Below are 144,179 nucleotides of genomic sequence, written 5' to 3'. Positions count from 1 at the left end.
CATGAAAATCATTAGGAAGATCTGTCACAAGCGACTCCGTGTGACAACAATTACTTATGGACTTCCCGAGAAAAAAAATAGCCTCCTAAGAGCCACGACCCTCGATGTGGAAACCGTTGGACTACATTATATATGACTATTATTTCGGATTTCATTGCCTAAGCTCCAGCACCCTGAGCGCCACTGTAGAGCATGTTAGTCACATCCTATAGTCTTCTGCATGAAAAAGAAAATTCCCTCGTTCAATAATATTCCTTAGCCGATCATAGGTATAACATCAGGGCTTCTAATGTATCAGTGAAGAAATTAACCGTTAACAAAAAAAAAAAAAAAAAAAGACGAAGGAATCATATACGCAGTTAATAAAAAACCCTTGATTCCATTCTACAGGTCTCAGGCATAAGCCAATGAGAATGCAAGCCACCACATGTGCCACTCGTATTTCTAATTTTGGTGACCACATACCCGTCCAATAACACACCAACGTCGCCATCACAGAGAGAGAGAGAGAGAGAGAGAGAGAGAGAGAGAGAGAGAGAGAGAGAGAGAGAAGGAACTTGTGTTGACTTATTTTGTCAGAGAGAGAGAGAGAAGGAACTTGTGTTGACTTACTTTGTCAGAGAGAGAGAGAGAGAGAGAGAGAGAGAGAGAGAGAGAGAGAGACGAGAGACAAAATGAAAGAAGAAATGATCTACTGTAGTTAGGGACTGTGCGGAAAAAAATGAGAGAACGAGGGAGGGGACAAGCCTTGAACAATAAGCTTCTATCAGGTTGCATCTCACTCTGCCTGACCCACCTACTGTACAGTACATCTTAATTTTTGTTCGTTGAGGCTGGCCTCTTCAGGCCACCGGACGGGCTCGCCTGGGCGTGTATGGCCCGCTTGTTATCTGTTAACCATGGGTAGAATTCTCAAACACATTTATGGTCGATTCTCCGTCATCTTGTAGATAGATTTTCACAAGAAGAAATAGACATGAGAAGAATTTGAAATCCTTTCCGTCTTCTTCCAGCAGATGTTATAACTTGTAATTTTCGTTTCATAGCTATATATATGAATTTAGAGCAAGAGACAAGAAAATTTGACAGCCTCCATGTCCTTCATGCAAATCATAACCTGTGTTACGACACTGAACGGATCGTATGTGAGTTTGTGTAACCAGGTCCATATAATCACAGGCGATTACTCTCATCTTATATAAATCTGTTGAAGTTAGTTGGGATAAATTATTTTCAACCACGATTTTCATCCCATTTACTAAATGTGGTGTTTCCCAGCTGAATATGTTCGTCTGGATTTAGGGAAAAGCAGATCATACTGAGTTTTTCCATATCAGTGAGGTTGGTTCCAGTAATTTGGAATGCAGGAATGTTCTCTAGTGTGTAAACTTATGACGTTAACAAGAATTAAAACGTCTCGCACAGTTCTGACGTTTGTAATGCATATATTTCCTCTCAGCCGAATACAGTCATTTGAATTTAGATAGAACAAGATTCCTTCGCTGAGTTCCACTGTCACAGAGAGAGGATTAATGAGACTGCATGCTTGTCATGTTAAAGAAGTTTAATAAAATCGTCTACTTAGGTGCATTTGAAATGGCCCTTTTATCGTTTCTGTGTCCCTCTTCCTAGGACACTGAATCTTTCATTCGCTGTGCCCACTTTTTCTCGTAATTAATGGGTTTACATAAGGGGTGCTTAACATAATTACTTCCGATAACCCCATGAGATTGGAGGCCTGTTTTAATTTACGTCCACGGCATATACTGTCAATGTATTGCCGGCACGACACAGACACACAAGCAGGTATTGTGTTTCTTCCAAATTCTTCAGTTAACTTCTACTTGTTTCCGTTTAACTTTCACAGGAATCTTTCTTATACCAACATCCAAAGGCCTCTCACCTTTCCCATCCCTTTCCTTTACTCTTCAGCTTGTATTTCTCTTTACCCTTCCCGCATGCTATTACTTTCTTAATAGCTGACACTGGTGCGGTACCACATACATTGTTAGCAGCCCTAACAAAACACATCTATGCCGTTACTATCTATCTATCTATTGCCAGACGCCTTAATTCCGTAAGGGATGGCCACAAACAAATCACCCTGTCCCCCGTCATTTCAGTGCCATGTCGCCCTGTCCCCCACCATTTCACTGCCCTGCTCCCAGGTCACACATCTCTCTCTCATATACCTCTCCACTCCATCCCTCCATCTCATCCATGGCCTCCTCGTCCCTCTCCTCCCCCTCCACCTTACACACATACACTCTCCTCATCAGTCTCTCACTCTCCATCCTCTCCACATGGCCAAACCACCTCATTGTGTTACTCCTAACGTTTCCTATCACATCCACATCCACACCACAACGTTTCTTCACTTCCTCATTTGTCAGTCTGTCTCTCCATGTGACTCACATGCTCCTCTCAAATAACTCACTTCCACTGCTCTCACTCGACTTCACTACCTCCAACAAGTTCAACCTTCACTTCCATACGTTAGAGTTGGTATCACAGTACGGCAATATAGTAATTTTTTTCACTTCCATGCTTACTTCCCTGTTTCTTATCACTGTGTTCAAGGAACCAGCAACCTTTCATCCTTGTTGTACACTTTCAAGCACTTCACCCACGCATCTTCCATCCTTACTCATCACACTACCCACGTACTTAAACGCACTCACATTTTCCATTTCCTCCTTGTCCAGCTGCACTGTACATCCACTGACTTCTCTTGAAGACCATAACTTTACTCTTCCCTACATTCAACTTTAATTCTGTTTCTTACACACTCTCCCAATCTCATCCACCAAACATTGCATCTCCCATTCGTCGTCACTTAACAACACAATATTATCTGCAAACAAGAGTACAGGGAGTTTCCATTCACTGCCCTTCTAATTAGGGCCACTCCAACATCCACTGCCCTACCTTTTATCTCTTTTATAACCCCATTTATGTACAAACTGAACAATCATGGAGACATGACACATCCCTGTTTCAATCCAACCTTCAAATGGAAAAATTCACTCAGTTCACTATCGACACGCGCTGCAACCTTAGCACCCTCATACATACTCTTCACAGCTATCAGCAACTTCCCATCTACTCCATATCTTCTTAATGCTTTCCACAATCCTTGTCTATCCACCCTGTCATATGCTTTCTCCAAATCCATGAAGGCTGCATACAATTTCGTTCCCTTCTCTAGAAATTTTCCATTAAAGATCTAAGAATGAATACCCGATCTACACAACCCTTTCCCCTCCTAAAACCTCCCTGTTCTTCTCCAACTAATTCCTCTGTTATTTCACTAACTCTGTCAGTAAAGTATCCTACCACATATTTTTCCTTTTACACTCTGCAGACATGTTCCACTATGATTACCATACACTTCTTTTTCCCTTTTTCATTTGTACAAGAGAATAATTATACCTGACTTCCAATCCTCCGGGACTCTACCTTCCTCCCAGGCCAATCTACACATCTTCCACATCCATTCTACTACTATCTCTCCCCTATGCTTCAATTTTCACCACACACTTCATCAATTCTTGGGGCTTTCCCCATTTTGATTTCTTCATTGCTTCAACAACTTCCATCCTACTGATTTCTTCCTCTCTTCTTACATCTGTCTCCCAGTTATTCCCCAACCACTTATACTTGCATTACTTTCATTCTGTATGTTCAACAATTCCTTAAAGTGTTCTCTTCATCTGCTCACTTTTTCTCCCTTCTCCACTAGTAGGCGGTGGCTCAATCGGTAGAGAGGTGGCCTGCAGTCCTACCGGACCCAGGTTCAAATCCCAGCTGGGGCAGGGAACAGTTTAAGGATTTGAATTTGACGAAATCAGACTTTACTGATCTACCAGAAGACCCGCCGACATGTAAAAATACTCCCTCTAGTACCAATACATCCGTCCTATATGAGACAGCCCTAGCATGTATTCAATATGGACGGTGGATGTTAGCGCCGAAGTGACATGTAGAGAGGTGTATGGTATGTAGGAGGACTACTGGGCCTTGATAGCAGGCTGTGAAGCCTATGGCCAGAGTCGAACACACACAAAAAAAAAAAAAATCTACCATTTTTATCTTTCACTCCCCAACCAACTTCTTTGCCACCCTGTCTAACTCTCTTTATCTTTTTCCAGAACATTTTCTTACATTCCCTTCACTTTACACTGAAATTCCTCCCAAATTTCTCATCCACTCTCCTCTTACTCTCTCTTACTAATCTTTTCACCTCTCTCTTCTTCTCTACATATAACTCTCTCCCTCCGTCTCTCAACTTCTTCCACGCCCCTATTTCTCATCCACTCACCATATGCTTTCTTCTTTTCTGCCACAGACAGTCTCACCTCTTCATTCCACCATGCTGTTCCTTGCACCCCGTTTCATCTTCTCTTCACCCGACACATCACCTCACATGCTGCACAGATGTCCTCTGTGAATATCTTGCACACACCTTCCAAGTACCCCATCGACTCCAATCCATATTTATCCAGTTGCTCCTCCACTTCTCTCTTATATTCTGCCTTTTTCTCATCCTCTCGTAACCTCTCCACCCTCCTTGCAAATACTATTTCCTCCTGTCCTTCCCTTCTTCTGTATCTCCATTTCACTTGGACCTTGATGCCGTTACACAGATTCCAAATCTTCCCGATTCCAGTTTAACAACATTAACATCTCCACTGACTTTTTCCCGTTTATTTCTCTGGCTCGTTTGCATATATATATATATATATATATATATATATATATATATATATATATATATATATATATATATATATATATATATATATATATATATATATATATATATAAGAAACAGACAGACAGACAGATCCACATGAAATGTCGGTGGGGTAGCTGTAACATATTCGCTGTATGAGAGAGAGGACGCCGTTATGATGCACATTCTGGTGAACTGGTGAACACCTTTCATAAATTCCTTGTCTCTATTCACCCTGCAAAGAATACGTAAATGGGTATAAGTTGGCTGACAGGTCATATTCTGGGAGCAGAAACTACTGACTCCTAAAACACACACACACACACACACACACACACACACACACACACACACACACACACACACACACACACACACACACACACACACACACACACACAATGCAAGATAACCATTGCTTAATCACGCTTATTCTAATGTTGTCCGCAACAAGGAGAGAGCATCTGTGCCTACACCCTGCCTAGGTAAACTCATTCGCCTTTGTCTGTCTACTTGTATCTTTCCTTCTTGCTGGAATTTGCTCTCATTCAGCCAGTCCCATAGAAGGGTGACCATTCTCAACGCTTTGACTATCGTCCAATTGCTTTAACATCCTGTATCTCAAAAGGTTTCGAGTCTATTCTTAAAAAGAAATAAATAAATAAAACATCTTTCCTATCACAACCTTCTTTCTGATAGTCAATATGGGTTCCGTCAGGGACACTCCACTGATGATCATCTCACCTACCTTTTAGACTCCAGGTCATCCTCCTGTCGGGACTTTGGCGAAAGTTTTGCGATCGCACTTGACATCTCAAAGGCTTTCGATCGAGTCTGGCATAAATCTTTAATTTCCAAACTGCCCTCTTACGGTTTCTATTCTATCTGTGCCTTCATCTATAGCATCCTTTCTGGTCGTTCTATAGCCGCTGTTGTAGACGGCCATCTTTCTTCTCCTAGATCTATCAACAGTGGTGTTCCTCAGGGCTCTCCTATCACTGACTCTCTTCCTTTTATTCATCGCTGACCTTCTAAGCTGTACATCTAACCCTATCCACTCGTACGCTGATGATTCCACCTTTCATCTTTCCATTTGGTTCCTGCAATACCCATCTCAGCAGTTACTTCAATAAACAAGGAATGAGGCTATGGCACACCTAATGTCTGACTTGGCTCATATCTCTGCCTGGGGTAAAAATAATCTTGTTGTTTTTAATGCATCAAAAACTCAGTTTTTACACATATCAACCCGACACAATCTTCTACAGGAGTACCCACTAATGTTTAACAATATCCAGCTCAATCCTGCATCATCCTTGAAAAATGCTTGGGGTTTCATTCACTCGGGACTTATCTTGGAAAAATCATATTGCAGCTCTTGAAAAATATACTTCCAAAAGATTAGGTGTGCTAAGGCGACACTATATCTTCCTTACCCCTGCTCAGTTGTTGACTTTATACACGGGTTTTATCCCCCTGTTTAGAGTACAACTCTCATGTCTAGGGAGGCCCTTCACATACAGCTCTTCTCAATAGGGTTGAGTCAAAGGTTTTTTGTTTCATAAAGTGTCCTTCTCTTACTGGCTCCCTTCAACCTTTGTCTCTTCACCGCACTGTTGCATCTTTATCTCTTTTCTGTCGCTACTTCCATGGTAACTGCTCCTCTGAACAGTCTGCTTGCATCCCTCCACCCCTACGACGGGCCCATAGCATCCGCCTAGCAACAAACTCTCATTCCTTTTCTTTCCAACTCCCTAATGCAGTAGTTAACCATTACTCCCAGTCCATCATTTGTGCAACAGGTGAACTTTGGAACTGTCTCCCTCTGTCTGTATTTCCTACTTCCTATGATCCCCAGCCTTTCAAACGCAGTGTGTCCAGGCATCTCGAAATGAACGGATCTTGAATTTGGCTCTATTTTGCATTTTTTTTTTTTTCTTGCAAGGAGTGGTTTGCGGGCCCCTGGCCTTTGGTTCCTTCTTTCTTGCATAAAACACACACACACACACACACACACACACACACACACACACACACACACACACACACACCGTTCGCTGGTGCAGTGGTAACGTTCTCGCTTGCCATCTGGTTGACGGGAGTTCGCGCCTCGCTCAGGTTGCGAAAAGTTTCACTGACGAAATGGGTGGTTACTGTCCCCCTCGAGCAAGGGGACGGGTGTGTGCGTGTGTGAAGGTCACAGCCTTGCCCTTTGATCGGACTATATGAGCTCTCAGCTCCCTTCCGGGAGGGTAAAAGCTGACGATCACGACCATCAGGTGATCCTGACCGATCCGGTGAATTACACACACACACACACACAGACACACACACACACACACACACACACACACACACACACACACACACACACACAATACAAATGTTCACATGGACACTACTTTTCCCTGCGCACCACTTCCAGTACGACCTGAGTCGTAATGGGAAATGGGGACAATGTTGCCTACCCCCAAAGACCTCTCTGCCCTATAAAGACACCTAATTTACCCTACATTTCCCTTCATTATCATATGACTCAGGATGGAAATAGTTTAATGTTAGTTGTCCCCCCCCCCCTGTGGTGGGGGAGACACAATTTGGCCGCAATACAGGGTAGTACTACTACTCTGCGGCCAGGTTTTGTCAGGAAGAATACTGCCACCATATTCCCTGCGTGTCGTAAAAGGCGACTAAAAGGGACGGGGTGAGGGGACTAGGGACCCCCTCCTCTGTTTGTTAGTTCCTAAAATGAGACAGGCCAGAGAAAGGGATGGGGGATTGAGTTATCCCCGTACCTTAAGATTGGGTCTATGAATGTGCGTGGATGTAGTACGATTGAGGATAAAAGGGAGGAGATTGGGAGAATGTTTGTGAGAAGAAAGTTGGATGTATTAGCTTTGAGTGAAACAAAGATGAAAGGGAAGGGTGAGTCTATGTTTAGAAGTGTGAATGGAAGATTGTCAGGTGTTGATAGAGGAAGGGGAAGAGAAGGTGTGGCCTTGTTAGTGAGTCCGGTAGTATAGCAGTGTGTGATTGAATGGAAGGTGTCATCGAGACTGATGTGGGTGAAAGCGAAATTTGAATGTGAGGTGTAGGTGTTTGTGAGTGCATATGGACTTGGTAGTGAAAGGGATGAAGAAGAGAGGGAGTCTTTCTGGAATGATGTTGATGAGTGTCTGCAGAGTTTTGGGGCGAATGTGAATGTGGTAATGATGGGAGATCTGAATGCTAGAGTGGGAAATGTAGCAGTTGAAGATGTAGTTGGTATGGATTGTGTACCTAAAAGAAATGAAAATGGCGAACGAATGATAGCGATGTGTGTTGAGTGAGAGATGGTGATTGGGAATACGCTGTTTGAGAAGAAAGATATTTATAAGTATACATGGGTGAGATAGGAGGGTGGAAGGGTTGTTGATAGAGCTTTGATGGACTATGTGGTTGTGTCTAGGAATGTAATAGGAAGATTGTTGGATGTGAGAGTTCTGAGAGGGGAGAGTGGAGGTATGTCTGACCACTACCTGGTGGAGGGAAAGTTAAGAGTAGGTAAGAGATGGGTGAGAGCTAGGAGGGTTAGGTGTGGCAGGGAGGTTTTGAAAGTGAGTGAGTTGGATAAAAGAGAAAAATTAATAGAGTATTAGGAGAAACTGAAAGATGAGTGGAATGCAGTGAAAGATCAGGAAAATGGCAGTGAGGAGGAGGAATGGCAGTTGTTTAAGAGTGCTGTGGTGGGGCATGCAGAAGAGGTGTGTGGTGTGAGACGTGTGGGTGGTGGTGTAAGAAAAGGAAGTGAATGGTGGTGCGAGGAAGTAAGTATGGCTGTGGCTGAGAAGAGATGTGCATATGAATTGTGGCTGCAGAGGAAGGATGAGGTGTCATATGAGAGGTATAAGGAAAAGAGGAATAGGGCGAGAAGGGCTGTGCGTGATGCTAAAGTGGCAGCAAATGATAGGTGGGGTACGCAGCTGACTGAGAATTTTCAACAGAATAAGAAAATGTTCTGGAAGGAGGTGAAAAGTGTGTGAAAGGGAGAGTCTTGAAAGGAAGTGCGAGAAAAAGCAGAGCATGGAAGGATGTTAATTGAGAAGGATGCAGTAAGGAAGAGATGGGCAGAGTATTTTGAAAGATTGTTAAATGTAGAGGAGGAAAGGATGGCTGAAATTGTGGCGGATGGAAGGGTGCAAGGAATATATGTGTTGGGAGAGTTGAATGATTCTTTGATCACGAAGGAGGAAGTGCAGTAGGCAGTAAAGGAGATGAAAAAAGGGAAAGCTGCAGGTATGGATGGGTGTGCTCTGGAATGCATGAAGGGTGGTGGAGCAACAACTGTTGACTGGTTAGTAAGATTGTTGAAGGTGTGCTTTGTGAAAGGTATAGTGCCAATTGACTGGGCAAGTGCTTGTGTAGTCCCGTTGTATAAAGGCAAGGGTGATAGGTATCAATGTACTAGCTGTAGGCGTATAAGTCTGTTGAGTGTTGTAGGTAAGGTGCATGGCAGAGTGTTAATGAAGAGAGTTTAAGAGGGTGCAGAGGGAGTGATTGGTGATGAGCAGTGTGGCTTTAGGAAAGGGATGGGATGCGTGGATCAGGTGTTTGCTGTGAGACAAGTATGTGAAAAATATTTAACGAAAGGCAAGGATGTGTTTTGGGCATTCATGGATTTAGAGAAAGTATATGATAGAATTGATATGGAGGCTTTGTGGACTGTTTTAAGATTGTATGGACTTAATGGTAGGTTACTAAAAAGGGTGAAAAGTTTTTATGTAAATAGTAGAACGTGTGTATGAGTGGGAAATACTGTCAGTGATTGGTTTCCTGTGAGAGTGGGGCTGCAGCAGGGATGTGTGATGTCACCTTGGTTGTTTAATATTGATATGGATGGTGTTGTAAGGGAGGTGAATGCGAGAGCTTTAGGTGGAGGTCTGAGTCTGGTGAATGTTGATGGTAGAGAGTGGAATCTGAAGCAGCTGCTGTTTGCAGATGATACTGCACTGGTGGCTGATTCAGAGGAGAGATTGAGACAGTTGGTAGAAGAGTTTGGAAGGGTGTTTGAAAGGAGGAAATTGAAAGGAAATGAGAATAAGAGTAAAGTGATGAAGTGTACGAGGTTGGCAGATGGTTGGGGGATGAATATAGTTTTGAATGGTGAGTTGCTTGAGAAGGAAGAGTGTTTTAAGTATTTAGGGTCACATGTTGCTGTGGATGGAGGAATAGATGCAGAAGTGAAGTTTAGAATGAATGAAGTAGGAAAGGTGCTGGCAGGAATGAAAAAAGTATTTTGATGTCATTCGCTTGGAATGGATGTAAAGAGAAGGCTGTATGAGGGTGTTGTGGTACCAACTGCATTATATGGGGCTGAAACATGGAATATGGGTGTAGGAGAGAGGAAAAGTTTGAATGTAATGGAGATGAAGTGTCTGAGGAGTATGTGTGGAGTGACGCGTATGGATCGAGTGAGAAATGATGAAGTGTGAAGGAGAACTGGAGTTGTTCGGGAGATGGCTGATCGAGTTGAGCAGAGGGTGTTGCAATGGTTTGGGCAGATGGAGAGAATGGATAATGAGTGATTGGTGAAAAAGATAACTAGATCTGATGTGAGAGGTGTAAGGCTGAGAGGGAGACCACGAATAGGATGGATGGACAGTGTGAAGAGAACATTGGATGCGAGAGGGATGTCTGTTGAGCAAGGAAGAGTGGTTGTGTGTGACAGAAATAAATGGAGAGAAATTGTTAATGAATAAATGATGACGCAGCCCTGGGGGGATATTCTCCCGCATTTGGTCTGATCAGCTAATCAGGTCAGGTGCGGGTAAAGGGATGTGGCAGGGGTAAACCAGCTCTGCTGTCAGGCCCTGCTGCAGATGTCACTTATAGGACTGCACGGTTGATCCTCGTGCGGTGTGGTGTGGTGAGGATCTGTCCCTTTTCCCCTTTGGGGCTAAGATGCGAATGAATGTGTTTGAGTGGATGAGTAAATGGGGAGTGTGCCATCCTGTCTCGACTAACTCCTTTTCCTTGTGGGAAGCAGCCTAGATATATAGATAGAACTACTAAAACCCTGATTACACAGAAGAGACTCAAGGTTGCCGTGCAAGTCGCAGTAATAACTCATTTTTTTTCGATCGTCCGTTGATTCATTGGCAAAGCTTGGACCTTTTTGGGTGCATGTGAGCCGCTGGGATGATTCGTGGGGACTCACGGTTTTTTTACACTTGTGTTAAAAATCGTGGCCACCTCACAACTTGCCAAAAGTCACATCACAGTTGCATCGCAGTCGGGAGTGTCCTACGTCGGTCATGATGCAGTCTTAGTTCAATCAGATGCGTCGTGATGCAGTCGTTGTGTGTCGTGATGCTGTTGCCGACAAAAAAAAACATTACAAGTGTGTGTCCCTCATCAACTGACTAGACAGGGGAGAGATCCATGGTGATGCATTGGGTGTCATTGGTAGTCTAGGTGTGATGCCTCGCCCCATGCTGGGTGTCATTGGTAGTCCAGGTGTGATGCCCCGCCCCATGCTGGGTGTCACTGGTAGTCTAGGTGTGATGCCCCGCTCCATGCTGGGTGTCATCAGTGGTCCAGGTGTGATGCCCCGCCCCATGCTGGGTATCACTGATTGTCCAGGTGTGATGCCCTGCCCCATGTTGGGTGTCATTGGTGGTCCAGTCCAAGTGTGATTCCCCACCCCATGGGTCAGTCATGGGGGTGTCGTATGTGGGGTCAGGGTGCATTCCCCAAGTGCGTCACGCAGTCGTCTTGTGTTCGTGGGCGGTCATGCCACGGTCGTGGCTGACAAAAATTCATTAAATTTCAAATTTGAAGACTCATAGCTCCGTTGCCTCGCAGTTGCTTCGTGATCTTAACGTGTTCTTGAGGATGTCACGACTGATCATGAGGCAATCGTGATGCAGTCATTAGGCAGTCATGAGCAGAGCAGATTTGGGACCAGTCGGGAGGCGTGGGAGCCAACTAAAACACGACCTTGAGTCATGTGGCAGTCAGACCTTGAGTCTCTTGTGTGTGACCGGGGCTTAAATGTGGCTTCTCTTGTTTAGTGCATGACAAGGGCCAGCAGCCAATGCGTTGTCAGCTGCCAGATTCACGAGAAGTATTTTCTATAATGATAGGTGACCTATTTCTTATTATTGAAGCAGTTTTTCTTTTGACATAGCAGACTCAAGAGGGTAAAAGAGACTTTTTTAAATGAGTAAATTTTTGGAGCATACTCTCTTTCCATATACTACATAATTTATCTTTGGCTGCAAAACAAGTATCAGGCATGCAAAAAAAAATCTTAATTACCCTAGTTTTGCTCAGATTTTGTAAAATTGCCCTACTGCCCTACAGATCAAGAAATGAGGCTGAATTATACTACACTTAGGGTAATTACGCTACGGTTGGCAGCGCTGACTGGGAAGCATAACTATAGTCGTGGCACACGAGTCTGAAGGTGCCATTATACTACCCTGGCAGTCTAGCCATCAACAGTGTGTTCGATTCCATATATAACATGATACATGTGTAATTCGTGTATAATATGTTCATGTATAATACAACAATATTCCTATATAATATATTTGTGTATAATAATGATTGATGAATAATATGATACGAAACTGGACGCACTGTTGACTGGTAGGTTGGCAGGGTACGATAATGACACCTTCATATTCATGCATCTTGGCTATAGTTGTAAGCCTCCGAACTGGAGAGGTCAAGCCCTACCCTACACTGTAAAGGACAGTACGTTCTTTTTTCTTTTTCATTTTCCTGATACAAGACAAGAACACATTATTGAAGGAGTAAATGAAGATGGTAGTGAACCTGTCAAGATAAAGAAAATATCTCTTCAGCTGAAACAAATCATCTGCAGAATGTGTAAATAAAAGACAACATATTTGCTAGATACCGAGCCATAGAAATATTCATACTTGGGCAGAGAACTCAAAAATATTCACACATATAAGACCATGGGGGTCCTTACGAGAGTGGATAAATCCAGTCTAATCACCTTTCTGCACAACAAATCACTGGCCGCCTGACAATGAAAATGCAAACCACGAGACACTCTGATGTGTGAAGATGAAACACTGCGATAAGTAGGGAAGAGCAGATGTATAAAGAATTTGGGCAAAGATGGAAGGAATACGTTAAGACCAGAGAGTAAACTGCACTAGTGAATGTAATTATGATAATTATGCATTATTGTAATGGTATTCTATATAATAGGTAACTGATAATCAAGTTTCAGTGGCCCATGCATTTTAATCCGCCACGTGCCAGTGCCATTTTAAAACGGTCTGTCATAATTCTGCAACCAGTGCCAGTGCCATTTTAAAACGGTTAAAAATAAAAAAAATTCACTGTGACTGCATTTTTCAAGATTCCCGGGTAAAAATTGGCAGGCATGTATGGTAACTGTTCCAATACCATCCCCCAGGCTGTCAAGGCCATACACTCACTTGCTTCCCCCTCACACTCACTCTGCCTCACTCTGCCTGTGTACCTCACCCAGTGCTGCACATAGTGAAGGAATTTTGTATTTTCATGTAAATGTAAGTTGATAATATTTTCTTGTAAGTATAAGGACTATATAGTGAAGTCAAGTTGTAAATACCTTCTTGTAAGTGCCAGGACTGTATGTAATGAAGTCAGGTTGTATCTATCTTCAAGTAAGTGTAAGATAATGCATTCAAAGTGAGAAAGACACGCAAATTGTGATAGATGCTGAAGTAATAAGTAATCAGAAAAGTGTACTGAACATTGCTATACCGTCCCAGCATAAATACCTGAGTATACCTTACATAGAAAACGGCTTTCTCTCACGTACGTGGTGAGCATGAGAGAGCGGCTATACCTGTACACGAATATGCAGAACTCAATAAAACCCATTTCCGGGCCTCAGTGAGCATTTTAATGGCGAAATTCGTTGTTTCCACATCAAAATCTATTATTTTAGCCCCCACAAAAAAGGTCAAAAAATAGTCAGCACTCGGGCGACCCATAGGGCTAGAAATAGCTGGCATGTGGTGGGTTAATATAATTGTTTTGCTGGGGCTATATGTCTTCCATGTTATCATTTTTAGAGTAAGTGGTCACACGTGATTCCCACACATACAGTACTAGTATACTGACGTTGATCTGACTGAAGTCTTCTCTCTACAGTATACTATGGCAGCCACTGCATGTCCACCGGAGTGATGCATCACTGATATATATATATATATATATATATATATATATATATATATATATATATATATATATATATATATATATTTTATGTGAGGAAGAAGGAACCAAAGGCCATGAGCCTGCAATAAGAGTTCCCTCCAAGAGAAAAATAAAATACAAGAGAGAGCCAAATTCAAGATCCATTCATTTTGAGTAGCCTGGACACACTGCGTTTGAAAGACTGGAGATCATAGGCAGCAGGAAATACAGACAAAGGGAGACAGTTCCAGAGTTGACCTGTTGCATAAATGAAGGACTGGGAGTAATGGTTAACCCTTGCATTAGAGAGTTGGACAGAAAAGGGATGAGAGTTTGTTGCTAGACGGGTGCTACACTCCCGTCATAGAGGTGAGGAATGCATGCAGACAATTCAGAGGAGCAGTGACCATTAAAGTAGCGATAGAAAAGAGATATAGATGCAACAGTGCGGCGAATAGACAGAGGTTGAAGGGAGTCAGTAAGAGGAGGAGAGTTAACGAGACAAAAAGCCTTTGACTCCACCCTATTGAGAAGAGCTGTATGTGGGGAGCCTCCCCACACATGAGAGTTGTACTCCAAACAGGGGTGGGTAAAACCCCTGTATAGAGTCAACAATTGCGCAGGGGTAATGAGAGAACGGAGTCGGCTTAGCACACCCAATCTCTTGGAAGCAGATTTTACAAGAGATGTAATATGATCTTTCCAAGATAATCCCGAGTAAATGAAACCCCATGCATGTTCAAGGATGATGCAGGATTAAGCTGAATATTATTAAACATTAGTGAGTATACCTGTGGAAGATTTTGATGAGTTGATAGGTGTAAGAACTGGGTCTTAGATGCATTAAAAACAAGATTCTTTTTACCCCAGTCAGAGATACGTGCCAAATCAGACATTAGATATGCCCGCAATGTCCTAATACCCTGTACATTACCAGAAAATTACTGATTGGCTAACTGGTGAGCAGATTAGGTATACCCGGTATCGGTAAAATCTTCTGAAATATGACACCTATTCACACAGTCAACGGTATAGCCATTAGAGAGATATAGGACATTTCTCTCCATCTCTCTCTCTCTCTCTCTCTCTCTCTCTCTCTCTCTCTCTCTCTCTCTCTCTCTCATTGATCCAGTTAATACCCTGTACTGAGAGTGATAATGAAGAATTTTAATGAGGGTACAGTTTTGTGTGAATTTTATGGAAGTTTATCAATTAGTGTGAAACATAATAATGTAACAAACACACCAGTTCCTCTGGTGTCACATGGGTATGAGCAGAATGAAAACCTAGATAGTTTAGCGAGCTCAAATCGTCGTCTTCCGTGACACCGACCTTACTTCATGGACCTCGAATCGCGGCTGAAGAGCCATGTCTCAGCAACTTGATCCTGTCCACCCTGCTGTGATCTTATATAATAGGAAACTGGGTGAAACTGGAAATACAATAGATCTGGATATCGAAGTTAATCATTCATTGTTTAAATTATAGTGCAATATGCTTAAATACAAAATCTGAAAGGAGTAAAACAATGGTCCCTGCTCTTCAGAGCACTGCTAGCATCCTTCTTTCCTAATGAGGGACGCGAAGTTCATCCAGTAACTCACTCACCATTTTTGTGTCCAGCTCTCTAATGCATGAGATATCTGCTATTCTCAGCCATTCATGTGCTTAAATGATGACATATGAAACTGTCTAAGTGTAGATATAGGAAAGTAATTAGATGAAAGTGTTATTATACTTATGGGAAAGGACGTGAGGATTTTTGATTTAGTAGTTCATAATAATGCGAGCCTAATTGATAGGAAATTTGATGCTGAAAAATCTGTAGTTATGTTTTTCAGTAACCACGGCCCGACGATAAAACAGCATACCGATACAGGTATTCATTACACTCTAAGCTGTGTGCTTATGTTTACACAGTTATCCATATATTGATATGGTTTTCACCAATATTATTTCCAACATTAATGCTCTACCAATTAGCACGGTCCTTATCTGTTCCAATCTGTTCATATTCTCCCATGACTAGATTAGCTGCTGGAATCTGAATGAATCAATTAGGCAGAAACGAGATTAATTAAACTATAAGAGGCTGCAAACACAGAGGCTGCATTCCGAGTGCTTGAACAGGAGGGGAAGAGAGAGCTGAGGGAGTTAACTTTTCTTCTGACCTCTCTCTGTCGCTACAGTATATTAGAGACAGACAGACAGACAGAGAGACAGACAAAGAAGTGGTAACAAAGTACCTCAAAGCTTATTATTCGATCAATCAGACTTGGTGAACTAATGATCAGCCAAGGATTTTTTTTTAGGTCACTAAGTCAAGTGTTTGAGTCATATGACAGGACCAGCATTTTTATTATTCATTTATCTACTGATCTGAAAATTTTGGCACACTGAAAGTTGAGGGTAAGACAAGAAAGGAGTCATAAAGAAGCCGAGGGTCATGTCACAAGTGGTCATATCGACAGGACTGTGTTTGGTGAAAAAAAAAGTTACATATATGTTCTGAATCATAATACGTGGAAAGACTGGGTATCAGTCAAGAAGCTGACCTATTGCTTTGGCAACAATAAGTCAAAGGTGATGATCACATGGCAAGGAAAATTCACAAATTTTATCCGTTTTTAAACTCTTTGGAAGGGTTTACATCAACGCAGCGATGAAGGGAATTAGTTTTTATAGCAATCAGTCAATGTTCAAGGTCACAGGAATGGTCAGTGGAGGTCACATGACAATGCCAACCTACACGGTTTTGAACCGATTACGACGAAACTTGGTGGAAGGGTTATGTGTATCCCAAGAACACTTACGTGCATCCCAAGAACACTTTGATTCGATTTTAAGAGCATTCAAAGGTCAAATTCACAAGGCAAGGTCAAAGTTCAATCCATATGCATAAATGTCTGATTGTGAACAAGTAAACTGGATAGTTTTGGCCTGATTTCAACCATACTTGGTGGAAGAGTTGAGGGTCTTCCAATGAGTGTATCTTTCCTTTAAGAAAACAATATGCCAAGTTTCAAGTTCGCATGGCAAGGTCAACTTATGCAGTTTTTATCCAACTTAGGCAAATATTTGTAGAAGGGGTCTGGGAAAAGGAAGAATTAAGGGATGTTATTTTGAAAAGTAAAAAAAAAAATTTAGGTCACAGGGTAAAGTCAGATCTTCAATGCTACTATAGAGTCAATCTGAACCAAGACTGGTTAAATGGCTGAGAGTCACAAAAGAATGAAATTACTGTTAAAAAGAACAACAACGAAAGACCAAGGTATCACACAGGGTCGACTCCAACGGTTTTCATCTGATATGAACCAAAGTTGGTGGAATATTTCAGGGAAAGTGAAAAATTAAGTAACATGATTTTGAGAAGAATAAGTCCCATGTCAATACCGAAGAGCACTATCAAAAGTTTGGCCCTGTGGCCAGTTGTAGGTCACTGGTGTTTTGCTCCGCGAGTGCTTCTTGTTTTACTTTACTTTTTTTTTCTACAACCTGTAGATAATTGATGTAGCAACTGTGTCACTGTTTCATTGTATTGTTTCACTCTGTATTTGTTTCATTGCGTTGTTGCCAGTATAATATAACTCTGGTGAACTAGTACCATGAAATCTATTGACTGTTGGTGTGGATAGTCTTCCTCATGTCTGTATTGTCAGTCTCACCGGGGTACCGCTTAGAGCACAACTATCCATTGTGACTCTGTACAATTTCACTGATTAAAAAAACTCAAGGTGTGTTCAACCAGTGTGTCTGCTTGGCCAGCTTCTACCATGACGCGGTGAGTTGAATTCAAAACAACGTTTGTTACTGAGGCAATTGACATGTAGCATTGTTTACCTATACCGAGCATACACACACTCTGCCTTACTGTTCACTTCGATATCACCTGTTATGGGTCCTAAAGTACACACGCAATCCAGCAAGTTAAAGAAGAGGAATCAGTCTTCTGATGCATCCCCTACTCCATCTGCTGCATCCACCACCTCATCAGTGCTAGGCAAGTTTGCTGCACACATCGAGACTCAGCAGCAGCAAGCCATGGCAATGCAGCTGGCTGCTGAGGAGTGCCGATGAAAGGAGAAGGAGCACTGATGGGACGAGTGCCAACGTGAGGGGGCAGCTGAGGATCACTACCAACAGCAAGCATTACTGTGGCAGTTATGACAGACTTGTGGTACAACCTCAGCTAACAGCAATGGAATAGACAATGCAGAAAATGTCCCTACCAGTGGTTCCACAGATGGATCAAGGAGGGTACATAACTCCCTGACCAGCACCCCACGTCTGACAACCCCACGACCCTCCATCACATGAGCTTTCTCCAGATGTTTCACATCGTGAGTTTAAGGTATGGCACAGACTATAAGGAAACACTCCAGCTTAAAACACTTCATCTCTGGACACAGCTGGTTCACCTCAGGTCGTGCCTCATGCCTAATATGAGATCTACTCTAGCCCGTGATATTCAGGTGTCGGTGGACACTGACACACTATCAGTAGAGAAAATACTGGAGTGGATCAAGAAACATCTTCAGTGGAGGCCTAATGTCTCCCTATGTCGTGTGCACCTTGAGGAATGACAGCAGCAGGACAGTGAGTCATTCGATGTGTTTCCCTAAAGAAGTAAGCTGATGGTGCAGAACTTTGATCAGTGTTTGGATGCAGACTGGCAAGCATATCCTGGTGACTGACCCACCACCATCACTGTCTGAGGCCATGAACCTGTGCTGCAGTGAGGAATTTGCTCGAAGGACTGACACAGACTTGGTAGGCAATCTCTAAGCAGTGCAATGAATAACAGGTTATCAGAAACATTCACGCAGTCAGCCTCACGCAGGACAGCGAAAGGGACACCAGATGTGATGTCATGGTTTTCGTGCTTCACCTCACCCAAAAGGCCGTATGGAACTATGTCAAGCCTAGGCTATAAAGTGCAACACTTTCAGTGATACAGGACATTTCATCAAGGAATGTCAGAAGAAAGGTCTCGGAATATTTTGGTAACCCTCAACAACCCAGTGACACTCGATTACCACACAAACAGCGATTACCACACCAGTGAGGTGTCCATGTCCTCAAAATCGGAGACTTTCATAGGAATGAGTTTCATTGGCAGGCATCAAAAGTTTGTATTCAAATGTTATGCTCTTCAGATCCAGTGTCTAGTCTTGGCTGTTTGACATTCACCCCTGAGACAACTGTTGGGCCACGACAGCATAACCAGTTAGGAATCCAGGAAGCTTATCTTAGTCCTCCATAGCGTGAAAAAGCTATTGTGGTCAATCACGAAAAACTGATGCCTTGGGATTCCTTCCAGGCCACTATAAGCCTGGAAAATGCTTCGGTAGAGGCAAACATGGAGGTCTTAGACTGATGACGCCCTTGTTTCTTGGTATGATGCCTGTGACCTTCGCATAATCCCTGTGGATTACCCAGGGCAGATTAACATAGTACATGGTCAACAATCAACATTTATTCCTGATGCTTCACTGATAGCTCGGGCTCACCAGAAGATCTTAAAAGAATTCAAGGACATATTAATCGAATGTGAGTGCGATTAAGTACTTGGGTAGTGTTATGAGTAAGGATGGAAGTTTAGAGGGTGGAGTGCTTGAAAGAAAACAACAGGGAAGAAAGGCTGCTGGTTCCTTGAAAGCAATGATAAGAAACAGGGAAGTGAGCATGGAAGTGAAAATGCTACTACATGACAGTATTTTGATACTAACTCTGACATATGGAAGTGAAGCTCGGACCTTGTTGGAGGGACAGAAGTCAAGAGTGAGAGCAGTGGAAGTGAGTTATCTGCAAGGAGCATGTGGAGTCACATGGAGAGACAGACTGACAAATGAGGAAGTGAAGGAGAGTTGTGATGTGGATGTGAATGTGACAGGAAGCGTTGGGAGAAACACACTGAGGTGGTTTGGCCATGTGGAGAGGATGGAGAGTGAGAAACTAATGAGGAGAGTGTATGTGAGTGAGGTGGACGAGGGAAGAGGGAGGAGGAGGCCAAGGATGAAATGGAAGGATGGAGTGGAGAGGTATATGAGAGAGGAGGGTGTAAGCTGGGAGCAGGGCAATGAAATGGCGGGGGACAGGGCGACATGGAGGCGATTTGTTTGTGGTCACCCCTTACGGGATTAAGGCGTCTTGCATTAGATAGACAGATAAGGGAGTAACACTATATGTCTGGAGATCTAATGAAAATTCACCTTCGTGAAGTTTAAAAACCTTTTGTCCTTCTTACTCTCTGTAGGATTCCACTGGCCTTGCAATCGGATATTAAGCAGATGCTTGATGGCATGGTCCAGCAAGAAATCATTCAACATGTAAGAGATCAATTTTCTGAGTGGTGCCACCCTATGGTGGTTGCCCCAAGCAGAAGGGTCAGGTTCACATTACTTGGGATTTGGCAAAGTTAAACAAGCAAGTACTTCATCCTGTCTATCCAGCCCCGACACTGCTCAGTGCCATCATGAAGGCATCTCCTGTGTTCAGATACTTTACAACCATGGATGGCATACATGGTTATTAACAGATCCCACCTGCTCAGGACACACATTCACTGACACCCTTCATAACACCATGGGGAAGGTATAATTCTTGCGTGGTCAATTGGGAGTCATCTCCACAGTGGATGAGATCTGCAGGAGAGGTGACATCATCCATAGAGGTATAAAAAAAATTAGTCAAGGTTGTGAATGACGTGCTCATGTTGGACTCAACATTATACTCACCGCTACCAATAGTCCAGAGGAGAAACCAGAGCTTGATGCACAGGCATAAGTCTCTAACAGAATATCAACTGTGAATCAACTGTGAGAGTACCTGCAACATACACGAGCAGTTTTGAAGAGTTGTTGAGAACACAGGATAATGGTGAATACTAAGTAGTTTACATTTGCAAGTGAGTCTGTGGAGTTTTGTGCATTGAGTGTCATGGCCAGTTGAGTCGCTGCCGGTGCTGGCAAGGTCAAGGTGATATCAGAATTCCCGGTCCCTGTCAACATAACTTATCTTTAATATTTTCTGGGTTTGGTGAATCAATTTGACAACTTTTCTCCAGACACTGGATCAGCCACTAACACACTGCACACCCTACTACACCTCAAGAAACGGACTCTCTTATCACTCCAATTTCTGGCCCATTTTGACCCAGCTTTTCCCTTCCCACTGCATTACAGACTGATGCCTCAACCGAAAGGTCTTCGTTATGCACAACTCTCAACTACAGAAACATGGAAAAAGATGGAGGCTCATTCAGTGTGCTTCTTGCTTCCTCAGTGATGTAGAGATGCGATATGCTGTTCTGGGTGCCCGTCCTTAATGACTACACATTGGAAGCCACGGAGAATCCATGCTTGCAAATCTTGAAGAAGAACTCACACTACTCCTTCACAGCAGTGTGGCACATGGGGAAGGATCATTCAATCCCTGATGACCTTTCCTATGCACCCATGGAGGATTCATTGCCATTGGACCTTGAGGCTGTAGCAGAGGTGACTCATCATATCCACAGTTATGTGACAGCGATGGCAATGGATGTCACTACAACCTTTTGATCATCTGTTCGACCCTATCATTGAAGAGATACGTAAGGCAGCAATCCAGGATGATAATTTTTGTTTACTATCCAACACTATTGCTTCAGGTTTCCCAGTGGGCAGAAAAAGGTACTATGGATAACAAAGCTATCGGTGCACAGGGGTCTAATGCCTTCCGAAAACATTCGAACAACTGCTGATGTTGAGGGGGGTTGGTAATGTCTGTTTATATAAACATAACACTTGCCATATGTTTTCAAGAGGATATTGCTAGTTGGTGATATATGACACCTTCCGACATCAGGGTTACCAACGTGTGGTCGGTCGGACACAAATATTTCAATGACCTTTATTCCGTGGTCCCAAATGTTTCATGCATATTGTGAACCGATATTTTTGTACCTGCAGCCTTGTGCAACTTCGGGAAGAAAAGAGAATATGGTAATAGATGATGGCCTGGATCTCCATGGTGTTCATGTGTCATAAAGACTTTGTAGTTACTTGTAGAGAAGTATATTTTAGACTTGTGGTCGAGCGGCTTTTATATCTTGTAGTAGTTTCCCCACCAGATGTCATGTAGTGACGGGAGAGGTAAAGAATAGTATGGGACTATTTTTATTTGTCTTAGAAATATTAAACAGGCCTCTCACATGGAAAGAGTATAAGTCCCGGGTAGCTACCTCGCTGTCTCGCTATCTCTCTCTCTCTCTCTGTTCTGAGGCTAATCTCCATCTCGACCTCTCTCTAGGGTCGCCTGTCTCCTTCTAAACTCTCCTTCCTAAAATCTGGTGTAGCAGGGGTGTGTCACGTATGTTCCTCATGGTTACCAGATCTTTTTTCACGAGAGGACTGCTGACAGCTAACTGCATCATCTCCTTACTGGCCGCTGTCGTCAGCTTTCCTCAGTGTTAAGAGTGTGTAAGCATGTTTAGCACTGCTCGATTCTCGCAGACACAACACCTTCTCATCATTTGACTTCCTGCTTCTATCTGTCTCTCTATCTATCTATTTATCTATCTATCTATTATGTAGTCCTACATTTGCTCGGCCGCGCGAAAATGGCGTACCATCGACATTTAATAGTTATAATATATTAATACATACTACATACACATTATAATGAACTTATAAGCTAATTAAGTGAAATACATAATATTGTAAAGTAACATAATTGTATGAATATTGTATACATATATTATTCATAGTAAATAGTGATTATTCAGTAATATTACATTTTAAATAAGTTGTATACATATTTGAATAAATGCATTAAAGTAAATTATTTAACTGTAATACAGTATGTACTTGGGATATTATAGTGAAATGCATACATGCAAGAATAAAAATAGTTTAAAATTAAGATTATTGTAAGAGTTATTAATATTTCATTCAGAGATAATGGTACTGGTCTGCCATATATGGGTCATTCTTCTTTGTGTTATTATTATTATTATTATTATTATTATTTTTTTATTTTTTATATATATATAATTAATACTATATACAAAATATATACACTTCATTCAGGGTGGTTAACTGTGATGTTAACTCTCCCCCCACTAAATAATGACTCCAAATTAGCAATTCTTGCATGCATTCTGTGCATTGCCAACAGCAATACTGCAACTACAATGCAGATGATTATAAAGACAGAAGGTGCTTGGCTATACACATAATATGGGTTGAACATACTCAAACTCAAATCTTCCCAGGGCTTCATTGTTTCATTGATCAGCTGCATAGTTTCAAACTTAGGTGAAGTCAGCTTAATACTTGTGCTCATGTTTAAGTTCATATTAGGCAGTGGGTGGAAATGTTTGTGTGTATGGTTGATAATGGCGTAGTGATTGATGGTGGAAAAAGTAGACATGGATGGTGTAAATACCGCACAGTAGTCTGGTGCTATGTATAATCCTGAGGCTGATGTATGAGATTGTGGTATATCTGGACAGACTATGTAAACTGATGTGTTATGAGGGAAATAAAAAAACTGCGAGTGTCCAATGCGTTGATGGTGTACAAGTTTATCTGGAGCAAAAGTGAAGTTGCAATGATGATGAATATTGTTATTGCTGATGATAGCCATTTGACAAGGGACTGTATCAGTAGGCTGAAACGTGAAAATGTACGCAGGACAAAGATGAACAGCATGTAAGGATGTGCGGCACTTTCGCTCAATCGTTGACTCACTTGCGAAAGTGACAGTGTCTCGTCTCTTGGAGACCATGATGAGTTCGGTGTCTGTGTTGATGTTGATGATGACCAAAGTGTTGTTGTTTCTATAGGGGAAGGGGTGTATTTGGTATACTGTGAACAGGTCTTCAGTGATGAATGGTACATGAAGTATCACCGATGTTGGTGTTAGTGTTGCTTCTAAGTACGGGTAATATTGCATAAATTCCCTACTGCGGAACAATGGCTTCAATTTATGTTTATGTATGCCTTGACTAACTATCTGACGTAGCTCATGAACTGGGAGTAAGTCATTTGTTATCCTGCCATCACCAGCATTCGAAATTCCTTGCATAAGTGCCCTGAAACGATCTCTAGTGTTCTCTAATTGTAGTAGAATCGTGTCAATATGTTCTGTGATGATGGAGAAGTGCTGGAAAAGAGTAACGTTGCCCTCTAATTCATTTATTTTATCTACACTCTCGAGAGCTACGTTTTCTGCTTGTTTCAGATTTTTCACAATTGTCTTCATTGCTGAGTTCTGTCCTGTGATGAATTTATCTTGGTATGTTAGTACCTGAGCTATCTTATTAAATTTGTTGTTTATTTCTTTAAGGTCATCCTCTGTAGCCAATCCAAAGATGTTCCCAAGAATTGCGCCGCCCAGATTGAACAAACCGCGCTTTTGGCGAGTACGTGTGATATTGTTCCTGTCGCTCAGTACCTCCGTTCCATAAGATGGGAGATCTTGGATCATAACGAGCATAGTTGACTTCGCCTGTTCTAGTTTCCATTTCGCTAACTTCACCATTTCATCCACTTCCTTGATGTTATGTGCTTGTGAAACATAATTCCTTATCTTGAAATCCAGAGTTCGCATCGGCGTCGCAAGTCTTTCTAGATAAGTAGATAAGTCATACAAGTAATCTAGACTTATTTCAGTACTCATGACGTCCTTGACGATTGTAGTCGTGGCCGTTGGAGCTATGAGGCATCCTTGTCGTACTATATGCTTGGGGTCTAGGTGCGCATATACTCTTACTATGTATAGGAGAATCCAAAGCATAAGTCCCTTCATCGTAACCTACCGAAAAAAAAAAAATCTATTAATTTCCTATAATGCTGTGGTTGATGATAGTGATGATGTGCGTTACGGTTGGCTGTTATTTCATTTATAGAAGGAGTTTAAATCGATATTTAATTCTCGTAAATGATGTACTGTAGATTTCATTGGAATAGTTGCACCTATGTTCGATTGTTTGGTATATGACCTTAATTTCTTTTTGTAATCATTGTTGTGTTCTTGCTTGGTTTCTTGAGGTACGTTCACCTGTTCGGTTGTATCCGAGGCTGAATAATTATGTGATAATTCCCTTGAAACTCGTTTTAAATGGTCAATATGAACTTGTTTTTCCTCGCCACTTGAAAGTGACTTAATTAAAACTTTGTTTGCGTTTATGTTAATTACTCTGTATGGGCCCTCAAATTTTGGGGATAATTTATTGTCTCTCGTATGAATGACTCCGTAAACAATGTCTCCTAAGCTGATAGGTGAATCTTTTGCCTTCTTGTTAAATGCCTCCGTCATTTCTTCCTTGGACATCGTTAATTGTTTTTTCACTCTTTTGTGAATGTCCTGGAATTCACGTAAACGGAGTTTAGAGTAATCATCGTAATTGTATATAGGCATGCTGTCACCTTCTAGGAGCTCATATGGTAATTTTTTATCTGTGCCATATATAATGAAATGTGGTGTGTCACCAATGGATTTATTTATAGACCCATTAATGGAGGCCTCTACTCTGGGAATCCAATCATCCCAGCTTGCATAATTTTCACTGAGAATGTGTCGTAGCACATCTAATACCTTTTTATTTTGTCTCTCTACCAACCCATTCGATGCTGGGTGATAGGCCAAAACGTTAACCTTTTTGATGTTGTATTGTTTACATATTTCTTGTAATATCTCAGAATTAAATTCTCCTCCATTATCACTTATTAATACCTTTGGGGTAGTAAAGCGACATATTACATTATCTGTTATTGCCTTTGCTACTGTCTCTGCTGTCTTATCTTTAATTGGAGCTAAAATGACATAACGGGAAAAATGATCCGTTGCTACGAATAAGTATAGGTTATTATTGTATGATAATGGCATCTTGAGTAAATCAACAGCGACAACGTCCCATGGTTGATGTGGTACTGGGTAATTACCCATCGGTGCAGGTGTGATTGGGTATCCTTTGTGTTCTGCACATGATTCGCATCTGTCTATATGATTGTTTATATCTCTTCGTAATGAAGGCCAGTAATATAATAGCTGGGCTTGGTTGAATGTCTTATCCTTTCCAGGGTGTCCTGCATGTGGGCTGTCGTGTATCATTCGTAATACTTGGGGTATCATGTCATTAGGTACTACCAACTGGTTAGTATTTCTTTGGCGTTTTGGTTGTTTAGAGTTAATTTTGTATAATGTATTATTGACCATTGTGAATTGTTCAAGTGGGACATGAAGTTTGGGTAATTGTATGTCATCTCCACTTTCTAACTTGTATATTACTTTTGACCATACTGGGTCAAGTCTTTGTGCCTTTGCGATATCCTCGTGGTTTGGGATATTTCCTTTGAGATCTAACGCCGCGACCTGAATTGTGTTCGGGTTCCTAGATAATGCGTCAGCTACTATATTCATTTTACCTTGTATATAATGAATTTGTACATTGTAGTTTTCAACTGTACATTTCCATCTTGCTCTCCTCCCAGAAAGGAGTTTTTCTTTAAACATACCCACCAGTGGTTTATGGTCGGTGAATAAATGGATTTCGTAACCATATACCAAATCTCAAAACTTTTGTAATGCAAAAATCACTGCAAGTGCCTCTAAGTCTGTAGTGCTATAATTTTTCTCCGCACCTCTTGTTTGTCTGCTGGCAAATGCAATTGGTTGATTCTTTCCTCTTATATCTTCCTGCATCAGTACAGCCCCTAATCCTTTAACTGATGCGTCTGTACAAATAAGAAATGATTTCGTGTAATTCGGATATGCTAAACAAGGTGCATTTGTTAGTTTAATTTTTAGATTGTTAAATGCCCTTTTTTGCTCTTCTTCCCATTGGAATACAGCATCTTTTTTGAGTAGTTGGAATAGAGGGAAGGCTATATGAGAGAACTGTGGTACGAATGACCTATAGCACCCAGCCAGACCTAAAAATTGTCTAACTTCGTCAGTCGTAGTGGGTTCAGGAAAATCTCTCACTGCCTGTATTTTGTCATCAGTGGTGTGAATACCATCAGAACTTAATTTGTGGCCTAAGAAATTTATTTCCTTAAAACAAAATTTGCATTTAGACAGTTTAATTTTTAATCCAGCATCACTAAGCTTTTGTAAGAGTAAGTCTAATTTCCTGAGATGATCCTTAATATTCTTCGTTGCGATAATAATATCGTCAAGATAAACAAATATTCCTTGTCCTAAAATTCCGGACAATACGTAATTCATAAGACGCTGGAACGTACCGGGGGCTGTCCTCAGTCCCATTGGCATTCTTGTATATTGATAATGGCCTCTGTTTGTTGAAAAGGCAGTGTATTTACGTGACTCCTGAGATACCGGAATCTGATAGTATCCGTTTAGGAGATCGATGGTCGAGAATATATTATTCTCAGGGCCAATATTCTGTAGAACATCACTTAGCAATGGCATGGGAAATCTGTCTGGTATAGTGTGATTATTTAGTTTACGGTAATCTACTACCGCACGCATTTCTCCATTTCTCTTGGGCACAAAGAAAAGGGGAGCGTTCCACGGAGAAACTGAAGGCTCAATAATTCCAAGCTTTAACATTTCATCGACATACTGATTTGCAAGTGTACGTTGGGAGTGTGGTATGCGATAAGCTGGTACGAAAATTGGTGGTGTTTCTGGGTGCACATTAATCATGTGATTAATCAAGTTAGTACACCCTAATTGTTCTCCGGGCAATGCTACGGTGTCCCTGTGTGTTTCCAGCAGGGTTAACAAATCATTTTCTTCGTCAAATTCACCTGAGTGAATTAAATTCTCTTTTATTCTTTCTCTATCCGTAGATTTTATCTCACTTGTTCACCAATATTTATTTCCTTCACAGGGGCGAAACATTTTTCAATATTAACTATGCAAGTTCCCTTCTTCAACTGAACTTCCCCATTCATGTGATTAATAATGAATATCTGAGTTAGCCCTTCGTCGTTCGTATGACATAATGCGTTTTCTACTGACAATCCCTTTACTTTACATAATTCTTCTAAGACAAGAACAGTACTATTCCGTAATTTGCTCTTTATGGTAACCTTCATGTATGAATTAGGTGGTATAACCAAATCATTAGTGAGATGGGCTGGAAAAATTGATCAGTACTGTTATCTGGGTCACTAATTCTGGAGGATGGGGTTGCTGGTGTAAGTGGATTTATACACTCATCTGTTTGTGTATGTTTGTTTAAGCCTTTAATATTACCAATTCTTTTTGGCTCTCTTCTACCAATCGGTGAGGGCTCTGAAGTTATTTCCTCTATGAATTCATTATCAAAGTCTATTCCATTCATTTGTGGGAGTATAGTTATGTTCTCAGTTCTCATGGATCTTAAGCCCAGTAACATATGAGCTTTAATTGCTAAGTTTTCAACGATATAGAACAATGCAGAGAATGGTCTTGTAGTTTCTGTGAAACTGAGATTTAATCTTATCATACCTTTTACTGTAATCTCTTGACCATCTACTGCAGGGGTTCTCAACCTTTTTAATCTTATGTACCCCTTGAAGTCTTTCAGTATTGGTCACGTACCCCTTACCCACAATGCAGCATCAGGAAGGGTAAAAAGAAATGCATGGTTTATTGACTTAGTTTATTAAGTTTAAATTGTGTTATATATGTGGAGCAGACAAACTTTTCAATTAATGTGAGTATGTCACTATGAGGTAGTGTTGATAGGAACTAGTTACTGTCATAGGGAAACACTATGTGACTGGCTGCTAGCATGCAATACATTTACTAAAACAGAACTATAACAGACAGTTTTCGATCATTGTGACAGTAAACTAGTGCTGCTTGCAGCTAGTTGCAACTTGTAACTAGTAACAGTGATAGGTAAGTCACTGTGTGTGTGAATAGCATAAAAATAATAATAAAACAGTACTAAATCAGACACATTTTTCCAATAACTGTGACTGTGAGGTAGTGGTGCTATATACAGCTTATAACTAGTTACTCATGGGGAAATTACTGTGTGCGTGACTAGCGTCACTAGCATGAAAAAAGTAACAAAATAGAATCAAGGCTTTCTGTTCCACTGACTGTGAACTACTGCTGATTGTTAAGCCTCGCAACTAGTTATTAGTAACTAGTTACTTACTCATAGGGAAGTCAGTGTGTGTGACTGCATTAAAATACAAGTATATACTAATTCAGTGAGATGGTTGGGCCTGTTTCTTTGCTGCCAACAAGTCAATCCTCGGCACAGTCTTTGAGAGAGCCACTCTTATGTCGTCTTTGACTGCAAGACGTGAACGTAACTTGTTTTTAATCAAGCACAGTGCTGAGAATCCCTGCTCACAGCGGTATGTAGAAGGAAACCTTTACCAGTTATTATGGCTGCAGTGCAGGCATGACTTCGTAGCCGCAAGCAAAATCTGTGACAACTTAAACGAGGAAAAAAAATCAGACTACAAATACACTGGAAACCTGAGGGTGAGGGTAGTGAGGGAAGAGTGGTGAGTGGGTGACAGTGAGAGGCGAACAGTGCGTCTCACTTTGGTACCTGCTCGGTACGCGTGAGGAATTACGTGATCGATAGAAAACGAGCAAGGGTGGCTACTGTATTATGAGTTTGCAAGGTTGTGTGGCAAGTGTAGTCCAAGAGAGCTTTCTCTCAAATGACATAACTCCAAGAGTTTCCTTGTTAACGTTGTCACTTAGTGTCCTGGTTCTAGTGGAGGACACATCTAGCCTAGCCCATGTAGGCCACTTTCTACAAACAGGTTTGAAGTTATTCAAAACCGAAGTATTTTGAGAAACCTGTCACGTACCCCCAAAATTCCTCTCACGTACCCCTGGGGGTACGCGTACCCCAGGTTGAGAACCCCTGATCTACTGTGTATAATTCTAAATCAGCTTCATCCAGAAAAGTTACTTTCTTTTTATTTTTAAGAATTCTGTTTAGTTCTGCATGTGTTATTAAGTTCACTGGAGAGCCTGTATCTAAAAATAAGAAAACGTTTTGATCCTCACATACCGCTGGTATCAAGATACACTCATTTCCCAACATGCCTCCTATGTGAAGTTTAACCTTGTTCTTCTTTACGTTTGTTCGTTTTTTGTCATGACTTGGTCTTCCCCTGATTTGAACATAGACACAATTTTTTCTACTGTTTTGCAATCACTAGTCCAGTGCCCTTGGTATCTATGATGCCTACAGTAAGGACCAAATCCTTGTGTCTTTTGATTATCCTCTTTTGCCTTGATAAAGCATTCATACCTTGTGTGTCCTGGTTTTGCACAGTAATGACACAGAATGGACCTATCCCTTGACTGTGACCTACGAGGTGATTTCCCATAAGAAGTGTTGTTTATGGCGCGAGACCTGCTCGGGCTGCGCGAAAACTTATGAAACTGCCTGTAGGAAGGCGTGTGGGAACGAGGTCTAGGCGTCTTTGTTTGTTTGGGCTGCCTCATTTCTGGTCGCGATCATTTTGTTCTCTGTTTGGGGTCGGTGTAGATGTTTTCACAGCTGATACTGTCTCAGGTACCCTGATTCTACCAGAATGTGCATGTGTGTCGACCACACCTGCTTTACTGCACTGCATCTCTACCTCGTTCATTAAGTCTAGTAAGCACATTCCTGGGGTGTACGCGATCGTTTTGGCGATCTTAAGGGTTCTATCAGGTAATTTACACAAGGCAGCTACATAACCAATGATGTCCACGACGAGGTCTGGGGACATCTTTCCATCATCTGTTATCCACTTAGAATTCTCCAGAGTAGCTAATAGGGTTCTCTTGATTGTGGAGACATCAGCAGTTATTTCACTGAGCACATGGTTTGTAGTGTGCTCCCTTACAAGATCTACAATTTTATGTAATTCTGGAATTATACCTGGCAAGAAGTTCATACCTCCAGAAAATTTCTTCAGAAATTCAGTTTTAAATTCATCATATGTCCTAGCACGATGTAGCTTATCGGAGCGCAATAAATTGCTTGCTGGACATCTTTCCTGGCTTATGCAAGATGAAAAAATAGCAATTTTCTCTTGTTCATCTAGTATGTGGCGCTTGATGAACATTTGTTCGCACTGACTGATTAATGAAATGACATCAATACGATCTTTGTCTGTGCCAGAGAATTTTGGGGCAGTCTTATCCTCGTGATACACAAAAACGTGAGGTGTGGTTTTTAGATCAGCAGTATTTGGTTCTTGATTCATATTTAATGATTGCCCTGTTAATTCAACTTGTACGAGTTTATCGTTATGTGAGGGAATGGTGGAATATGTATGACCGGACCGGTGAACCCTGTTAAGTATATTGGCATATGTATGCAAGGCAGCTGCAAAGTCGTCACTCTCTATGTCTGAAGGGGTTTCCCACTCATCATCCGAAACTCCCGTATTTGTTTCTTTATCTTTAACGTGTGGTGAGGGTTGTACAATGGGTAGGCTGTCTCTTAATTGTGAGTCTGATGTTGTGGCAATTTGTGTGTCATCTGGTATTAACGTGGGTGGTGGCAAAAATATTCCTGTCATTAAGATATGATGTTATGAAATACGCCTCTTGTTTATTTATGTCCTAGCAAACTAGATGAGTAAATAAGTTGAATATAGCTAATTTTAGCACTGAGAAGAAATGAGCAAGTATAATTTTACCCACTTGATACAGATCGTAGAGGTGTGTCGATACAAAAGTCGATCTCGGAAGAAAATACAGGTTTGATTGAAGATCTCTTGATAATTCTAGTGGTGTGTTGATGGACGATATTACTCAGGAAACTCCATGGCCTGGTATTTGTAGTGGTTAACGGCTGTCCCAGGCAAACCTCAGCATAGAACGTCGAATTTCCAACTTAACTGTGAAAATAAGTGAATATGAGTAGGAGCTATGTGAATAATGAGTAATGAGTAGTGGGTGAGAAGTGCCTGGTGTCAGTCACACGTTGCTTGGCATGGCAGACTCGCGTTGTGATGTCATCTCAGCACATGGTGACGTCGGCTTCCCACACTGGTAGCTGTGGTGAGTGAATGAGTAGCGATGAGTAACTAGAGTGAAGACGAGTGAGTAAGATGAGTTGTGAGTCGTGTCTCACTCTTCGTTTGTTTGTTCCGTTTTTCTATGTGGATGTTTTCTCGGTCCTTTTCTCTAGTGATTTACTCGTTGTGGGATGAAGACTGCCGCTACTTGTAGGTGCGTGTAGAAGATTATACAGACGACGTAGAGTTGTTAATTGTAGTTGATTGTAGATGGCTGTAGACTTTGTAGACTATTTGCACTGTAGGCTGTATTTTGTAGGATTCAATGTAGAACTGAAGCTAATCTCGTAGTCTCGGTTGCTTTTGTAGAAATTTGCTTTTAATTCGGAGACGATGTCCGCAGATTTGCTGGTTTGTCGTTAAGCTACTTGCAAGGCGTCGAGTGATCTCTTGACCTCTGCATCAGCGTAATGATCTGGGAGACGGAGGGGGTTGGATGGAGAGAATACTGTCAGGAGCTGATGTTGTTGGTTGTTTTCAATCTTGATATTTTGTAGGAATTTAATGTTGATTCGTAGACGAGATTAGCCTCAGAACAGAGAGAGAGATAGCGAGACAGGGAGGTAGCTACCCGGGACTTATACTCTTTCCATTTGAGAGACCTGTTTAATATTTCTAAGACAAATAAAAATAGTCCCATACTATTCTTTACCTCTCCCGTCACTACATGACATCTGGTGGGGAAACTACTACAAGATATAAAAGCCGCTCGACCACAAGTCTAAAATATACTTCTCTACAAGTAACTACAAAGTCTTTATGACACATGTAGTCATCCCACCTGCCACTCGATGACAAGACCTATCCTGTCTTAATGATGCAATTGCACATGCACACCGTGATTTTGAGGCATCCCTGTGTCGCACCCACCAGACAGTATGGTGGCCTGGCATAACAAGTGATACAGTGAATATTGTCCAGTCTTGTGGTGCATGCCAAATGTTACCCTTTCAAGTTAAGGAGCCTGTGATGAGTGATGCACCAGATTCAGCCCCATCTTGCCCATTAGAGGATATATCTACAGACCTTTTCTCATATGCCGGCAAAGATTATCTACTGTATGTTCATTGCCCATCAGGGTAGCCACATGTTGGGATTTATGGGAGAGACTCAACTTCACGGGGCACCATCAAACTTCTACACAGTTTCTCCATATCTGTTGGTGTTCGTGTCCGTCTGCAAACTGATGGTGGGCCGCAGTTCTCCAGTTATAGATTCCAGGCCTTTCTCAAACGGTGGGGTATCAACCAATATGTCTCATCATCCTACTACCCCCAGTCGAACGGTCATGCTGAGACCTATGTCAATCATGTGAAACATTTAATTAGGAAGACTACGGAAAATTGCAACCTGGATGAAGAAGACTTTAACCGAGGCTAAATGGAAATTCATTATACCCCATGTCCAGATGGTAGATAACCAGCCTATATTCTCCTGTGTCGTCAATCACGAACTGCAGTGCCAGCCCCGCTGTGATCCTTTGCTCTTGAGTGGCAGGCTGTGGAAGATGAGTGATAAGAAGACAGGCAGTGGAGCATTTCTACAACAGATCTACTCGTCCCCTGCCTCCACTCAAGACAGGATCACTTGTTTACACCGTTATCACACTTCATGCCTTCGTCACGCTGGGACAAGTCGGGGTTGTCGTGGGGGTTGGCTATCATGGGGAATAGCATGTCAGATTTCCCAGTGGTTGGTTGTGCTGGCACATCCATCGCTTCCTGCAACTCACTATCCTTGCACCCACCCATGCTGCATCAGATGTTTGTGATTCCACTCACACCTCAGAGGAGGTGTCATCTTCAGTCACCTTAGCACGTGGAGCAGCAAGTCCATTTCTCCAAGGCAGATAATATTCATCTGTCCCTAGGAGGAACAAACACCTTGACAGGAGACCTAAGTGCCTGGGACTGGAGTCCCCATGAGTGACCCTTACTTACCAGGGGAAGGATGGGGAGAATGTGGGGGGGAAGATGTAGTGTTGATGTAGCAAGTGTGTCGTTGTATTGTGTCACTGTCACTGTTTCATTGCATTATTATCAGTAAACTTCCACTTTGGCAAACTAGCACCCACGTAAACTATTTATTGAGTCTAGGTGTGGATAACCTTCCTCATGTTTATATTGCCTTGCATGGTCAGCTTCACCAGGGTACTGCCCAGAGCACATTTTCCGTTGTGACTCTGTACAATTTCACTTATTCAGTAACCGCAAGATAGGTTATACCATTGTCTGTTTATCCAACTTCTGCCACAACCAATTATTATCTTATACTCCTTAAGGAAGGCCTGTCATACTACAGGGGAACAAATGACTCCATCCATTCATGATTACCTGAACTTTTGGTATTCTTGCCAACTACTGGCACATGGCTTTGTTATGCTTAAGGTAGATCTCAGGTAACGAAAGAGCCAGCTACAATCATTCATTTAATTTCTTATATATGGGAATCTTTCATATATTAATTATACTTGCTCCTGATAACTCCATTCATATTAGAGGAGAAATTTTGTAGCAGAGGAAGTTAACAGAACACCCTTAATCTCTAGCATACAATCAAATACAGATGAATGTTCACCTCATCAGACTCTTTCAATGACACTGAATCCGTTACGTCTAAAAGAAGCTGCGGTATGGTTGATTTATGCAAGGACTTCTGTATGAATATTGTGATTATGTGTGTGCACACATCCAAAGCCGGTATGATTCTCCAGTTGGCTTATATTTCCATTTATCTTAAATGCAATAGGCTCAGCTGTTTTTTTTTTTTTTTCTCAAAGGTATTAAAGTTGCTTAATTGACATTAATTTGGAGCCCCATTACACAGTATATGTTGGAAACGATGATGAGACAGGGGTATGTGCGAGGTCAGCACAGTAATTACCATATTGGAGCTCAAGGAAATAAGTCTTTTTAGTTTTGACTGTGCTTGATGACTCTGAGATTAAGTTATCTTCTTAACGGAAATGGATTTTCACTCCATCATCAGGGCTTATTTGTTGGTGACTTAAAAGGGTAACTGCAGTGAGATAGATGTTGAAAATGACTGCAGCCAGGACACATCCTTGCTTTACACCCACATCCACGCTGAAGGGTTTAGATTGGCTCCCACCTATGGACACATGAGCATTCATGTTGTCATGGAGGTTCTTCTGGATGGTAAGTATGTTTGGAACACCAAATTTCGAAAGAGCATTCCATAAAAGTTCTCTATTGACAGCTTCAAATGCTTGTGCAAGATCGATGAATGCACCACATGCCATGATTCTGCTCGTGACGTTTCTCTAGTATCTGTTGGGCAATAAAGATCATATATCTGAAATCCACTCTGTGTTTCAGAAAGTGTTGACTCAGATGTTTTGTCAGTCTAGATAACATTATCTTGGCTAGTATATTGGTATTAATCACAAGGAGGGAGATGCCTCTGCTGTTGTCACTATTTAAGTGGGCCCTTTTCTTCTTGTAGATAGTTACAATATTAGAAGTAAGCCATTCATATGTAATTCGTTCTTGGTTCCAGATGGTCATTATGAGATTATGGAGGCGCTGGTGGAGTAACTGGCCACCCTTATTTATTAGTTCAGATGGTATGCCGTCAGGACCAGGGCTTTGCTTTTTTGAGATTGGATGGCCTGAACAGTTTCTGCTAATGTAGGCAGGACATCGAGATCTGCGACTTGAGGAGACTTTGGGATGTTATCAGAGATATCGTATTCCACAGGCTTTCTTCAGTTCAGTAAGGTATTGAAGTGTTTTTCTCATCTGTCCAGGATTGTTTGTTTGTCTTCCAGGAGCTATCCTTCGGCTGATCAAATAGGAGTTATGTTGTGTTTTGTTGGCCCATGGACTTGTAGCACCCATGATGGTCTTTATTGTCAGCCAGTCTTTGCAGCCATTTTGCTTCCTCAGTCCATCATTTGTTCTCCATGTCACATAGATTTTGCTGGGTTTCACTTTTTACATTTTGGATTTCAGATTTTAGGGTTAAGCAGCTAGGATGAGCCAACCAGTTTTTATGTGTCCTAGTGTTCATCGCAAGGTCATGTATACCCACATGATATTCATCAAACCAGTCTTTATGGCAGCAAGTGGAAAATCCTAGGGTTTCTTCTACAGTGCTTAGAATCAGCATCTTAAAGTTCAGCCACTGTGTCTAGGTTTGTTTCATTGTTGTTTGGGTCAAGAGGTGGGCACTGAGAGAGCTTGTCTGTAATAGTGATGCGGAAGGTGATACAAGTTGTCACAAACTCTAAAATACTGGAGTTTTAGTTTTTTAGAGGCTGGTCTATGGCGCATTTCTTGGCGTATAACTAGTTAAAGTTTAATGAATGAAAGGTTATGGCCTGCTAAGCACTCAGTACCTTTCATAGCTCGGGTTATAAGAACTTCCCTGAGATCACACTGCCTTACAATGACATGCTCAGTTAGGTGCCAATGTCTACGTCATGGGTGCACCCATGTGGTCTTGTGTTTATCCTTAAACTGAAAAACGGTGTTGGTGATGACTATGTTCAGTGCATAAAGAAAGCTGTGTACGACCATTGTTGTACATGTTAAGAATACCATGAGTATCCTATGGTGTCTTGTCAGAAGTGGCTATCTTTTCCTGCTCTAGCATTAAATCTCCAAGCAGAATGAGTTTGTCATTATGTGGTACTGAGAGAATGATACCATCCAGAGAGGCATAAAAGGAATCTTTGATAGTGCCTACACAGTGCATATGCACTGATTAGTGTTACATATTAGCCTTTAGAGAATGGTATATACCAGAACATCAGCCTCTCTGAAATACCCACATGTGTTTCTTGGATTTTGCATAATAGGTTGCTTTGGACTGCAAAGCTAATACCACGGTTTATTTTAATATTATCTGGATATCCTCTCCAGAAATAGGTAAACCCTTTTCCTCGTTCTTTTAGGTTGTCCTCTTCTGAGAGGCGAGTCATAGATGCAGCAATGTAAATTTTATAACTTCTAGCTTTATGGACTATAACAGCACATAATACATTCCTTTTTCATATCCTCTGACCAATAAAAAAAAAAAAAAACTTGGTTTAATCACGCTTGTTCTAATGCTGTCCACAACTAGGTGAGGGCCTACAAAAGGTATCGGAGCCAATCCACTCCTGAATCTCATTTCATTTATGTTTCTGCCCGGAACTATGCTAAGTCTGTTCTTCACTCTCCAAAAAATAATTTCATTCGTACTAAATACTCTGAACTATCCAACTTGAAATATTCCTGCTCATTCAGGCACCTTGCCAGAAATCATTCTAAAAACTTTACTTCATTATCTTTCCCTCCTCTTTTCCACTCTAATGGAAAGCAGAACTCTTCGCTCAAACTTTCTCCTCCAATTCCACCTTAGACGATTCCGCTGCTGTTCCTCCATCATTTCCCTCCTTTGACTTCCTCATGGCTGACATTAAGATTTTTTCAACTGATGTATTTTCTGCCATCGCTGGCCTCAATACAAACAAGGCATGTGGGCCTGATGGAGTCCCGTCCTGTTGTCCCCAGGCATTGTCCTTCTGTGCTTATACCTTGCCTAGGTAAACTCTTTTGCCATCGTCAACTTGAACCTTTCCTTCATGCTGCAAGTTTGCTCTCATTCAGGCTGTCCCAAAGAAGGGTGTCCATTCTCAGCCCTCTATCACCCAATTACTTTAACATCCTGTATCTCAAAAGTTTTCGAGTCTATTCAAAACAGAAAAAAAATCCAAACATCTTTCCCATTACAACCTTCTTACTGATCATCAGTATGGGTTCCACCAGGGATGCTCCACTGGCGATCTTCTCACGTACCTTTCAGACTTCAGGTCATCCTCCTTTTGAGACTTTGCCGAAAGCTTTGTCACTGCACTTGACATCTCAAAGGCTTTCGGTCGGGTCTGGCATAAATCTTTAATTTCCAAACCACCCTCTTACGGTTTTTATCCTTCTATCTGTGCCTTCATCTCTAGCTTCCATTCTGGTTGTTGTATAGCTGCTATTGTAGAGGGCCACCGATCTTCTCCAAGCTATCAGTAGTGGTGTTCCTCAGGGCTGTGTCCTATCACCAACACTATTCTTTTTATTCATCAGTAGCCTAAGCTGTACAACTAATCCTATCCACTCATATGCTGATGACTCCACGCTTCACCTTTCCATTCGTTTCCCGCAGCGTCCATCTAAGCAGTCACTTCAGCAAACAAGGAAAGAGGCTATGGCACACTAAATGTCAGACTTGGCTCATATCTCTGACTGAGGTAAAAGTAATCTTGTTATTAATGCATCAAAAGCTCAGTTCTTACATATATCAACCTGACAAAGTCTTCCACAGGTGTACCCTCTAATTTTTAATAATATCCAGCTTTTATTATGCAAGAAAGAAGGAACCGAAGACCAGGAGCCTGCAATACCGTTCCCTCCAAGAAAAAAACAAAAACAATTCAAAAGAGAGCCAACATCAAGATCCGTTCATTTCGAGATTCCTGGACACACATTGTTTGAAAGACTCAAGATCATAGGAAGTAGGAAATACAGACAAAGGGAGACAGTTCCAGAGTTGATCTGTTATATAAATGAAGGATTGGGAGTAATGATTAACTCTTGCTTTAGAAACTTGGACAGAAAAGGGAAGTGAGTTTGCTGCTAGACGGGTACTACGTGCCCGCCGTAGAGGTGGAGGGATGCAAGCAGACAGTTCACAAGAGCAGTGACCATTGAAGTACCGATAGAAAAGATATAAAGATGCAACAGTGCAGCGAAGAGACAGAGGTTGAAGGGAGCCAAAAAGAGGAGGAGAGTTAATGAGATGAAAAGCCTTTGACTCCACCCTATTGAGAAGAGCTGTATGCGGGGAACCTCCCCACACATAAGAGTTGTGCTCTATGCGGGGGCGAATAAAACCCATATATAAAGTCAATAACTGTCCAGGGATATAGAAGGTACGGAAGCAGATTTTACAAGAGACGTAATATGATCTTTCCAAGGTAAGTCCCGAGTGAATGAAGCCCCAAGCATGTTCAAGGATGATGCAGAATTGAGCTAGATATTATTAAACATTAGTGGGTACTCCTATGGAAGATTATGTCGGGTTGATACTGTAGGTGTAAAAACTAAGTTTTTGATGCATTAAAAACAAGATTATTTTTACCCCAGTCAGAGATACAAACCAAGTCAGACATTGTGTGTGTTATAGTCTCATCCCTTGTTTGTTAAAGTAACTGGTGAGATGGACGTTGCGGGAACCAAACTGAAAGGTGAAGGATGGAATCATCAGCGTACGAGTCGATAGGGTTAGATGTACAGCTTAGAAGGTCAGTGATGAATAAAAGGAAGAGAGTCAGTGATAGGACAGAACCCTGAGGAACACCACTGTTGACATCTAGGAGAAGAACGATGGCCGTCTACAACAGCAGCTATAGAACGACCAGAAAGGAAGCTAGGATGAAGGCACAGATAGAAGGATAGAAACCGTTAAAGGGCAGTTTGGAAATTAAAGATTTATGCCAGACTCGATTGAAAGCCTTTGAGATGTCAAGTGCAGTAGCAAAGCTTTCGCCAAAGCCCCGAAAGGAGGATAACCAGGAGTCTGAAAAGTAGGTGAGAAGATTGCCAATGGAGCATCCCTGACGGAACCGATACTGACGATCAGAAAGAAGGTTGTGATAGGAAAAATGCTTTAAAAATTTTCTGTTAAGAACTGACTCGAAAACATTTGAGACACAGGATGTTAAAGGAATTTGACGATAGTTGGAGGGTTGGGAATGATCACCCTTCTTTGGGACTGGCTGAATGTGAGCAAACTTGCAGCAAAAAGGAAAGGTACATGTTGAAAAACAAAGGCGAAAGAGTTTATCTAGGTAGGGTGTCAGCATAGAAGCACAGTTCTTGAGGACAACAGGAGGGGCTCTAACAGGCCCATATGCTTTGTAAGTATTAAGGCCAGTGATGGCAGATCAGCTGAAGAAATTTTAATGACGGCCATGAGAAAGTCAGAGGGGGGAAGTGATGGAGGAAGAGCACTGGAACCGTCTAAGGTGGAATTGGAGGAGAAAGTCTGAGTGAAGAGATCTGCTTTATCAGTAGAAGAAATAGCTACAGAGCCATCAGAGTAGAAAAAAGGAGGGAAGGATGATGAGGTAAAGTTGTAAGAAAGATTTTTGGCAAGGTGCCAGATGGAGCGGGAAGAATTCGGGTTGGATCATCTTTAAATGTACTTGAGGTTTCAATCTCTCGGGATTAATCTTAGAAAGAATATATTACCTCTCTTGTAAAATTTGTTCCTAAGTGAGTAGGTGTCCTAAGCCGACCCTGTACATTCTTTACCCTTGCACTGTTGTTGACTATACTGTATACACGGGATTTATTCGCCACTGTGTAGAGTACAACTCTCACGTGTGGAGAGGGTCTCACGTGTGGAGAGGCTCTCACGTGTGGGGAGGCTCTCAAAAAGGTGGAATCAAAGGCTGTTCGTCCCATTAACTCTCCTCCTTTTAATGGCTCTCTTCAACCTGTCTCTTCACAACACTGTTGCATCTTTATCTCTTTTCTATCACTAGTTCAATGGTCACTGTTCCTCTGAACTGACTGCTTGTATCCCCCCACCACTATGACGGGCGTGTAACACCCGTTTAGCAGGAAAGTCTCATTCCATTTACAAGCACAGAATGAAGGACAGAAAGAACTCAAACAATAATTACAGGCACAGATTGAAGGACAGAAAGAAATCAAAGAACAATTATAGGCACAGAATGGGCAGACAAAAACTCAAAGAAAAATTACAGGCACAGAACGAAGGACAGAAAGAACTCAAAGAATAATTACAGGTACAAAATGAAGGACAGAAAGAAATCAAAGAACAACTGCAAGCACAGAGTGAACAACTAGAGGCACAATGTGAAGAACTGAAAGAACGATATGACCAGCTTCAAGAGGCTTTAGAGGAGCAACAGACGGAAATGCAGCTAAGGATGCAAGGATAGCTAGATGCTTTCATAAGGGATGTGAAGGAAGAACAGCAACAATTTAAGGATGAAGTTGATGCCAGGCTAGAGCAACAAAAGTATGAGGTAAGCAGTAATGTGATGGAATGCAGACAGGATGTTGACAACCAGCTGAAGTTTAGCGAAGGAATAGTGATGGAGTGCAGACAGCATGTAGACCACCAGTTGAAGCATGTACTTGACTATTTGAAGGATGCAGATGACCGTTTCAAGATAATTACTGAGAGAATTGAGGCTGTAGAGAAATATGGCGCTGCTGAGCTTGACATTAGTGTACAGGGAGCATATAAAAAAACAAAATGGACAGCGAATAGTGAATCATGATGGAACTCAAGCATCTATAGGTACCATTACAGGGTTGAATAATTAGAATGCAGATGTTTTAAGTTCTGAACTTAATTATGATTCCCCAGTTTTTAGGCCCCAAACCAGTGAAGTGTGTGGCTATAATGGGGGTCCAATTAAAAAGAAACCTCAGGAATTTGATGCCAAAGTATCTTTGCAAGTTTACTGTGAGCAGTTTGAGTTACCTGCTGATCAGAATGGTTGAGATAGGCAGAGGGACGTGCAGCTGGCCACTAGCCTCAAGGGTGCTGCAATGGAAATTCAGGGTCAGGTATCAATAGAGGAGAGGGACAATTATCAGTCCTTAGTAGAAGTGCTGGAGTGCAGATATGGGACCATGTACCAGACTGGGGTTTACAGGACAAGATTCCTGGCCCATGTACGGGCTCGAGGAGAACCCCTACAGCAGCTTGCTAATGACCTGAAGAGTACGAAACACAAGGCATACGTTGGAACAGCAACTAACATGTTGGCTATTCTTCTGAGGGACAAGTTCATCGATGCTCTTGATAGTGCAGAGTTGAAATTGCAAGCGAAGCAGGCACAACCAAGAAGCATGAAAGAAGCACTAGCCAGGGCTCTTGAATTTGAGTCCTACGTCAGGTCCAGTTTGTCCACTTTTCAGGGAGGTTGTAGTGCGGGATTCAAGCAAGACTTGGGCAGGTACGTAAAGCAGAAAATTTGAAGGAAGTTGCTGGTACTGTGAAAAGCAAGGACATAGGAAAGTGGACGGCTACAAGTGGAAGAGGGAACAGGAGAACATCGGAGGAGGTTGCCGGTTCTGTGGGAAGCCTGGACACAAGAAGAATAATTGTTACGAATGGAAGAAGGAGCAAGAACAGAACCGTGCAAGGAATTCCACGAATGTAACAAATGGGTGTTAGTCATCTGGTGAGGTAGGGCACTTCAGTTCTGACTGTCCAAAGAAGAAAAGGGAGAATAAGAAGGCTGCAGAAGACAAGAAAGAAGTGGAAATATAGTGAAGGCTGGAATTAAGAGGCAACAACCAGCTGGTTATCCCAAGTACTCCCACCACTGAGAATATGTAAGAGAACTGCAAATGACAGTGTGCGTGTAGACAGAAGAATAGATGGCAAAAAGCCCTGGTGATTGATTCAGCCTCAGAGCAGACTTTTGTGAGTCCTGATGTGTTACATCATCAGTTTCTGCCTGAGTCATCAGAACAGTTGTGTGACGTAACTGGGCACCACGCAGAACTGTAGAGACCCTTGGATGTCTGGATTGAAGTGGCAAGTCTAGAGGCCATGCTTTCAGTCTATGTAGCCGAGATGTAGGATCCTTGCCTTCTTAGTCTGGACTATCTAATGAAGATGGGATGAGAACTGGACTTCTGCTTCATGAAACTGAAGGTTCGAGGAAAGTTGGTTCCCCTCACGGCAGTGAGATGAACCAGTTCTGGTGGGTGAGGATACTGTGCAATACAGTGATACCCCCAAGATCAAAACTATTGCTCCAATGCAAAGTGAGTGGCCCTTTTGGCGGTCTAAGGGTATTGGAGCCTGATGTATTGTGCAAAACAAAGGCTGGAGTGATGATGGGGAGAACTTTGGTGGAAACAGGTGCAGGTGAAGTGCCGGTTGTGGTGGCCAATATCTCCCATGAACGACAGTAGATCAGTAAGGGAGAAATTGCGGGACTGTGCCAGGTGGTGGACCCCGAGTGGCATCAGTGGAAGGCCTGTAAAAGGAGTGCATTCAAAGAAGATGGGAATCTGCCAGACCACTTACAAGACCTGTTTTCAAGGAGCTGCCCATGCCTGGATGACTCACAAGTGTGGCAGTTAAGGAAACTGCTAGTGATGTTTGCTGATGTCTTTTCCATTGGAGACCTAGACCTGGAATGCACAGATTTAGTACAGTATTGTATTGACACTGGGGATCACTGCCTGATGAAACAGCCAGCTCAGAGGATGGCGCCAGCTTAACGGCTGGAAATGTAGAAGGTGATGAACAATCTTCAGTGTCAGGGAGTGTTACAAAAATCCAGCAGTCCTTGGGCATCAGCAGTTGTTCTGGTAGGGAAGAAGGATGGATCGGTAAGGTGCTGTGCGGATTATCGAGTCCTGAATGAAGTGACAGTGAAGGATGGATACCTCTTGCCAAGGATTGATGACATGCTGGATGCTCTGTCAGGTGCCAAGTGGTTCATCACCCTAGATATGGAATCAAGATACCACTAGGTCAAGGTTGAAGAGAAGGACAAGGAGAAAACATCCTTTTCCTATGGGCAGGGTTTATGGCAGCTTAAAGTGAAGCCATTTGGCCTATGCAATACCCCAGCTACTTTTGAGCACCTCAGGATCGTGTACTGGAAGGACTGCACTGGTAGACTGCTCTCATCTATCTGAACAATGTAATTGTGGTTGGACGGACTTTTGACCAGGAATTGGAAAGGCTGTCGAAGGTGTTCAACAGGATCTGAGTGGCACACCTCAAGATGAACCCCAAGAAGTGCTACTTGTTTCAGAGGGAAATGAAGTACCTGGGAAACATTGTAGGTGGGAGCGGCATCTGTATTCCAAAGAAGGTGGCAGCTGTGAAAAACTAGCCAGTTCCAACTTGTGTGAAGCAGTTATGGAGTTTCCTGGGTTGTGTACCTACTACCAGCGTTATGTCAAAGACTTTGCCACAATAGCTGCACCTCTGTACAAGTTGTTGGAGATAAGGCAGAAGTTTGTGTGGACAGCAGTGACTCAGAAGGCCTCTGTTGAACTCAGGCATGCTTTGGCAAGCTCTCCAGTATTGCTGTACCCAGATCAGAGTCAGCCATTCATCCTGGACTTTGATGCTGGTGACTGGTATTGATGAAGTCCTGTTGCAGAAGGACAAACAAGAATAAGTGGTGGCATATTACAGCATGAAGTTCAGCCCACCAGAGCAGAACTACTGTGACCCGTAAGGAGCTCTTGATAGTAACGAAGGGACTTGATTTTTTCATCCCTACTTGTATGGATCCTATTTCATCATTAGGATGGACCATGGAGCACTTGAGTGGCTGAAGATGTTAAAGAATCCGGAAGGACAGCTGGCATGCTGATTCGCGAAGCTGGATCAGCATAATTATAATGTGCAGCACCACCCTGGGCGGGTACATGGCAATGCTGACAGCCTGGATCGTTGGCCTTGTGACCCAGGGTGGTGGAAGTGTAGTACGAAAAAGGTCGTAGCAAGAAATGCAGCCATACTGTGGTGACAGCCAGTGTCAGCTGAAGAAGACCTGAAGAACCTGCAGATGAAGGACACAGATTTACAACCAGTGCTAGAGTGGCTACAGCAGAGTAAAGTGCTACCTTCTTGGGAAAACGTTTCCAGATTCAGCCCTGTGATGAAGAGCTACTGACATCAGTGGGACCTTCTTCGTTTGAACAACAGACTAGTGGAGCTCCAGTGGCAGACAGTCGACGGCCTCAACAAGTATTGGCAACTGGTGGTTTCTAAGAAAATGAGGCCTGAGGTCTTAAAAGAGTCTCATAACTAGATCACTAGTAGGCACCTGGGAGTGAAAAAAAAAAAAAATGCAAAGTCAGCAGCAATAAAGGTTCTACTGGACTGGCATGTGTCAGGATGTTGAAGAGTGGTGCCAGGCCTGTGGTATATATTGTGCCAAGAAGGGACACAAGAAACGCTGTTGTACCCCTGTTCAGCTGTACCAAATGGATGCACTGATGGAAAGAGTTGTGATGGACATTGCTGGACATGTGCCACTCATTATATGTGTTGCAATGGACTACTTCACAGAGTGGCTAGAAGCCTATGCCAGCCCTGATCAGGAATTCACATCTGTTGCTCAGGTGTTGGTTGACCAGTTCTATTGCTGTTTTGAGACACCACAAGAGCTACACTCAGATCAGGGTAGAAACTTCGAGTCTGCTGTGTTCCGTGGGTACCGCAAGTTTTGGGGGGATCAAGAAGATCAAGTCGACCCCATTAAGGCCACAATTGGGTCGGATGGTGGACCCTGGGACAAGAACTGGCCAAGTACTGTGTAGAGGGACAGAGAGAATGGGATAAGAAATTATCTGCATTGCTGATAGGATATCGGTCTGCATCCCACGAGTCTACCAGCTACACTCCTGCAAAACTGATGTTTGCCACAAATTACAATTGCCAGTTGATTTATTAATGGGAAGAATGCCTTGTGAAGAGCTGCTTACTGACACCTCCAGCTATGCGAAGCAGCTTCAGGAAAGACTGGCTGAGGTACATCATCAAGTCCTAGAAGCTCTGAAAGTTTTCAGGTGAAGTGTTGAAGTGCAAGAATGATGCCAAGGCAAGTGAGGTGGGCTTCAAGGATGGTGACCGACCTTTGCTATACAATCCTCAGCAGAAGAAGGGACATGCGCTGAAGGTGCACAGCCTGTGGGATGGGCCCTACACTGAGATGGGCTGCCTGTTAGACATAACGTACCGGATTCATGGAGGAAGGAAGTCTCGCTCAAACGTGAACATAAATCATCTGTGGCAGTACCATGGGCCAGGAGAGCACAGCTGGGATGTCTCCTAGGAGTTGTGAAAACCCGTAGCCAATGATGTCGAGGAGGATGAACAAGCTGAAGCACGAAAGGATGGTGACGGTTTCCCTAGGGAAGAAATGAGCCAGGAAGAGGACAGAGTCATTCCAGGAGGAGTGGACAATGTGGAGGAGCAGGGATGTTGTCGGAAGTGGCATAGGAGAAGACTTGGTAAGTTGAAAGATTATTTTATGTATAATTAGAAGTTTTGTTAGGGATTAAGGATTATGTTTGTAAGTCTTGTATGGTTTTGTCGGGACAACAAAAGGACTAGGGAGGGGGTAGTGTTGAGAAGCGGGATTATCTAGTTAGGTAGTGCTGGAGTTTTCCCGACAATTCTCGAATTTTTTTCCATTACGTGTCAGAGTTGCCAGATAGCCTGCTGCTGTTGAGTGGAGGTACTTTGTAAAGTTATGCAGTTATTCTTATTCTCTTTTTGTTTTCTCTGAATTGTTTTATTTAGGTGACTGATTTTTAAATTATGTAATTTATTTAAAATTTGTACACTAAAGAATTTAGATTTCTGTGGAAAGTAAGAAAACTGGAATATATTGGATGTCTCCGATTTGGGAACTGTTGCTGCTACAAGTATGTAGTAGATCATTTGAGTGTCATGCTAGGATACATAATGGGGGAGGGAAGAGAGCAGTTTCAATCAGTTTTAGTTGTACTTGTGCCTTTTGAAGTTAGTGTAGCTCCGAAGGTGTGAAGTTGACAGTGTAATTATTTGGAAAATAAAGACAGTGAACGTGAGAAGCTTGTGTTTACATACACCACTTGTGTTTATTACGCATGAATTGATCTTGTGTAAGGATCTGTTGTTGTACAGCGAAAGGCTGACCCTAAAAAGAACGATTCACTGGGCAATGTCCTACCTGTTCTGATCTACTGCTGTTGGAACTTGTGGCAGTGTGGGATGCGGATGTAACAGTATGATTAAAAAATAAAATAAGAAATTTTTAAGAGCTGACATGCAGTAATGTAATGATATTCAACAGGGAGAGCACCAATTCAGGTTAATAAAACAAATACGGAAACTAAAAATCGAAATAAAATTTGAGTAAGAAGATAAAATCTAAGTCTCTGGAATTTCGAAAACTGAGTGTAAGGAAGAATTGTGAGGACAACAACTGAAAGCACAAGAGCAATAACGCCATCTAGTTTAATAGGAATAGGTCGTAAAATTGAGAGGAAATAAAAAGTATAATTCGAGGTGAATGTGAGCTGGAGTTATTAGTATGTTAGCAGGATTGAAATTTCCATTATCTCCTAATATCACCAAGAAACATACAATATAATTAAAAGTGAAGTATCTATGAAACGGGACTTTATCCACTTGTCTTGAAACACCCAGTGGACTATTAGCTGCAGCTTGGTGAAGAAAAACATCAAATAAAGTTGCTGTTGCAACAACAAATGGAAATAAAAAAAATAGAAAGTAAAAAACCGAGTTAAAGTTGCATTTCCCATAATAAAATCCCCTCAGATTCACTGAACTAGAGAGGTCCCAATGTACAGAATTGCTGTAAACAAGTTTGTAATTATTGTTGCACCTCAAAAAGATGTTTGGACTCCATGGAATTACATATCCTAAAAAGGCGGCTGCCATAACCAAGAAAAGAATTGCAACACTTACTATTCATGCGTGAAAAATTATATAAGAGCATAAATATATATCTTGGCGGATATGAATATAAACGCAAATAAAAAAGAAAGATGCACCATTAGCTGTAAAGTTCGCAATAATCAACCATAATTAACACATCGTTGAATATGGGCCAGTAGGGAGAAAGCTAAATCAATGTGTGCTACACAATGTATTGCAAGAAATAAATCTGTAGCAATTTGAACAACTAAACACAATCCTTGTAACTGTCTAAAATTAAAAAAAAATATCTATATATATATTTCTTGGAATTGGTATGTCAAACCAGAATTCCATTAACAACTTTTAATAGTGAGTGAAGTTTACGTAGTATTGTAATAAGTTAATAATCATAAGGGACATGAAGACGAACTCATTACTTTTACCACTACAGATAATGCAAGAAGTAAAAACCTAATAATGAATGTCATCAATACTACTTTAGGTGTGTTATAGACTTTTCTCACGTTCATGACAGCATACTAACATTAAAATATTGGGAAAGAAAAGGTTGAAGCAGATTTACTAATCTTCTTTGCTATTAAAATGAGGTCTGTAAAATTAATGAAAATTTAACTGTTAATGTTAATAAGAGATTTAAAAAAAAAAATCACTTCTAACTTTGAATTGCTCCTTAGCTGCTGAGGATGCAATATAAAAAAATAATACTAATATTCCCCCTAAAAAAATTAATAAATAAACTGTAAAAAAATAAGTTTTCTATAATACTAATATTCCCCCTAAAAAAAAAAATAAATAAATAAACTGTAAAAAAATAAGTTTTCTAAAATAATAATCCTGTGGCGACTGAAACTAGGGGTGTTTGAATTAATAACACAAGGACGGTTGATAAAGCTTGAAACAAATGAATTAAAATTAATCGGAATAAAACAATAAAACGAAGTTCATATATTATCATGTCATTTTCTTTGTGTTTTAAGAAAAAAACTTCAGCATTGGTTGACAAGACACAAAGTTTTATTTTACACTGTAAAAGCTAATGATAACTATAAATAGTTTGTTTTTATATAGAGCATTTATATTAATTTTCAGAGGTTTGTGAAGCTTTGCCTCTAACTGGAACATCTAGTGAATACCCTTTTGAGACTATAAGTTATATTGGGTATTATCTTCCTAAGAACTAATTATCTTTCTCTAGTTGACAGTAAATTCTGTCTGTCTGTCTGTCTGTCTCTTAGTAGTTTGTGAAGGATCTTTAGACTTTGCCTTATCTATTTTCATTGTTCATTCTCTTGGAAATTATATATTAGATCTCTCAATAGATTAGAGTGCTAAAATATTTGCTACCACTTTCAATATTGATTATGTTTGCAAGGGACTGATCTCTAATTCAAATAGGAATTTTATTTATTTCATTTTTACTTGCTATTTTTATAGCCCTGATTTAAATATATATATAATTTACGATGTGGATTAGACACAAATTATTTAAGTTTTATTTTATTTTATTTAGTGTCTGAATTATAGCATTAATTACTTCAAGAGTTAAAATTTAATTCACTTCAAATTTTCCTCGATTATTCTTATATGTTAATTTAGCTTTATTAATCTTTCTATTTGTAACTCTTAGGTCTACATATTATAATTATATTATTTTATATTACCTTTGCAGTTTCCTTAATTCCTACCCCTTTATAATTCTAGGATAAGGATATCAGCCTGAGCGAACTCAAGTAGGAGCTTATATGTTATTTACACTTTGTGTGCATCTCTAACTGTATTAGTTAGTTTGATATATATCTCTAAAATGAATAGAACTCATACTATTGGAGCTTTTTATCAAACAATAAAATTTAGAGTTTTATCTCTATTCGGTTTCTCTGTTCTATTATGGGTTTAATTGTACAGTACAACTACCTGTGTATTTCTTCCATCTCTGACTTCCTGAAGAGCATGTTGAGGCTTCTGATGCTGGGTCTATAATCTTAGCTGGAGTTGTATTAAAATTAGGGGGTTATAGGTTGATTTTAATCCCTCCAATTTTCATTGAAGTAAATAAATCTTTTAGGTGACTATGAGAGGTTTATGTATTCTAGAGGGTTTCTTTTTAAGTTTTATTTGCCTTTAGTAGGTTCATATAAGTCTTTAATTGCTTATTCTTCCATTGCTCATAGAAGATTAGTATTGTGTGGACTTGTGACATTTTGATTTTGAGGAGCTGTCGTAGTCATAGGAGGTTATGGTTTATGTTCCTCAGGGTTGTTTTGCCTTGCACGGTATAGTGCATGGGGGAGTTGGTAGGCGAAGTCTCTTACTTAATAAGGGTTTATTAAATTTTATACCAAGAATAGCTTTATGAATATTTTTACTGAGAATCAGAATTATAGCTGCACCTCCTTCGATTAACTTACTATGAGAACTTAACTTGATTATAAGAGTAATTAAGTGAAGTAAACGAACTGTTTTAGCAATCAACATTGTCTTTTTTTTTCTTTTTTTTTTTCAGAGTGGCTTATATTTTATATCTCTAGTGACTTAACCAACATTTTTTTTTTATAGACTTTATATTCTTGTTCAGGGAAAGTTCGAGAATATTTTGTTATAAAACTTCATTGAATTCCTTTGACTATATTAATATCCCGTCCCCGCTCCGGAGGGGCTCGGGGACGGGTATTGTTTTCATTTGGTTTGTCTGTTTATTTGTGTGTTTGTCTGTTAGTCTGTCTGTCTAACGTGAAAACTACAAGTGTGATTTTGACTAAAATTATAGGGATGATGAGCTATGACCTCCTGATCACGTGATTAAATTTTGTGCCAAATTGGGTCAAGGCCCAGGCTATAGGCCCAAACAATGTAAAAGAAAATGTAAACAATTTTTTTTTTTTTTTTTTTTTTTGCTATAACTCCTTTCAAATTTGTCATATCGACGTGAAACAACACCTAAATGCCCATCTTTCATACATGCATCCTATAACATACCTCGTTCCATCACAGGGGTGGGGTCATCCCCCAGTTAGCAGTAGGGGGTCAGTGTCAGGAGGGTCTACCTAAAATTTCAAAAGGGCATATACTTGTCAATTTTCATCCAATTTCTCCATATTTCATGTGTGTCATCATTAACTAGATATGCTGTTGTGTTTATACGTCAGCACTGAATTGGCTGCCGGAGACAGGTTTGCTGTGCCTTGGCGCCGCCTCTTGTTTTAAAAAGAAATTTAATCATACCGAATATTTATTCAGAAAGCTTTCACAAGCTTTATACCTTAACGGTAATGATCTGAGTATGTATCCATAATCAGAAAATGTACTTCTCCTTGGTACAGAGTCTGATTGAATTCTCAGCATTAAAGTCTAAATTTAGACTTACTATATGTTTATGATAAAAAACTAAATTTGTTTAGGTAGTTCATTATTAAAACGTTCGATTGTAGTACTAAAAAAGTAAAAATTTTATACTAAATTGTGGATTGAAAATTTTCAATACAATTAATATGAATAGTTTTTCTAATATTTTCCACATTTATTTCACTATTCCTGTCTCTTTATTGTCTTTTTGATAAAAACATCTCATGTTGCTGAGTGAGAAAATCTAAGAATTAATTCATCTTCTGTCGTAGCAACATAGGTTTTTGATATAATATTTTTAATGTTTATAGGATTTGTCACGATTATTTCTCGAATAGTGCTTTTCTATAAGAGTAGTTGTATAGAAAGTGATTGTAACTTCAATCGATACATATGTTTTGTTTTAGCCTTCATTTTACCTATAGTTCTTATTAAATACCAGCTGCAATTTAATTAGATTCCTCCTATGGTGAGATGGTATAGGATTTGTGTCTTATGCTTTGGTATTACAATGATGAATGTGATAATTCGGTTAACAGAAACAGTGGACGATGATTGCAATGTTTATCATGAAGAACATAAGTTATGTGGTGATTTATTTGGCAATTATTTTGCTGGAGATAATGATTTGGTGTTTGATGGAGTCGGTGCTCAGGTGGCTTGAAAAGTTTTTGCTGTTTGAAAAGATCATTTTAATCGCAGGTTAGGTCAGGAAATATGTGGATAATTCCAAGTTCGTTAAAACATACATTACTGGGTGTCAGTTAATTTCCAGTCATGTCTCAAAGCAACCACACTAATACCATCACAAAAGAGACAACTGGTACGAGGATTTCTTGGCCTCAGAGAATAAACTATAAAGACCATGCCAGCTTTGGACATATATAAATTAAATCTTAGTTTGCTGTTTCTTCTACCGATAAAGCAGATCTCTTCGCTCAGCCTTTCTCCTCCAATTCCACCTTAGACGATTCCGGTGCTGTTCCTCCATCACTTCCCCCCTCTGACCTCCTCATGGCCGACATTAAAATTTCTTCAGCTGATGTATTTTCTGCCATCACAAGCCTCAATACTAATAACACCTGTGGGTCGAATGGAGTCCCTCCTGTTTTTCTCAAGAACTGTGCTTTTGTGCTGACACCCTGCGTAGGCAAACTCATTTGCCATCGTCTATCAACTTGTACCTCTCCTTCTTGCTGGAAGTTTGCTCTCATTCAGCCAGTCCCAAAGAAGGGTGACCATTCCCAACCCTAACTATCGTCCAATTGCTTTAACATCCTGTATCTCAAAAGCTTTCGAATCAATTCTTAACAGAAAAATTTTAAAGCATCTTTCTTATCACAACCTTCTTTCTGATCGTCAGTATGGTTTCCGTCAGGAACACTCCACTGGTGATCTTCTCACCTAGCCTTCAGACTCCTGGTCATCCTCCTTTCGGGACTTTGGTGAAAGCTTTGCCATTGCTCTTGACATCTCAAAGGCTTTCGATCGAGTCTGGCATAATCCTTTAAATTCCAAACTGCCCTCTTATGGTTTTTATCCTTCTATCTGTGCCTTCATCTCTAGCTTCCTTTCAGGTCGTTCTATAGCTGCTGTTGTAGACGGCCACCATTCTTCTCCTAGATCTATCAACAGTGGTGTTCCTGAGGGCTCTGTCCTATCACCAACTCTCTTCCTTTTATTCATCAATGACCTTCTAAGCTGTACATCTAACCCTATCCACTGTTATGCTGATGACTCCATCCTTCACCTTTCCATTCGGTTCCCGCAACGTCCATCTCAGCAGTTACTTCAACAAACAAAGGATGAGGCTATGGCACACCTAATGTCTGACTTGGCTTGTATCTCTGACTGGGGTAAAAATAATCTGGCTGTTTTAATGCATCAAAGAATCAATTTTTACACCTATCAACCCAACAAAATCTTCCACAGGTATACCCACTAACGTTTAATAATATGCAGCTTAATCCTGCATCATCCTAGAACATGCTTGGGGTTTCATTTACTCGGGACATAACTTGGAATGATCATATTACATCTCTTGTAAAATCTGCATCCAAGAGATTAGGTGTGCTAAGCCGACTCCGTTCCTTTACCCCTGCACAATTGTTGACTCTATACAGAGGTTTTATCCACCCCTGTGTGGAGTACAACTCTCATGTGTGGGGAGGCTTTCCACATACAGCTCTTCTCAATAGGGTGGAGTCAAAGGCTTTTCATATCATTAACTTTCCTCTTACCGACTCCCTTCAACCTCTCTTTCTTCGTCGCACTGTTGCATCTTTATCTCTTTACTATCGCTATTTCAATGGTCACTGCTCTTCTGAACTGTCTGCATGCAACCCTCCACCTCTACGACGGGCGCGTAGCACCCGTCTAGCAGCAAACTCCCATCCCTTTTCTGTCCAACTCTCGAATGCAAGAGTTAACCCTTACTCCCAGTCCTTCATTTATGCAACAGGTCAACTCTGGAACTGTCTCCCTCTGTCTGTATTTCCTGCTTCCTATGATCTCCAGTCTTTCAAACGCAGTGTGTCCAGGCATCTCGAAATGATCGGATCTTGAACATGGCTCTCTTGTATTTTGTTTTTCTCTTGGAAGGAACAATAATTGCAGGCTCGCGGCCTTTGGTTCCTTCTTCTTCGCAAAAAAAAAAAATTGAAGTTAATAATGGTGAAAATATCCTACCCCTGTTTCTGAAGAATGCAGCTGGAGCAGACTGTAGCACCAGTCAAACAGGGCTGTCCTCCGGAGGTGACTGGCATGCTGGTGACAGTGAAAGCTGGAGCTCCAGTTTCAACAGCTCTCAGGACCTGTTCCTGGGCATCTCCCTTTGCTGATTCTTTTCAGTATTTTCGTTAAGACAGAGAGTAGACTACACCACACTATATGCACATTAGATACCACACTTTCTATTTCTCTCCTCCCTTATTTTTAAGAATGGAGGACATTGTAATCTGGTGTATAGATTATTTTATTAGTTTCTGCATCCTCTGTTTATCTTCTGTGAAAAAAAGAAACTTATGTTATTGATGATGATGATGATGATGATGATGACTGATTCAGTGTTTGTGCTGGTTGTTCGCAGATGGTGTTGTAGAGGTGGTGGTATTTGCTGGGGGTCGTGCTGAATTGCCTTGTGACCTGGCACTCCACCAACCACAGGATTCCGTGTCTCTCGTCCTCTGGCTCAAGGAAGGCCTACATACTCCCTTGTTCAGGTGGGTCATTTACGGGCTGTATTATCGTTTGCTTAGCATCTTTCCTAACACCCCTTTCAAAGGGATGCATTTAGTCTATTATTTCTTAAACCATCCAGTGAACATTTTTTTCCTCCATATAACTATGTCAGTCCTACAATTACATTTCTGGTCCTGACGGATTAGAAGTGGCCATTATTTTGCGCTTCAGTAAGAGAGACCTTTCCTAAGATAAACGGCATCGTCAGGTGGAAGCAAAACTGATATGAAATAATGCGCCATCAAATTAAAAGAGATAATCTGTTATTGTCAGTTACAGATGCAAACGCTGCTGATATTTTAAAAATCTAAACAGCATGGTAAATGATATGAAGGTGAAACATGGAAAGTAAATCGGCCTAGAAGAATTGCTATGTAGCCTCCCAAGCCAATAGGAATATGGCCTTATGCCTGGCTGAACAGGTTACTTTTCACTCAGTTCTAGGATTTCAGTGTTACTGCTTCTGGATCCTTTCCGCTTCATGTATTACTGGAGGATAGGCTATGTACCTGACTCTGGTGATGTATTACATAGATTGATTATTCCTGCACGAGATTATTGTTCTGAATTTTAAAGTGATTTTTCGCGCTGTAAGGGTTAGATAAACCGAAACTCGACCTCATCATTACCAGACAGTATTATTAACTTTAATAATATCTTTTGGTGGTATCAAGAACAAAACAAAATAATGCATCATTTGACTGAGGGAGTTGAAATTTTGCTGGCACCAGGAATGAAAACAATGATAAAGATCAGTATGCTGTCATTCTGAACACATCTTACTGCTGTTTCATTGCAACGTAATGAAATTATTACACCCTGAAATACCGTTACCATGATATACGGACATTTCTGCCTTCTACACTTCCCTGCATTCATGAGCATACGGCGGTTGTACGACACCTGTCCCAGGTTATGTAAGAGGTTCTCGGTTATAAAGCTTCGCGTAACAGTTTATCTCTTGTACTTCATAGCTTTTTCTCATGACTATTATCCAAAGCAAAAACAGACGTAGTTTATTTCACAGAACGTGTTGCTCCGTGCCATGATGTGTCGGAGAGGAAAGGAACAGATATGCCTTTGTAAACACAGTGCAACAGTAGGCGAACTCTTTTCCCATGACTGTACCTGACCAGGGCAACTATGTTGAATATGACGTACCACATCATGCCAAATACGAAATGCCACCACATGGAACTGCGGTTCCATGCCATGCCAGATATGAGGTACCATGAAAGGCACCAACATGCTAAATATAAAGTGCCACGACATGCCTGATTTGAAACACCACACCACACTAGATATACTGTATATGGTAGCACGTCACGCCAGATATAGAGTACCATATCAGGCCTAATTAAACTTCCAGCACTATAATAGGGATTACCACACCGTGCCGGATATGAAGTATCATTTTTATGTGTACGACTATGGGCAAAGGGTTCACAGTTCATTCCAGTGCCCAGTAATCCTACATGATATTCATCTCCACATGTCACCATACCATGCTAGATTAAAAATCCCGGACCATGTCAGACATGAAGTACCTCACCTTACGATATACAAGGTACCAAGTCATGCCAACTATGAGGCAAGTACCACATCATGCATGTCAGCTGTTAGGAGGCACCTCACACGGTAAGCAAATAGCTCTGCATGTTCCAGCAGTAGAGTTTTCCAGTGGGGCTTTCAGCTTTCATTCTGGGCGAAACATTTCTCTTATGTATTCACCAGACACTGGCGTGAGGCTGTGTGGCATCTACAGCGCAGTTGACAAATGACAGTATGTGGATGGTAGCTGTGTGTGTCGTGATGAAGGAAGGTGCCACTACAGGTGCTGCACATCCTTCCAGACTTATTGGATATGAAATGATAAAGGAGTTTCTCGCACATGTAATTTACAGGAAAGGTTGAAAGGGCATCTTCTACTGCAGTGCTTATCTCCAGAACTCGTCTGGAATGCCTTCTTCAAACTCTGAATATCACTAAACGGGACCCAGAACGCGTCCTTCTCTCTAATAGCTTTGCCAGTAGACCTGACGTTAACGTAAAAACTGACGGGCAGTGCAGGTTGCAGGTGGCCGAGGAAAAGATCTAATAAACATGTGCAGGAACTATGTTGAAGAGCAAAAGTCCACCTTATTCTGTTGCTACCATTACAAAGGTACATTATATTCACTTCCGACAAACGCCGGTGCATGTCTGCTTCTGAGGACACCTGGTGTACAGCATGTGTGGACTGACCTGGTTTTCACTAATGAGTGGTTTTATGACCATCTACTGGTTGCTCTCGTCTCACAGCGCTAGAAACACATAGCTTCACTTGAATCGAGAATGCTTTCCTTGATCTTTGATGTGACGCTCAACAGTCTGAATGAAAATGATGATACCGATGATGATGAATGGATTTTTTATTTTTTATCTTTTCATGCAACCAGACATCCTTATACAATGAATTTGTTAGGCGTGACAGTGTTAGAAGCATTCTCCTTTTGCATCCACCCAACATGAGGTATGGTACTCTGCTCACTTTTATCACTAATTTTCCTGCTGGCTTGTCTGAGCGGATAAAAAAAAAAAAAAAGCCAATCTCATCACACTTCGCCCTGCTTGCACCAATTTTGCCTCGTTACAGGAACAGTTACGTTAGCTTCTAAACGACATTATTTTTTTAAAAGAAACAATTGTGGTGAGAGCGTAGGAATTGATATAACGTCATTTTCTTTTTTACTCGAAAGAATCCAGCTTGCACTGATTTTTAGCAATTTTGTTTTCTGTTGAGATACATCTTGATGCGTGGCAAGTTTGAACAAATCAGTGCAGGGAACTGACTGGTTTTACATGATTGTACAGTACAAAGACTGGAGCAAAGAACAATGTGCAGTGAGAGGTGGTCCGTCTGGGGCAGGATTCAACAACAAACTTATGAACAACAGCATGTCTTGATTAAGTTGTTTTCTTTTTATAAAGGGAACGGATTCTTTAGAAAAGACCACGAAAACAAAGACATCAGTTCACAGACAAGTTTCGAACCATTCCCTGTCGCAACTATTTTTTTTATTTTTTTATTTAAAAAATTACGAGGGGTAAAGACTGTATAATCTTTCCATGCATCGCGTTCTTCCTGCTAAAACAATTTCTAAGTACACGTAAGCGTTTTCTGTATCTAATTTGTGAATTATGTCTGCACAATGCTATTAGGTCAGTACTGTAGAGTCTGAGTGTGTGTGTGTGTGTGTGTGTGTGTGTGTGTGTGTGTGTGTGTGACAGAGACAGAGACAGAGACAGAGATGACAGGAAGGTTCAAACAGAAAAACACGAACCATGAAAATATTGGCAATTTGAACACAGCTGACAGAGGTACCCAATGGTAATTTTTTCTAATCCAAATGAAAACACTCGTGCATATGAATCGTTTTATACTGTAAACGAAGTACTTGGCTTTTATAATGTTTTTAGGCTATGTGTTGGATAAAAATGTTTTTGTGCATTGTCGATATGTTTGTGTCAATAAATCAACTAGCGGAATAACTGTGTGTGTGTGTGTGTGTGTGTGTGTGTGTGATCTCAGTATTTTTCCAGGACAGTGAAGCACTGCACAGAGGTAGGCGTCCACCCTGACTGGGTTTTAGGCTCGATGGAGACAGCGAAGATCTGTATGTACATCCGAATCCAGTGGTAGACGAACTCTACAGGCCCCTCTCTTCAATAGTCTAACACAAAATGCGGTCCTTTAGTGAGCAGTGTAAGTGGGAGGGTGATGTAATTCATATCAGTTGAAGAGAGTAATAAGGATAAAAATACAAAATAACTGGTATTATAGAGGGAGGAAGGGACGACGATGAATGTCGTCGTTATAGTTTTCCTGATGACACTGGCTGTGATGATGCTGCTAGTGATGTTAGTGGTAGTTTGGATAGTGATAGTATGATAGTTTATTACCCAAGGACGCAAAATTTAGCCCACTTCTATACTTCCACCCGGATTAGGCTTTAGGCAGGGTATGGCCCTCGCTTGCCACCTTCCTTGAGGATGAGAGGACAGACCCATGGGATCCCGGGTATTCTCTTTTTTCCAGGTAATGCTGGTACCCACATTAGTTGTGGCCTGCCTTTAGAAGGCGGAGCAATAATGTTTGTGCCTGCCTCTGTATGTGTGTGTGTTTGTGTGTGTGTGTGTGTGTTCCAATTATATCTCATGAACGGCTTGAGCTATCAACATGAAATCTTCAGGGTATCAAGATATGGCCAAAATCTTGGATGAGTTCGAAAATCGGCACTTGGGGTCAATGTCAACGTCACCAAAATGGCTGTCAAAGGTCAATTAGTTCTTATCGCCAGCCTTTAGCATCATTATATCACATGAACAGCTTGAGCCATCAACACAAAACTTTCAGGGTATCAAGATATGGGCGAATTCTTAGACGAGTTCGAAAATGGGCACTGGGGGTCAAGGTCACCAAAATTGCTGCCAAAACTCAACTATTTTTTATCGCCCGGTTTTAGTACCTTTATATCTCAGTCTTGAACTATCAACATGAAACCTTCAGGGTATCAAGATATGGCCTAAATCTTGGACTTGGCCAACAGCATATTTTGGGGGTCAATTACCATTCGGCTTCCGAATGCTTTTTTTTTTTTTTTTCATATATAATAATTGATAATTGTATAATTATTCCTAAGTTGGCAAAGGTGTAACCACAGGCAAAGCTACTTATTGTTGTTTATGGAGTACTTTCAAGAGTTTGAAGCGACCAGCTTACATCACATATAACAGTATATTCAGTAAAGATATGGAAAGGTCAGACATGATCCATATTATAGCTTACTTCAGATAATACCAGTAAAAGCTGAGGATTTGTAACTCAAATACTCGGGACAACAATATTATTTCATTCCAGCTAAGTCTACCGTGAGAACATGGAAGCCTCAGCGTGTTAATAAGAAGGCCCTGAGAGATAATTTTGTGTGTGTTCGCCAATTGATCTGGTGCACCGTAGAACGGCTCATGATATTCCTTCCAACTTTGAGCAAGGCCTTACATATCATCCGGGAGGCTCTGCAACACTTGTACCTAAAAAATTTCATTTGCACAGGAGACTACAAAATAATCTTTTCACTGCTAGTAAAGTTTAAACTAAAAATAGAAATATTGTTAGAAAAAAGTCATCATACTGACGGGGGAAAAGGCGATTAATTCTAACCCGATCAGTAAAGGAAGTAATTTCTCAGTAGGTTCATATAATATGGGGGCCAATATTCTAACAAGCTAAGCACTTTCAGAGTGCGCATACCCCTGCCAACGTCTGTACTAGACAACTCAGATCACCACCAGAATTAAATTAATTCTTCCCTCACCCATGTTCCACATATTCCACAAAATTTCACTGAACTCTATCAATAACATTTTGGGATATCCTGTGGACAAACAAACATTCAAAGAAACAAACGGACAAACTAGTGAATACATAACCTCCTCCAATATCGTTGGTGAAAGCAACTAACAGCAGAAAAATTACCGTTTACAAGCTTCATAAACTGTACGCTGTTAGTTAATGGAACAACAGCAGAAATCAGTCTAACATTAGGAATATTATAACTTTGGCTCTGGGACTTACGTTTCATATTCTTGGTGTCTAATTGTACTGAACAGACTTTTATCTTCTATGCATGAAACGCTTTAGTAGTCGGACATAATTTGCAATTTAAGTGACTCGTCCTCTGGCTAATAATACAAACATTGTTGGAGATATATTACTGATAAAATTTGTATGTTTCTTTGAATATAGGTAAAAACCATGATCCTTTTTGCCGAGTTTGATACGAAATATTAATCAACTATTATCTCCCATGGATTCGACTCCTGCGAAACTCTGCGCTAACGCGAAAAAAAATGTTTATTATGGCTGTTTGTAGTGAAAGAAAGCCCTGCGCACTCATTCTCGTCCTTTAACCCTTCGTTAGTCAGGTGGGGTGTTTTGGCACCCCCAAATTTTTTAAAAGCTCATATTTCCTAGCCGGTTATTCGAATATTTCTCTCCGTTCCAGTACTCTCCTGATTCAGTGAGGGGAAGGAACATGTGGATTGGTTTAGTCCTGCATCTGCTGTGGTGAGAGAGAGAGGCACTCCCCCCTCCCCCGGGGTGTCCAGTCACCCCATCAAACTAACCATTTAGTTCATATTGTGATACAGATTGTTTTTTTTTTCTTGCATATTGTTTATCATTATACTGATTTTAAAAATCACAAAATGTATTTTCCTGTGCGTGTTTACCTGACAAATGAGCTATGAGTCCATTTGTTGTTTTTTTACTGAAATTATAATTTATTGTATATTATTATTATAAAGTAATTAACACCACCTACAAGGCAATCAATCATTTCACTAGTGATTGCGGAGATATGCTGAAGCTGCAGTATGAATATATTTTAGATGTTTGTAACACTACATGTATTTTTGTATTGGGGTGTTGTAACACCCCACCGGACTAAAGTCGTTCTATTTTATGAAGGCAGTTTGGGTGGGGTGCTCTGGGACCTCACTCTGTTAGCTCTGTTGCCACATCGTCGCCACACACGTGCTCTCTCTCTCTCTCTCTCTCTCTCTCTCTCTCTCTCTCTCATAGTTATATTAACTACTACTGATTTTATTTTCTTTATTTTTTCTCATGTTTTCGACTTTTTTTCCACACCACCCCTGAGGTAAAAGTCTATAGGTGAGGTTTTTTTTTTTTTATATAGCTTCCATGGCGGGAGACTGACCGAGTATGACCCGCTCACGCAGGGCTGTCCCTCGTGTCACCACCTGACAACCTCGCAAAAGCAACTCTGACAAGTCTTATGAAATTTATACTATACTATAGCTTTTTTATTGAATTACATCTATACAGAGTGTTTAAAATTCATTTATAAGTAGTTACTAGCTTAAAATAGGTGAGTAAGAGAGATAGAGAGAGGTGATCACAAAAATTACACATGTATCGGCGGCGGTGTGGCAACAGAGCTAACAGTGTGAGGTCCCAAATCGCCCCACCCAAACTGCCTTCATAAAATAGAACGACTTTAACCACTTTTGAATACCCGACAGGACTAACGAAGGGAGGTTGGGAAGACGACAGTGTGTAGCCCTTTCACTGTGAAACTCAGACTGGGATTAATTGTGAGTTATATTTGGCGCCATGGCACTGAACTTAACTGCGACCTACGTTAGCTGAAGTCGGCAACCTTGTCTTTCTTGTGTCAACACCTCAGCACACAATTACGGGAATCTCAGGGTTAGACGTTACTCAGTCCTTCACAGTCCACGCATTGCTACTTATATGCAGTATACAGTGGACATACAACTAAAATAGTAGTAATATGTTGCCATCACCACTTGTACCATCACTAAAGTTTCCATATCCCATCATATGTTTGGTACCACCGGATAACTTTATTCACTTTAGGGGAACTTTTTGACTTAGTATTTTGGTCTAGGCTGCACCCATGTCTTTAGAGAAGCGTAAATGCCAATCTCTTTTCTTGTCTCGGCTGTAAGCATCATGAACCTCTGGCCACGGACTGGATCACACCCAGTGTCCACACTACATTTCCAGACCATCTAATCTTCGCAATTTTTTTCAACCAAAAAGTAGGTTATTCAAAAACAGAAGATCAGGAATCTCTCATGCTTACGGATAAAGAAGCAGAATTCTATCTATCTATATACCTAGGCTGCTTCCCCAAGGAAAGGGAGGTAGCCGAGACAGGACGACATGCTCCCCATTTACTCATCCATTCAAATACATTCATTCGTATCTCAGCCTCAAAGGGGAGAAGGGACAGATCCTCACCACACCACACCGCACGAGGGACAACTGCGCGGTGCAATCAGTGACATCCGGAGCAGGGACCGACAGAAGAGCTGGTTTATCCCTGCCACATCATAATAGACCCATCTCCTTACCCGCACCTGACCTAATTAACTGATCAGACCAAGTGTGGGAGAATATCCCCCCAGGGATGCATCATCATTTAGTCACTCACAATTTCTCTTCATTTATTTCCGTCACGCACAGCCACTCTTCCTTGCTCAACAGACATCCCTCTCGCATCCAACACTCTCTTCACACTGTCCATCCATCCTATTCGTGGTCTTCCTCTCAGCCCTACACCTCTCACATCAGATCTAGTTATCTTTTTCACCAATCGCTCATTATCCATTCTCTCCATATGCCTAAACGATCGCAACACCCTCTGCTCAACTCGATCAGTCTTCTCCCGAACAACTCCAGTTCTCCTTCGCACTTCATTACTTCTCACTTGATCCATACGCGTCACTCCACACATACCCCTCAGACACCTTATCTCCATTACATTCAAACTTTCCTCTCTGCTACACCCATATATCATGTTTCAGCCCCATATAATGTAGTCAGTACTACATCACCCTCATACAGCCTTCCCTTTACATTCATTCTAAACAAACGACATCTAAGCACTTTTTTCATTCCTCCCAGCACCTTTTCAACTTCATTCATTCTAAACTTCACGTCTGCATCTATTCTTCCATCCACAGCAACATGTGACCCTAAATACTTAAAACACTCAACCTTCTCAAGCAACTCACTGTTCAAAACTATATTCATCCCCCTACCATCTACTAACCTCGTACACTTCATCGCTTTGTTTTATTCTCATTTACTTTCAATTTCCTCCTTTCACACACCCTTCCAAACTCCTCTACCAACTGTCTCAATCTCTCCTTTGAATCAGCCACCAGTGCAGTATCATCTGCAAACAGCAGCTGCTTCAGATTCCACTCTCTACCATCAACATTCACCAGAAATTAGACTACCACCTAAAACTCTTGCATTCACCTCCCTTACAACACCATAAACATAAATATTAAACAGGCAAGGCAACATCACACATCCCTGCCGCAGCCCCACTCACACGGGACACCAATCACTCACAGTATTTCCTGTTCTTACACACGCTCCACTATTTACATAAAATAGTAGTAACTTACCATCAAGTCCATACAATCTTAAAACAGTTCACAAAGCCTCCCTATCAATTCAATCATACGCTTTCTCTAAATCCATGAATGCCCAAAACACATCCTTGCCTTTCACTAAATACTTTTCACACACTTGTCTCACAGCAAACACCTGATCCACGCATCCCATCCCTCTCCTAAAGCAGCAATGCTCATCACCAATCACTCCCTCTGTACCCCCTCTAACTCTCTTAATTAACACTCTACCATACACCTTACCTACAACACTCAACAGACTTATACCCCTAAAGCTAGTACATTCGTACTTATCACCCTTGCCTTTATACAACGGGATCACGCAAGCACTTGCCCAGTCAGTTGGTACCATACCTTTCACAAAGCACACATTCAACAATCATACTAACCAGTCAACAATATTCACTCCACCACCCTTCATGCATTCCAGAGCACACTCGTCTATACCTGCAGCTTTCCCTTTTTTCATCTCCTTTACTGCCTCCTGCACTCCCTTCTTTGTGATCAAAAAATCATTCAACTCTCCCAACACATATATTCCTTGCACCCTTCCATCCGCCACAATCTCAGCTACCCTTTCCTCCTTTACATTTAACAATCTTTCAAAATACTCTGCCCATCTCTTCCTTACTGCATCCATCTATATTAACATCCTTCCATCCTCTGCTTTTACTCACTCCTCCTTCCAAGATTCTCCCTTTCGCACCCTTTTCACCTCCTTCCAGAACATTTTCTTATTCTGTTGAAAAAACTCAGTCAGCAGCCTACCCCACCTCTCATCTGCTGCCACTTTAGCATCATGCACAGCCCTTCTCGCCCTATTCCTCTTTTCCTTATAACTCTCATATGACACCTCATCCTTCTGCTGCAGCCACACATCATATGCACATCTCTTTTCAGCCACAGCCATACTCACTTCCTCATACCACCATTCACTTCCTTTTCTTACACCACCAGCCACACATCTCACACCACACACCTCTTCTGCATGCCTCACCACAGCACTCTTAAACATCTTCCATTCCTTCTCCACACCGCCATTTTCCTGATCTTTCGCTGTATTCCACTCATCTTTCAATATCTCCTGATACTCTATCATTTTCTCTCTTTCATCCAACTCACTCACTTTCAAAACCTCCCTGCCACACCTAACCCCCCCGGCACTCACCCATCTCTTACCTACTCTTAAGTTTCCCTCCACCAGGTAGTGGTCAGACATACCTTCACCTTCCCCTCTCAGAACTCTCACATCCGACAAACTTCCTATTACATTCCTGGACACAACCACATAGTCCATCAAAGCTCTATCAACAACCCTTCCACCCTCCTGTCTCCCCCTTGTATACTTATAAATATATCACTTTTCAAGCAGAGTATTTCCAATCACCATCTCTCGCTCAACGCACATCCATATCATTCGTTCCCCATTTTCATTTCTTCCAGGCACACCATGCATACCAACTACTCTTTTAATTGCTACATTTCCCACTCCAGCATTCAGATCTCCCATCATTACCACATTCACATTCTCTCCAAAACTCTGCAGAGACTCATCAACATCATTCCAGAAAGGCTCCCTCTCTTCATCATCCCTTTCATTACCAGGCCCATATGCACTCACAAACACCCACACCTCACATTCAGATTTCGCTTTCACCCACATCAGTCTCGATGACACCTCCTTCCATTCAGTCACACACTGTTGTTTTACCGGATTCACTAACAAGGCCGCACCTTCTCATGCCCATCCTCTATCAACACCTGACAATCTTCCATTCACACTTCCAAACATAGACTCACCCTTCCCTTTCATCTTCGTTTCACTCAAAGCTAACACATCCAACTTTCTTCTCAGACACATTCTCCCAATCTCCTCCCTTTTATCCTCAGTTGTACTACACCCACGCACATTCATAGCCCCAATCTTCAGGGTATGGGGATAATTCAATTCCCCATCCCTTTCTCTGGCCTGTCTCATTTTAGGAACTAACAAACAGAGAAGGGAGTCCCTAGTCCCCTCACGCCGCCCCTTTTAGTCGTCTTTTACGACACGCAGGGAATACGGTGGCAGTATTCTTCCTAACACAACCTGGCCGGAGAGTAATAGTACCAACCTGTAGTGCGGCCAGATTGTGTCTCCCCCGCCACAGGGGGGGAAGCAGAATTAACACAAGTGTATCGTAGTTATGTACAAAGTATTCATTAAAGACCTATCAAACCTAAGACGGGTGCACTTGGACTCCTTTCGAATACGAAGTGCTGTAAATGGGTCCAGTTACAAAGCCATTACTGAGCTACTGTTCCTGAAGTCTTTTGGGGAAAAGTATTTGAAATTGTTATTAATAAGCACACAGTTAAACATCTTGAATCCAACAACTTGATTAATGATAGACAGTATGGTTTTCGCCACGAAAGATCCACCATTGACATAATCCCGACTCATACCATCCATCACTAAATCGATCACCATGGAGACACCCATGTAGTAGCCCTTGATATTTCTAAAGCTTTCGGTAGCGTGTGGCACCGTTCCCTGTTGTCCAAACTCCCTTGATATGGACTAACGTCTTTTGTTCCTCTGCTTTCCTCGTATCTCAGTGACAGAAAATAAGGGTCGATGATGTATATTCCAATTTACACTCAATTAATGCCGGTATGCCACAGAGATCAGTTCTGGCGCCAACCCTGTTCTTGGTTCACATTAATGATCTCTTATCTGTCATCCACAATCCCATCCATTCATATGCAGATGACTCGAAACTTCACTGTTCATTCACACTCAAACACCCATTTACAAAGTCTAATATCTCTCTCAACTCAGTACAGCTATCTCTGCAAATCAAGACTTATCTACGATCAGTGAATGGCAACAAAACAACCTTATCTTATTTAATGCTAGTAAAACCAAATATATACAATTTACTAATAGACAGGTATTGCCAGATTCGTATATTACTTTCAATGCTACTAAAATTCCCATCTCCAAAGTATTGAAATTCTCGGTGTCTTGCATAACAATGCCTTCACCTGGACTTCTCATATCAGATCACTTGCTAAAACTGCCTTAAAGAAACTTGGATTATTGTACAGAGTCCGTGACGAGCAGTTAGCTATAATTTGTAAGAGTCATGTGCACTCTCAGCTAGAATATTGCTCATCCGTGTGGAATGGATGTGGAGAAGTGGCATTAAACAACTAGACATTATTCAGAACAAAATTGTTGGAGTTATTAATAGCCCTGCTATTATAAATAAACTACCTCCCCTATAAGTAAGAAGGAATGTTGCCTCCCTTGCATTATTATACAGATATTTTTATGGCAAATGCTCAGACGAAGTTGCGTCCATTGTGCCACTTCTCCATGCCTTCCCTCGTGCTACACGGGCATCTGGTAGCGCTCATGACAAGAATGTCACACAGCCATATTGCAGAAGTTCTGCCTATCAGAATTCTTTTATTCTCCGAACTGCATCTCTCTGGAACTCGCTTCCCCGGAGTTGTTTCCCCCCAGACTTCAACCTACAGCTGTTCAAGTCCAACTGTTACAGATATTTTATGAATGGAGGACGCCAGTAGTCTGATGTATGGATTAGTTTTTTATTCATTTATTTTTCCTTCCTGTGTTCTGTTATTAAAAAAAAAATCATGTAAGTTCATCAGTAATTGTATCCCTGTAAAATTAAAAACTTGACCCATGACTATGCAGAATTTATTATTCAGAATTAGCTCAAGAACTACCTTTTGCAACCAGGCATAGGTTTCAGGGATCTGTCAAAGGTCCTACTCCCACAGCAACGACAACTATGTATCACAGGGGTCATGACAGACCAGAACCAAAGCCAACATAGCCTGAATCACGCGTCTGTGTTTTAGGTTGTTTTTTATATGCGCTGAACTGGAAATAAATTTTTTTCCTCACCAAAGCTGTGACTATTACGAACCTGTGGACCTGTGTCAGATGTCAACATAACTTTCCTTATCTTGATGTTGATGCTTACTGGTGTTATTATGGCGTATGTCCTTACTGTAACTAAAGCTACATAAACATTCCCACCCTTCTCTTGCAGCTATGATTTCCGTGAACCGCTGGGGCCACAACAGACCACACCGGGTGTCATCACTACCTTGGCCTCGCGTCTGAGCTTGCGGCTGTCCAGTGGTGTGGCCACCCTTGTGATAAAGCGGGTAGTAGGCGAGGACCAGGGTGTGTACAGGTGTAGGGTGGACCATCTGCACTCGCCCACCACCAATACACGCACGTCACTCATCGTTATAGGTAAGTACTCACTTTCGCTCACTACCAATACACGCACCTCACTCATCGTTATAGGTAGGTACCCACTTTCACCCACTACCGATACACGCACCTCACTCATCGTTATAGGTAAGTACTCACTTTCACCCACCACCAATACACGCACATCACTCATCGTTATAGGTAAGTACTCACTTTCACCCACTACCAATACAAACACCTCACCTATCGTTATAGGTAAGTACTCATTTTCACCCACTACCAATTCACGCACCTCGCTTATCATTATAGGTAAGTATTCACTTTCACCCACCACCAGTACACGCTGCTTGCTCATTGTTATCGGTAAGTAACCACTCTCACCCACAACCAATACATGGACCTCATCGTTATAGGTACAGTAAGTGCTCTTCCCCCCAGCCCCACCAACACACACTTCTCAGTGTTATAGGTAAGTACTCATTCTTGCCCACCGCCAATACACACACCTCACTAATCACTTTTGGTAATTACTACCTCTCTTGCAGCAATTGTCAAAGTTTTCTGAAAATTTGGGGTGGGTGTTTTCACAGTCAGCTTGACGGCTTCTTGTCATTGGTGTACAGTATTCTGGTTTCTCTGGTGTCCATGAGGCCTTATTAAACCCTTCAGTCTGATGACGGTTTTTTTCTCCATTTAGGAAGGTTATCTAGAAAAGAAGGAACGAATTATTCCTATATAAATCCCTCCAACCTCGTACACTGAATGGTGAGTTGCTTGAGGAGGTAGAGAGTTTTAAGTATTTAGGGTCACATGTTGCTGTGGATGGAAGAATAGATGCAGAAGTGAAGTTTAGAATGAATGAAGTAGGAAAGGTGCTGGGAGGAATGAAAAAAGTGTTTAGATGTCGTTCGCTTAGAATGGATGTAAATAAGAAGGCTGTATTGAGGGTGTTGTGGTACCGTCTGCGTTATTAGGACTGAAACAGGGAATATGGATGTAGCAGAGAAGAAAAGTTTGAATGTAATGGAGATGAGATGTCGGAGGAGTATGTGTGGAGTGACGCATATGGACCGAGTGAGAAATGATGAAGTGTGAAGGAGAACTGGAGTTGTGCGGGAGATGGCTGATCGAGTTGAGCAGTGTTGTGATGGTTTGGGCATATGGAGAGAATGGATAATGAGCGATTGGTGAAAAAAATAACTAGATCTGATGTGAGAGGTGTAAGGCTGAGAGGAACACCACGAATAGGATAGATGGACAGTGTGAAGAGAGTGTTGGATGCGAGAGGGATGTCTGCTGAGCAAGGAAGAGTGGCTGTGGGTGATAGAAATGAATGGAGAAAAACTGTGAATGAATAAATGATGACGCAGCCCTGAGGGGATATTCTCCCGTATTTGTCTGATCAGCTGATGAGGTCAGGTGCGGGTCCAGGGGGTGGGTCTTTTATGATGTGGCAGGGGTAAACCAGCTCTGCTGTCGGGCCCTGCAGTGGATGTCACTGATTGCACTATGCAGTTGACCCTCATGCGGTGTGGTGCGGTGAGGATCTGTCCCATCTCCCCTTTGGGGCTAAGATGCGAATGAATGTGTCTGAGAGGATGAGTAAATTGGGAGTGTGTCGTCCTGTCTCGGCTACCTCCCTTTCCTTGGGGGAAGCAGCCTAGGTATATTGATAGATAGATACATAATTCCTCCAGAAAAAAAACCCTCCCCTAAGGTAAATAAGGCCTTTTGGAAGTAGCAAATCAAATCTAAAATTATTCGTCATTGATGTGAAGTGGTTAGTGCATGACTGCTGCTGTACAAGAGTTCAGAAAATTTGCTCATATGGCGCTGGAAACTTTGTCTAAATTGGTTTAACTACAATGAATAATTAACCCCCAAATAATGAAGATGATTCTAACGTGAATTACGTCCCAAACGAAGATTTTTCATTGAACAGTAGCCTCCAGAAACAATTATTACGATTCCAAAATGGTCAGGCACATCGCACATAATAAGATTATTTTATATTCCAGTACCTTCATTGAGTTGTGTGTGGGCGTGAAAAAGTCACGAAAATGGATCACGATGTTGCTTGGAATGCACTAAGATTGTGCCGTGTGTGCGTGAGATCCAACACAGGTAGTGATGTATTGCCATTATGTTTCAATTATCGTTGAGTAACAACAACCAGAGCGTCAAGAATAGCGTTATAGAATTATTTACTGTGATGGTGGGTGGTGGCTGTGCCGGAGGAACGTATGTCCTTACGATAAGTATGGTTGACTGGTTTCCAAAATGTAAGTCAATGTAGTAGGAGGAAAAGAAAATGTGAAATAGGCAAAGAGGAACTGATTGAATAGTGTTAAATAAAAATGAATGGGGTTGGTCGAAAGATGGGATGAGAGTGATGGACGTTCATGAGTGGTGTCACTGGTAATGGTTAGATGATTTGGTTTAAGACACTTGTTTGATGTTAACATTTGATGTGGGAGGTAGATGAGGGCTGAGGTGAGTGAAGAGGGGGGTGAGTGACGGGCTGGGGTTGTGGTTTTTGGTGGAGCAGTGCAAATTAGGTAATATATCCTGAGAAGAGGGGTATTTTAGGTTACCCGGCTTGGACATGATAATTGATTTATTAAAACTTACGTGCAAACAGAGGAACATAATCAAAACGGATGCAAATACCCATATTCCTTGCCTGATTTCACATGACTTAAGCTGAGTGTGTTCATTAAATGATTTATTAACCAGTCATTTCATGTCAGTTATACTAACTCTTGTCTGACGCGGACTTACTGGGTGATCATAGCTAAATTACAACCTGACACTGAATTTTTTATAAAGATACTACAACATGCTTTTTTTCATGACTATTTATTATCATTCATTTTATTACGGTAAAATTTAACCATTAGGATCCTCTTAAACCTGGCTCTTTCTGTCACATTTTGGCTTTTGTCATACTTTCTTCAGCTCGCAAGAGACCCCTCAGGATGAATGGGTTAAGCATGTGCATGAAATTTTGTCTAGTTTAAAGTAAATATATCAAACTACCTCAACGTTTGTTAAAAGCCTAAATAAGAAGTAAAATCTAACAATTAAGTATGGGATACGTTACCTCGGAGAATTAAATAGAATGTTAAGTCAAGCCGTGTAATCAGAATATAGGTTCAATATGACTCAGCTGAGTAAAGTCTATATCAGTTTCATGGCGATGGCTTTCGTACATCAAAGGATGCGCAAGTAGCAAAACCATACATGATAATTAGTTCCACACCTATCATCATCATCATCATCCGGACCTCCTTTCGCACCCTAGGGCAGGGTGAGCAGTAGCAATGTACAGACTGTCCAAATTTGCTCAGTCCAATAGGCCACACTTCCATTCACTCATCATTCAAGCCTCCGTAATCCTGGCTCTATTGGATACGCCAAAAACGTTCACCACGATCTGTAGATTCACATAAACGTACCGATTGAGGCAATCAGGACACTGCCACGTTAAAAAGAGGTGCCAAATCCCTGATCATGCACTTCTCCTCACAACATTCATCCAGCCAGCTCGATTTCTTGTCAATTTCCTAGCCTCAGCAACTTCCAAACTTCTCTTCCTCATACACTCATCCACCATATCACTCCACCTTCTCCTTGACCTACCTCGCTCCCCCCTTCTTCAAATTCGCTCAGATATACCTTTTGCACCACTCCATTGTTATCCATTCTCTCCACATGACCATACCATCTCAGTACACTCACATCAATTCTGGTGTCCACCGACTTCCTCACTCCACATCTTTCACGGACCACATTATTTCGCATCCTATCCACCCTCTGTACTCCACATACATTCCTCAGCAATCCCATCTCCACTGCTGTCACTCCTGGCATTTCATTTTCATGCCACACCATAGTCTCCCATCCATATGTTAAAGTTGGCATTAACACTCCTTCTTGTAAGCCTCGTGCAGCTACAACGCTCAAGCCTCTGTCTCTTATCAAGGCCTTCATTGCGCCAGCTACTTTGCTTCCTTGTGTCACTCTACTTTCAACTTATTTTGCAAATTTTCTTCTCATTTCTGTCACTGTACCCAGGTATTTGAACTCTCACCAACTCCAGTCTCTCTCCATTCACCGTAACATCGCACTGGGAGTCACCTTCTAACTCTCTAACCATCACTTTATTCTTTTCTACATTTACTCTTGATGCACGACGCTCACAGACATCAGCAAAACTCTGCACTAGCCTACCAAGTTCTTGTCCGATACTTACAAACAGTAGTGCACCATCAGCATACAGCAAATTTGAGATATTCCATCCATCACCATTCATTACCAATGCCATCCCTCTCTCCATAACTTTTATTTTTTTATTTCTCTCATCACCCCATCCATATATATATATTGAATAACCATGGGGACATCACACAACCTTGTCGTGTAATGCCACAAATTTAGTATTCATGTATATGTTTGGAGGTACTGTAATTTCTAAGATAGAGTGTAATCTGAACACTAGTCTATAAGGCTCCTGTTCTAAGTAGTAGTTCAGGTGTTAATGATCGATATAGGGACCACTTTATTTCTATATGTATATATCTCTGTATCTATGCATAGGTAGTGTAACTGGGAGTGTTGAGCTATGGGATTTCACCCATCTGGTAGGTAACGAATTGTGGTGCGTCGTTGCCAGGTGCCAAGCTTAAACCTTAAACAGAATAATAATGGGTATGCAGTTCTTTCCGTATCATTGTTGTGAAATGCTTACTAATGAAGCTGCTAGAATCCAAATATGTGAAATTAATAGTCAGAAAAGGCAAAGATAATGTAATTTGTGAGAATCAAGTAGTTCCGCTTGCCTTAGCCGTCACTAGATGGCATAAGCTACCCCAAACTCAGGGCGGGATGGAGGTAAATTCAGTATTTAACTGTAGTAAGGAATGAATCCCAAATTGTCCCCAATTCAATCAAAAGTCCTAACGTCATGTGTACTCTATATATAAATAGTGAAGAGAATTAAAACCCACCATATCGCAAAAACACAGTCTCATTTGACTAGCAGTAGCGTCCCTGTGGGCCCAACTAAGCCACATTGGCTAACCAGACGTTACGAGTAACAGACGTTGTTTCAGGTGAGCTGTACACATTCCTCCTTTCTCCCCCCTTGCTTGTTTTAATTCTTGCTTGTCGTGAACAATATGAAGTAATGTTGTTAAAAGCTTAACGTAGACATTGGCTAACCAGACGTTACGAGTAACAGACGTTGTTTCAGTCCATAGACACCGTGACTTTGGGGTTTGCATGAGGCCATCATGTGAATTTGCCCATAGACTTGATGTACACACAACACTTACACTACCCACAAATAGATTTATAACTAAATGTAGTGGCAATTGAATTATGAATCAATCAGGTGAACCTTTTTTTTTTTATAGTAGATAATGTACAGAATTTTGAAAGTTAATGTGATCATGTAACGGAAAAGCGAATTTAAACTCATCAACCGTTTTTTTTTCCTCTTCTTTTATTAATAGGTTAGAAATATTGGGAATGTTAAAGTGAATTTAGTGGTTGTAAGGATATGTAATTTTGAATTGTTCCTCGAGGCTAAGCAAGCCCGAGTGATTATGAAACATTAGTGAATTGTGTGATGAGTTTAGACTGGCCCGACGTAATAGTACATGAGTGAATATTTTTTTCGTTCGAGGCTATGCCAGCCCGAAAAGACAGTCCATGTCATTGAATGTCCCAGTCTTGAGGCTATTGACGAGCCCAAGAATAACTGATAATCGAGAATGTAATGTGATGAACTCAGGAGTCATTGTTAAATATTCAAATTGTTTTGCTTGGTAACAGTACTGTATTATTATCGCCCAAACTAGTACTTAATTTACAACTCTTTTCATATTATTAAAGGTCATGTAATTCAAACAAATGTCTGTTGTTTAACAAGTATAGATTTATTAGAGTAAAGTTTATGCAATTTTGATATCCAACCAAGGGAATTATGTCCTCTCACGCATGACTCACTCCCCTTCCAGTTCAAGATTCCTCCGCTTTGGGAACGACTAACACACGTGGTAATAACTTATTCTCGACTCGGCTAAAAATACAAACGCTACCAAAAAATATTCTTTAAGCAATTAACCTTTATCATTCAAAGTCGAAGTTACTCCCCTCCCCCATCGTTTTTTTTTTTTTTTCTTCGGTGAATACTTTATCAGTCATTGAGGGGAGACTAAGTTGAGTACCCTTTGTATTATCAACAAGTAAGTTAAACAGAACAAACCTGATAAATAATGATGGGATAAAATTTCTCACCGTTACACTGATGAACAACGACAGTGGGATAAAAAAAACTGGCGTTACAGTCGCACGCCCACACCGAGCGTGAACTATTCACTTAGATGCCCATTGACCCTTACACATGCTTCACCACCATCCTAAAAACTCTTGACAGCACCTAGCAGCTTATCATATACATCGTACATGCGCAGAACATTCCACAATCCTTCTCTGTCCACTTTGCCGTATGCTTTTTCCAGATCCATGAATGCCATAAACACCTTATGGTCCTTCTCACAAGTCCTCTGCTGTCTCATTGCAAATATTTGATCCGCACATACTCTGCCACTCCTAAAGCTACCCTGTTCATCACTTAGGTATCGCTCTTACTTTTTCTTTCATAATTCTTCCATATACCTTCCCTACCACACTCAATAAATTTATTGCACGATAATTCTTACACTCACTTCTCTCACCTTTACTTTTGTACAGGGATACAATCACACCCTTTTTCACCTATCCACACTAATCAAGTTCACAAATCACACAGTCTAATGTATACTGAGTATCTCTTAGCAAAGATGTGGTCGATAAAATGATGGAGATTACATACTGTATAACACTAATCACTGGAGGCTGAATATATATATATATATATATATATATATACTTTGCAGTCTGCACAGGCCTCTCAGAGGTAGTAATAGAGATTAATGTTGCAGCTATCATCGTGTGTGTGTGTGTGTGTGTGTGTGTGTGTGTGTCCATGCAGTTCAGCGGCCTGGCTCCCCGAAACAGAAAAAAAGGCTTCCTCGTTCACGCCCAGTCACATCTGTTCTCTCAGCTCATGTACATGATTGTCACCAGTGTACCGTACACCAAAGAATACTTGAAGTTTCACAAGTCAGGTCTCTGTAATAACGCTGCGATTCTACTCGATTACTTCACATCACGCTTATTATATACAATTTTCCGAGTACCATTTTCCAGTAAGAGATTTTGTGACAGGATATGCGGTGAGAGGATTTATTAGGCACTGCTGATTAAGAAGAGTTTAAGGGTTTCGTGTCGCGGACTGTCTTTCTTTCACTGAACCTTTTTTAGTGTGTCACTTTGCCGCTGTGTTGCTTCTTATGTCTGTTATCGCTACTACACTCGTCATAGATTTTTTTTCCCCTCTCTATACCGCTATTCCGTTAAGGGCTGCCTAGTAACACATTTCCACTCCATTTCCGTTAAATCCCTAGTGCAAACAATAAAGTATTCTCACTTCTCCCTTTACTTTACTGAACACTTCTAGAACTAACTTCCTCAAACTTTCCTCTGTCAGTGAGCTCTAGCTTTAAAAAAACTTGCAGTAATTTTATTTATATGACTTTGTTTAGTTCACTCCTTCCAGCCAGACTGGTAGTGGCCCTTTGGGGGTGGGGGTGGGGGTGACACAAAGGAGGATGGCAGAGCCACCCCGTCCCTCAGCTGTCCCGAGACTCTCTTGGGCTAGAGGCCAACCAGAACGGGTGCTTAAGGGACACTGAAGGCAAAAATGAGGAAGGCACGGAGTAGGTCGGTCTGGCGTTTTTTTTTTTTTTCCTTCGAGTACAATTAGTCATCTAATCTTATTGGCACCATAACAGTGAGTTCGGCGAGAAGTGATTCGGCAACGTCGCACCTCCACTCAGGATTAGATGAAAGAATTCGGCTAATCAAACCATAAAATCATCAGAAAAGTCGTGTTTTGACATTGAATCAGCCTATACCTAACCAACTGAGAACTAAACAAACGTTAATCTACCACTGTACCTTATTTGGTTGGAAGGATGACGAAATTACGGCGTTGCCGAGTCTTTCTCGAAGCACTTGATCAGACGTTGCCAATATGACTGGCTGACTGTGCCCGAACACACACACACACACACACACACACACACACACACACAAATGCTGCCAGGCCATCTCACTGCAGACCTTTCCAGAGACCCTCCTTAAGCCCCAGACCCAGCCTGAAATGTGGAGGATGCCCTTTGCGGGTAGAGACAAGTCTGTCCGGGAGTGCTACCATATACTGTAGTTTTGAGCAGATCTGAGTACTGAGAGACAGTAGCAGTCAGATTACTTGGAGCAGTCAGACTAAAAGCACTCTCCCCACCTGAGTCATAAGCCAGCCAGGACATGCAATATTGGCAATTTTCGTCTAAAAAAAAAACATGATGAAACGTCTGGGAGAAACCTGTGTCCTGCAGTGCAATGTTGCAGCTAACCATGATGAAACGTCTGGGAGAAACCTGTGTCCTGCAGTGGAATGTTACAGGCTGCATATATATATATATATATATATATATATATATATATATATATATATATATATATATATATATATATATATATATATATATATATACACACACACACACACACACATACAGTATATATATGTAGGCATGGAAGGTTTTGTTGTCATGACAATCTTCACATGAGTGATAATATTTATATATATTATGGTGCAGCGTTTCTGAAATTCATGATCAGCAAATAATTTAAAAATCGCTTCATTGCTGTCACTGACTCCCAGTAAGTCAGCTTGTATGAGTGCGAACTTGCGATTCGGCCAGGGATGTTGCTGTGACAACCCGGGGTAATGAGATGTCCCAGTATGAGCTCTAGACGCCTGTGATGTCCTTGTGCATTAAAAGATGCAGGTGCAATCTGCAAATCATGTCACCACTTGGGTACTGCCTGCTCACCACATCTGATACTGGGAATCTCATACAGGATGATGTGCTGCCAACAAGCAGGGCATTATTATAAAATGTTGGTGGGACTAGGGAACTGTAACATGACAACAGAAATAAAACACTGTCAACCTTTGACTGTGATTCAATGTAGTGATACAGCCACTACGAATGCAGCACTGTGGTGTCATCCTGTGGCTTAGGATCCAGTGGTACAACGGCTAGCACGTCCAGCTCGCTACTGGAATAACCTGGGTTTGATTTTTAGGACCTGTCAGACTCTTAGACAAAGTTTGCTTTCCTTTTATCACTGGTTATGAAGCAATACCACTGGGGACTTGGAAGTATATTCAGTCGTTGCTGGTCATATTGTAGGGTAAGACCGGTAGCCTACAACGGAATATATGATTGCCTGCCTTAATGATTCTCAGTTACTCGATTGACATTAATCTAAACCTATGGTAATTCTTCTTCCTGGGAGATCTTACAGTACTGAATTTTGTTAGGTTTCATGCGGTAAAATTATTCTGGTGTTCTCAACATGTAGACATGAGTCGTTCTTTGGACCTGATTTAGTATGAATTCAGGCATAACTATCTATCGCCAGACGCCTAAATCCCGTGAGGGGTGGCCACAAACAAATCGCCCCCATGTCGCCCTGTCTAATGCCACTTTCCTGCCTTGCTTCCAGCTCACCCCCCCCCCTCCTCTGTCATATACCTCTCCACTCCTTCCCTCCATCTCATCCTCGGCCTCTCCCTCCCTCTCCCAACCTCCACCCCACTCGCATGCACTATCCTCGTTAGTCTCTCGCTCTCCATCCTCTCCACATGGCCAAACCACCTCAGTGTATTTCTCCTAACGCTTTCTGTCACATCCACATCCACCTCACAGTGCTCCTACACTTCCTCCTTTGTCAGTCTGTCTCGCCGTGTAACTCCACATGCTCCACTCAAATAACTCATTTCCACTGCTCTCACTTTTGACTTGTGTCCTTCCAGCAAGGTCCAAGCTTCACCTCCATACGTCAGAGTTGGTATCACAAAACTGTCATGCAGCGACTTTTTTACTTCCATGATCACTTCCTTGTTCCTTATCACTGCTTTCAAAGAACCGGCAACCTTTCTTCCCTGTTGTACCCTTTCAAGCACTTCACCTTCTAATCTTCCATCCTTACAATACCCAGGTACTTAAACGCACTCGCATTTTTCATTTCCTCCTCTTCCAGCCTCATTGTGCATTCAGTGACTTCACTTCTTTCAAAGATCACAACTTTACTCTTCCCTATATTCACATTTAGATTCCACTTCTTACACACACTCCCAATCTCATTCACCAAGCCTTGCAATCCCCCCTTCGTCTTCACTTAACGATACAGTACTATCTGCAAACAGCAGTACAGTTTCAAAACACTGCCCTCTCTTCTTAGGGTCACTCCAATATCAACTGCCCTACCTTGTATCTCTTTTACAACCCCATCCATATACAGGTAGAACAACCATAGGGACATGACACATCTGTGTTTCAATCCAACATTCAGATAGAAAAATTCTCTTAGTTCACTGCAGCCTTAGCACCCTCATACATACTCTTCACGGCTTTCAACAACTTCCTATTTACTCAGTGTATCCTTAATACTTTCCACAATCCTTGTCTATTCACCCTGTCATAAAGCCTCCCTGTTCTTCTCTAGCTAATTCCTCTGTTATTTCCCTAACTCTGCAGTAAGTATCCTACCACATACTTTTCCTGTTACACTAAGAAGACAAATGCCCCTTTGATTAACACGCACTTCTTTTTCCCTATTTCCTTCGTACAAGGGAATAATTATACCTTACTTCCAATCCTCAGGGACTCTACTTTCCTCCAAGGCCAATCTGCACGTCTTCCTCATCCATTCTACTACTATCTCTCCCCCATGCTTCAGCATTTCACCACACAGTCCATCAACTTCTGGGGCATTCCTCATATCGAGTTTCTTCATTTCTTCCACTATTTCCATCCTACTGATTTCTTCCTCTCTTCTCACCTCCCTCCTCTTTCCAGACGTTCCCCAGTCACTTATACGCTCATTACTTTTATTCTCTATGTTCAACAATTCCTTAAAGTGTTCTCTTCATCTGCCCGTCTCCACTAGTAATATACCCTTTTTATCTTTCACTTCCCGACTTACTTCCTTATCACCCTGTCTAAGTCTCTTTACTTATTTCCAGACATTTTATTACATTCCTCCACGTTACACTCAAATTCCTTCCAATTGCTTTACCCACTCATCTCTTACTCTCTCTTATTAATCATTGCACCTCTCTCTTCCTCTCTGCATATAACTCTCTCCCTCCCTCTCTCAACATCCTCCACGCCCCTGTTTCTCATCCATTCATTATATGCTTTCTTCTTTTGTGCCACAGCTTGTCTGACCTCTTCACTCCACCGTGATGTTCCTTGCACCCCCTTTCGCCTTCTCTTCACCCGAAACTCCACCTTACACGCTGCACAGATTTCTTCTGTGAAAATCTTGTACACACCTTCCACATCCCCCAGCTGCTCCAAATTATATTTACCCAATCGCTGCTCCACATTTGTCTTATATTCTGCCTTTCTCCATCCTCTTGCAACCTTTCTACCCTCCTTGTATGGACTTCTTCCTCCTGCCCTTCCGCTCTCTTCCTTCTCCATTTCATTTGACCCTTGACTTTCACCACCACCAAGTCCTGGTCAGAAAGTCCACTCTCCCAACCCTTTATGCTCTTACATCCATTACACACCTCATTCTATCATCCACACACACATAATCATTCATTGCTTTCCATTCATTCAGTTCACCACCCTCCCTTCTCATCACTCGCCACGTATACCTTTGGATTATTTTGGGTGTAAAGAACGTATTGGCTATCATTAACCCCCTCCCTGCACAAATGTGCACTCTAGCACTGCCATTCTCATCCACCTCTGCAGGCACAACCCACTCACCAACTACTCCATCCACCTTCACATTCCCTACTTTTCCATTTGTATCTCAAATCAGGCATAACACCAATAAATAATCCCTCCATGAAGGAAACGTCTGTTTTATCATTTTTTCATCTTCAGACATTTCATTCACCTCAAGGTTATTTCTCCTCATTTGGGGACAATCGTAGGATGATGGACAATATTAACAAAGGCGTCACTGGACTGAGTCAATAAATTGAATTATTTCATAAACTTTCATTTTGATGGAATGCAACCGGTACTAAGAGAGAGAGAGAGAGAGAGAGAGAGAGAGAGAGACAGAGAGACTTCCTTGCCCTGAGGGCAGAGGCATTATAATAATTATTTTAGAGGCTTAAGAAGCCTGTATGAAAGGAAGGCAATGATTGATTATGTGTGTGTGGATGAAAGGATGCAAAGATGTGTAATGGAAGAGCTTATAGAGGTTGGGGGAGTGGACTTTCTGACCACTACCTGGAGGTGGCCAGAATCAAGATCCAAATAAGATGGGGAAATAGAAGAAGGGAAGGACGGGAAGAAGGAGTAGTTGCAAGGAGAGTGGAAAGGTTACAAGATAATGAGAAAAAGGCAGAATATAAGAGAGAAGTGGAAGAACGATTGGGCAAATATGATTTGGAGCAGATGGGGGACGTGGAAGTTGTGTGCAGGATATTCACAGAAGAAATATGTGCAGCATGTGAAGTGGTGTGTGGGATGAAGAGAAGACGGAGGGGGGTGCAAGGAACAGCGTGGTGGAATGAAGAGGTGAGACAGGCTGTGGCACAAAAGAAGAAAGCATACAATGAATGGATAAGAAATAGTGACGTGGAAGAAGTTGAGAGGCGGAAGGGAGGGATATATGTAGAAAGAAAGAGAGAGGTTAAAAGATTAGTAAGCGAGAGTAGGAAGAGAGTGGATGAGGAATTTGGAAGGAATTTGAGTGTTCTGTGGAGAGGCTATAAGAAAATGTTCTGGAAAGAGGTGAAGAGAGTAAGACAGGGTGGAAGTGAAGTTAGCAGGGGAGTGAAAGATAAAAATGGTAGATTACTAGTGGAGAAGGGAGAAAAAGTGAGCAGATGAAGAGAACACTTTAAGGAATTCTTGAACATAGAGGATGGAAGTAATGGCTGGGAAATGGCTGGGAGAAGGGAGGTGAGAAGGCAGGAAGAAATCAGTAGGATAGAAGTTGTGGAAGCAATGAAGAAAGTTAAATTGGGGAAAGCCCCAGGAATTAATGGAGTGTGTGGTGAAATGCTGAAGCATGGGGGAGAGATAGTAGCAGAATGGATGTGGAAGATGTGCAGATTGGCCTGGGAGGAAGGTAGAGTCCCGGAGGATTGGAAGTCTGGTACAATTATTCCCTTGTACAAAGAGAATAATTATACCTAAGTTGTATACAAGCGTGGGCGATTGTATGTGTGTATGCTCCGACAGAGGACCGAGTGGCAAGAGTGAAAGATGAGTTTTGGGCAAGAGTAGAAGCATGTATGGACAAATTTGAGAGGAGCGAGAGAGTACTTTTGATTGGAGACATGAATGGCAAAGTTGGGAATGTACGAGTGGATGGAGTGTTTGGTCAGTGGGGTGTGCCAGCTGAATTAGATGGGAATGGTAGTGCGTTGGTGGACATCTGTGCAGGTAAGAGGTTGGCAATAGCAAACACCTACTTTCGGCATAAGATGATCCACCGGTATCCATGGAGAGCAATGAGAAGGATGGGTGGTGAACTTGTTGAACGAAAGGCAATTATAGACTATGTGTGTGTGGATGAGAGAATGAGAAGACAAGTGTTGGATGCAAGAGTGTGGAGAGGGTGGGGGAATGGAGTCTCGGACCATCACTTAGTGATGGCCAAGGTAAAACTGCAAAGAAAATGGATGAGGAGACGAAGGGGAAGACAGGAGGAAACAGCTCCTGTGAGAAGAGTGGAGAATTTGCAAGATAGTGAGAGAATGGCAGAATATAAAAGCATAGTGGAAGAAAGATTGGGAAGATATGAGCTAGAGCAGATGGAAGGGGTGGAAGACGTATGTAAGATATTCACGGAAGAGATAGGCGCAGCGTGTGAGGTGGTTTGTGGAGTGAGGAGAAGATGCAAGGGTGTGCAAGGGACAGCATGGTGGAATGATGAGGCGAAACGAGCTGTAGAACAAAAGAAGAAGGTATATAGTGAATGGTTAGTGAGTAGAGGTAGGGGAGAAGATGAGAGAGAGAAGAGAGAAGTAAATGTGAGCAGGAGAAGCAGGAGAAGGGAGGTGAGGAGACTGGTGCAGGAGAGTAAGAAGAAAGTGGATGAAGAGTTTGGGAGGAATCTGAGTGTGAAATGGAGGGAGAGTAAGAAATTGTTTTGGAAGGAAGTAAAGAAAGTAAGGCAGTGTGAAAGGGGAAATAGTAGGGGAGTGAAAGATAGGAATACTAGATTGTTGATGGAGAAGAGAGAGAAGTTGAGGAGATGGAAGGAGCACTTTGAGGATTTGTTGAATGTAGAGAGTGAGAGCAGTGCGAGTATAAGTGGTTGGGGAATGACTGGGAGAAGAAGAGATGACAGGAGGGAGGAAGAGATCAGTAGGGCAGAAATAGTGGAAGCAATGAAGAAGATCAAGTTGGGAAAGACCCCAGGAATTGATGGAGTGTGTGGTGAAATGCTGAGGTATGGGGGTGAGATTGTTGTGGAGTGGATATGGAAGTTGTGTAGATTGGCTTTGGAAGAGGGAAGGGTTCCAGAGGATTGGAAATCATGTATAATTGTTCCTTTATACAAAGGAAAGGGGGAGAGAGAAGTATATGGTAACCATAGGGGTATTTGCCTTCTTTGTGTGACTGGTAAAATATATGGTAGGATACTCATTGATAGGGTTAGGCATATGACAGAGGAGCTAGTTGGAGAAGAACAAGGGGGATTTAGGAAAGGAAAAGGGTGTGTAGATCAGATATTTGTTCTAAGATGTTAAGTGGAGAAGTACCTAGAGAAGTGAAAGAAAGTGTGTGCTGCCTTCATGGACTTAGAGAAAGCTTATGACAGAATAGATAGGCAAGGTATGTGGAAGGTATTAAGAATATATGGAGTGGAGTGGAAATTGTTGAGTGCTGTGAAGAGTATGTACGAAGGAGCTAGGGCTACGGTGCAAGTGGATGGTGAGCTGAGTGAGTTCTTTGATCTCAATGTGGGACTGAAAGAGGGTTGTGTGATGTCCCCATGGCTGTTTAATATATACATGGATGGGGTTGTAAAGGAAGTGCAAGGTAGGGCAGTGGATGTGGGGGTGGCTCTGATGAATGAGGGTGAGATTCGGAAGATTCCGGTGTTGCTGCTTGCTGATGATACAGTATTGCTGAGTGAAGATGAATGTGAGTTGCAAGGTTTGGTGAATGAATTTGGAACAGTGTGTAGGATGAGGAAGCTGAAAGTTAATGTAAACAAAAGTAAAGTTATGGTGTTTGAGAGGAATGAAGTCACAGAATGTACAGTAAGGTTGGATGGTGAGGATATGGAGAATGTGAGTGCATTCAAGTACTTGGGTAGTGTGATGAGTAAGGATGGAACTTTGGGGGATGAAGTGCGTGAAAGGGTAAAGCAGGGAAGGAAGGTTGTTGGTTCACTGAAAGCAGTGGAGAGGAATTGGGAGGTGAGTATGAAAGTTAAGAAGTTACTGCATGATAGTGTTGTGATCCCTACCCTGACATATGGAAGCGAGGCGTGGACCCTGCAAGAGGGGAAGAAGTCAAGAGTGAAAGCAGTAGAATTGAGTTACTTGAGAGGAGCATGTGGAGTGACATGGAGGGACAGGTTGACGAATGAAGAAGTGAAGGAACATTGCGGGGTGGATGTGGATGTGGTTGAGAAGATTAGGAGAAATACGCCGAGGTGGTTCAGATATGTGGAGAGAATGGAGAATGAAAGACTGACTAAGAGGGTGTATGTAGGTGAGGTGGAGGGAGGGAAAGGGAGGGGTAGACCGAGGATGAGGTGGAGGGATGGAGTTGAGAGGTATATGAGGGAGGGGGGGGGGTGATTTGGGGTGAGGGTAGTCAAATGGTGGGTGACAGAGCGACTTGGAGGCGTTTTGTCTGCGGCCACCCTTTGCGGGATTAGGGCGTCGGGCTATAGATAGATAGATAGACAATATGTAGGCTTAATAAGAAAAGTGTATGGTAGGATACTTATTGACAGAGTTGGAGAAAGAACAGAGGAATTAGTTGGAGAGGAACAGGGAGGCTTTAGGAAGGGAATAGGTTGTGTAGATCAGATATTCATTCATAGATCTTTAGTGGAAAAGTTTCTAGAGAAGGGGAAGAAGTTGTATGCGGCTTTCATGGATTTGGAGAAAGCGTATGACTGGGTCGATAGACAAGGATTGTGGAAAGTATTAAGAATATTTGGAGTAGATGGCAAGTTATTGAATGCTGTGAAGAGTATGTATGATGGTGCTAAGGCTGCAGTGCGTGTGGACTGTGAACTGAGTGAATTTTTCTCTTTGAAGGTTGGATTGAAACAGGGATGTGTCATGTCTCCATGGTTGTTCAATCTGTACATGGATGGGGTAATAAAAGAGATACAAGGTAGGGTAGTGGATGTTGGAGTGGCCCTGGTGAGAGAGGGTAGTCTTTGGAAACTCCCTGTGCTGTTGTTTGCAGATGATACTGTGTTTTTGAGTGAAGACGAAGGGGAGCTGCAAGGCTTGGTGGATGAGTTTGGGAGAGTGTATAAGAAACGGAATCTGAAGATGAATGTAAGGAAGAGTAAAGTGATGGTCTTTGAGAGAGGTGAAGTCAGTGAATGTACAGCGAGGTTGGATGGTGAGGAATTGGAAAATGTGAGTAGTTTCAGTACTTGGGTAGTGTGATGAGAAAGGATGGAGGTTTGGAGGGTGAAGTGCTTGATAGGGCACAGCAGGGAAGAAAGGTTGCTGGTTCCTTGAAAGCAGTGATAAGAAACAGGGAAGTGAGCATGGAAGTGAAAAAGTAACTACATGACAGTATTGTGATACCAACTCTAACATATGGAAATGAAGCTTGGACATTGTTGGAAGGACACAAGGCAAGAGTGAGAGCAGTGGAAATGAGTTATTTGAGAGGAGCCTGTGGAGTCACATGGAGAGACAGGCTGACAAATGAGGATATAAAGGAGCTTTGTGGTGTGGATGTGGATGTGATAGGAGGCGTTAGGAGGAATACACTGAGATGGTTTGGCTATGTGGAGAGGATGTAGGGTGACAAACTGACGGAGAGAGTGTATGTGAGTGAGGTGGAGGGGGGGAGAGGGAGGAGGAGGCCGAGGAGGAGATGGGGGGATGGGGTGTAGAGGTATATGAGAGAGGGGGGTGTGAGATGGGAGAAGGGCAGTGAAATGGCGGGGGACAGGGCGACGTGGAGGCGATTTGTTTTGGCCACCCCGAACGGGATTGAGGAGTCTGGAAGTAAATAGATAGAAGAAGCTCTTGATTCCGCTTTCATTAGAAAAGTTTTTTTTTTTTTAGTATTTTTTATTATGAGCTACATTCTGTTTTCTGTAACTCCTAAGGCTTTTTCTAGGTGTTTTAATAATGAAAAATATCATTACCGATCTAATGTTCCACAAGTATTCATAATCGGCTTTTATTTTTTCATATTACCGTATATACCTTCTTCAAACTGAATTGCATATCAGTGAAACTAATGCAATAATGACACACAGTTCTACCTAACAGTCTCCCTACACACATGGGCGAACGACCATATTCTGTGTTTTTCAAAGCGCATGCAACGAATTAAACAAGAAATAAGATCTCACAGTTCTTAACGTGTGATGAGAACATGTACTGTAACTGCTGGTTCATGTGGAGGGAAAGACAGTTCAGGAAATGTACAGATAGCAAAGCGATCCCTAGCAAACCTAAAGTTTGACAAGATATATACTTGTGTTGTTAACTGTAAGATTCAGTGGCAGGGGGAGGGAGGACTTGAGGACAAACACCAACTAGCCAGATATACCTTGGCGGAGATGGGGAAAGTGAAAGATGTGAATATCAAACAGTGACAAACAGGAGTTGTTGAAAAGAAGACATACAAAGGCTTGATGGAAATTCAGTATAATAGTAGTGGATGCTATATTGCACATAGATTGAATGTCTCGTTTCCGAAACTGTTATTTACTGGCTGAGGGACAATCTGGTTCCTGGAGATGCTCACGCATTTAAAAGATAATACAAGAGTTCTCGGTGACCGCATACCTCGATCAAGGCAGCATGATCCCTTCCTCATCTTTTTAATGAAGCTGACCGGGCGTTTGGCCATTATTGTCAAAAATTTTAATACTTATTCCTCTAGTGGTTCTCAACCATTACTCTAGATTTAGTGCCATTTCATTCATAATATGACTAACAAGCAGACAGACAACGTAACAGACAGATAAATTAAGTAAAAAACAAGACCTCCTGGGGGGGAGAGAGAACTTTTGTTGCGACGTTCAGTCAGGACTCTGAAAGGCTGAATAACGTGTGAATGACCGTGTAGTCCTTTTCACTGGGCATGCTGCTGGATAGTGCGTCCATTACTTTCAAGCTTTTTTTCTCCATAATTATTTATCCACATACTTTTGCTGCTCGATCCTTCTCCACCTTATCTTTTAGGCAAGAATCAGGCAAATATCATAATTGGTTTGTTGCAGGTTAATGCTTTTCGATTCTTCGCTTTCGGTTGATGTGTGTGTGTGTGTGTGTGTGTGTGTGTGTGTGTGTGTGTGTGTGTGTAATTTTGGAAGAAAATCTCATTACTTACTAGTTCGGCTGCATATTCCTGGCAGTGCCCCGAAAACAAAGTATCCAGTTACTGTACTTATCAGTAAGCTGGTCGACTTATTTGTCTACCTTTCGTGTTATCCTTCTACTTGTCTATCTTTCAGTCTGTCTGTCATCTATCTTACTCCTGATGCCACTTCGTGTAAGAGGTGGCATCGCCTAATGGACGTTACTCCATTTCCTTCGTAACTCAGTAGAGACTCCCCTGTCTGTGACATACAACCCTGTCATGTATACTGCTATCCTTATCATTCCACGTTATTCCCAGGCTTCTCCCAACCAACTCATTCTCACAATCTTCTCACCACTCACTCTCTCCTAGCCAGATTTTCAGTCTCCACTCTCTGCATGACCGACCCACTTCAGACTGTTTCTCTTCTCAATTCCCTGCGCTGTCTCCACCTCAACAGCAGATTCATCACATTTTTCATAATATATTTGACGTATTCAGCTTCCATACTTCGATAATAGGACGATACATTCACATCATTTTGTCTATTTGCAGACATCTGCATTCTCTGAGAAACTTTTCGAACTGCAGTTTTCAGATGCAGCTTTCATTAACTCCTCCGCTTGTAGTTTGCTCTCCTAAGTAGAATCAGGTTGTTGGTATAAGCAAGAATAATCAACAAATGGTGCCCATGGGTTCAAGTGATTAATGTTTTGGGAGGATACTAATTCACACAATGTTGTTGTGTATATCAGAGAATATTACCCAATTCACTACCATGATGTCCTGTATATTTTATTTTGCTATCTCCTGACGATTGTATTTCGCTGAAGAGAGACTTACCAAATTGGTATGGTTACAAATAATCTTCAGTAACTCCTTTAGTAAACAAGATCTTTCCGAATCTGAATAAAATTATCTGCAAAGAGAATGGATAAAATAGGAAAATGTGTCATTGGTCAATGGGACAGGGGGAAATGTGTAAGGCGGAAGAAAGGCAGGAGATATTACAAAATCATATATTCAAAACCAGTTCTACTGAGTTCACTTCAACTTCGCCCAAAACTCCCGTTTCTCTCTCTTTGTTTCTGAACGAGATATCGTGGTAACCTTGAGAATATATTATGCAAATGATGTAGAACTACTACTGCCTCTTCTGATAATAGGCTAAGGGATATTAGCTACAAAGGAATGAAAATTTCTAACAGCTTAAGGTGGACGAAATATTGTAACCATCTGCCTGCTCAAATTCTTTCCTGTTAATTCACATAATTATTGCCCTTTAACAAGCTTACCTCTTGGCCTTCTCTACAGGGAGCTCTTCGGTATAAGACGTTTCCTTAAAGATGGCAAGAATCGCCTGGTGGTTGGAATCATAAAATATAAGACATTCTCAGGCATAATGTGTTAACACGGAGGTTGGTGCGGCCCAAGTGAGATAATGAGTTCCTTAGTTTAATCACACACATAATTACGTCCTCTTTCACCCAAACCTTCATTTTCTTGTCACCCTAAAAATATGAAATCATCTTAAAACCTAATAGGCGGTACACTTCGTCCATGCTTTAAATGTCTTATATAGCCAGTCCTGTTGAAGGAATTTATCACTTGTTGTACAATAATGTTTTTGCATTTAATTTTACTACCACTATACGTTTCTCTTGTAGTTAAATTATAATTGTACTAAAATTGACAAAAATAATCACAATATAATCACACTCAGAAATTTTAGTTCTTACTCATTGGTTTGACCATGGAATTATGTATCACCGTAAAACTTTCACCACATAATGCACTTTATGCCTCCAGCATTACTAGAAAAAGAATTTTACTACTTCACACACACACACACACACACACACACACACACACACACACACACACACACATTCTATAGATAGACAGATAGATAGATAGATACCTGTATACGGTAGTGAAGGGATTCATGGAACTCTACTGTAACAACACTAGTTCTGAGAATCTCAACACACCTGACAATATTACTTTCACTCTATGTATTTCTCTCTCTACAGGCATTTTATTCAGCTTTTTTTTTTTTTTTTCGAAACAGAATGTTTGAGCTTGATTTTAAGTCTTAGAATGCGGTGGTGCATCTAAGAAGGCCTGTGAAGGTGGCTGTGACAGTCTTCCATTAGAATGTGGGATATATTTTAAAAATATATTTCGCACTTGATTGTTCCACCTACGTCTTGCTCATGCTTAATGAGTGGGTCACGAGGGTCCTTAAAGCCCTTGGTGGTGTTGCACCACTACGTTACTTACTGGCCGCTATGGAATGAGGATATTGCCATGTTTCTTCCAATAACCCACCTAACCCCAAAACCCAACCAGACAGGAAGAGCGACTTGCCACCTAAGTAGCGCCACCTGCCACCCAGTTTTACAGCTGAAAGTGACTTAGAGGGAAAGAGGTGGAACTGAGGGGAAAAAAATTAAGCTGGAGCTCATGCAACTAATATGTGTGCCAAGTGCAAGGTTAGCCTTTGTTTGGAAGAATGCTTCCATACTTACACCACCTCCAAACGCTTCTAAGTGTCAGAGAAGATTGTAATTATTTGTTAATATCCTGGGTTAGTAATTACGAAAATATAAAATATGTATAATAGTGAACATGGAGACAATAGGGAATATAATTACAGTGCACTACACACTAATAAAAGTGAAAGTGACATTCGTTACGAAGTGTATTCTAGATTTTTGTAGTTCTTAAGACCAAAGATATGGGACTTACGGGGACAGATAATAATACTCTATGTGAATAAGTATTAATGAGTAGCAAAAAAATACAGAAATGGGTGACCATACCTGATGATAAGTACAACCTTCTCTCCTTTATGTGGCTATCTATATGTCTATCTATATACCTAGGCTGCTTCCCCCAAAGAGACTAGGTATATAGATAGATAGATAGCTGCATATAGGAGAAAAACTTGCACTAATCATCGGATATATTCCCCCATTTCTGTATTTTTCTGCTGCTCATCAGTGCTTACTAACATAGAGTATTATTTTCTGTTCGCTGAATTATATGATGAGATTCTGCGAAAAAAATAAAACGAAAACGTGAAGAAGAAAGCATCGACTACTTATGTATGCCAAAAGCAAGGCCGGGCTTTACATGGGAGGGTGATCCCGTTAACGTCTTCAGATTGAAAACATTGCATATATGCGTAAATATCCTGGTTTAGTATGTGTGATAATAAATGATTAGCGTAATACTGAATAAAGGAAAAATGGTGAGTGAATCGGCAGTGCACTACACAGAAAGGGAAAGTGACACTAGGTACGAAGTTTTTCTGGACTGTTATAATATGTAAGATTAAAGATAAGTACGTACTGATGCAGATAATGATCCTGTAAGTTGTATAAATAGCAATTAGTTGTACATAAATAAGTAAATATTTGACGGTTTTTGGTAAAGTGAAATATTTTTTACCCGAACATGGTGTCGGATAAACAGTGGCGAAACTTAAGCTAAACCGGGAACACCAGAGAGGAGGTTGATTCAAAGGCAGCCATCTTGTTAAATCCCGCATTTTTTCATGTCATTCAAACAAGTACATAAATCAGTCATTGAAAAATAAGTACTGGTATTATTACAACTTTAAATTCACTTGCAGATGACTCAACACAATCAAATAAATTTATACCAATACTTAACTTACTAAAAAATCTCAAGCAAAAGACAAGAAATGAATAATCTCAAACATTAGGATAATACCTATAATAGAAATGGATATTTGGTAAGTAACAGAAAACTAGTGATGACTAGACAGTGACTAAGAAAAAAAGGACAGAATACTATATTATTTTTAACATACTCCCCACCATAGGAGCACTTTAGCTCCTATCCAAAGTTGAGCAAATTAGAAAACTACAGTATTTTATGTTAAAGAAAATGAACTATTCTTCAGTTCCACAAATTACAAAACTACAAAATTATCCTCTTTCTTAAAGCTATAGTTTATAAATCACAAATCCAGTACTGTACGAGGCTTTATCATACGCCCTCTTCTAGATACCTTCACCTGTTCATGACTTTCAGTTTCATCATCATCATCAGCCACTTCAACATTGTTTTCATCCCTGTTTTGGGCAAAGTTTTTTTTGAGTAGCTGGTGAATTTAAATCATCATCACAATTTATGTCATAAAAAATCTCTAAGTCATGTAACTTCTGAACAGGTCTACACAATATACCCTTGGCAGTTTGTACCTTTACACATCTTACTACACCATTCCTGCCAGGAAATAAATCAGTAATTATGCCCAGAGGCCAATTCATTCTAGGGACATTATTTTCCCTAATTAAAACCACAGAACCCCTCTTCAGGTTACAATTAGCCTTAAATCCCTTCACAGTAGGAGGCAAATTCTTTAGGTAATCATCACTCCACATTTTCCAGAATTGGTCGAGTTGTCTCTTACGAACAATTTCTCTTTCACTTAAATTTTTGTTACTTATATCCAAAGGTTTATCAGGAACATGAGGCTGAAATCCCGCAACTCGACCAATCAGAAAATGTGAGGGTGTCAAGGGGTAAGCAACATTGGTTCTTCATTGACATATGTAAGAGGTCTAGAATTGACACAAGCTTCTACTTCAACCAAAGTTGTCTCAAGTTCACATTTAGTCAAGCATTTAGTGCCAAGAGATTTCTTAAGAGCTGATTTAACAGACCTCACAAGCCGTTCCCACCAACCTCCCCACCATGGGGACCTGGGAGTGATGAATTTCCATTCAGGGCTTAATAGACTAAAATACTGCTGAAGCTAACTTGCTACACTTATAAAGGTTTTGGCATTGTCAGAGTAAATCACTGAAGGGAGACCTCGCCTTGCGGAGAATCTCCTTATGGCCAACAAACAATCAGGTACTGAAAGTGAGTCTGTCAATTCTAAGTGGATAGATCTTGTGACAGCACAGGTAAATAATAAAATATACAATTTATCTGAAGGACTATCAACTGCAAATAATGGGCCAGCAAAATCTAATCCAGTTATAGCAAAAGGGAATGTAGATTTAACTCTCAATTCTGGCAAAGGGGGTGCTGGTTGGTTACAAGGCCTTGAGTCAAATCTTTTGCAAGCTACATACTCTTTGCAAACTCTTTTAGCAAGTCTTCTTAATCCAATTATCCAGTAAGAATTTCTAACAGTTAACATAAGCGTGTGGACACCAGCATGCTTCAAAAATTTATGTTGAAACAGAATTATGAGTTTGGCCACATGACAATTTGGTATAATTATTGGGTGTTTGCTGTCATAACTCAGGTCAGAATTCTGTAATCTACCTTTAATTCTGAGCAATCCATCAAAATCTAAAAATGGATCAAGGTTCCTCAGTGAAGAATTTCTAGGGAGTGGTTTACCTAGTGACAAAGCATTTCTTTCTTTCTCATAAAATTCTTTCTGAACACAGATGAAAACTTTGTCCTTTGCTTTACTCAATTCATTATAATTGAGAGGACCTGAAAATTTAGTACTACTGGGTTTAGAATTGTTAATGAATCTCAAAACCCATGCAGTAATATTCATGATCTTCGTAAAATCACTCCATTTATTAAAATCAAAGGCAGCTGTGGCTTCCTCAACAACAGTCATAACCAGGCCTTCTCCCCAGAATTCTTCACAGGGAAAATCAACATCATTTGTCTCATACTCATCAATAATCTCAGTAAACAAGTTCATTGAGGAATCAGATAACCATTTTGGACCTTGAAGCCACAAGTCATTTGAAATTAGTTCATCACCAGTCACACCTCGAGTAAGCAAATCAGCAGGATTATCTGCACCAGGGCAATGGAACCAGTTGCTTGGAGATGTTAAAGTCTGGATTTCTGTTACTCTATTGGCAACAAACAATTTCCACTTAGCAGGATTCCTCTTAATCCAAGACAAAGCAATCTTAGAGTCTGTCCAACAAATTAGCTTAACATCATCACTCAGATGTAGGGCAGATTTCACAAAGTTAATGAGACGAGCACTTAACAGAGCTCCAAGTAATTCCAACCGTGGCAAGGTAACCCGCTTGATAGGAGCAACTTTTCCTCTAGACATAACAAAGGAAACATTAAATTGATTATCTGATTTAGGAATCCGCAAGTAAATACAAGAGCCATATCATTTCTCAGAGGAATCACTAAAAGCATGAACTTCCAAGCCAGTTACTGAATTCAAAGATAGGCCTGGAAAATAGCATCTGTCAGTCTCAAAATTCTTAATTAACTGAATACTATTAATCCAGCACTTAAACTTGCAACTCATGAGGCAAAATTTCATCCCAGCCAAGTCCTAGACGCCAAATCTCTCGCAACAAATTTTTAGCATACATAGTGAAAGGACTAATTAAGCCGAGAGGATCAAACAGTCTAGCAATGAAACTTAATACATTTCTTTTAGTGAAATTTAAATCAAACTTATTATCCAAGTTGAGACCCTTAAAGGAAAACACATCTACTGAGGGATTCCAGTACATTCCTAACAATTTTGTTACACCAACCTCATGTTCAAACTGTTCATGCTGATTAATCAAAAAATCATTGTTAGTGTGCCATTTGGATAAAGTCATGCCTGCATCGGACAATATACTTTTAGCTTCACTAAACATTTTGCAGGCTTCTTCTACAGTATCTGCTCCTGAGAGCCAATCATCAACATATAAATTTTCCTTAAGTTCTTGTACTGTGACAGAATTATGGTAAGAGTCTAAATGGTGTTTGATAGTGGCATTCAATAAAAATGGATTACTAGTGTTACCAAAGGGCACCCTCACAAATCTCATCACACGAACTGTATCACCACATTGCCACAAAAAACGGTGAACATCTTGATCAGGGCGTTGTACTTTTATCTGCAAAAAGGCCTTAGTAATGTCTGCTGTCAAGGCAATATTCCATCTTCTGAATGTTATTAAAATTTCTACAAGATCAGGAATTAATGAGGGACCAGATTCCAAACAATCATTCAGTGAAACACCATTAGGGTCCTGCTGCAGAAGGATCAAAAACAGGCCTTACTTTAGAGGAAACACTGTCTCTAATTACTGGTTTATGTGGCATATAGTAAGTGGGATAAGGACTTCCTAACTCAGAGAAAGGAACCTCAACAATAATGTTATCCTGCTCATAACTCTTAAATACCTTGTCATATTCTTCTTTCAGATCAGGGTTTTTGTCAAATTTATAATTCAGTACAGACAATCTCTTTCTAGCATGTTTCTCATTATTTAGTAGACTTAATTTTACCTCATCATTTATCCAAGGCAAAGCAACCTCATACCTGTCAACATACTTAATTGTGTCCTCAAATTTATCCAAAACAGGGTCTTTAGGTGGTTTATCTTTCTCAGTATAAATACCCACACTTTCAAGACTCCAAAACTTATGCAAATCTGACTCATTGACATTTTTGGTTGCATTGATACATAGCATTTGATGAGATGCACTCTCCACATGGCTGCTCAAACATGAACCAGACAAAATCCAACCAAATACTAATTCATGGGCCACTAAGTCATCAAATCTGACAACATTATCAGCCGAAACGAATTTCCAATAATTATCAACACCAACCAACAAATCTAAAGTGAGGTCACGGTCACGTCCATAGTCCTCGGCCAACTGTAGCTGTGAAAGAGACTGCATAACATCATCAGGCAGCCTCTGACGTCGCAAAGGAGGACAAATAGACATAACTTCAACTGCAAGTACAGAATGGTTATTACCCTCATTGTCAACTAAATTCAAGTCATACACATTCCTTTCTTTACTGTCTTGTGATTTCTGATTACCAAAAGCAGAGTAGGAGGTGTATTTTGAAGTGATCCATTTAGGTTTAACCCTTCTGACAAAATTATGACTCACATAGGTGGTATCTGCTCCTAAATCAAACATAACAGTGGCCAAAACAGACTTACCACTACTTGAACAAACTTTGACTTTGGCTGTTTGCAAAACAGTAGACTTTTTCATTCTTCGACCATGAGAAATACGAACATGTTCTACAATACTGACTGAATCATTAGATTGACCTTCTGACTTTTGACTAGAATTTTGTTTATGTGAAGATTTATTGTGAGTCTCAGAATTAGTTTTACCATTGTTGCAAAAGAGAACATTATGGGACCCATTACATTGAGTGCACTTAACTTTACCTTTACAACCTTTAGAAACATGGCCCCTGGAAAGACACTTAAAACACAAATCAGCTTGTCTAACCTTCCCCTCTCGACCATGTCTGTCCAACCTCAAGATGTGCCAGCACTTCTCAGACTTGTGTAGCTTCTGGCAGAACACACACTGCGGTGAACCTTCCTCGGATGTGGTCTGCAGAGCTGAAGCAGAACCAATCTTCCTCCTTTCGGTATCTTCTCGCCGAGGGTTGCCTTTCTCCACGGACAGTTCCTTGAAAGTTTCAGACCTCTCACGACGCTGGATCTCCTGCAGAAACTTGAGGAGCCACTCCAGGTCGCCTTCATGTCCGGAACTTTCCCTCGACCATTCCAAACGTATTTCTTGTGGAAGACGAGACAGGATAACTGGAGTCAACACCACATCGTATTGGTTACCGTTGATACCGAGGGCTTCCAAACTTCTCACATGCCTCAGTAGCTGATCTTGAAGCTTCCACAACGAATCGACGTAACTGGTTCCCTTCACTCTGGGTGTTAAAGAGGCATTTAGTAAACCCTGGACATGGGCAAATATTATCCTCTCTGGACGGCCAAATCTTTCTTTGAGGAGATTACAGGCCACAATGTAGTTTGCAGTGGTAAGTGCTATCCCCTGGATGACTGATAGAGCTTCTCCTTGAAGTAATGATTGCAGATAGCTGAATTTGCTGATAACTGGCAGCTCACTCTGTTCCACTAAAGCCTCAAATCTGTCCCAAAACGACTGCCAATCAGTCAGTTCACCAGAAAATTTAGGGAGCTCTAGTCTGGGTAATTTAACTTCTGACTTATCTTTACTAGATGTAGATACTGTGCTATTATCATTTGTTGCATCCTTGAGTCTTTTGGCAGCCTCAGCTCTAACCTTTCTTGCTGCCCTTCTAACTTTATCTGCTTTCTCTATGTCTTCCTCTAACTCAGCAGGGTCTTCTAATTCTAACTCCACTGCTGCCTGAAGATCATCTAAATTTGCTAGCCGCATATCAAAATCACTAACGGCTGCTTCTAATAACTCTTGAGTGGTAGACTCGTCATCTAATAACTCTCTTAACTCAGTAATGCTTCGAGTCAACCAAACTTTGGCAGCCGTCCTCCTCTTTACCAAGTTTTCCAACGATTTCGCCATTCTTCTCGCAACTAATCCGGGCTAAATACCTTCCAGCAGACGTCATCTAAAGGCTCCTGGGTCTGGGCACCAGTAATGTCGGATAAACAGTGGCGAAACTTAAGCTAAACCGGGAACACCAGATAGGAGGTTGATTCAAAGGCAGCCATCTTGTTAAATCCCGCATTTTTTCATGTCATTCAAACAAGTACATAAATCAGTCATTGGAAAATAAGTACTGGTATTATTACACCTTTAAACTCACTTGCAGATGACTCAACACAATCAAATAAATTTATACCAATACTTAACTTACTCAAAAATCTCAAGCAAAAGACAAGAAATGAATAATCTCAAACATTAGGATAATACCTATAATAGAAATGGATATTTGGTAAGTAACAGAAAACTAGTGATGACTAGACAGTGACTAAGAAAAAAAGGACAGAATACTATATTATTTTTAACACATGGCAACCCTGCTTAATTCTGTTACCTCACTATCTTGTTAGTGACTTTGTAGTGGTAGGCGAAAACAATAAGAAAAAGTGATATATTTAGTGACAATATAAAAATTATAAGGAAAACACTGTGTTGTCACCTCAGATACTATTATTTTCACGTAAGATATTTAGTGCTAATTGTAGCAATTGAGATTTTGCTCTTGTAGGTTGCGTTCGTACCACAGTACAGTGCAACATGTGTCCATATAATTGAACATCTGTGAAGAAATTGCGTTTTAGTGTTATAAAACATACACGTCACCCTCCAACTCTCTTTCTGTACGTAGCATGACAGCAACTTGCAATGATACTTCGCGCCTGCCTCTTTAACCCGCACTTACCGACTACCCGTTCAACTCGATCTTCTTCTAGTTCTCGGCAACCTATACATCTCCATTTTTCTTTTCAAACTTTACTGGAGCAATCCAAGATATATGTGACAAAATTTTAATCATGTTTGGTTAAGTATAACTTGGTAAAACACGTAATGAATATTTTCCCATATTCGCCGCATCAGCGACGTGGGTTTGGCAACACACCACTGCAGCCGAAGGGATAAGTAGCATAAACAGTACGATTATAAAGGCATCATGAAAGTGAAGGGGATAAATGAAAAAAATAGTCAAATGTTGATAGGAAAAAAGTAAAAGTTATCAGACAGAATGGCTGAACTAAAAAAAGGCAAATACATTAGGAGCTGTTTTGTTGGCTCTTTGAGGTAGATAATTATCTGACTATCCATCTATTGCCAGACGCCTTAATCACGTAAGGGGTGGCAACAATCAAATCGCCTCCATGTCTCCCTGTCCCCCAACATTTCACTTCCTTGCTCCCAGATCACACACCCCTCTCTCATATACCTCTCCACACCATCCGCCCATCTCAGCCCCGGCCTCCCCTTCCCTCTACCTCCCACTGCTTCACTCACATACACTCTTCTCGTTAGTCTCACGCTGTCCATCCTCTTCACGTTGGCCAAACTATCTCAGTGCATTTCTCCTAAAGCTTCAAACACATCCCCACCCCACACCAGAACGCTCCTTCACTTCCTCATTTGTCAGTCTCTCTCTCCATGTAATTTCATATCGTCACCCTCATAAAGAAACTGGCTAAGTCATTTTTTGTACTTTTCGGGAAGTCGAGAAAAACCGGTCCCATTTTCTTAACTTTCAGCGACCTAGGCGGAAACTTGACGCGCATTTTAGGCGCACTCATACCCTAGACCTGGCAAAGGCAGCTATACCAATAGGTTCGCCACGTGATGAAGAATTGATTTAGGCAAAAATCCAGAAATCGCCGAAAAATGACAGGCAGTTTCTTTATGAGGGTGACGATATGCTCCTTTCATATAACTCATATTCACTACTCTCACTCTTGATTTGTGTCCTTCAAACAAGGTCAAATTTTCACTTCCATACGCTTAAGTTGGTATCACAATAATATCATACAGCGACTTTCTTACTTCCATCCCACATCCCTATTCCTTACAACTGTGTTCAAAGAACCAGCAACCATTCTTCCTTGTTGTACCCTTTCAAGCACTTCACCCTCCAAACTTCCAACCTAACTCATCACACTACTCAAATACTTAACTAGCCCCATCCCGACCACTTTTCCACCACTGACTCCCCCCAATCCCGACCATTATTGTAAAAAAAAATTTTGGCTCAAACCTCCGCTTTTAGTGAGAAACGTCGAAAAATCATAGAGAAATCGCTCACCTGAGGTTTAAAATACTCGATACAGGTAGCAGTACCTCCTCACCTTACACTGTTTTCTATCAGGCTTGCTCCAAAGAAAACGAGTTCTGTGGGAGGGTAACCATTCCACACCACTGATAAACGGTATTTATTTATTTATTTGGTACGAATTTATATATAGTACGAGAGAATTTTGGTTTTCACACAGTAATATAGGCAATATAAGCATTGGTTCACTCATGAAACACATCAACATGCCTGAACTTTTTTGGCGACATTTCCTGATCATCATTTCTGACTGTTTCTTCCTCTAATGCTATGTAAAGTTTGTCCTCCCCATTGTCATCGATTGGGGAATCACTCTGGCCCTGAATTTCGTACCGTGGCATGACATGGCTTTCCTGGCCAGGTCACTGGTAACAGGTGAATTGCTGAGACAATGGTGTGCAGGGGGAGGGGGAAAGGTCATGCTGGGTAAGGCATTGTCCCTGCCTGGCATCTTGTAGAAGAAGGTGTCCCGTGTATATGTACCAAAAGTCACTTGCAAAAATTGAAAATTGTGCAAATTAGGGACCTTGCAATTTATTCGTGTTTATGTACGTCAATGGGATTGGCAGTGACAAAATGTGTGGACGTTAATTCATGTCGATGTGACGCCGTGGGTTAAATACACTAACACTTTCCATTTCCTCACCATCCAACCTCACTGTACATTCAGTGACTTCTTTTCTCTCGAAGACCAAAACTTTACTCTTCCCTATATTCACCTTTAGATTCCGTTTCTTACACAATCTCCCAAACTCATTCACCAAGCCTTGCAGTTCCCCTTCATCTTCACTTAACAATACAGTATCATCTGCAAATAGAAGTACAGGAAGTTTACAAACGCTGCACTCTCATTAGGGTCACTCCAACATCCACTGCCTTACATTGTATCTCTTTTATAACCCCATCCATATAGCCTACAGATTGTACAACTATGAGGAAATGACACATACCTGTCTCAATCGAATATTCAGAGAGAAAAGTTCACTCAGTTCACAGTCCACAGGCACTGCAGCCTTAGCAATCTCATAATTCTTCACTACATTCAACAGCTTCCCATAAACCCCATATATACTTACTATTTCCTCATTCCTTTTCTCTCCACCATGTCATATGCTTTCTCCAGATCCATGAAAACCGCATAATACTTCTTTCCCTTCTCTAGAAACTTCTCCACTAAAGACCACAAAATGAATATCTGATCTACACAATCTCTTCCCTACCAAAAACCTCCCTGTTCCTCCCCAACTAATTCCACTGTTATTTCTCAGTCTCTGTCAATAGGTATCTTGCCATATAATTTTCCTGATACACTCAGAAGACAAATGCCGCTATGATTACAACACAATTCCTTTTCCCTTTTTTCCTTAGTAAAGAGGAATAATTATACCCGACCTTCAATCCTCGGGGACTCTAGCTTCCCCCCAGGCAAATCTGCAGGTCTTCCGTACTCATTCTGCTACTATCTCAACCCCCATACTTCAGCATTTCACCACAAACTTCATTAATTCCTGCAGCGTTCCCCATTTTGACTTTCTTCATTGCATCCACTACTTCCATCCTACTGATTTTTTCCTCCCTCCTCACCTCCCTCCTCCTCACAGCCATTACCCAGCCACTTATACTCGCGTAACTTTTATTCTCGATATTTAACAGTTCCTTATTTTTTTTTTCTCCATCTGCTCACTTTTTGTCCCTTCTCCACTGGCAGTCTACCATTTTTATCTTTCACTCTCCGATTAACTTTTTATCACCCTGTCCAACTCTTTTTATTTCTTTCCAGAACATTTTCTTATATCACCTCCAGTTTACACTCAAATTCCTTCTAAATTCCTCATCCACTCTCTTCTTACTCTCTCTTATTAATAATTTCACCTCTCTCTTCCTCTATACTGTACATAATTATAACGCTCTCTTCCGTCACACAACTTCCTCCATGCCCCTGCTTTCCATCCACACACTATATGCTTTCCTTTTTTGTGACACAACTTGTTTCACTTCTCCATTCCACCACGCCGTTCCTTTGCACCTCATTTCGTCTTCTCTTCACTCAACACACCACAGCACATGCTGCACAGATTTTTTCTATGACTATCTTTCACACCCTCCAACTCCCGCATCTGCTCCAAATCATATTTACTCTATCGCAGCCTCACTTCTCTTTTATATTCTGCCTTTCTTTCATCCTCTTGCAACCTTTCTACCCTCCTTGTATAGACTACTTCCTCCTCCTGTCCATCCCTCCTTCTATTCCTCCATTGCATTTGAACCATAACTCTCACTACCACCAAGATGTGGTCAGAAAGTTCACTTGCCCAACTTCTGTATGCTCTTGCATCCATTACATACCTTCTCAGTTTGTCCTTCACACACACATATTCAATCACTGCCTTTCGTTCATTCAGTTCACCACCCACCCTTCTCATCGCTCGTCTCGTATACCTGTGGATTATTCTGTGCCTATAGAGGGTATTGGTTATGACCAACTCCCTCCACACACAAATGTCCATGAGAGCACTGCCATTCTTATCCAATTGTGCATGAACCAGAATGAAAAGGCAGAATGGTGTGCCCAAAATCCAATCGGCTTTCTTCCATTTTATTCTTGACTAGATGATGACAGATGTGCCCTGGGTTGTGCCTGAACTAGAACTGCCAGTGGTCATCATCGCGCTCTCTGCCTCCCAGCTCTCTAGACCTTTGTCATCAAAATCTTCATGGTGACGCCAGCTAACAGATTCTGTCCCGTGGACCACCAATGGTTATAGCTACACAGGGCTACACCTAACACTATTTTAATGCACTAAAATATACTGTAAACTGGACTTTTCCTTCTGTCTCTGTCTAGTGTTGTGTCTCCTACAAAATGATTGCAGTCCTAACCACATATGCGAACAATGAATGGCGCGATTGTACATTTCTTTCCTCGTTCACGCTCGTCTGTCAATGGTGTCTCTACAAATACCCATTTTACTTGCGACACACATTGCCTACACCTGCTTGGAGCCATCGCCTGTTTAGTGTGCACGACCGTTCGCCAGCATATCGGAGCAAGACATCCTGTATTGTTTGCTGGCAGTGTGATGTCTTTGGACATGGTAGGTTAGCTTGTTGTCGCAGGCAAGGACTATTTCGTGAGGACAGACAGTCCCGTAGATCACGGTCTGGCCATGGATATTGTAGGTATTATGACAAGAGACGGCATTCATATTTGCGGTCCTGCCACGAATTTTGTAAGCATCACAAAGAGTCCACAAGCCATAATACTAATGAGTGTCGTTTTCTGACATGACACCGTTCAGGGGAGGAACAGCGCAACGCTCTGAACCCTCCAATATAGCAGTTACCGAACACCATGAGCTGCCCCTGTATAATATTCATGCAGTAAGTTCCTTTGGGGTAGTTATGCTTGGAAATTGCGGTCAAATGAATGTCTCCCTCATTATGGATTCAAGTTCTCCCGTCAACTTGGTAACTGAACGGGCATTAGCAAGAATTAAATGGAACAACTCAAAATATGCTGGCATCTGTGAGGCCTCCAATCGTCGTCTTTGTAGTGTAGATGGATCAGATTTAAACGTCAAAGGCAAAACTCAGCTTCAAGTTTCTCTACATGATTCGGCAGACCCATTCATTGATGATTTCTATGTCACTCCTTGGATCACCTGCCATGCTGATGTTTTGCTGGGTGTTAAAACCATGGCAGAAGAATATGTTGATGTGTTGTCGACACGAGGAGAGATTACTATTCAAGACTGATTTGTGCATGGTATCTCCAGTCATATTCCCTTACAGTCACGAGTCAAGACAATTTCTCTCCCTCCTGTCAAATCCTCCTCCTCTGACGTACATGATTCAGTTACTGATTCCCTGTACTCCTCAGATTCTCGTCCTAGTTATGAAATTTATCATCACAGTGAGCCATCGTGCAACACTGAAGCGATATCATACTCGTCATTACCTACCTCATTGCCATTGGTAGACTTAATGTAATCCTCAACAACCAATCAAGTGGTGGTAAAACAGTGCATGATTTTGCCCTCTAGTGTATATAGTAAGGTTGCCCTGAGGATTGCTGGGTCATCTAGCGGTGTCACTGCAATTTCTCAGCCTGAAACCTGTTGTGTTAAGGATCTGAAGTACGAATCTGCGATGTGCTCAGTGTACTTAGTCACTACTGCTAATGCACCACTTAAGCAGCATACTGGGACACGGATTGGTGATTTTTTTTTTTTGGTATACCTAGTGGCTGTGCGTGTATGCCATGATTTTCCACTCTCTGTCGCAGATGTGTGCTCGGTTGCTTACTCTACTACCCCAACTAGTATTGAGCCTCTTTTGAAACAGGGCGATTATCCTGAGTACAGAAAAAAGTTGCTTGAATTTCTGCATGATTTCCGCGAGGTTGTAGCTCTGCCCAGTAAGAACATGGGCAAAACTAATTTGGTAAAACATGAGTTTACATTACAGCCTGATGCTCAACTCGTATTATGTCCTTGCATGTCGCTTACCTCATAGTCAACATAAAGAAGTTGATTGTCTTATTCAGGAAATGTTGGAATCTCAAGTTACTGAACATTCTGATAGTCTGTAGAACAGTTCGTTTTTCCTCATTCCAAAGAAGAGTGATGAATTGTGCCCTGTCATAGACTGCTGCTGAATCAATGTCTTGACTGTTCTGGATAGATACCCAATTCCTGTGCTTACTGATTTGATGCAATCAATTGGAGAAAATAATTGCATATTTTCCTCGTTGAATCTGTTGAGTGGCTATTGGCAAGTAGAAATGGATGAATCGTCTCACCCAGTCACTGCCTTCAGCATCCAGTCCGGACATTACCGGCTCTATAAACTTCTGTTTGGTTTGAGAAATGCCCCATCGGTATTCATGCGATTAAATCACAATCTTTGTCGTCTGTAAGATAGTCCACTCAGTCTTTGCTTCTCTTGATGATGTCATTATCACTACTTGCTCTGTCCCAGAACACTTAGAGAAATTAGTATAGGCATTCACTAGTCTCCAACAAGCTGGACTTAAAATCAAGTGTCAATGTGTTATTTCGTACATAAGAAGCTGAAGTTCCTAGGACACGTCGTTGACGCTCGCGGGCATACACACATTGGATGAAAAGGTAAGTGCAATGACCAACTTTCCTACTCCTTCCAACTCACATGCAGTACATAGGTTCCTCAGTCTTAAAGGCTCTTACCACTGCATCATCAAGGGTTACACCCAAATACCTGCACTCCTTACAAAACTGTAAAAGAAGGACGAGCCTTTTGTTGAACAAGCTTCTGCACAAGCTCATGTCTTAGCATTCCTTGATTATTCCAAACCTTTCTTACTATGCACAGATGCTTGCAGAGTGGGCCTCAGTGCGGTTCTCAAGCAAGATGACCGGAAAGGCACGAAACATGACGTTGCAAATGCTAGTCGACTATTAATCTCTGCAGAGAATTACAGCATTACTCGTTGGGAAGTGCTCGCTGTGATCTTGTCCCTAAAATATATTCATGCCATCATCTAAGGTTATTCTGTTCATACCTAGACAGATCACCTTCCTCTTTGCAACCTGTTTTGAGGACGTAACCTGAATGGTCGCCTAGCGTTTTGGGCAGTTATTGCTAATGACTATAATCCAATGTTGGAATTCCTGGAATGTCAAATGTTGTAGCAGATGCTCTCTCCCATCAGGTAGCCACAGTTTTGATAGTTTGCTATTTAAGTTTAGCACTCGATTATGATATTCTCCACGAGTTCCAATGTGTTGACCCCTCTATGTTCTCAGATCATATACTTTCTTGGGTCTGGAGATGATTCTTCCCTTACAAAGTTACCAGTTCCTGTGTCTGATTACTTCCTCTTAAATGACTTACTCTACAAAATGACGGTAATCACAGGTGGCAATGTGCCTCATCGCGAAGTTAGACAGCTAGTCATTCCCATGAACTTAATTCTTGCTGCCCTCCATTTAAACCATGACGCTTCTCATGCGTCACACCCGGGTAAGCTCAGATGCGTATGATGTGTGTGTCCTTTGTATTATTTGCTCATTGTGCGAAAGGATATAAGAGCTCACTGTGATGCATGCCTATCTTGTACTAACACTAAATGACCGAGTGGTCGGCCTGCACCCATATCGCAGTACCCTGTACCATCAAGGCCTTGGCAAACTGTTTCCCTTGATCTTCTGAATTTGGCTTCATCTATATATTAATAATTGTTGATCATTTCTTCTGATTCGTAGTACAGGTTCCATTGCATGAAACTATGGCTTGTACTGTTGCCCATGCATTTCTTAATTCAGTTATTTGTCCTTTCAAAACTCTAGATGTCATTTTCACAGATAACAGGTCAGAATTCAAAAGTTCAGCGCGATAAGAAATGTACCGTCAGTATGGAATTAGTAATGTTGTTTCCCGTCCTCCAGCTTGTAGTGGCCTCATGGAGTGACAAAATCATAAAATCTTAGAATGTCTACATCCCATGGTGGGAGATGAGAGTTCCACCTGGGATGGGGGGATTCTGCATGAAGCTGAGTCGAACGATGGATCACTGAATAAGTCAATTGGTAAAACTCCATTCTTTGTCATCTTTGGCTTTGACAAGAGGTTACCCTATTCGTTATCACAATCAAAGCCTGATCCGGTCTACAGTCATGATTATTTTGTGAAGGTTTACCTCTCAGAATATCAGAAAATTCATAAGGACATTCAGGATAATTCTGATATCTCAAATGCAGAAATGGTACGTCAGCAACACACAGCTGCCTCCGATGTTATCATCCGAGTAGGTGGCTTAGTTTTTGTCCTGGACGACGAGCGTATATTAATACCGATGATAACTTCCTCGGTCCTTTCCGTGTCATCTCTCGTAAGGGTAACAAATTTGAAATAAAGGATCTGTCTAATGTCGATACGAAATGGGTGCATGCAGATGATCAAGCATGCCCTGAGGGGCATAGTTTTGGAGGAGTCATTTGGAAGTGCTCCAAATTCTTCTCAACCCAGATATACTACTTCTTCCTCTCCCATTCCTTCTTCTGACACTTCTTCAGATCCTCTTCATTCTGAGGCACTGCAACCTTCCCCTGCTGTTTATGACTGTCGTTCAAAGTTACGTTTTGTGCACAGATATCCAGTTTCTTGTATATTACCCCAACATCATTGGTGGCATATATTGACAACCATGTCCTCTTCATGATCATCTCTTCGACCGGGATATTAATTTAAAATTTTATAAATAAGACAGTGTACAAAGTGTAGACAACCTTGACTACATCTTTGTTACTACCCAGTGTTATTACATTTATCATTACACCCCTGTTATTAGGTAGTATTGCTACATATATGAGTGAATTAGATATGCAGTTATAAAATTTTTTCATGTGTTAATGATTTGATGAGTGTTATGACAGAAATAGAGTATATCATTCTGCAACAACTGATGTTGCAAGTAAAGAAATTATCACTTGTCATGTTAGCATAGACCTTATCCCATGTCAGGTCCTACAGAATTTTACAACGGGTCTGCTGTAACTTTAACCTGAATTTCATCTCTTTCCCTTCTCCCAAGAGTATAGTATACTATACTAGAAGCAACTTTCTTTTTTTAAACTAATGTCATATTCCTGTTCGTTATGCAGTCATTCTCATCTCTCCCAACTAATTCCTTTCCTTCTACCTCAGTGACACTCCTAATACGTTATTCTTATACTCTAAAATCCTTCTTCTGCCTCACGACTATATCACTTCTGCATGACGCTTTTGAACTCATGCATTCGTGTTTGTCATCCTGAAAGTAGATCGCCCTAATCTTCATTCCTCTAATATGTTTCTCTTTAATATATTTCCTATTACAGCTGTTCCTTGTAAATATACTGTATGATATACCAGATCTCTCACTTCCTCTGTCACTTTTTTTTGAGCCCTCATTTTATATGTATATCCTCTTATTGCATTCAATCTGTCAGGATTTTTATTCATAATACTTCTTTCTCCACTGTTGTGTTAGTCATTTGGAAAAATGATCACATGAATTTAAGTTACAACATAAGAAAACAAAACAGCGAAATCTTGTTAGATGTGACTTTCTTAGTAATATGCCCGGTGATATTAAGGAGCATACAGACTAAATCGCTAAGGAAATGTTCAGAAGTCCTCAAAGCACATCCAGATATGACCAAGAGACGTGCAGAACAAATCACTGAGGCAGAGTTGTGATGAAACCAGCATTTTTTTTGTTTACAATGTGGAAATGGGAGAAACCTGCAAGTGATGCAAGAGGGGAGAAAATTCGGTGAAATTAGGATGACAGAAACAAACCATCGTTCAGTGTTGATTTGTAAGGGTGACGAGTGGACACCTAGCTAATTATGCGACAATTAGTTATCATAAAATAATGTATTATATAATTATTATATAATCCACTATTATCAAATCTCCTGTTATGTAATTTAACTGTTCATCAATGTAACGTACCAGTATTCTCTTCTGTAGCTTATGTACTTTAAGTTGGGTAAATATTTTCCTTGTTAACCAGCGTACTCACCAGTACACCACCTCCTCAAAATGATCAGACTAGTTGCAAACAAGGCTATATGTACAGTCACTCATAAAAGAAAAGACCCAACCCCCCCTGCGTTAGAGGCAATATACCTCGGGGTATTCAGTGTTGGTAACAGTGTATTTGACGTCAGCCATATGGGGGGATGAGGAGGGGTGTTTGAGAGGAGGGCGGAGTTAATCTGCACGAAACACTGCTTCAATCCACATTTCGAGTCAAACATACATTATATCTGACTTGTTATCAAGGCATATGTATGTAACCCATCACATTTGACAAAGTTTATCATTAGCTGAATAAAATCGTCAGCCGGTGGCAGGAATAAGATGCAAATGAAACCCCCGGCCTCAAGGGTTAAATGAATGGGCTCGACACATTTAGAATGAACTTTGAATGAACTTCCCCCAAACGCAGCTTCACACCCCCTCACCTGACGTCATTTACAGTGTTACCAGGACCGATATCATATTGGTTGAAAGGTGTCTTGGCCGGGGGGGTCTTTTCTTTTATGAGTGACTGTACATCCCTCATAGCTATGTATATAATGATTTGAGACTTCCTCCTATGTATATCGTGATTTATATCCCACCACTGCCACCACTTTGAACCGGGATGAAAAGGCTGAAGGGTGAGTTCAAAATCCAGTTGGTTTTCTGCCACCATATTCTTGGCTAGATGATTACAGATTTGCCCTGGGTTGTGCCTGAACTAGAACTGCCAGCAATAAGCCCTGGCCCCTTTGCCTCTCAGCCCTCCAAACCTTTGTAATCAAAATCTTCATGATGATGCCAATTGACATGATAGATTGTGTCACATAGACCACCAACAGTTATATCTAAACAGGGCCATACCTAAGACTGTTAAATATACAGTAATATCTCAATAATTCAGACAACCACTACCCAGATAATCCATTACCCTGAAGTTGTGATCTGTCTGTTACAAACCATTATTTGTACTTTTTATTTCCACAGTGTGGACAAAATGCTAGCATAGGTTTCGAGATTATCGTCACACGAAAAATTTCTGCCCAGATGGGCTGGAATAGCCCAGTGGTGCTGCCGTGTCTGGCTGAATAGTTTACCCAGTGTCTACCAGAGACTCCCTTTGCTCCCTCTCAGTTCCCACTCAGCAATGTAAACAGTTGTTATAGCAGCACACCTGGTGGTTTTTGTGGTTGCTCCCTACCTTCTTCTGGTCTTGCTATTCCTTGCATGCCTCTTCTAAGGGTGTGATGATGGCCCTTTCACCAGGGAAAAGGAAGAGGGTAGTGCTGACTCTTTAGAAGTGGGAAATCCTGGGTAAGATGGATGCAGGATGGTCAAATTGTGAGTGTTGACAATGATTATGCTCTACCTTACTCTACTGTACCATAATTTTATTCTATTTTACCATGGTTATATTCAATTTTAACATTATGTTTTGTGTATCCACTGCATTTTTCTTGTGTAAGCATTTTTTCACATTTCCATGTCACTGCAGAGTATGGCCTTGTAGTGATCATTACTTGTCTGTGGCTTATGGGTCTGCTTGATCATGGTAATTACTTGGCTGTGGTTTATGGTCTGCTTGACTAGATAGAGTAGTGTTAAAAAACAGGAACAATGTTTGTATGATGTACTGGAGTGGCCTTTAACACTGGCTTTCAGAGTTAGGTTATGTACAAATGGAGGCCAGGGGAGAAGTCCACTATCTGGATGAGCCACTACCTGGGCGTGCCTTTGGCTCTATTATGTTGGATAATCGAGGGATCACTGTGCACTAATTTTACGCTAACATCAGGCTAGTTTGTAAGAAATCAATAAATTATTCATAACATGCAAACACACTCCACTCACGAACTGTTCCCTCCATCTTCGTATTCCCTACATTTCCATTCACATCTCCAATCAAAGACAATAAATAAGCTTTTCCATGCATGCTTCCACAGTTGCCCAGAATTCATCTTTCATTCTTGTTGCATGATCTTTTGTTGATGCATACACACACACACACAATCGCCCACATTTGTAATCCTACTTTCAATCTTAACCACACAATCCCTGAACAAAGCGATCCCTACCCTCATATTATTCTCCTTCCATCTGTTGCACACAGCAATACATACTCCTTCTTTTGCCCTCTCATTCTCACCTATTCCCACACATATACCCTACCCGTACTCCTACTCTGTCACCCCTTCATTTAGTCTCAGTTAATCCACATATGTCCACTTTTGCACCCTCAAGCACCGGGACAATCTCTCACTCTTTCACCTCATTATTCGCACCTCTTACATTCCATGTCACAATCTGTACCATGTCCATTGTGTGGTCCTTAGTCATCACCTGTTGGTCAGTCTTGGTCCGAGGCTTCTTGTTTTAATTTTTAGTTGTTTTCTGGGGAGGGGCTGTAACCCTCTGTCAACCCACTTGTTGAAAAGTAGGGGACATGTTATAATATATATTATGATCAAGATACAAGGATGAAGGAGTTCTTAATATCGGATCTCTTAATTTTTTTTTTACCTTAAACCCATACACAAGTTCGGTCTGAACTGCATAAACACTCAACACTTTAGCTTCTCATCATAATACTCGTATAAAAATAATAGGTTTAGCCTTTATCATTCTTTTTCTGTGCCTGCCCTCCTCTCTTCCAATTTCTCCCATCTTTCCTGTCACTACTTATTGTTTTTCTTTCTGTTACAGGTGGCATTACATTGAGTGACAAGCCAAATGGTTTCCTGTAAGCCAAGAAACCATGTTACAACGCTGGGTGGTAACCATATAACCAAACCATACGTGATCCCTACGTGTCAAGTGGGTTGGTGGTGAGTTAGTGCCCCTCCCTGTAAAACAAATAACTCAGAGTCAAATGGCCACCCCGTACGGGATTATGGCGTATGGCAATAGATATATAGATAGATCCTTAATCATTCTACTAATCATGTTTAAAATGAAATGAAAATTGTTTGTTATATATTCAAACATACATGCTGAAATTTGACCTTTCCCTGTGGTCTTGACCGTTGACTTGAATGTCAACCTTCATACCTTCCACCAAGATTGGTCTAAAATAAATCAGAAGCGCTTAGGCTGAGCTTTCCATGTGATGTTTACCATTGAACTTTCACTATGAATTTAACCTTTGAATGATTATTCTCAGAATCAAATTCTTTCGTTCATTCCTCCACAAATGTTCTTACAAACTGGTTCCCAGTGGTTTAAAGTCTACTTGCCACGTGACCTTGACCTTCGATCTCTTTTTGTTAAAAAAAAAAAAAAAAAAAAAAGGCAAACCTCATGGCTGACTCTCATCTCTTTCCTCCAGGTTTGTCCCAAAGTATATAAACTGTTATAGTTTGTCACAAGGCTTCAAGTGATTGTAATTGTAATTTAATTGAACTGTAAATAATTACACATGTTTGATTATAATTATATTTATAATTTAAATTATTTTAATTTATCTGTAATTGCAGCTGTAATTGTAAATGATCTGTAAATTCACTTGAAAACAACAATTTCTTCTGAAATGATTCTTAAAAGTAGGAATGGCAAAAGTGTACAGGTAAAAAAAAAAGTGTACAGGTAAAAAAAAAAAAAAAAAGCACTTAAACAAGAGTGCATTAAGGATAGGAGGAGAGTTGGAGACTTTTACCCATTATTACATTCCACACTTTAGCCACAGACTTGTAGCTACAGTAGTTGAATGTAGTAATGGGTATAAGTCTCCAAATTTCCTCCCATCTTGAATGCTCTCTTTTTTTTTCTTTTTTTTTTCATCTGTTATCTGTGCACTTTTGCCATTCCTACTTCTTAACAATCATTTTTGATGAAAATTTTTGTTTTCTAATTTATGATCTTTTTGTGGAAGTATAATAATGCATAAAGCAAGTGATAGATTTGGACTGTTACATGCATAGCATACTGAGGAGTAAAGCAAGGGTGTCTTCCTGTGAAAAGAAGTGTTATGGTTCGTTCTTCAGCTGTAGGTGAGCTGTAGCTAACTAATTTTGCACAAAAGGGCATACTTACAGGTGACCGCGATGCAGTTTTTAGGCCATAACTCGCGAACTGTAGCCTGTATACTTTCTAAACCTGAAAAGTAACATCTACACTCGACAAGCAGCGTTTTGGTGTACAGTATGCTCGCATACGCCTTTTGCTTTCCAGGTATGACTGAAAAGAAAAAAAAAAAAATCGATAATTTTACTGTTTGATTTTGCGACTCCTATGAAGGTTAGCAAGACTTTGCGAGTAGTTTTGCTCTTGAATAGCGAAAGTCTTTTAGTTTATAAGCTTAGAGCTAACCTTTGCGACTTTTTTCCTGCAAATGCTCCTCTACCCCATAAGAGAGGACGCCACTCTGAACCTGCGCCATTACTACTTACGGATTGCAACCGCACTCCATGATAAAGTAATCTGTCCGCACTATTTGATGATACTACTACTCTGCGGCCAGGTTGTGTTAGGAAGAATATTGCCACTGCATTCCCTGCATGTCGTAAAAGGCAACTAAAAGAGGCGGGATGAGGGGACTAGGGACCCCCTCCTCTGTTTTATAGTTCCTAAAAAGAGACAGGCTGGAGAAAGGGATGGGGGATTGAGTTATCCCCGTACCCTGAAGATTGGGTCTATGAATGTGCGTGGATGTAGTACGATTGAGGCTGAAAGGGAGAAGATTGGGAGAATGTTTGTGAGAAGAAAGTTGGATGTGTTAGGTTTGAGTGAAACGAAGATGAAAGGGAAGGGTGAGTCTATGTTTGGACGTGTGAATGGAAGATTGTCAGGTGTTGATAGAGGAAGGGCAAGAGAAGGTGTGGCTTTGTTAGTGAGTCCGGTAGTACAGCAGTGTGTGATTGAATGGATGGAGGTGTCATCGAGACTGATGTGGGTGAAAGCGAAATTTGGACGTGAGTTGTGGGTGTTTGTGAGTGCATATAGGCCTGGTAGTGAAAGGGATGAAGAAGAGAGGGAGTCTTTCTGGAATGATGTTGATGAGTGTCTGCAGAGTTTTGGAGCGAATGTGAATGTGGTAAAGATCGGAGATCTGAATGCTAGAGTGGGAAATCTAGCAGTTGAAGGTGTAGTTGTTATGCATGGTGTGCCTGGAAGAAATGAAAATGGGTAACAAATGATAGGGATGTGTGTTAAGCGAGAGATGGTGATTAGAAATACGCTGTTTGAAAAGAAAGATATTTATAAGTATACATGTGTGAGACAGGAGGGTGGAAGGGTTGTTGATAGAGCTTTGATGGACTATATGGTTGTGTCTAGGAATGTAATAGGAAGATTGTTGGATGTGAAAGTTTTGGGAGGGGAAGGTGGAGGTATGTCTGACCACTACCTGGTGGAGGGAAAGTTAAGAGTAGGTTAGAGATGGGTGAGAGCTGGGAGGGTTAGGTGTGGCAGGGAGGTTTTGAAAGTAAGTGAGTTGGATAAAAGAGAGAAAAAGATAGAGTATCAGGAGAAATTGAAAGATGAGTGGAATGCAGTGAAAGATCAGGAAAACGGCAGTGAGGAGGAGGAATGTCAGTTGTTTAAGAGTGCTGTGGTGAGGCATGCAGAAGAGGTGTGTGGTGTGAGACGTGTGGGTGGTGGTGTAAGAAAAGGAAGTGAATGGTGGTGTGAGGAAGTAAGTATGGCTGTGGCTGAAAAGAGACGTGCATATGAAGTGTGGCTGCAGACAAAGGATGAGCTGTCATATGAGAGGTATGAGGAAAAGAGGAATAGAGCAAGAAGGGTTGTGCGTGATGCTAAAGTGGCAGCAGATGAAAAGTGGGGTAGGCAGCTGACTGAGAATTTTCAAAAGAATAAGAAAATGTTCTGGAAAGAGGTGAAAAGGGTGCGAAAGGGAGAGTCTGGGAAGGAAGAGCGAGTAAAAGCAGAGGATGGAAGGATGTTAATTGAGATGGATGCAGTAAGGAAGAGATGGGCAGAGCATTTTGAAACATTGTTGAATGTAGAGGAGGAAAGGGTGGCTGAGATTGTGGTGGATGGAAGGGTGCAAGGAATAAATGTGTTGGGAGAGTTGAGTGATTCTTTGATCACGAAGGAGGAAGTGGAGAAGGCAGTAAAGGAGATGAAAACAGGGAAAGCTGCAGGTATGGATGGGTGAGCTGTGGAATGCCTGAAGGGTGGTGGAGTGACTATTGTTGACTGGTTAGTAAGATTGTTGAATGTGTGCTTTGTGAAAGGTATGGTGCCAATTGACTGGGCAAGTGCTTGTGTGATCCCGTTGTATAAAGTCAAGGGTGATAAGTACGAATGTACTAGCTTAACGGGAATAAGACTGTTGTGTTGTATGTAAGGTTTATGTTAGAGTGTTAATTATGAGGGTTAGAGAGGGTACGAGGAAATGATTGGTGATGAACAGTGCGGCTTTAGGAGAGAGGGGATGCATGGATCATGTGTTTGCTGTGAGACAAGTGTGTGAAATGTATTTAGCGAAAGGCAAGGATGTGTTTTGGGCATTCATGGATTTAGAGAAAGTGTATGATAGAATTGATATGGAGGCTTTGTGGACTGTTTTAAGATTGTATGGACTTGATGGTAGGTTACTAAGAGGGGTGAAAAGTTTTTATGTAAATAGAAGAGCGTGTGTAAGAGTGGGAAATGCTGTGAGTTATTGGTTTCCCGTGAGAGTGGGGCTGCGACAGGGATGTGTGATGTCGCCTTGGTTGTTTAATATTTATATGGATGGTGTTGTAAGCGAGGTGAATGCAAGAGTTTTAGGTGGAGGTCTGAGTCTGGTGAATATTGATGGTGGAGAGTTGAATCTGAACCAGCTGCTGTTTGCAGATGATACTGCACTGGCGGCTGATTCAGAGGAGAGATTGAGACAGTTGGTAGAAGAGTTTGGAAGGGTGTGTGAAAGGAGGAAATTGAAAGTAAATGAGAATAAGAATAAAGTGATGAAGTATACGAGGTTGGTAGATGGTAGGGGGATGAGTATAGTTTTGAATGGTGAGTTGCCTGAGGAGGTAGAGTGTTTTAAATATTTAGGGTCACATGTTGCTCTGGATGGAAGACTAGATGCAGATGTGAAGTTTAGAATGAATGAAGTAGGAAAGGTGCTTGGTGGAATTAAAACGGTGTTTAGATCGTTCACTTAGAATGGATGTAAAAAGAAGGCTGTATGAGGGTGTTGTGGTACCGACTGCGTTATATGGGGCTAAAACATGGAATATGGGTGTAGTAGAGAGGAAAAGTTTGAATGTAATGGAGATGAGGTGTCTGAGGAGTATGTGTGGAGTGACACGTATGGATCGAGTAAGAAATGATGAAGTGCGAAGGAGAACTGGAGTTGTTCGGGGATGGCTGATCGAGTTGAGCAGAGGGTGTTGCGATGGTCTGGGCATATGGAGAGAATGGATAATGAACGATTGGTGAAAAAAATAACTAGATCTGATGTGAGAGGTGTAAGACTGAGAGGAAGACCACGAATAGGATGGATGGACAGTGTGAAGAGAGCCCTGGATCCGAGAGGGATGTCTGTTGAGCAAGGAAGACTGGCTGTGCATGACAGAAATAAATGGAGAGAGATTGTGAATGAATAAATAATGACTCAGCCCTGGGGAGATATTCTCCCGCATTTGGTCTGATCAGCTAGTCATGTCAGGTGTGGGTAAGAGGATGGGTCTATTTTGATGTGGCAGGGGTAAACCAGCTCTGCTGTCGGGCCCTGCTGCGGATGTCACTGGTTCCACTGCGCAGTTGACCCTTGTGCGGTGTGGTGTGGTGAGGATCTGTCCCTTCTCTCCTTTGGGGCTAAGATGCGAATGAATGTGTTTGAATGGATGAGTAAATGAGGAGTGTGTCATCCTGTCTCGGCTACCTCCCTTTTCTTGGGGAAAGCAGCCTAGGTATATAGGTAGACAGATTTGTAATTGGAATTGTTCAGAAGCAATATAATTAGAAGTACATCATACAAATATTACATTGATACACTGATGAGAGAGAGAGAGAGAGAGAGAGAGAGAGAGAGAGAGAGAGAGAATATGCTATCAAGTAAACAAGTTACTAGAGACGACTTGAAATGTGACACCTGTCCAGTACTTGTTTAATGGAGATATGTTGACTCTTTACAAGACTACTGTGTGTACTGGCTATCGTGACTACGTCTACGTCTGTGGTGGGAAAGGTTAGTATATATAAACCTTGTTTGGGTACTAATATTTTCAATCGCAAACTATAGGAGGATTTTATTTATAGCTTGTAATCTCTGCATAATTTTTTAAATTCAAATGATTTTTTTATATTTGCACGAAAAATTGTGACTGAATGAATTTAATTTCAAATGAGATAAAGTTTTAAGAAATTACTGTCTCTCTCTCTCTCTCTCTCTCTCTCTCTCTCTCTCTCTCTCTCAACTAATCGCTGATAGTTGAACAAAAATTGTAGTATATATATATATATATATATATATATATATATATATATATATACTACAATATTTGTTCAACCATCAGCGATTAGTTAAGTTTATACCATTAAAAAATATTATTCAAAATATGTAATTCAACACTAACTTTGCTGTAAATATAATTTGGAAATATCAAAACTGGTAATTGCTGAAGATCAAAACTGATTATTGCTGAAGCATCGGCGAGAGATAGTGGAAATCAATTTGGAAGATGTGCAGATTGGCCTGAGAGGAAGATAAAGTCCCGGAGGATTGGAAGTCAGGTATAATTATTTCCCTGTACAAAGGAGAAGGGGGAAAAGAAGTATGTGGTAATCATATGGGCATTTTTCTTCATAGTGTAACAGAAAAAGCATATGATAGGATACTTATTGACAGAGTTAGGGAAATAACAGAGGAATTAGTTGGAGAAAAATAGGGAGGTATTAGGAAGGCAAGTGGTTGTGTAGATCACATTCATTCCTAGGTCTTTATTGGAAGAGTTTCTAGAGAAGGAAGAGAAGTTGTATGCGGCATTCATGGATTTGAAGAAAGCATATGATAGGGTGGTTAGACAAGGATTGTGGAAAGTATTAAGAATATATGGAGTAAATTGGAAGTTCCTGAATGCCATGAAGAGTATGTATGAGGGTGCTAAGGCTGCAGTATGTGTAGTTAGTGAACTGAAAAAAAAAATTTCTGTTTGAAGGTTGGATCGAAACAGGGATGTGTCATGTCTCCATGGTTGTTCAATCTGCCTATGGATGGGGTTATAAAAGAGATACAAGGTAAGGCAGTGGATGGTGGAGTGACACTAATGAAAGAGGGCAGTGTTTGGAAACTCCCTGTTTGCGGATTATGTGAAGACGAAGGGGGGCCGCAAGGCTTGGTGGATGAGTTTGGGAGAGTGTGTAAGAAACGGTATCTAAAGATGAATGTCGGGAAGAGTAAAGTTATGGTCTTCGAGAGAAATGAAGTTAGTGAATGTACAATGAGGTTGAATGAGGAGGAAATGGAAAACGTGAGTGCGAGTACGTACTTGCGTAGCGTGATGAGTAAGGATGGAAGTTTAGAGGGTGAAGTGCTTGAAAGGGAACAACAAGGAAGAACGGTTGCTGGTTCCTTGAAAGCAGTGATATGAAACGGGGATATGAACATGGAAGTGAAAAAGTTACTGCATGACAGTACTGTAACACCAACATATGGAAGTGAAGCTTGGAGCTTGTTGGAGGGACACAAGTCAAAAGTGCAGTAGAAATGAGTTATTTGAAAGGAGCAAGTGGAGTCACATTAAGAGACAGACTAACAAATGAGGAAGTGAAGGAGCATTGTGGTGTGGATGTAATAGGAAGCGGTAAGGGAAACACACAGAAGTGGTTTGACCATGTGGAGAGGATGGAGAGCGAGAGACTGACGAGGAGAGTGTGTGTGAGTGAGCGGGAGGGGGAGGCCAAGGGTGAGATGGATGGATGGAGTCGAGAGGTATATGCGAGAGAGGGGGGAGTGAGCTGGGAGCAGGACAGTGAAATTGATGGGGACATGGCAACGTGCAGGTGATTTGTTTGTGGCCACCCCTTACGGGATGGGGTCGTCTGGCAATAGACAGGTGGATAGATGGTAATTGTAATTGTAACTGACATTTTCTTCCTTGTGACTGTAACTGTATCTGAATGATAGGACAAGTAATTATGATTGCAATTGTAACTGACCCAAACGAATGTCATTACTCCAACCCTGTTTGTCACCGAGGCACATAAGTATCAAAATTTAATATTTAACATTGATTTTCAGAGTAACAGGAATAATAATAATAATAATAATAATAATAATAATAATAATAATAACAACAATTATGATTATGGTAATAATAATAATGATAATAATAATAATAATAATAATAATAAAAGTAATAATAATAAAATTGATGTCATTTTATTATAATTATTTTTAAAATAAGTCTATGATCGGGGATCAAATGACACTCGAGCTGCAACCAAAATAGGTCAGTATTGGCAAGGTATCTAACAACACATATGCTGGTACATGAACACCAGCTCTCGCTCCTAAATTATTCTTTGTCCAGCGAGGGTGGTACCTCACAAAATAAACTTAATGCAGAGAATAATATTTGGCTAATACATGCAGCTGAGGAATGGATGAGTTAGTCTTTATGTGTTGGGCATGTGGAATTCATGTAAAAGGTTGTGCCTTACAAGTTTTATTGCTGCGACCTTTGTGTAATTTGGTAAGTGTTTTATGTCCCAGTCTACAGTTCTTCACCAGACGGAAGACCAAGCCAGAGTGTTAGCTAGATGGGGAATAATATACTCTCTGTTAAGAGATGGAGTGATCCAGTGTGCTGCTCAGCTGACTGGCCAATGAATGGTTTTGCGTATTCTGGAGTCAGGTTATCTGCTATCCAGGAGGCCTGCTGATTAAGCATTCTCTGCAGGGCGGTTTATTGTGGGAAGGTGATGTCTCATCATAACTAGTTTGGTTATGATGATTTGATTGTCTCTTAGAAGGTAGGTCGCTCAAAAGCAGAATGCTGACATGACCTCACCAAGTGGCCTTAACCTTGTCCTTTTGTTCTAAATATAACAACTGTTTAGTTAAGTTAAACCTAAAAAAAATCAAAATTCTTTCAGTTATTGAGCTCACAGAGACATATGGGTCTATCTTTGACCTTTCTGTATGACCTTGGCCCCTGACTGATTGTCTTCAATATTGAATCCCCTCATTTTTGTCTGATCGTTAACCATTCTACCAGCCGTGGTCAGATTAAATCAGACATTTTCGAGATGACCTCTTTTTGCAATAGAGGCTTTTCACTATTCTCTGAAACATTGCCTTTTGACTGAGTTTACTGAAAATCAAATTCTTCTCTTTGACCCTTATTCTCAGTCATATCACAAAGTTTGGTCTAAATCAAATAAGACTGAGTTAGTTAACCCTCCGAGGCACGTTGACGTGAATTGCTTTCTTTGTGGTTTGGCATATAAATGAACGTAGACGTGAATCGCGTTGTTAAGCAGAAAAAACACCTTCAAAAGGAAAGTTTTCGGCTAATTTGTATCAAATTTTGTTGCATTCTAGTGGGTGCGTCTCTCTTCCTAGGTAAACACTTGGCAACACTGTGACTGCTCTGATGAGACAATGCACAGCAGAAAAACTTCAGTATCTCATGACCAGCCGGACTGAAGGATAGTGCTGCTGTCAGTCGTCCCTTTAAATCTGCCATTTTCCCCCTTCCACCCGAGGCAGAGGCCATTATTGAAATATTGTGACTGTACAGTGCTTTTTACTATAATGTGAATTGATTGTGTCTGTGGAACATAGATATACTGTTTGTAATGCATTGGCACCCATTATCTGCTGTTAGGCCTAAAGGCGGGAGTCCAGTTTCTTATAACTGGGTTTCCACTCTGCTTCACCCTTCCCGTAAATGATGTATTTTACCTTTATAGGGAAGCTAATACTTATAATTTGTGAAACATATAGTGCCTGGATTATTGAAATAACTAACCTACCATAGCGGGCATTATGTATGTTATAGAGATATGCCATAGTCGCTAAGGAAACAAGCAGTCACATATGCCATAGAGTCAGGAAGGGAATAATAGAGGAGGTTGGGATGGAATCATGTGATAGTGTTTTATATTGCATATGGTTTAATGTGAAATATACATATGGAATAGTGCAACGAGTGTTTGTCAAGAAATATTGTGTGCATTTACTGACTTAGCTCAAACCTAGCACAAGTATCAGAGACAACAAATACGCCACACAATCACAGACTTCAGTGAAAAGGTATTGTATCAATCTCAGACAATGCTATATTGAGTATGGTTTAGTGTGACATATATGAATAAAACAGTGCAGCGAGTGTTCCCTGAGAAATATTGCGTGCATTGACTGACCTAGTGCAAACCTAGCACAAGGATCAGAGACAAGAAATAAGCCACACATATATATGTATGGTGTGCAGTGAATGTTCGTGGAGAAAATTTATCTATTGTGTGCATCGCGTGTGTTAGGCAAACATAGTGCAAGGAGGAGAGTACAAAATATGCTCCCCCCCCCCCACACACACACACTACATAACTCCTCATCTTCAAACCCTTCAAGGTTCTGCCAACATCTCAACACCTCTGGAGGAAATGAGTTATCCATATTTTGTTGATTTGTATATTGACCTATTTCTTTATTTCTATATTTTTCACACAAATAAGTATTGTTTTTTACATATACATATATGAGATGGAAGAAAGTTCAGCTTCAGTATCACTACCTAGCAAAAAGACTAGAGGTCATGTCGAGTTTCTGAGAGCACTATCAAAAAACTTATATTTTATGTGTATACTTTGAGTAAAAAGAGAAAATAATAAAACCTAATGAGCGAAAAGATGTAGGTGCAGGTGAGGCAGGGAAACAGTGTTTTTATCTTGCTTGCTTGCAAGGAGGAGTATTCTATTTTTGTCATCTATTTACTTGAAAACTATTGGATGTATCGATTTTCTGTAAGAACCATGATAAAGATAAGTGAATTCTACGGATGTACGGGACATAACAATGTAGTATATCTGATGAAAAGTTCTTATGTAGGCGGGAATATATATAAAGGTTATCATGCACGCATGAAAATGCAGCACGGCTGTGAGTACCCAGTAGTTTTTTGCAATTTACTCTGAAACTATGAGGCCTATCAAAAATCGGCGGGTACCATGAGAAAGCTCATGAAATTCTATACAAGATTATGAAATGAAAATATAACGTGTGCGAGAAAACTTTTGCGGTAGAGTTCCCTGTACATTTTTTTTTCTTAATGGCTTTCAGTTTTTGTCTATTTTCTCGAAAACTACAAATCGTATCACAACCGGACTCTCCCATTAGAAAGCTGATGAAATTCTCTATCAAAACTTCTAATAACATTTTTCTGTATCAGGGAAAACATTCAAACTAGGATGTTGGGAAGTGTGATTGACGTTCGGAAATGTTTATTCACGGAGGCCTAATGTACTTTTATTCGTTTTTTTTTTTTTTGCTTATCGGCTAGAACAAACATCGGCAAATAAGATGATATAGTTTTATGGCAATATATAGAGGTTTGGGTGGCGAGAATACGGCGAGAATACGTGTTTTCAGCGGCGCACGGGTGGGCTGGCAGAGAGGTGGGTGGAGTAAAATCATGTGTTGACAAAACTTATAAAACTTATGCGTGCACAAGAGGGTCATTGCCCTGTGACCTTGACCTTTCACGTGTTGTTCTAATAAAAAAAAAAAAGAGGTCTACTGTCTCAATGACCTTCAACCATTCCACCAGGTTTGCTTAAAATGGAACCAAACCTATACCATTTTGCGAGCAATGACACAAACGAATCGAATTTTGACCTTGCTTTTTGGCCTTGACCTTTGACTGATTATTCACAAAATTTAATCACTTCATCCATGCCTAAACCTTGATCCAAGTTTGATAAATACGGAACAAAAATTGATCAAGTTAGTTTTGCCCAGTCCAAGTTCGTTTGCTTGTGATCTTGACTCTTGAAATATTACCCTCAAGAACAAGGTGTTTGATCTTTTGTTGTCAATTAAACTTTCCACAAAGTTTGCTTAAAATCGAATAAAAACTGTTCAAGATATTTTTATCATACACACACACACACACACACACACACACACACACACACACTTTTAACATAACACTAGCTCTCGTGTCACCAGTCGCAGGTTTAATGATAATTATAATAGGAGTAATAATAAATAATAATAATAATAATAATAATAATGAATGAAAGAATTGTTCTTTCCACACTGCAGTACCCCCTCGTGGCGTGACCGTCAGATGGCATGAGGTTGGGGGAGTGTCCAAGGTGGCCACCTCTCCGGTATTAGGGCCGTTTGAGGAGGGGGCTGTACTTACCTTATCCTGCACTGCATATGATGGTAAGTGGCTGTGTGTGTGTGTGTGTGTGTGTGTGTGTGTGTGTGTGTGTGAGAGAGAGAGAGAGAGAGAGAGAGAGAGAGAGAGAGAAGGAACAATAATTAACTATAGTCGGTTTCTGGGATTCTGACGCTCTAATTTTGCCAGCTGAGGACAGGTGGAATTGGTAATACTGCACAATGCTCTCGGAGGGTGATTGGTCAATTCCGTCGTGTTTGAACGTGCACTAAATTGACATTAGATTCCAACCAAAGCCCTCATCAATATGTAGGATACCGGAATGATGTCTTTAACCCCTTAACCGCGGGCTTGTTTTGCTTTGACTTGCGTCTCCCGCGGGCATATTCGCGCTCCGACAGACTCTCTAAAAATATTTGCCAAAAATCAGTTATTAGTCCTAGAATATTAAAATTACATATGCTTATGGCACATACATTCAGCTTTCTCCTGGGGTGTTTGTTGAGCCTTCGTCGAGTACCATAGGACTTGTGGAGACCTCTGAAGTTGGGTAACGAAATCTCCACTTTACACTTCCCGACAACCCGTAATATGATTACCACAGCCTGATATTATCACTAGAAACACTATTCTATGATTCTCAAATAGTTTGGAATCCATACTCAAAAAAAAGAAACACTGTGAAAGCAATGAAAATTACGAGGGCATATGACCTTCCCACTTGACATCATTCGCTGCTGGTGTTCTGTCATTTATTATTCATAAAAACACTCACAGTTTATATTTCTGTTACTATATAACACTTATATATATCTACAGTCTTAATCCATAAGTTTCCTTCAGTAATAGTAGTTTATTGTCACTGTAGGCATTCAATATCTCTTTCAGTAAAATACGTAGCATTCACTTTCTCGTCCTGTATACTAGGGTTGAGAGTGAATCTGTCACTTTCACCTTCACTCTCATAACTCACAGTATTCATACATGCTAGAGTGAAACTTTCATTTTCATTACTCGTAGTATATATACCCGTATTCTTATAATACTACTCATTTACATTTCTATTTACATTCTCTATTTTATTTACATTATTTACATTTCTATTTTATTTACACTGTGTTATGCACTGTCACTTGCCGTAACTTATAAAACTATTTTCCACTGTTCACTTATATTTACATTCATTGCTTTCACTTGCTGTTTACACATTATTTACACGTTATTTACAATTCCACTTACACTGTTTTACTCACCAGAAAGATTGTAGTCACTCTCTATCAATTGTCAGCCCTTTACCTCTTTCCGCATGAGGTTTAGTAGGGGGTAGAGGTCACAGGGCCCTTTGCATGGGGCTAAAAAGTAGCAGAAGTTAGCAGGCACGAATCCGACATACTTTCACCTTGAAAGACGACAGTAAACTGATACTGGTGGACCGGGGTGGCCTACCTAGGGAGAATGCATTACTGCCAATGTCAGCCTCATGAGAGCTGCTAATATATATCTATGAAATGATTGGCAGGAGATCTAGACAATACATTATAAATTAGGTAGTTCCAGGTGAATGTAAATATCACTTAGGCTTCTCCCTTCCCTCCTTATATATATTTTTATTACGAGAATAGATTATACGGCATATTTCAAGGGGAAATAAACAGCGAAAATTAGCAAACGAGTGCACCAAATTTGTGTCAGGTGATAATTAGCCAATTCCAGGTGTATGGCACTATCACTTACCTTATTTCTTTTTTGTATATATTATTTGGTATAAGAATAGGCCATAGGGCTTATTTCAATGGATGAAATCAGTGGAAAATTCCAGGGAAGATTTACTTAGCATAGCACGGCCGGGCAGGCGAGAGGAGAGGGTAATGGAGGGGAGGTAGGGAGGGGAGTCAAGAACGGGGAGAAATGGCTAAATTGTCAACAATGGATGGGAGTACAGATGAGATTAGGAGTGCTGACTAGTGTTGGACATTGGCAGTACTGATAGATGATACAAGCCACCACTTGAAAGCCCGGGCGAATTCAAAATAACACAGAATCACGAAAGTGACGCCCCACAGTATGATCCCTTGCTCCCAAGTGTCACGAAAGTGACGCCCCACGGTTAAGGGGTTAATGATAAATTTTTGCCTTCTAAATTATCAGAGACAAACCTCAATGACATTAATTACAAAACTAAGTAAAGTCTCAACTGGACGCATACGGACACTGCGACTGTGGTGGGAATTCAGACGTTCATAGGAAGGTGGTCCCGAGGTCCAGTGAAGGCACGAATGTTTTTCCCTCCACTGCTACACAGTGTCACAGTCTACAGTCTACATCAAGCCCTTCATTACCTTATCTATAATATACAACCTTACCCTAGATACGCTTAGCTTATCCTCTAATAATAATGATTTGTGTAAGTGCACACACACACACACACACACACACACACACACACACATTTCACTGGTGTCAATACATGGTATTCTCAATATACTGTACATTCATACATTCATTACCTTCACAAGTACCAGTAGGATAAAAAATCTCAATTTATGTTTGTATTCATAGCAAGATTCAGTAAAATTATTTCTTACATTAATAAGTTTGGTATTTGATTTTTCTAGACATTTTCATAAGTATCATAAGAGACAGAGACAGTGTATCCCTAGCCACCAAGAACCCTCAGGTCAAGCATGATGTCTCTCTGTCCCCTCGACAGGGAGGAGCTGGGAAAGTAATGGATTATATCACTGTAGAATGAACCGAATTTTGTTAACGGTGGAAAAAAGAAAAGTAAGATAAAAGCAAACCCCATGAGAAAATAATAGTTGAACTATGCTCGTATAATAAAACCTCGTGCAATGTGAATGAAATCAAACATAAGGAAATGACAAACAAATAAAACAGTCCCTGACTGTTGTCCAGTTGTGACTTTACTTAGTTTGTTATCAATGTAGCTCAGGTTTATCTCTAATAATTTAAAAGGCACATATTTATCATTAAAGATATCATTGCTTTAATTTGTTTCTGTATAGTCCGGTATTGTACATATTGATGAGGGCTTTGGTTGGAACACAGAGTCAATTTGGTGCATGTTCAAATACAACGGAATTGACCAATCAGTGTCCGAGAGCAATGCGCAGTGTTACCAATTCCACCTGTCCTCAGCCGGCAAAGTCAGAACGTCAAACTCTCTGAAACCGACTCTAGTACAAAGTCGATGATGATAGAGTCAGTGATGGTACATACGGCATTGGTTGAGCAGATGATGATAGGTTCGCCGCTGGCAGAGTTGGCTCCGATAGAATGGACGTTGACAGAGTTGGCTTTTGGCCGATAGACACGGCGTTGTCAAGGTTGGCATTGATAGAGTCGGTCCTTGTCAGGGTTGGCACTGATAAAGTCAGGATTGGCATTGATGGATTCGGGGTTTGCAGTCATACTATGCTGAAGATTCTCGGCCGCCATCACCCTCTCCATTTTAGTGTCCTCTTAAAACACATAGGGAATACTAGGGTAGTATTCTGCTTCCCATGTACTCACGGGATTCCCCTACCCCAAGGGGCAAAGGGAGAGAGAGAGAGAGAGGTGATAGGGAGTAGTAAGTCTGGAATTTACATTAATAATAAATTTGTGATGCATGGATGTTATTTACACATTGCAAAACACATCTCATATCACTTCACCATCGTATCTAACCTGCTCGATTTTTCAGTAAAAACTTTTTACTCTGTTCCTCCTTTAATATAGCTGGTCATTTCTAAACAGAAAGAAATTGTCAACCGTTAACACACACACACACACACACACACACACACACACACACACACACACACACACACACTAACTCTATTAACTTGGATGACTGAGAAATCTCTAATTTTATATTCCAGCCAATGCCTTGTTATAGAACCTGAGCATTAATAATGTATTACTTAATTCCCTTGAAGGACGAACATTTCAACTGTTTTATCCAATGATCTCCAGAAGATTTTAATAATTTAGTAAAGAATGAGTTAAAGGAATTTAAAAATTCAACATGCTAGTTGAAAAAAATCAGTTAATAAGCAAGACGTGCCATGAAGTCTGCTAAGTTCTTTTGTTTGCGGCCAATAACAGTGACGTATAAAAGGATTTAAGTAAAGTAATCCTAGACTTCTGTACATATAATGTTATACTTGCATCTCTTGTGAATGGTGTGTAGACGGAGGGTAGGGTATATTTATTTTTCATATTAATATCCAAAGCCAGGGCATCTATCGGAAACAGCCCATCCCATATCCAGGCATTACTCCCAAAGTTGCATGTAAAAAAAAAAAAAAATAAAAAAGTCAGTAACTACACCGCCAACAACACTCAGCTAAATACCAGAATACTCACCAGTCCTTCGTCTCTCCACTGTAGATGTCTTTAGGTTAGGATGCATCCATACAAGCATCAGAAAATCAGTTCTTGCATCTATCAACCCGACAATATCTTCTGCAGGAGTACCCTCCAAGGTTTAACAATATCCAGCTTAATCCTGCATCATCTTTACACATACTTGGAGCCTTATTCTCTCGGGATTTATCTTGGAAAGAACATATTATCTCTCTTGTAAAATCAGCTTCCAACAGACTGCGTGTGCTAAGCCGACCCTATGCCTTTTTTACCTCTGCACCGTTGTTGGCTTTAAACACGGGTTTTATTCGCCCCTGTGTAGAGTACAATTCTCAAGTGGTGGAGGCTCCCCACACAGGTCTTCTCAACAAGCTGGAGTCAAAGGCTTTTCATCTCATTAACTCTCTCCCTCTTCCTTGCTCCTTTCAACCGTTGTCACGTCACTGCACTGTGCATCTTTATCTCTTTTCTGTCGCAGCTTCAATGGTCACTGCTCCTCTGAGCTGTTTGCTCGCATCTCTCAACCACTTTGGCAGGCATGTAGCAGCCGGCTAGCAGCAAACTCACATCCCTTTTCTGTCCAACCCTCTAATGCAAGAGTTATCCATTACTCCCAGTCCTTCGTGTATGCAACAGGTCATCTTTGGAACTGTCTCCCTCTGTCAGTATTTCCTATCTATCTGTCTATCTATAGCCCGAAGCCCTAATCCCCCAAAGGGTGGCTGCAGACATAACGCCTCCAAGTCGCTATGTCACCCACCATTTGAGTGCCCTTCCCCCAGCTCACTCCCCCCTCCCTCATTTACCTCTCAACCCCATCCCTCGACCTCATCCTCGGTTTCCCCCTCCCTCTCTCTCCCTCCACTTCACCTATATACTCCCTTTCAGTCTTTCATTCTCCATTCGCCCCACATGTCCAAATCACTTCAGTATAATTCTCCTGATTTTCTCAAGCACATCCACATCCACCCCCTTCTTTCACTTCTTCATTCGTCAGCCTGTCCCTCCATATCACTCCACATGCTCCTCTCAGGTAACTAATTTTCACTGATCTCATTCTTGACTTGTTCTCCTCTAGCAAGGTCCACGCCTCGCTTCCATACGTCAAGGTAGGGATCACAGTACTATCATGCAGTGACTTCTTAACTTTCATACTGCCTATAATCTCGAGCCTTTCAAATGCAGTGTGTCCAGGGATCTCGAAATGAACGGATCTTGAATTTGGCTCTCTGTTGTATTGTTTTTTCCTTGGACCGAACAGTTTGCGGGCTCCTGGCATTTGGTTCCTTCTTCCTTGCATTAAAAAGAAAGTGGGGGGGGGGCAGACAAGTCTGTGACTAGGGCGGGATGTCTGCGTGGTGGCCTATGCCAGCTGGGACTGCCTTATTCAGACTTCCATGCACTTCCTCCTGCCCCATTAAACCTACCCTTGTCACTGCCTCATGAATTAATAATCACACCCTGTAAGAGGGACTCATTCATTTATTAGGCTATTTCATCCAGCTGTTCCATAGTGACAGTATCCCACACGGTGTGCGGGAGAGGGGAATACCCTGGATTTTAACCCGCCGCGTCCTGGAGATGTGAATTAACGTCCTCACATGATGTGCACTCATATCCCGGAGCCGTGAATTAACGCGGCAACATTGCAAGGTCCCTAATTTGCACGATTTTCAATTTTTGCAAATGATTTTGCGAGTGATTTTTGGCACGTATACACGGGACACCTTCCTCTATTCCTCTACAAGATGCCAAGCAGGGACAATGCCTTACACCGCATAACCTCTCCCCCCCCCTGCACGCCATTGTCTCGGCAATTCACCTGTTACCAGTGACCTGGCCAATAAAGACATTCAGGGCCAGAGTGATTCCCCAATCGATGACAATGTGGAGGACAAAGTTTACATAGCATTAGAGGAAGAAGCAGTCAGAAATTATGATCAGGTAATGTGGGAAAAAAAGGTCATGAATGGTGATGAGTTAGTGAGTGAAACAATGCTTATAATGCCTATATTACTGTTTGAAAACCAATATACTCTTGTACTACATATAAATTCGTGCCAAGTAAATAAATAAATACTGTTTATGAGTGGATAAAATAGTTACCCTCCCATAGAACTCGTTTTCTTTGGTGCCAGCCTGTTAGAAAACCCAGCCAGGTAAGGAGGTACTCGTACCTAGATCGAGTATTTTAAACCTCAGGTGAGCGATTTCTCTATGAATTTTCGATGTTTCTCACCAAAAGCGGATGTTTGAGCAAAAAAAAAAATAAAAAGGTCCAAAAATGTCGGGACTGGGGCGTACCACTGCCAAGAAAACGTCGGGATGGGGCGGGTTAAAGCAATGATACACAGTATTTGCAACAAAATATCGCTTTCATTTGAGCACGATTTCTGCACATTTCTCATGAAAGGTCACTTTCATTTTCACTCGACCTATTTTTTTTTTTCCCTCTACCCACACTTTTTCTTATCTTCTGACATCTTACATAAAAAAAGGGATTTATCTGAATAAATATGTTTTTGGTCATAACACATATTTTTATGTGCAATATTTTGCAAAGACGCTTTCATTATCACTTGAGCTTTTTTATATCAATATTTAAACACTACAGTTCAAAACCACTGCATAGTACCTGGCTTGAATGATTACTCTCACTTTCATTCCAACACTTGTTTTCTGTACAGAACGATACAAAACCACAGTACAGACTTGGTCATCACACTAATTCTCAGTATCGTAGTTTTCCATATGTTCTATATATTATGCAATTTTTTCTTTTCTACGGTTTTATGCCACTAAATCAATCATCATCATCATCTTCTTCAGGACCTCCTTTCCCACTCTAAGGCAGGGTGAGGAATAGCAACGTCCAGACAGCCCAAGTTTGCCCAATCCAATGGGTCAAGCGTCCATTCACTCATCATTCAAGCCCCCGGAATCCTAGCTCTATCTGCTATGCCAAAATCATTTACCACAATCTGTACCTTCACATAAACGTATCCGGTAGAGTCAATCTGGATGCTGTCACGTTAAAACCCCTGATCATGCACTACTTCTCACAACATTCATCGAGCCAGCTTTATCTCTTGCAAGTCCCCTAGCCTGACCAACTTCCATACCTCTCTTCCTCTCACACTCATCCACCATATCTCTCTACCTTCTTCTTAACTTACATTGCCTCCTATCTCCTTCAGATTCGCTCAGATATACCTTTTTCACCACTCTCTTGTTACCCATTCTCTCCACATGACCATATCATCTCAGTACACTTTCTTCAATTCTGGTGTCTACAGCCTTCCTCATTCCGCATCTTTCACGAATCACATTATTTTGTATCCTGTCCACTCTCTGTACTCCACATACATTCCTCAGCGGTCCCATCTCCACTGCTCTCACTCCTGACTTTTCATTTTCATGCCACAAGATAGTTTCTCATTCATATGTTAACCCGCCCCATGCCAGTTCCATTTTAAAACGGCATAACGCAACTGCACGCTCAGTGCAAGTCCCGTTTCAAAATGTCATTTTTTTCCAAAAATCATGGAGAGCGCAATTTTCAAACTAGGCGCACAAAAATTGGTGAGGATGTACGTCAACTCTTCCACCACCTTGCCTCAGGCGCTTAGGCCTATACACCCATGCGCTGAGTCATCTTCCTTGCTCTGCCTCACTCTTCTTGTACCACTCATACTGTATAGTCATGTCTCGCCACGGTCTCTCTGATGAGGAGATTCAGGAGCTCGTGAAGATTCCCTACACTGGCGAAAGCGACGTTGATGACGACTTGCAAGATAAGGATTATGTACAACTAAGACAAAAGTACTAGTGAGGAGGAAATACCCACACCAGGGAAATCTAGGTATGTGGGGTATGCTAGTACCTGAGGGATGAGCCCATCAGCACGTCGTTGCCTAGCCCTACGTGACGAGGAGGAGGATTCAGAGGAGGAAGGTGAGGCTTCTAGTATTCTTGGGTGCTGGGGAAGCCGAGGATTTCCCCACATGGGGTTGGAAGTGTTAGGAGGAAGAGAGGGGAGATTTGGGAATATTCCACCGGCTGGGGACATGGGTGACTCATCTCGCCCGTGCTATCCCTCGCACCCAAGTGACCCAGCCCGCCCTAGCACCTCAGAACAAAGTGTTCCCCCATTCCCCGCACCCAGCACATCTACAGAAAGTGTTCCCCAATTCCCCACACCCAGCACATCTCGTGAAAGTGTTCCTTATTTTGCTACATTTCTCAGCACATCGAGGGAAAATGTTCCCCAATCCCCCACACTTCCCAGCACCTCCAGTGAGACTTTTTCCTCCTTCCCCAAACTTCCCCATGCTTCCCCACGGCCCTTGATGAGGGAGGTGATGATGGTGATGAGGAGGAACTGATGTGGCAGTGGGAGGATGGGAGTGACTTTGTCCCAGAAATACACCCGTTCACATACGAGCTGGGTGTACTGTACCTGAACTAACCCCGACTTCAAGTGGGCTGGATTTCTTCATAAATTTCTTTACTGTGGACTTTGTATTGAGAATTGTTGCCCTAACTAATGCCTTTGCTGCCTCTGAGCATACAGGGCCAACACAGACACCAGATAGCCGGTTGTTTGAGGTGGATGTGAGCCTAAACAGATGTATGTGTTCCTAGGCCTGGTACTTTTGATGGGGATTTTGAAAAAGAATCCCCTCCTACTGGACCGTAGATCCACTAATGGAAACATCTATCTTTCGGAAAGTAATGGGGAGGAATCGTTTTCAATACATCCTGAGCCGACTGCATTTCTTTGACCAATTTGACCCTGCAAACGCAAACAACACGGACAGGATGAGGAGGATGCGTGTGGTTTTCGATCACCTACGTGAGAAATTTCGTACCTCCTTTTCTTCCTACAGAGACTTCGTCATAGACGAGAGTCTTGTACTATGGAGAGGTAATATTGCCTTCAGGCAATATATCCCCAGCAAAAGGAACAGGTTTGGTTTCAAAGTCTTCGTGATGTGCGACTGTAAGACTGGGTATGTGCAGGACATAGTCCCATACACAGGTGTTCAGACGGACATCATCGAAGATCGAACCTTGGGACTGTCTGGGGCTGTGGTGAAGACAATGATCGATGAGTACTTTCATCATGGGCACGTCCTGTACCTGGACAACTGGAACACAAGCCCCCTTCTGGCCAGGTACCTTCACCTTCAGGTGACAGGTCTGTGTGGCACTGTGAAAAAGAGCCGGAAGCACATGGTGAAGGTTGGGAGGAAGCTGCAAAGGAACGAAGTTGTATTTTACAAAGCCAATAACATCCTTGCAACAGCCTGGCATCACAATAGAGAAGTCTTCCTCCTCTCGTCTGTACACAAGCCACTTGTACACCACACCAACAGCATCGACTATAGGACAGAAGGGCGGCGCCACGTCTGGAAACCAGAACCTGTCCTGGCCTACAATGTGAATATGCGACAGGTAGATCAGTCGTACACAATGATTTCCAGCGTGGATTGTGCCAGAAACTATTCTTCCACCTCCTCGACATCACAGTCCTAAATGCTCACCTGCTCCACGCTCAGGTAACCTGCGTAAAGGAGACCTTTGAGGGCTATATTCATGAGCTGATGCGGGAAATATTGGGGGAATACTCAGAGGAAAGGACTACAGCTTGCCACCGCCACACCGCGGCAACACTTATCCGCCTCACTGGTCGTCACTTCCCCACAATCATCCCTCCCACTGAGACTCATCAGAATCCACAGCAAAGGTGTCATATGTGCACAAATAGCACTGCAAGGCTGCGTACTCAGCGGAAGGACTCTAGTTATATGTGTGCACAATGCAACCTTGATCTGTGCATCTATCCTTGCTTTGAGGAGTACCACACTCTTCAAAACTATTGAGTAAGACAGTGAAAGACTTTTGTAAATATTTCCTCATAAGTGTAAGGACTGTATATAGTGAAGTAATGTTGTTATCGTAAATGTAAGACGATGAATTTCCAGTGAGACACTCAGAAATACTCTTACATTGTCTGTGTATACTGAAGGCAAGTTGTAAATAATTTACCGTAAGTATAAGTGCAGTACATAGTGAAGTAAAGTTGTATGTATGTTATCGCAAATGTAAGACGAAGGATGCACAGTGAGAGAGATACGTGACAGGTGACAGGTGTTGCAGTACTAAAGTGATTTATATGGGAAAAAAAGATGTTTTCTGTATGAAATCCAGTAAAAAAAAAAAAAATGTGCGTATGAATTGAACTGAAAGGTGTAAAAAACATTCCTAGACCTTTCCTGAGTAACATTGGCCAGAATACCTGAGTTTACCTTCATAGAAAACGAGGTTTTCTCTCACCTTCACCGCAGTTCTTATGGGAAACCACACCTGAGGGGCGGACCGGGGACTTCCAGAAAATGCACTTCTACTCTCTGGTAAGTCATTTAATGGTCATATTTGTTTCTTTCACATCAAAATCTGTCATTTTAGCCTAAAAAAAAAAAAAAAAAAAATCGAAAATTGGCCGGCACTGGCGTGCCATTTTATGTCTAGGATGTACGGCACGTGGCAGGTTAAAGTTAGCACTAACACTCCTTCAAGTAAGCCTCGTGCAACTGCAACACTCAATCCTCTGTTTCTTATCAAGGCCTTCATAGCACCAGCTAGTTTCCTTCCTTGTGTCACTGTACTTTCCACTTCTTTTGCACATTTTCCTCTCTTTTCTATCACTGTATCCAGGAATTTGAACTCTCTCACCAGTTCCAGTCTCTCTTCATTCACTGTAACATCACACTTTTTTAAATAACGGAACAGGGGAAGGAAAAACAAATGAATAAAAAAAGCTAATCAATACACCAGATTATTGGTGTCCTTTGTTTATATAATATCTGTAACAGTAAGACTTGAACAGCTGTAGGTTGAAGTTTTGAGGGAAAGAACTCTGGGGAAGCGATTTCCAGAAAGATGCAGATCTGGGAAGGAAAAGATTCTGATAGGCTGAAGTTTTGCAATATGGTAGTGAGACAGTCAAGTCATGAGCGCTACCAGATGCCCGTGTAGCACGAGGGAAGGTATGGAGAGGTGGCACAATGGACGCAATTTCGTCTGAGCATTTGCTGTAAAAAATATCTGTATAATAATGTAAGGGAGGCAACATTCCTCCTTACTTGTATTGGAGGTAGTTTATTAGTAATAGTAGGGTTATTAATAATTTTAACAGCTTTGTTCTGAATGTTGTCTTCTTGTTTTAATGCAACCTCCCCACATCCATTCCACAAGGGTGAGCAGTATTCAAGCTGAGAGCACACATGACTCTTATAAATTATAGCTAACTGCTCCTCATTGAAGAAGTTACGGACTCTGTACAATTATCCAAGTTTCTTTGAGGCAGTTTTAGCAAGTGATCTGACACGAGAGGTCCAGCTGAGGGCATTGTTACGTGAGACACCGAGAATTTTTCAATACTTTTGGGGATAGGAATATTTGTAGCACTGAAGATAATATACAAATCTGGCAATATCTGTCTAATAGTAAATTGTATATATTTAGTTTTACAAACTTTAAATAAGACAAGGTTGTTTTGTCCCCATTCACCGATCGTAGATAAGTCTTGATTTATGGAGATGGCTGTACTGATTTGAGAGTTAGAGATACCAGACTTTGTAAATGGGTGTCTGAATGTGAATGAACTATGAAGGGTTGAGTCATCTGCATATGAATGGATGGGACTGTGGGTGACAGATAAGAGATCATTAATATGAACCAGGAACAGCGCTGGCACCAGAACTGATTCCTGCGGCACGCCGGCGTTAATTGAGTGGAAATTGGAATATACATCATCAACTTTTACTCTTATTTTTCTTTCAGTGAGATATGAGGAAATCAAAGGAACAAAAGACTTTAGTCCATAGCAAGGGAGTTTGGACAACAGGGAACGATGCCATACTCTGTTGAAAGCCTTAGAAATATCAAGGGCTACTGCATGAGTTTCTCCATGGAGGTCGATTGATTGATGGATGGTATGAGTTAGGAGATTGAGTATGTCAATGGTGGATCTTTCGTGGCGAAAACCATATTGTCTATCACTATTTTAGTTGTTGGATTCCAGATGTTTGACTATGTGCTTATTAAAGTATCAAATACCTTACCAAGAGAAGATGTGACAGCTATTGGTCTGTAATCAGAGGGGTCAGAGGAACCTCATTTCTTAGATAGTGGGTGGATATTGGCTTCTTTCTATGAATTAGGGAATGAAGATGTACGTATGCATAGTTTGAATAATTTAGCAAGAACAGAGGCCAGTTCTGGTGAACACTTTTTCAAAACAAATAGAGGAATTCCATCTTGGCCTGGAGCTTTGTTGGTAGGTAAATTGTCTAGGGTGGATTTTTTGTATGTTGTCTGTATTTTAATTGGAAATTTCGGGAGAGTCAAGTTCTAGTACTCGGACGTTCTGGCTGACTTAATCTATGGTAGAATTTCTGGCAAATGTACTGGCAAAGATATCTGCTTTCCTACGTGGGTCATTTGTAATGTTGCCATCTGAAGACTTTAGTGGGGGAATCGATGATGACTTGTTAAAGTTATTATTGAAAGAACTGAGAGTTGACTAAAATATTCGATTGTCATTCGGGTTATAAAGCAGTTTTGATGCTTGATTTTGAAGAAAGTTTGATTTAGCGAGTTCTGGTACAGGTTTTGCATGATTTCTAGCAATTTTAAATTGAGAAAGTGATTCAGATGTTTTTGATTTTAAGTAAGAGTTATATGCTAATGACTTCTGGGTTCTTACTCTGGCTCAGGTGCTATCTAACCATTCTAGAGAGTTCGATCTTTTAGTGAACTGTTGACTTGGGGTGAATAAATCCATACCAGCTAGCATTAAGTCGCAAATGTAGGACTGGGTAGAATTGGCGTCACTAGGGAAGAAAGACCGCCATGGAATGTCAGCAAGATAATTTCTAAATCCATCCCAGTTTGCCCTATCAAAGTGCCATCGGGTCACCCTGACAGATTAAGAACTGGGAGGTTTGGGGGGGCTAACTGTTAAGGCTTTGATGAGACTGTGGTCAGACGACTGATCAGGATTATTTGTCAGGAATAGATATAAGAGATGGGCATTATGGTCAGGATTATCTGGTATTCTGGTTGGTTGCTTTACCACCTGGGTGAGATTAAACGATTCTGCTAATAGCTCGCACTCAAGACCAGCATCATCAGTCCTGGCAGAATGCACTAACCATTCCACATTATGTATGTTAAAATCACCCAGAATGGTAATTTCGGAGCTAAGGGCAAGGTTAAGATTAGTCAACTGTGTGGATATGGTATCAAATACACTGGGTACGAAGAAGCATTGGGGGAGTGTAGACTACACAGATATATTTGGTAATATTTTGACAATTTAGTTTATATAGTGAGTAATCAAAACTAGATGAAGTGAAGTTTAAAATGGTGTCAACTGCATATTGAGATTTGATATAACAGCAGGTGCCGCCTTTGTTACGGAAGTTTGTGAAAAGATGGAAACCAGGAAAACAAATTGGGGATATTTCAGTAGAGGGTGAGATGTGTGATTCTGTGAGGAATAGAGCCAGAGAGGATATGGACTGTAGGAGAAAATGAACTTAATATAAATTGGTACTAAGACCACGGATGCTTATTAAGAATAAGGCCGCACTTTCACTTCTCCGCTGATGAGTATGACCAGAAATTGCACTAGTTGCTTCCAGCACAGTTGCTTGATGGCGACAGGGAGGATCCTGTGCTGCCAGGCCTACTCTGCCGGTGGTGACAATCCGAGGTACCACCTCGTTAGAAAATAATATTGCAGCGACCATTGCTAATGAGAGTGGGAATAGAAGGTGTGATATCTTATGTGCATGTAGTGTGGTGTAGACAGTTGAAGGTAGATGTATTAAGAGAGTATGCTGGCCTACTCTCTGTGTAAATGAAAGCACTGAAAATGTTCAGCAAAGGGAGATGATCAGGATCAAGTCCTGAGGGCTAGTGAAACGGGAGCTCCAGCTCTCCCTGTCACCAGCTTGCCATCCACCTCGGGAGTACCGGTACTGCCTTGTTCGACTGATTCTACTATCACATTACTCTTTTCCACATTTACTTTCAAGGCACGACGTTAACAGACATCAGGAAATTTCTGCACTAGCCTACCAAGTTTTTGTCCGATATTTGCAAGTTGTACCGCATCATCAGCATACAACAAATTTGAGATATTTCATCCATCTTCATCATTACCATCGCTGTCCCTCTCTCCATTACTCGTGTTTTTACATCTCTCGTCACCCCATCCATCTATACTGTAGATTGAACAATCATGGGGACATCACACATCCTTGTCGCACGCCCACACCGATCGTGAACGATTCAATTAGATGCCCATTTACCCTTACACATGCTTCACTACCATAAAAAAAAAAAAAAAAATCTTGAAGGCACCTAGCAGCTTACCATCTACACAGTACATGCACAAATCCTTCCACAATCCTCCTCTGTCTACTTTGTCGTATGCTTTTTCCAGATCCATGAATGCCATAAACACCTTATAGTCCTTCTCACAAGCTTTCATCACTATCTGTCTTACTGAAAATATTTGATCCACACATCCTCAGCCACTCCTATAGCCACCCTGTTCATCAATGACTAGGATTTCTGATATCTCTCTTACTTTCTCTACAATAATTCTTCCATATACCTTCCCTACCACACTCAGTAAACTTATGCCACGATATTTCATGCACTCACTTCGCTCATCTTTATTTTTCTACAGGGGTACAGTCACATCCTCTTTCCACTCTGTTGGCACAGTTTCACTCACCCATGTTTTCTTACATATTTCCACCAAGCACTTCATTCCGCTATCTCCACCACACTTATTCATCTCTGCGTACACCTCATCAACCCTAGTTGCTTTCCCATTTTTCAGCCGCTTCACAGCGTTCTTCACCTGTGCGAGTGTCACGTTTCATGGCACCGCATTCCTTCTCTGTACATCCCCCAAACCAGTCATGTATATAGCGGCTCAGCTCTCTCTGTTCCCATTCATCAGGTTTTTTGAATATTCTTCCCATCTTGTCCTTACATTGTCCGCATGGGTTAATAATCTACCACTTATATCCTTCACACCTTCACATTTCTTTCCACCGTCACTCCTACATTTTTGCACCCCTTTCCAGAGTAACATCCCATTTTCAGGGTAATTTCCATTCATTTTTCTTCGTAGATCATCATTTACCTCCTTTTTCCTCTACACTAGTCTCTTTACGTGTTTCTTGCTCTCAGTGTTTTCAGTTCTTGTGTCAATTGAACCTCTGTTCTGTAACCTCTCTAGCCATTTCGTCCTCTTTTCCTCAGCTGCTTTCTTAACCTCTTCTTCCCACTATGCCGTACCGTCACTCTTGCCACACCACACACCGCCACAGCATTCCTAACTAAGCAATCCCTATATGCATTCCACAGGCTGTCCAGATCCATTTCATTCCGATTAACTGATTCTAAATCCCCCCCCCCCCATTTTTTTTATCCTGAGCTTCTCGACTTTCAGTCTTTTTCCCTGACTGCTCTTCTCTCTCTTGGTACACCTCACCCCTCTCAGCTTCATCTTGCATATCACAATCGTTTTCTCTGACAGACCTCCACATCGTACTCTCTTGGCTTTTGTATCAGCATCAATTCCTAGCATCGACCCCTCTACGAGCATGTAATCAATCAGGCTTCCTTCAACACGATCCCCGTTCCCTCTATACCATGAGTATTCATGAGCATCTTTGTGTTTTAAATACGAGTTACAAATGCACATCCTCCTTTCCTGACACATGTCAGTCCTAATTTTCGTAAACATTTATTCGTTACACCGAAATATTATTTTTTTATACTTCTTACCGTACTTCTCTTTTACTCGTATGTACATAATTAAATTATACACACTTCCCCACACACCCATAGAATGTCAGGCTGGGACGGTGTGTGTGGGGGTGAGACGGTGGCAATGGATGGGCACCGCGAAAATAGCGTGAAAGAGGCTGGGGACCTATAAAGGCTTCATTTCCCCACTCAGAAAAGACGAAACTGTACCTTCCAGTTCCCTCCCAATCTCCTTTTCGCTTAACCCCTTCCATGCATGAGTGGGAGGCTTGGCAATGGCCAGGCCGGGCTGCCACCAACAGCGGCAATTGAACAAGACGATGTAGAATATCGTCGTCCCTGCGCTTCCCATGTATAAATTAGACTGGCAGTGTAGCTCACCCGCATCCTATTTGTCAGTGTTATGCACTGTGCACAAGAGAAAATGGAAATGCCTTCAAACGCTCGTGGGAAGTGTAAAGTGGCTGTGACCATCTCCTGATGGACTGCAAACACCTACTTTTTTTTTTTTTTTTTTTGACAGACATGACCATCATCGAGGCCTTAGGTGTATGTATATCATCATCATCATCATCATCCGGACCTCCTTTCCCACCCAAGGGCAGGGTGAGGAGTAGGAATGTCCAGACAGCCCAAAATTCCCCAATCCAATAGGCCACGCTTCCATTCACTCATCATTCAAGCCCCCGGAATCCTGGCTCTATCGGATACGCCAAAAACATTCACCACGTTCTGTAGCTTCACATATCGTATCCGACAGAGTCAATCCTGACGCTGCCACGTTAAAAAGGGGTGCCAAAAATCCCTGATCATGCATATCTCCTCACAAAATTCATCCAGCCAGCTTGATCTCCATGGCCTCACTGACTTCCAAACCTCTCTTCCTCACACATTCATCCACCATGTTTCTCCACCTTCTCCTTGGCCTACCTAGCCTCCTCCCTCCTTCGAATTCACTCAGATATACCTTCTTTACCACTCTATTGTTATCCATTCTCTCCACATGACCATACCATCTCAGTACACTCTCTTCAATTCTGGTGTCCACCGACTTCCTCACTCCGCATCTTTCACGAATCACATTAATTCGTATCCTATCCACCCTCTGTACTCCACATACATTCCTCACCAGTCCCATCTCCACTGCTCTTACTCTTGACATTTCATTTTCATGCCACATCATAGTCTCACATCCATGTGTTAAAGCTGGCACTAACACTTCTTCATGTAAGCCTCGTGCAGCTGCAAAACTCAAGCCTCTGTTTCTTATCAAGGCCTTCATTGCACCAGCTACTTTTCTTCCTTGTGTCACTCTACTTTCAACTTCTTTTGGACATTTTCCTCTCTTTTCTAACACTGTACCCAGGTATTTGAACTCTCTCACCAATTCCAGTCTCTCTCCATTCACTGTTTCATTGCACTAGGAGTCACCTTCTCTCGCAATAACCATTACTTTACTCTTTTCTACATTTACTCTCAAGGAACGACGCTTACAGACATCAGCAAAACTCTGCACTAGCCTACCAAGTTCTTGTCCGGTACTTGCAAGCAGTACTGCATCATCAGCATACAACAAATTTGAGATATTCCATCCATGACCATTCATTACCAATGCCATCCCTCTCTCCAATTCTCGTGTTTTCACTTCTCTCACCACCCCATCCATATATACATTGAACAACCATTGAGACATCACACAACCTTGTCGCACGCCCACACTGACTGTGAACCATTCACTTAGATGCCCATTAACCCTGACACATGCTTCACTACCATCATAAAAAATTTTGATGGCACCTAACAGCTTACCCTCTACACCGTACATGCGCAAAACTTTCCACAATCCTTCTCTGTCCACTTTGTCATATGCTTTTTCCAGATCCATGAATGTCATAAACACCTTATAGTCCTTCTCACAAGCCTTCTTTACTATCTGTCCCACTGCAAATATTTGGTCCACACATCATCTGCCACTCCTAAAGCTACCCTGTTCATCACTCACTAGGACTTCTGATATCTCTCTTACTTTCTCTATAATAATTCTTCCATATACCTTCCCTACCACACTTAGTAAGCTTATGGCACGATAATTCTTACACTCACTTCGTTCACCTTTATTATTGTACAGGGGTACAATCACAGCCTTTTTCCACTCTGCAGGCACAGTTTCACTCATCCATGCTTTCTTACATATCTCCAACAAGCACTTCAATCCATTCTCTCCACTACATTTAAGCATCTCTGCATGCACCTCATCAACCCCAGCTGCTTTCCCATTTTCAGCCACTTCACAGCACTCTTCACATGTGTGAGTGTCACGTCTCCTTGCACTGCATTCCTTCTCTGAACACCCCCAAAACCAATCATGTTTACAGCTGCTCTGCTCTCGCTATCCTCATTCATCATATATATATATATATATATATATATATATATATATATATATATATATATATATATATATGTCTATCTATCTACTGTATATACAGTACTGTATATAGATAGATAGATAGATAAATAAATGTTATATATACACATATATATAAATAAAGAAATATATATATATCTATATCTATATTAATATACTGTTTATATATATATATATATATATATATATATATATATATATATATATATATATATATATATATATATATATATATATATATATATATATATATATATATATATATATATATATATATATATGCAGCCTCTGTGGCACAGTGGTAAAGTGTGCGTTTTCGTTCACTGAACAATGAGGGTTCATGCCCCACCAGGTTAATAAACTTTGGGAGCATTCTTCTTCCCACGTACTGCTTTGGCAGACATCATGGGTGCTATGGGTGAACCAGTGTCGCATACTATAAAGTATGCTTGTACCCAGTCGACTTGCGCGGGCTGATTACACTTCGGTCGGGATTTGCTGGTCCTGCAGTGGACACTCAAATGGCTGATGAGATGAGATTATATATATATATATATATATATATATATATATATATATATATATATATATATATATATATATACAGTAGTCCCTCCAGTATTTGTTGTAATAGAGCCAATGGCATGTCCAGATACTGATCCCGTCCGGATATTGGGCCCCAGCCTTCTGGACTTATACTTATGGACCCTTACTCAGAAAAACACCTATACAACTCCCTCTGGACATGCATAGCACCTATTTAAGACCCAAATCACACCAATAAGGGACATAAAAGACTGAAATAAATGCAAAAGAACCATAAAATGAGGTTTTTGAGGTAGGTTTATACAATATTAAACATTCTGGGTACTTACAACAAGTCCCTGGCTCCTGTACTGGTAGTTATGGACCCTAACCTAGCCTAACTCAGAAAAACACCTCCCTACTGCACATGCATAGCACCTAAGACACTTTTCACACCAATAAGGGACATAAAAGAGTGAAATGAGGTGTTAGAGGTAAGTATGGAAAAAACAGTACAGTACAATATGAAACATTCTGGGTACTTACAGCAAGTCCCTGGCCATCTCAATGAATAACCCGCCTCCTCTCAGACTCTGACAGTAAGAAGGAGTTCCTGAAGCACTTGCAGTACACTGTTCATGAAGTCTTGCACAGAACTTAGTCATTTGCCGTCAGAATTCCATTCTCTTTACACTGCGCACTCTTCTCTTACTTGCGCTCCATTGTACCTTAATGAAATAAGTGTTGCACTCTGCACTTTAAGTCTTTCCACTCTTAAAACCATTTTCTAAACAAAACACACTCAAGTTAATTTACGTTACATTTACAGTCCATTAAATTTTTGTCTTTTCACTCACAACTCTAAATCCTTAACACTATGCACTGTTTTTTTCACTGCACAACACTGTAAATTCCCGTGTGGTCTAGTGGAGAATTTCTTGGCATCTAATCACTGTCAGAGTCTGATAGTAGCACATGCAGGTGACCTAGGGGTGTGTCACTGGGTTGTGGTGATGGCGTACCAACTGCAGACGACTCTGAAGAGAGGCGCAAACTCACATCGAGTTGTGACTCCACCGTGCCTGATGTGATGGGCTGTGGCTCGGAGCATGAGGGCCTGTCTTGGGGAGGCAATGGAGTGGAGCCAGGGCCGGGCACAGCGGGGGTCACGGGCCAGAAAAAGCTGTCAATCGTTGATTGACGCAAGGAACGACGATTTTGACGATTAATGATGCACTGCCTGAAAGCGCGCACTTCCTCCACAAGTCCCAAGGGCCCCATCTCCCTGTCACAGTCCGGGTGCCCCAGGTAGTCCAGAACAAACTCTAGGTGTTCCTGGAGTGTGCTCAGCTTGGGGATGGCTGGAGCAGTGTCACGCTGAGAGGAGTCCGCATCATCATCGCCGTCCTTGTCGGAATCTTCAAGCTGGGTGCTGACACCTACAACTGAAGATGCGATCTCGATATCAGACATTGTGTGATACCCAGGATCGTCCTCATCGTCATCCAATCACTCACGAACTTCGTCCACATCAACATCGTTGCCATGCGCACGTAGACGTGCATGGAAGTAATCCACGTCAAAACCTAGGAAATCGAGCTCCACATCCGTTCCGAGAAGCAGACGAGACCAACCATTATCTAGAGTCTTGACAGGGATTTCCTTCCATGCACTGGCCCAGTTGTAGATGGCAGACTTGATGTTGTAGCAGCGAATGTTTTCCAAAGTCCGCTGGCCTCGTATTTCCTGTCCCTCCCTGTGCTCGTCCTCGTCCTCGAAGACAATCATCACCTCGTCCAAGAACTTCCACCGGTACAGCCTCTTCGTTGCCATGATCACTCCTTGGTCCATTGGTTGGATGAGAGCAGTAGTATTAGGTGGCAGAAATATGCACTTAATGCGCCCATTCTCAGCCACCAACTCCTTGTCGCACGGGTGGGCAGGTGCATTGTCTAGGAGAAGGAGGGCCTTTACCTGGTCGCTTGGGATTCCCAGTTTCTCTGTCTGGTAATGGATGACCTCCTTGATGCAATGACGGTGGAACCAGTCTTTGAAGATCTGGGCTGTGAACCATGCCTTCAAGGAATGGTACCAGACGACAGGAAGGACATCCATCACCCCACGAAGACACCGAGGCTGCTTTGCACGGCCAACAATAATGGGCTTGAGCTGGTGCATGCCGTTAGCATTGGCACAACACAAAGCAGATATCCGTTGCTTGCAGAGCTTGCGGCCAGGTAGATGCTTCTCTGTCTCCTCAGCTAGAGTGTTCGTAGTCAAAGAGCGATAGAATAAGCCAGTTTCGTCAGCATTGTAGACTTGACCGAGAGTTAGGCCCTCCCTGTCGATCAAGCCCTTCACCTTGTGCCGAAACTCGTCAACTTCATCCTCGTTGGCATCCAAAGCTTCGCCACGAGACTTACGGTTGGTAAGGCCATGTTGTAACTTGAATGCGAAGAGCCAACATTCGGATGCCTTGAAGTCTAGGGCATCGTGAAGCCTTGCAAACTTCTCAGCAGCAGCCTTCAGCTCCGTGCCATGTACCACCACACCAGCAGCACGTTGCTGTTGATACCAAATCAACGTAGAGCGGTCCACTTCTGCATTCTTGGGAGTATACATCACCTTCCTCTCCATGTTGTGTTTGCTTTTCAACGAGAAGTCAGCTGTGTACTGCATGAGTTTGTCGCGGGATCTCTTGATATCAAACAAAGTAGACCGGGACAGGTTGAATTCACGGAGGATACGTGAGGTAGACCATCCCGCATCCACCTTGTCCAATATCTCTCTCTTCTTCTCCAGAGTCAAAACCACTCTCTTCCTCTTCTCAGGAGGCGGGGTCCTCATCACACAGGAAGGAGAGGCACGAGAGCAGCAGGAGAGCCTGCAGCAGGTAAGACACCACCACAAAAGCGAGCATGTGAGCAGCCATGACGACAAGTGTGCACACATGACAAAAGATGGGCGGTAAGTGGAGAGGATGCAAGGGTGCTCTAGTGGACGTCGGTGGAACAACGCACCAAAACACAGCTTGCCCACGCCGTGCGCGCCAACTTTAAATTAAGAGCGGGAAAAAGTCGTATTTTTTTCTAATTTTTTGTGGTTTTTGACTCATTTTGGGAATATCGGATCCCATGACGAAAATGTCCAGTTATTGGGGATGTCTGGAAAATGGACGTCCGGATATTGGAGAGATTACTATCTATCTATCTATCTATCTATATATATATATATATATATATATATATATATATATATATATATATATATATGTATATATACATATGGAGAGTTGAGAGCATTTAGTACGGATGAAATTATTTTTAGCAGGGCGATGAACAGCCTTAGCATGATTTCAGTCAGAAACATAAACAGGATGTGATTCAGAGGTTTGTTGGTTCCAATACCTTTTATAAGCCCTCTTATTGTTGCGGACAACATTAGAACAAGCGTGATTATACCAAGGCTTTCTTGCATTAATCAGAGGATATGAGAATGGAATGTATGCTCCCAAGCCTAAGAAAATAACCTCCGTAATGCGCAAGGCACACTCAGATGGCTCCCGGCCATGGAAGCAATAATCATTCCAGGGAAAATTATAGAAGTATTACCTGAGGGCCTCCCAATCTGCAGCTCCAGAGTGACATAGACGACATTTCTTTGGAGGGTCCGCAGGCCGTACCGAAGTGATGAGACAGGTTAAGGTAACAAGGTTGTGATCAGAGAGCCCTATGGAGAGGAAAGATTAACAGAGTAAGCAGAAGGATTAGTTGTATGGAAGAGGTCAGGTATGTTGGAGCTCTCTCCAATGCAGTCAGGGATACGGGTAGGGTGCTGTACAAGCTGCTCTAGGCCATCAAGGATAGAAAAGATGTAGGCTTGTTCACCAGGTGGATCAGTGAGAGGAGAGGAGAGCCAAAGGTGGTGGTGAACATTGAAATCTCCTAGAATGGAGATTTCAGAGAAAGGAAAAATGGACAGAATGTGTTCCATCATAGCAGTAAGATAGTCAAAGAATTTTTGATAGTCAATAGAATTAGGAGATAAACAAACAGTGCAGATATATTTAGTCAGAGAATGACAGGATAGCCAAAGCCAGAGTGTAGAGAATTCGGAAGAATCAAGTTCAGTAACACGAGAGCAAGATATGTCACTGCGTACATATACATAACAGCCACCTTTGACTTTGAAATGAGTATAGAGAAAGCAGGGGGAAACAGAAATGGGTTTGCTGTCAGTTGCCTCAGACAACTGAGTCTCAGTTAGGAAAACAAGGTGAGGTTTAGAGGAGGAGAGGTGGTGTTCGACAGAAAGTTAGAGGAAAGGCTGCGAATGTTGCAGAAATGAAGAAGAAGTGAGTCAGACAGTGGTTCCAAGCATCTCTCACAGTCGTCACCGGGAGAGGGGCGGATGGTGGGGGAATTAATGGTCCCCCCTCTGGGGACTCCAATGCATGATATAATTATGCCATTATTCACTTTCTTTTTTAATTTTGAAAAGATAGTGTAGTGTGTACTGTGCATGTAGTTTGTTGCTGAGAAACTTGTATTGGAGAGCATGCTGGCCTACTCTCTGTGTTACTGAAACACTGAAAAAGTTCAGGAAAGAGGGATGGTCAGGAATTAGTTCTGAGGGCTAATGAAATGGGAGCTCCAGC

This window comes from Coenobita brevimanus, chromosome 67 (assembly GCF_032717465.1).
Source record: "Coenobita brevimanus isolate Jiangsu-jjx chromosome 67, ASM3271746v2, whole genome shotgun sequence".
Lineage (NCBI taxonomy): Eukaryota > Metazoa > Arthropoda > Malacostraca > Decapoda > Coenobitidae > Coenobita > Coenobita brevimanus.
Note: the sequence above shows the minus strand (reverse complement) of the source record.